Genomic DNA, 138,027 nt, shown 5'->3' with positions numbered 1-138,027 from the left:
AAACCAGATGGGACTTCCAGGTGCAAGATAGCAAACAGGATTGTTTTCTTTGTCAGGATCTGCACTCCAATAATAGCTGGTCAGGGACAAGCGCTAATGCAACTTGCTGCTTTCTCCTCGTATGAGAAATCCAAGTGACAGTAGGGTGAAAGTAGCCCTGCTCCTTGCTCCTATTTGCAGCTCTCACAAGTGCCATCAAGCTCAGGTTTAAACCTGAACACCAATATTGGGAAGAAACCAGGTGGAATCACCCACTATGTCAGACGTGGTGCTGCGCACAGATTGCTAGCAACTGACTGTAAGGTGGGGACAACAACAGAACTAAGAGGGATGCAAGGAATGACAAATGATTGCGAACAGTGAGATGTCAGTGATTGTGAAGCTTATGAAGAGCATGCCAGTGCTTGGATGGTGCATCAATATGAGTGACAGTTTCCCTGGCAAGCACGTAATGAATGTCAGTGCTGAATGCAGCATCTGCCAGTCTCCCTTTGACCCCTGGTCTGTGTGGGCAAAAGCAGTTTTTTTGCTATGCAAAATTCGTGAGTTTGGTAGGTGGAGAAAGTATAGTTTGTGCTACAAATGAAATGATGATGTGCCATGTCTTGTCTGTAGAACTGCATCAGGCTTTGGAGGCCACGGTTACAGGCCCTGCCTGACTTCCCCCATCAGCCCAAGGCCCCACATCAGCCCTGGGGCTGACAGAGCAAAGACTGGACCCAGCTCCCCCACAGTCCTGCCCAGCCTTAGGCCTTGCCAAGCCTGTGGCTTGCCAGCTCCATGCTATGCAGCACAGAGCTGAGTTTCAGGGCGTGGGCTGGCACAGGAGTTTAAACACAAAACATGGCTTGTTTAACATGTATAAAACCTGCATGGATTGTGGGAAGCAGGTCCTATTCCACACCTCCAAACGCTGTGCTTTGAATGTGGTGGCAAAGGGAAATTGGCTGAAGGCTGTGGTGCCTGGTGTGCTGTTGGGACTGCCCAGGGAACTCGTGGGCTGGAAAACAGACCTTGGTGGTCTGCATCAGGCAGTGGGGAAACAGCTGATTAGAAGCTGCAGTTTTAAACTGGTAATTTCACTTTGGAAATGGCCTTCAAGTTTCAATTGACCCGCAGGCATTTAGGATAAAAATGCATATTCACATGAAATAGCTCACGATTATTTTTGTTGCAAAAGCATCTTCATTAATGTGTACAGAAATATGCCCTTAAATCATAGAAAGGATAGGAGCTAGGAAGTTTACTTAACTGCAGTTTGGGTTTTCTTCAAAGGAAATGCTCCTAATGCTTCACAGGAGGAGTATTTCTGCCTGGAAACCTTGAGAGATTTGGAAACATCAGACAAATCTCTGCAATGTAAGTAAACTCCCCCCTAGGAACTCTTTGATTTTGTGGGAGTGCAGCTGAGACCATGGCACTTTCTCAAGAGATGCCCTTCTCTGCTGGTGTGAACCCAAAAAGCCAGAGGAGCAAGCAAGAACAGGCAGAAACACTTCCTTTTTCCTGCCTCCCTTTTCCTGCATTTAGATGTGAAAATGACAGCTTCTGGTCATGCTTTGCACTGGACACTGGATGGCAGAGCTGTCCGTGTTACATGGCTGTGACTCAGTTTCCAAGCTTTTTCTGAAGTTGTGGATCATGTTTTGGTCTCAGTCTGGGGGTTGGTGCTCTTTGCATGGGTGAAAATGGCTGAGCGAAGCTGAAAGAGGTACTTATGATTAAATGGCCATAATCCCCCAGCTCTGTCTTCCTGTCCTTACTCAAGCTGCCACGCATGCTCTTAGCTGCCCATGTGTGGAACTGGGTGTGCAGGGCTATGACAGCACACTGCTCTGGAGGGATGACTCGCTTACGCCTGAAACCTGCAAAGGGGCTTTTAAATTGTCACTTTAATTTTACATAAATCAGCCGTTAAACCTGCCCAGAGGCTGCGTGAAGAGAATGAAACTCGGCACTAATGCTTTCACAATTTTGTTTCTGTTGACAGCACAGGGCTGTCGTGTTGGAGGTGAAACGCTCTTCTGATGCTGTTGTCGCTTTCGATATTCTCCACAAACAGCAGCAGGAGGGCTGAGACAAGGGAAAGGCAAGAAGGTTAGTGGAGAAAGAGCGTTACGAGGCAGGCAGGACAAGGAAAGAACTTGAATATCTACCAAGCAAAAAGGACAGAAAAAAAAAACAAAAACTAATTGGAGAGACAGACAAATAACAGACAAATAACAATTCCAAAGCCAGAATAAAAAAGAAATTCTGAAAATAAAGTGTGATAATATATTGTCTTAGCAATTAGTACGGCAATGGCTTGCTCCCTTCCAGAATTTTTCCTGAGTAAGACTTGAAATATTTAGCAAAGACCAAGATTGTTTTCCATCTTTGTGGTGAGGGACACAAGACTCAAGCTTTTGAACCCTCCTCTGTGAGTAGCAGCTTTACTAAAACAAAAGACGTGGCTGGAAGTCTGAAGTGTCCACACTGCACATTTATGCCTTGCACTGGTGGTCCCTCTGAGATAAACACATGGAGCAGCGTTGCTCTACTGGTTCTGAGACGGAAGGTCCACAGGGAGGAGACCATGAGCCATTTGCGGTGATGCTGCTGTGCTCACAGCTCAGCGGCACGCTGCCTGTTTCTGAGCACTGCTCTTTGGGAAAGGTGTGTGTCCAACAGGGGAGAGCTCAGAACTTCAGCAAACACATTCTGAAGGGAAGGCTGAACTCAGCTGCAGTCAGATGGAGAAATGCTGGGGTTTCCTACATCTGCAGCAGAAGCTCGGGTGTAGGGTGTACAGGATGTAACAGTCCTCGAGTAAGGTGGGGAAGGTTCAGGTTATGCACATAGGCATGGCTTTGCAGTTGTGAGGAGCAGGAAGCACTGCCAAGTTGCTTGGGGAAGTCAGTTATACTCCACTGATTGCCTTAGAGAACTGGTGAGATGAGTGCCTTCCAGGACTTGCATGAGTCTTGCATTCCTTTGAGCGGGAATTCATTGGATAACCTCCCGAGATCCTTTTAGTTTGTCAGACTTCATGCTCCAGGTTCACGTAGGTTCAGTTTAGAACCAAGAAAAATATGTTTCTCTGCAAATATTTTGATCTGGCCTGAGTGGCTGCTCCTAACCTGTGCTCCAGTAACTTCCTGCAGGAAGTAATGGACTTAATTATATACAGCTAGAAACAGACAGTGCTTTTTACAGTCACCTTGCCTGCAAATAAACAGACGTTATTTTAATAATGCAGTAAGACTGGCATGAAACCCAATGCAGTTGTTTTTTATTATGATTTGTCTGAGCTCCTTATTGAGTTTGGCCTTAAAAAACCTCAACCGACCAGACAATCAACCAAAAACAGCCCCTGAAATCAAAGGGTTTCATACTGTAATGGTTATATCAGTGTCTAAATCATTTATGTTAAATGGAAATGTGGAAATAGCCTGCACAAAGTTTTCTTGGATCTCAGTCATAATGTTATTTGAAATACATGCACATAAATGTGATCTATTCTGCAATAAAACAGTTACACTGACATTGTGGTTCATTAAATTCAATGAGACATTATTTCTTGCAATTAAAAAGGTGTATGGTACAAGCAGCTGATGTCTCGCACCCCCTGGCCATACGTAAGGGAGAAATTTCTTTGACAGGAAATAATTTGAGATTTTGCAATGAAATTGCCCATGCCAATAGGCAGCCTGACATGAGAAGCTTTGAGTGATTAATGGCTTCAGCAGTTTTGCCAAAGGTTTACTTGATACAAAGAGCCGGACTGTGAAAAATACTAACAGATTGCCATTAATTTCTCTGCAGCTCATTCTATCAAAAACTTGCATAGCTGATGGTTCCCAAATACCTGCCATGAGACTTTTTGACTGCCGTGAGTGTAGTGCAGAGCCTCTCTCCTTTTTTTTAAGAAGTGATTGTGGTTGAGCAGTGAAGCCCCACAGTGGAATAAAGATGTGTACATAGAGCTCAGGGAATGGGTGATGTGGAGCTGTGGCTGGTTCAGCTGTCACAGAGAAAGCTGCCATTATCTCAAGGCAAAAGAGGATCAGAGGGTGATGGGAATTGGATTCAACCTGTTGAATCCTTCCCAGCAACTCATGATGCCTGGTGTCACGATGGTGAGAGTATCAACAGAAGCCAGCAGTAGGAATCACACTTGGATTGGGATTGGACTGCATGCTGAACTACAGCAACTGCTGTATTTGCTAAATGCAATTCACATGGGATCACTCTACTGAGTCAGAAAGCCTGTATAGAATCAAATATCTTCAAACAATTAAATTTGGAGTCTGAGCATGATAACGATCAGTGGCTATTGCGATCAGTTTGTTTCTCTGGAGCTGTCAAGTGAGGCTTTTTTGACAGCATTTAGCTGCAAAGTCCAAGGCCAACAGGTGAATCATCAGTACAAAAGCGATAGGACAGAGCAGTGAATTTAAAGAAAATGGAAGACCTTCACACTGTGATGGAGCACAAGACCATTAAGGCTCAGGCAAAATGGATATCACAACTAGGCACATGCAAAAGAAGTTCTAGTGCAGCTTTGAAGAAGGAAGCAACAGGTTCCTACTTCCCTTCCTTCCTGCTCATTTCACTGTGGCATTTCATTCACTTTGAGCTGAGCAATGGGCTTTGTGTGCTGCAGGTATCCATGGTTCAGAGTGGGCTGTGTGGTTTTGCTGGCTTCGTTTCTTTAGAAGTTTGTTCAAAATGAACTGTATCATTTTCTTCAGTAGGAGCTTCAAAGAAAGAAATCAGGGTAAATATTCCATCAGAAATAATGTATTAAAAGATGAGAGTTAAAACAGGGAACAGCCTGAGTACTTCTCTTCCTTTGCAGAATAATTGTCCATGGAATGTAATCATACAGGAACAATTTGTGTACTACATGTGATTCTACATAAGGACAAAAAAGTATACACTCCAATGGCAACCAAAGATATTTCTGGCTGGCTAGACACAGTTTTAATTCATAAGTTTTAATTCATTCATTTACTTGAATGGTATAATTATTAATTTTCATCATGTTGGCTATATACAAATGCCAAAATCAGAAGACTGAATTGGCATCCAATAACATACAGTAAGGCCATAGGAAACATTCCAGACTAAAGTAATTTACAGATTATGAGAATGAGTGGGAGTAAAGCAGCAAGAGACTAGAACAATATCTATGACAAGGAGGGGATACCAAATTAAATACAGATTTAATCTCTATTGCATTTTACTTTCTCTTCCCCAAGAAAATATCACTATATTAGCCCTGACTCTGAATGACAGGGCATTCAGGTACTTGTGATCGTTCTCTGACATAATGTCTAGAAAAATTCACCAGTTGCAGAATCCTGCCGTCATAGATGTGTGGGGCTGAAGACACCTGAAAGCTCAGAAAGGTCTTAAGGCTGATGAATTCGAGAAGAGAATGTGAAGCCGCACAGAGGATGGATAGAAGTATGCAGAGCTGTAATAAAGCAGGGAAATACCCAAGTGCTGACATAGCTTCTAAAAGTAGTGGGATCTTCATACGTTTTCAGAACATTGAAGGGCGTAAAAAGAATGGAAAATCAGCATGTGTGGGATTTAGGAAACTTTGAAAAGCCCCACTTTTAATCTTAGCTCTTAGTCTCATACGAGGCAGTGAAATATTCATAAAATCTATTTTCATCCTCAACTTTCCAGTTTTATCCACGGATATCAAGTCTATGCGTGGTATTTCTGGAGGCACAGAATTGTAACACATACAAGCATACCCTAGAATATGCATAAATATTGTTGCTGCAGCACTTTTTACATAAAGATGTGCAAATTCATCAGTCTGACCTTATGGTTTCTTTTTAACAGTTAAAAAAATCCAGCTAACATTTGAAGATTATACAGCAATCACGCTGAGATGCACAGCTAGATGGCTTATGGACTAACTGAGGCAAAACATGCTGCTCGTGGAAATCTAATTATGAAATTTAAGGAAGTCACTGCAAATTGAACATGGGACTGCTACAGAGATAACATACAAGCCAATAAATCAGTGGGGCTACAGACATTATGGTAGTTATTTTTGAAATGGATAAGCTTATGCTTGAGCTAATTCCTTTCATATTAGAAAATTGATATTAATGAATAGATTAGTAAACCATTTTACAGTGCTTGAGTGCTTCTGATGGTTACCTGATCACAGTTCAGTCCCAGGAGGAATCTCTCCAAATTAACAGATAGAACCAAGTGAACTTTGTTAGCAGATAGGCTGCAAATATAAAAAAGCTGAATGTCTCGCTGCGTTCTTCAAAGCTAGCTGGCAGTAGAAAGAAAACCTTCTTAGAATTGAACACACTTTGAAAATCGAATCAATTTTATCTCTACAATTTCCTTTTTTTTTTTTCTTCCTCCATTCTGTAATATATATTTCTGTTCCTCATGAAGTTAAATAATATATTTGGTAGGATTTGGTCTACAAGACCCTTGTGTTGTGAAAGGGGTAGATGAGCAGTCAGTTCAGAAAAGCAGTCAGTTCAGAAAAGCCTTGCTGAGTTTTTCTGGGCTTAATGCACTCTTCCTATAGTTTTATAATGATATTTTAGAGCTGCTGTGAATCATTTGAGTTATGAGTAATTAACCCCTCTGGAAACCTGACTCTCAGGTTGAGTAATCATAAAATGAATCATTGAAATTGGACATTTTGAGTTAATCATCCAAAAACTCGCAGTCACCATTAGAGCAGATAGTAAGTGCATGTGCTTCTCTGGTCTATCTCATGAAGGAAAATAAGCAATGTCTGAATGGATCTAAATTAGCACGGTATCCAAGATAGAGTAGCAAAGACTTGAATTCAATCCCAAGATGGGAATTTTGCCAGACAGTAGCCCCTATCAGTGCTCCGGATTTAATGATCAGAAAGAGTCCAGCTGCAGTGAATTGAGCACACTTTAGTAAATCAGTTCTGTGCAGATATGAAATGCAATTTGAAGATCTACCTAGCTCTTCTTTATGCATTTGTTTCCTGTTCAGCCTCCAAGAATGATCTTATCTCTCTAAAACTACAACACATAAAACCAACTCTGCCAGCTTTCCATCTGAGGATTTTTTTTCTGCTTATTCAACATCTACGGATTCTAAAAGTCTGCAGGAAAAAAATGCACACTTTGCAACATGTTTGATGTTTATAATTACTGTAACTCCAAAACACAGCACGTTATTTGTTCCAACGACAGGCTGCAGCAGCAAAAAAGTGTATGTGTGTCCCCTCCAAGTTTCAGCTGTGAGAACTATTTTGACATTTGGACCCACAGTACATCACTGCTCATGGGCACAGTTGTTTTTCTTTTGGCTGCTGAAGAGTCGCTTCCAAGTTTGCCACAAATTTTGCTTTTATGAGCACATTTTCCTACTATAATTGCTTACTTACACTCTCATTTTCTTTAGACAGAAAAAGATGGCTGCTACCCTGGTCTGTACTTACTGGTATAATCCTCTGGAAAAGTTTCACTGCTGTCAGAGGGACACCACAATGTTGGGCACTACTTATTGTAAGACAACAATGACAGCTGCGATTGCAAGATAAAATTCTCCTGCAAACCTCAAGCTAGCACTCAGCCTGACAGCACCTCAATCACCAAGGCTCCTTTGGAGGCCAGCAGCTTAGGAATCGAGCCTGGCTCGGGCCTTTCCAAGGGCAGGTTTCTCCCATTTCTGGTGTCAGCTGTTATAAATCATGATCACAGAAATTGGAAGGTCACCCCAGCGACTGATAATGCTGATAAATGCCTCTTTGACATTATTTTTCTTTCCTTGGGATGATCTGTTCTGCCATCCAGATAAGACACCAACAAAATCACCACCAAACAGACACTATGAGGATTGTGAGTTGCTGATTACATTATACTTCCAACTTGGAAACAGAAGTCACATCTAAAACCAGTTCAAACCCAGAAGCTGAAAGCAAGTATCTGGAGAATTCAGCATCAGCTTCAAGAAATCTACCCTCTATGCCTCAAACCATGTACTGTTTACTTGGGGTCACAGTTTCTTTCACTATTATATGCTTCAAAGCAGAGCCAGCTGCTGTATAAGAATTCACAGAGAAGGTTTTAAATTCCTTCTCTGAAAAGATCACAATTCCAAAAGGCAAGCTCCATTTTTTTTTTCTTCCCAGTTTGTGGTTTTGATAATTATAATAGCTTTCATTGCAATTCAGAGCTTCCTGGTGTCCTGACATCAAAAAGCTTGCTGGCTTCATGAATTTTGGTGAAGTGGTTTACGTTTCAAAGCTTTTTCCAAGCTCTACTATTTTGGAAAACACAGGAATGCAATGTCTGTGCTGTCTGAGCAACCAGATCTGACCTGCTGCAATGGAAGAACATGAAGAAGAGGAAAAATAAAACTTCACTTATTTAACCTTTTCAGTCACATTTATCTTCCCAGTGTATTTTTCTAAACTTCTTCAGTAAGTATTAATATACAGACCTTTTGAGTAGCCACTTTCTGTACCTTAGACGTAGTAGTTAGGGGAAAGGACCACCTTCTATGGTTTTGTAGAGCAGATTTCAGCTGGGATCATGTGCAACTTCACAATGCATTTTTTTTGCAAACATTTTGCAAGGATATCTAAACCTGTTTCAATCTTTGCATCTGTTAAAAAAAGTCTTATAATGCAGGTAAGGACTTTGCTTGTTTCAATAGCTTTTTTATTTTATTTTATTTTATTTTATTTTATTTTATTTTATTTTATTTTATTTTATTTTATTTTATTTTTGTGATGGTGGTTGTTTTTCTTTTTGAATGTCGTTCAATAATGTGTTACCTGATCAGCTTTCATGACTGCTTTTTACATACCTACCTATATTTTCTCTATTTTGTGCCTTCTAGTTCAGCAGTCCATGTTTACGGTGGTACAACCACAATTGTAATCTTGGTGTAAGGAACACGTGACCAAATGCCTGTTTAATTGCAGGTCTTGTCCTTCAGTTCTGACGTATGGGAACTCTTTGTTCTCTCTGAGCCCAAATAATAATTTATGCAGCCATGTTAAAATATAAGTTAAAAACTGCTTGAAGGTTGGAAAGCATGTTGTGTCTGCAAAAGAGTGCCTCTGTTGATATTTGTGCTCCCATCCAGCTTATGTTACCTATTAGACTCTACACCACCATCTGGTTGAATTAATGACTTGTGAAACTCGCCTTCTCGATGACAGACATTGCAGTGTGACATTCTGTAAAACAAAGCAATCCATCTTCTGTGTTTCTCCTCTAGAGAGAAAACTGTTATTTCCTTTCAAACGTTTGGCGGATCTTGCCTTGAAATAGAGTGAAAATGTGGCCCTGGAAATGTTTTTAAACTTGTTTGAATAAATAACTTCATAAAAACAAACATGGGGAAGTGCCATAAACAAAGGTGTCTTACATCCAGAGTTAGTGCAACCTGGACAGCATGGGAAGGATTACATTTTTAACTGAGAGCTGTGAGAGGACTGCTGTGACCTGAGACTGCATTGTGAAACTGAAATGCAGCAAAGGAATGTACAAGTTGTTCTGGACATTGTTCCCAGCTTCTGGGCAACACTGCAGATCTCTGCATAATGCTGCCTTTCCTCAGGAACCTTATTGGGTCCTTCTTCTTGTTCTGTGTTTTCCTTCAGCACAGAGAATATATATACATATTTTTTTCTAGTTTAATCTGTGTCCTTCAGTGAAAAATCTCTGTGGCAAGTCTTGCTCTTTGTATATTCCATTATATTTGTGAAGAAAGAAAATAAGCTTTCATTACTGTTTGCCCATTAATGAAACTTTAGATTGCTTTTTGGGTCCAGGTGAACCAATACCGCATAACTTTTGAGAAGAATTCTACAGTAGACTTGAAGCACTTCTCTAATATTAGCTGCCAGTGCATCCAAGAGCTTCAATTACAGCTGAAGTTGTCTCTGCAATGTGTGACTTACAGCACTGCTTTAGGCTTGAAGAAGTCTGTTACAAAGCTCAGTAATTAGTCCTCAGTCATTAGTCAAGTCATTTGGATTCTCTGCTTCTGCTGGGGAATACTAGTAGTGGCAACCTTCTTCTGGGAAAATAAACAAACTAACCACAGCAACAAACAAAAACTTCTGAGATCTACTTAAAACTGCTCGTATATAATTGTTATTGTTACTATAGACAAGCGTGCTTCAATTAACAGATTTGGAAGAACTCTCCTGAGGTCAACATGTAAATTTTGCCTTAACTAAATGGGTTGATGGAAGATTTGGTTAACGGAACCCTTGCAGACAACTCTAGCTCGGCACAGGACCCAGCAGTCTTTTACACTCTTTCTGCACTTGTTATTTTATCTAGCCAGGCTGTTTAATTTTCTATCACTTCAGCCTTGCTTTTTGCTCCAGATTAATTCAAGTTTCCACTCATTCTGTGTACTCCAGAGGTGGTTTTACCCACAATCCTGCACAACGCGGGCCACGAACACAGCAAATGTCTGTGAGACTTCCTCTTAGATGGTTGTCTGTCTCGGCTTTGAGGGTTGCAGCCATCCTTGCAGAAACTTCCCTTTACACACATTTCTGTATCACCCTTGTTCACTTTAGAGACAGACAACTGAAGAAATCATATAACCTACCCACTGATAATTCTCAGCAGGTGCCAGGAGCAGAGAGGAACTTCTGACGCCTCGCACAAAGTCACGGTTCTCCTTAATGATAACTAAGGAGTGCTTGTCACGGGAAAAGAAGATAAGGCAATGATATCAATAAGCTCTTCCCTCTCCTCAGCTTTTCTTTCATGCACTTCGTCCTAGTCAAGAGGGATTACTTCTTGCAGACCAAATTTATTACGTCCCTCTGTCTATCAGACATGATCTTCTCATGAACAGGTGTTCCTAAACAATGCTGAATTATGAATGATGAGTTCCTGACAGCAACAGCTCAGATCGAAATTTCAGCAAATGTCAGACATGAGGTCAGAATTTATCTGAGTCCCTGAGGAAAAGGAACTCAGTAGGAGATTTGCCTGAAGCCTGTGTGCGTGCATGTGTGTATGTGCATATTCTCATCTAGGTTTGTTACAGTAGAGCAGACCTACTGGATCCAATTGTGCCTAAGGGTCAAACCCATTAAGGATTGTAATAAGTTTACTGTGATTTTATAGATGCATCTACTTCAGTTGGATCTAATTATGCCAGTTGTGTGAGGATCTGCTTCATGAGTGTGAGAGGAAGGTTTGGATGTGTGCTTGAATGGAAGCAGGCTGATGTTGGAAGGGAGTTTCTTGTAGCAGGTGTGGCAGGACGTCCTTCCAGAATTTCACTGTACTGCCTTGTCTTCACATTACTGGGTCTCCTGGCCATCCACATCTCTCATAGGCACCGAAGCCAGTGCTGCGCAATGAAAGTCTGGTCTTTATAGCTTTCCTAAAGACACCGTACTGATGTACAGCAGTGATAGCATATTTGTTAAAAATTGGCTGTGCTCATCTGTTATATTAAAAAACCCACCATTTATTTCCCTGAAAAACTGAAAACCACAGTACCTGTGGGTAATGGCTTGATGCATTCCATGTAGTAATGCTTGTAGATTTTTACTTCTTTCCCCACTTTGTAACTAGGTAACATTACTGATCACATACAAAGATGTTTCGAAAGTCCTTTCAGCACTGCTCAGAACAGAGGTTCTCTGTATTAGGGAACAAACTCTACCTTTGATCAGTAAGATCCTTTTTACCATTTTATGTTATCTTTTTCCGATTCCTCTCTGTAGCTGAAAAGATGATTGTAAATGTTGTCACAGTAATAATATTGTTACAGCATGGTAGCTGAAAAACAAAGATGTGGCAAAATTTTCAAGGAGAAGTAATACATACATATTTTTTTCCAAGGCCAGCTGATACAGCCAGTTAAAAATGGGTTACATTTAGGCACCACGCCTTCCCAGGAATATTAATTTGATATTGTACTTGGCTGAAGTTGAAATTCTGTCCCTGCAATAGGATTATATAAAACCGTCTGTTAAGTTAGGGGCTTAAAATGTTTTGTCGCTGAGAATACTTGTTTGTTAGTGGTTTTAACAGTGTTGCAAAGTAAATTGTGATAGATAGAAGCACCACGGGGATTTACCAACAAGTCTTTGCAGTGGCAACTCTGAATGCTCATAGATGCATTCACAATGTTTGTGCTATTCTTATAAAAGATGCGTATGTTAGCTTTTTTTTTCTTCAAAATATATCATATGAGTGAATACAGTGAAATCAGAATGTTCCAAGGTGACACCATACAGCAGCTGACTTAAAATGGCATCTAGGATAGATGATGATTTCTGAACATTTTTCTGTTGAACATCTGGCCAAAACACATACAAAATGAGCACAGAGTATTTATAGCAGTAGGGAATAAGGGCTGCCATTATACACTAAATATCAAAATATCAACTCTTTATTTTTATTTTTATTTTTTTTTTTTTTTGCATCTCCCTTCTCCCTTAGAAAATAAATCCAGCCTTTGCATAGACTCTGCTAACGTAGCATGAAATTCCACAGAACTGAGGGCACAGCATAGAGCAAGGTATTTTAGTCAGATGGTAATGAAGTGCATTTGAAAGATAAGAGATTTATCTTGTAGGTGTATTGCCCAATAGCATTCTCATAAACTGAAAGCCTGGTATAGCCTAAAAGCTGATCCCAAAGCAGCTGCTCTGCTGAAATCTGCAGAACAGAAGATGAGTGGGATGTTGAAACAGGGAAAAAAAACATCATTTTGGAAGAAAGAGGGCTTAAAAGGGGACAAAGACAAGGCACTTTAGGGTTTATGTGGAAACAGAAGATTCCCCAACAGAAACTATGCAAAAACTGGAATTTTGAAGGGAGACAGCTATGTTCTCTGTGTGTGTTTGTGTTGGGGATAACGGAAGGAGGAAGTGCTGTCTTGTAACTCTCAGAAAAGGTCTTTGCCCTTCCCTGTGCACAGCGTTCTCAGGTAGAGCTGCAGTGTAAAGCAGAGTGTCAGCTCCACCCTCGGGCAGAAAGGGAAATGCAAAGCCAGCTGATGAGTACAGCGAGTGCAGGGATGCTCATACACGACGTGAATGAATGCCTGCGTGGTTGTGCAGTTTACATAGTTGTGATAAGTAAACGGGAAAAATAAAACTGAAAAGATGTGCTGATGGATTTTGCAGTGAACCCGGAAAAACGATAACAGTTTTCTTCCTATTAGTAGATATAACAGTATTTCTACTTAATGTTTAAAATGCTTGTTATTCACAGTTCTCACCCACTGCTTTTTCTTTCTGCTTTTTAGCCGTACCTGATCTGCTTATGAACCATGTCCAGAATAGTCGGCCTTTCTGGTTGTGGACCTTACCTTGAACCAAAGTTATGGAGATGAGATTAAACCTTATTACCCAACTACCATAACAGAGTGCAGCAGTGAAGAATTATAGCTGAATTTCTCTCTTTCTACTGTGATTTATAGTCATGGATTGCCGATCACTACATCTTCACAATGGCTGCAACCTCTCATTGAAGTACTTAGGAGCGTTTCTTTGAAAGCAAGATTCATGTTCAGCAGTTTATCTTACCTTCGGTTTGTTCTCCACCTGAAATCACTATCCATAACATAAAATATCAGTACGCTTCTTTTCAGGCTCACAGACAGAGGGAAGGGAAAGAGGAAAATTCTACCTGTGTAATAATGAAGCCAGGCATTTTTCAGTCCTCCATGACATGCCAGTTACAGTAACAGCATAACAGGCTCTGCTTCATCTCTGTCTTCATACATCTGGCTCCTCGTGGGCTGCAGGCCCTTTTTAGCCACAGGAAATGGTGATGGAGATACAGCCATTGCTCTAGACAGACTATGGATTGTCATAAATTCAGTGAATAGCCTGGGGGCTTGAGGTTGGCATATATTCAGGGGAAAAAAAAAAAAAGGAAAGGAAAGGCAGCTTTTTTTTTATCTTATAGGCTCACAGATTAAAAATGCTCCCAAATCTTATGTCTATGCAGGAGCAAGTCTCCTTTATTAAAGAAGCAATCTCTTCCTATATTAGTTAGGCAGGGGTTATATCACTGATGAAATTAACAAATAATTGTATAGATTTCATTTCCATTTATTTCTTTGTATTTAGGTTGGACAGTTAAGGAACAGCAGTCCTTTCTATTTTCTCTTTGTTCTTTTTCCACTTTCTGGTTTCCCATGTCACACCAAGACTCTGGTTTGTCTCTCAGCTGAAAGTGAGCAAAGAGGCAGAATTTAATTTGGAATACTGTTTTCTGTTTTTTAATCATTCATAATTATGATAAGTCTAGCTAACTATATTTTGAATTAGTCTCTCTAGAGATTGAATAGTTCTGTTTGGTTTTAGAAGAGTTGATGGAAGTACTTTATTTATGTTACTGTTGGTAAATGACTTCCTCACCAAAAATACAAGTCCATTTAGGGAAAGTGAAAATATTTATCCTGCTCAAAATATTTCTGTCAGATGTTGGCCAACAATACACTTCTCAATTTCTTTTCCTTCCCATTTTGTCTTGAGAAAACAGCTCTACCGCTCTAGACAAATTTAGAATATAAAGTGTGAATGAAAGCAATACTTCTTATGCAATAATAGGTCTCTGGCATTTTTTCATTCATTAGACACCACCTTGTTAACATCTTTTTGGTGGCATGTATTTCTACACAGCAAAACACCATGGAAGACAGTATTTTTCCTCCTCTCAAGAGCCAAAAGCATGTTGAGATTACCAAGCTTGCATTTTACTGAGAACTGAGCAGTGTCTGCTGGTATGCAGCTGAAAATACTGTCTAAAAAGCAAGTTCTTATTTATGACTATTTAACTACTACTTTATGGTCAGATATCCTACATTAACCGTTATCAAGCTTCCTCTTTGCTTTCTTTCCTTTGTCTAAAGCTTCACTCATTATTAGTTCAGGGGGAAGTTTTGGACAGGCAAAAAAGGAACCGTGGAATGTGGGGCTGTCTATTTGCAAATGCAGAAGCTGGTTGACCAAACCTCTAGTTGTCAAGGGAACCACAGATTTTTCTGATTGTCCTTTGCGGTATGACTTACTTTCCTTCCCGCTCTTGAACAATGCCAGCAGGTTGGCTGGCATGGACAGCACTTCTCTGCACCATGTATTGTGCTGACATGCTCTCATTTAGGCAGAGGCTACTCTTCTTTTCTTGAAAGATTGTAAATGTCTTCTTGCTTCCATGGATGTCCCAAACTTGAAGCATTCAAGACTGTCCCTTATCTGCCACCAAGCCTCAGAGTGACCCAGGTAGCACCAGAAGCCCCGAGCGCCTTGTCAGTCACCTGGACCAGGAATGTGGCCATGCCTGCATCCCTGAGAATGCAGTCCATGCATCCTTTCTCCAGAGACACAACACATGGTGCTGCTTTTTTAATGTTGTTTGTGTCTGATAGTTTGCTGAGTTATCCACAAAGCCACCCCTTGATGCTCTGCTTTGAGGCCACTCAAATGCATACATCCATACGTGTTAGGGGCTGCTGGATCTGCTGGAGATGAGCTCCGCAGAGAAGGACCTGGGTGTCCTAGTGGGCAACAGGTTGACTGTGAGCTATCCTGAGCTATGAGCTATCCAAGCTATGTGAGCTTGCCTTTGCAGTCAAGAAGACCCCAGTCCTGGGGTGCACTAAAATGAGTGTGGCCAGCAGGCCGAGGGAAGTGGTCCTCCCCTCTGCATATCTGGAATACTGTGTCCAGATTTGGGCTTCTCAGTTCAGAAAAGACAAGGATCTCTAGAAATTCTAGAGTCCAGCAGAGGGACACAAGGGTGATGTGGGGCCTGGAGACACTTTTGTATGAGAAAAAGCTGAGAATCCTGAAGCTGTTACTGTTTATTCATCTCTGAGTTGTGGCAGTCAAGTCCGTGGAGATGAAATCTTTTCGGTGGCAAGCAGCAATAGAGCAAAGGGCAAAGGGCAGAAACCAGAACACAAAGGAAGTTCTATATGAAGGAAGAACTGACAGAGTGACAGAGTACTGTCTGTACAGGCTGTGAAGTCTCCTCTGGAGGTGTTCTGAACCTGTGCTGAGACACTTTCCTGCGTGACCTGCTTCAGGGAACCTGCTTTAGGAGGGAGCTGCATGATCACTCCTTACGACCTCTCCAATTCTGTGGTTCTGTGGTAACCCGCAGCCTCCTGACCCGAACCCAGGGCTGACCCAAGAGAGCGAGACTTAGGCTCTGCCCTGCTGCAGACGGGCCGCTCGGCAGCCGCCTCACGGCGCCGGGCCTGAGGCGAAGACGCGGGCAGTCTCCTGCAGGTGACAAGATGGCCACCAGGGTGCGCTGCGGAGCGGCGCGGCAGCCTCGGGCCAGAGGCGGGAGCGCCCCCGCCGGGGGGGGCCGAAGCTGCGGCTGCGGGCCGGGGCTGCGCTGTGGCTGGGGGCCGCGGCGCTTCCTCAGCCCCGCACTCAGCCGCGGGAGGGGCGAGGCGAGGCGGGGAAGCGGCCGCACTCCCCTCACGGCGCTGCCCGCGGGGGGACAGCCCGAGGCGGGACCTCCCGCTTGGACCCGCTGCAGCCCGGTTCCTGGCCGAGCAGGGAAGGGGCCCGAGCCGAGCGGCGCACACCTACGGGGAGGGATGGAAATGTACCGGTGCCGCCCGCAGTGAAAGGAGAGCGGCTCGGCGGGAAGCGGAGGGCGGGGAGCGGAGCGGCGCAGAGCATCGCATCGCATCGCATCGCCTGGCGGGGAAAGCGAGGGACCAAATGCCTATGAAGAAGGGCGGCAGCAGCCACCACCGAGAGAGCTGCCAGCCGCGGCGCAGCCCCGGGAGGAGCCCTGCCGCCCGCGGGGTCGAGCCGCCCAGCGGCGTCCCGCTCCACCCCGTCCGCCGGGGCTGCGATGGGCGCGGGCGGCGGGCGCGGGCCGGGCCGCCGGGCGTAGGGCGCGGGCGGCGGCGGGGCTGAGCGGCCCCGCGCGGTGCGGGCCTGATGCGGGAGCGCAGCCCGGCGCCGCGGCAGCGCTGCGGGAGGAGGATGGCGGGGCTGGCTTGGAAGTGGCCGCGCACCCGACTGCCCGTGGGGGCCAGCGCCCTCGGCGTCTTCGTCCTTTGCTGGCTCTACATCTTCCCCGTGTACCGGCTGCCCGACGAGAAGGAGATCGTTCAGGGGGTGCTGCTGCAGCAGGGCAAGGCGTGGAGGAGGAACCACACTGCGGTCGCCGTCTTCAGGTAGCGGCCCAAGGGCACGCGGGGACGGGGACGGGGGGCCGGCGGTGCGCGCAGCCCCGCGCTCGCGTCTCCATCCCCGTCCCTTTGTTGTCGGAGCCCGCGGGGCGAGGGCCGGGCCGGGACCCGCCGACGGCAAAACTTTTCGGGGTGGCTCGTCCTTGCCGTGCCGGCTGCGCGGATGGGGGCTGCGGGAGGCGGGCTCCGGCTCTGGGGTGAGCCCGACTTGAAGGGTGTGCTGTGGAGGGGGTGCGTGTGTGCTCTCCGATAGGTGTGTGTGTGAGAGAGAGTGCGGACAGATCACAGATCTCCTTTTCCGGGAGGAAGCTGGATTTTCTCTCTGTCCTCTAAGGAGAGCATATGAGCGGTGATCAGGCTGCCCTCAGGAAGGCTCCCTTTCTTCAGCAGCAGCCGGAATGACTTTTTTTTTTCTTCTTTTTTTTTTTTTTTTTGTCCTGCTGTTGGTTGTGAATGCGACTCGGCTTTTGTTTGTTAATTGTGAACTGGGGCCGGTGTGTGATCACTTAGCATCTCGTCCGCTGGTACAACCAACTTTGCGGGTTTCCAGAAGCACACCCTTGAGTCTAGGAGCAGGAAAGAAAAGCAGTGAGAGGTGACAGTGGGTTTGTGGTAATGCCATCTCGTTGGGTAGGCCTGAGAGAAGCCCTCCCTCTAATACAGAGCTAACAGCTCCTCGTCCTAAAGCATTGGATACAAACTGGGAGGGCAACTGCATTAGTTTTCTCAGGCTTTAATTCAACTAAATCTCATTACGCCACAGATACACATTTTTGGGACAGATTATTATTTTTTTTAATATCCCTGTTAGTTGATGTAGGAAAGAGCCGGATGCATTTCTTGTTTATAAACCAAGTGTTGCTTTGAAGTCTGAAACTACTGCTGCAACTTCAGTTAAAAAAAAACAATTTTAAGACTGCTTCAGCCACATAGTTTAGAAGCAAACTCAGTGTGGATCCTCAACCATTCCACTTCCCTGTATGCTTTTCCAGTGCTTAAGCTTTTAAGTGGCTTTCTCAAACATGCTTATGGAAGATTGTATCTTGCGGTAAAATGATCTGCTATTTCTTGTCTCTGCCCCTTGATCAGTTACTGCACTGCTAAACAAAAGGAACCCTAAATCATTTTGATTTAAGAAATACATTTTATTTTTAAAGGAACTTTTCCCTGGAGATACATACACTGAATAAACAAAAGTCGTCAAATAATGGTGAGATAGAACTCTGTACTTTTACTGACATAGATCTGCTTCTCTGCGAATTGGTAGAAAGTTATGAAATCAAAGTCCATATGAGGTAAACTGGTCTATATTGTGAAGCAACTAAAGGAAGCAATGTCAATCTCTGTGCTACTATTCCTTTTTTTTAAGAGGTTCACATTTCAGTTTCTGCTGGAAACTGTCTATGAATATGAGCTTTTGTTTTAACTGCTCCATATAGCCTGTGTGTGGACCTCGAATCAGTACTGCCTGCTATAATAGCCTAATACTGGGTCGATTGCTCTTCTCTCCAGTCTTCCTGCGCGTGTTCTGGTTCTGAAACAGTTGTGAATAACAAATCTGCTAAAAATCTTTGAGGAATTGCAAGTTCTCACATTACTGTTTTGTAGAATACAGTGTTTGCATGTATTTCTTTGTATGTTACGATATTGTATAATAATACAATACAGGTGTTCAAATATCCAGGTTATTGCTGCCAAGAAAAGAGCTGACTGTTCTGTATTTCTCTTACTTGGCTCCTATTGAAGTAGCTTGTGGTCCCCAAGCAGCTAACTTTATATTAACATGTTTTTCAAAACTGGGCAGTGCTGCTCTGTTACTGTAAAGCAGCTGAAACTCTCTAAGACCTGGGTTGGAGTGTTAGAGAGCAGGCATTCTTCATTGTCAGTGCTGGATGCATGGGGGGAATGCTCCTCCAATTGTGTATGTCTTGCACGAAAAAGGTCTTCAGCGTATATATATTCAGAGGTCTTCTGAGAGGTACATACATATTCAGTACAAAGTCTCATGGAACCTCGCTTATCTATGCAATACAAAGACACAGACCCTTCCCATTATCTAAGCAAACTACAAGGTTATCCGTTAAGGGATTTATCAAGCTGCAACTTGTATTAGTTCCCTTTGTATTCTGTATCTGGAGAAAGAGAGCTTCGGTAGCAGCTCAGCAAGGTCAGAGAAAGCTCCTGTGGTAACCTGGGTTGAAGCCTGGCAGCTGAGTAGCAGCAGCTCCTTAATTTGCACCGTGGCTCCTTCCTCCTCCTGCCTGTTAAAAGCAGAAGCCTTATGTAAAGGTCTGACCGATGTACATTCTCATGCAGGTATCCATGCTGTCCTGGTGCTTGCATAATAATTTAAACCAGGTTTTGCAGGTTTCGTGTTTGAATATAGGCTAGCAGAATTGTTTTCCAAATATAAGCACCTGTGTAAACAGCCATGGATTTCTCAGTCTCAATCCTTCGCTTGCAGTATGTGCGGTTGTGAATAAGGACAGGCTGTGAGAGTAACAAAATGAGCAGGATTCAGCCTTTGGCTTAGGCATGAATCTGTTTCAAGCATGCTCTCAGCCCTGAATTTGTGTGCACGATTTTGTGAGTAATCTTTGTGTGACGTTTGTGTGCCGGGTCCTGCTGCCATCAGTACCGTGGGTGTCTGTGTAGCAGTGTCTGGGATCTCAGATGGAGGGACAGGTCCTGAAAAGCCTGAAAATACAGATGAGGTTATTTATTAAGAGCCCTTGGTCCGAATCCTTTCCTCTGCTGAATATAGCTTTCTGCGGAGCCTTCAAAGGGCAGCCTTCTGCCCGTTCTGGGCATGCGAAATGCAGCCTCATAACAAGATAATGCTATTAACATCCTTTAAGTTTTAAGATGCTACTGGCTGAAGACCATCTAACTCTGCTGTGGAAACATCTCATCTCTGACCATTGCTGAATAGCAGTCTGTCAATAAGATGGTAAACTGCTTGATCCCTAGTTGCCCACTACACAATCATCAGAATAGGAGTGAGACTGCCATTAGAATCACAAATGTTTAAGGCCTGTAATTTACTAGGGGATAATGACTGGTCATCCTCTGAGGTGCTTAACATTATTGCTCCCTAATTGTTTTACAAATCAATTTTTTTAAGGGCTTAGTGCTGTTTAAATTATTTAGGCAAGAATTTTGTTAATTAAGGTTTGTTATTAATGAAGTAAGTGAGGTGTAAGAATACCTTTAGGATTATTTTATTTAAAATTACTGCAGTTGATTAAAGTCAGAGCAGAATCTTTCCATCTGCCTTATAAGCTCTATGCAACCATACATCTCAAGTGCTCTATTTGTATCTGACCTTTCTTAATTTCTTGGCCAGGGTGAACTCCTCTGGAGACTCAGCAAGATTTTTTGGACAACCCTGTGGTCTCCTATGAAGACAGGTTTAAGGAGCTGGGTTTGTTTTAGCCTGGAGAGTAGAAAGCTCTGGGAAGACCTCTTTGTGGCCTGCCAGTACATAAAAAGGGACCTACAAGAAGGATGGGGAGAGACTTTATCAGGGAGTGTAGTGACAGAACAAGGGGAGCTGACTTCAAACTAAAAGAGTTTTTATATTTATATTTATATATTTATTTTTATATATCTATATATTTATATACATTTATATTAGAAGAAATTCACAGTGAGGATGGTGAAGCTCTGAACAGGCTGCCCAGATAAGCAGCGTATGCCCTATTCCTGGAGATGCTCAAGGCCAGGGGTGATGGGGTCCTGGGCAGCCTGATCTGGTGGCTGGTAGTCCTGCCCACAGCAGGGGATTTGGAACTAGGTGGGCTTTAAGGTTCCTTCCAACCCATTCTGTGACTCTAAATGGTCTCCCACTGCATTAACCTAAAGGTTTCGGTGGCAATTAGTGTCTGAGCTAGAGGTTAGAGACTCCTCAGGAAGAGATGGGACAATCTCATGATGAGGACAGTGGAAAGGTTGCACTTGAGATTCGCTTTGCTTTTGCTGCAGCGGCTTTGTGTGATGCTGGAAGGTTGCCCAGGCTTTATTCTGGGGGGGCTTGGCAGAGCTGGTGGCAGACATTTCCTGTGAACTCACTGTTTGTGACCTGCTTCCAGTCCAAAGCTATTGCTGCAATTTGGGTCTGCTCCCCAGTGCTGTCACCTCTGTCCCCAGATTCACACGGGCCATGCTTATCTTGGCGGATGGTTTCTCTGCTGTTTTCCTTACTTTTGGTCTGTTGTCCATTTTCCAGGAGCAGAGAAGTGAAGCTAATGGCCTGAAATCACAAAGCAGTGGCTGAATGTCCAGATAGAATATCCAGGCTCGATGGACTCCAGTGCTTTCATGGCTTTTAGGCTGTGTAGGTGTGGACAGACTGTGAGGCTTTTCTATGATTAGCTTTCAGCTGCCAAGCAAAAATAATGTGCGGTGCCAAGTGGGTCTTCCTACTGTGGTCTCTGTCAGCTGTTAATACCTGTACCTTGGATATAAGCACAACTAACACTGAAGAGCATCCTCTTGTACAAATAATTTTCATTTGAGATCACATTAATGCAGAGCTGGAATTCCAGGTCACCTCCCAGTCTGAGTGAGATGAATGCTATTGCCAAGTCAGCAGGAGTTTCCTTAGTTTGTCTGGCTTCTCTTCTGTTTCTTTTGATGGAGGCACTGCATGTTACATAAGAGGTGTGATCCTTGCCAGGATAATTTGAGGCAAATCTGAGATGAAACTTCACCTTGCTCAAGTTGACTAGATAAGAGTTTTGCCCTGCTTAACCAGCTTTATAGGATACTGAATTATCCCCTCCTATTTCACTGAGACATGGGCAGAATGGCTTTAAGGTCAGAGCTGGGAACTGCTGGATTGAGGTTACTTTTGCCTCCATGTCTCATGAAGCCCAGTCCTAAAACTATCAGATGCATTCAAATTTTGTATTTTGTAGTTGCCAATTCCAGCTCATTTTGCTTTCTGGAGTAGGTGTCGCTACTGCATGTCTGTATTTTTGTCTTGCTAACATTTTGAATGGCTTTTTTTTCCCATTATACGTGCTACATTTGGTGACAGTTGGGTATTTGTTATTTGTAGTTTCTTAGTGTCTTCATCTGAGATGGGAAATGGTTCTGGCAGAGAGCAACAATTTGAAGAGCTGCTTAAAGATGAGAGAAAAATGGTGCTCTTATCCCATTTTGTTATTTGGATGCTGTGGCGAAGAAAGCAAACTGTGGAGAGGTCTGGGTTCTCATTTAAGACCTTCAAGCTCTTAAATGTCTTCAAATACTTAAATTACATGAAAATTATGAGAGTTAGTTATCTGTGTTGGTTCAAGGAGTCTTTGCAGCAAGAAGCAGCAAGATAGGAATTGGCTTCAGGATTTCTGAGTTGCTTCCTGGATCTCCTCCTGATGATGGTATCTTCTTTGCCCCTGAACAGGCTTTTCTTATAGAGTTTGTTTATGCCTACCACAGGAAATGTGCAGTCAGACCCCTATTTCTAATACCTGCACTTGGAGATCTTAGAATTGCTGCTTTCTTTGAAATCTGTGAAGGCACCATGCTGCCAGCATTTCTGGGAGAGTGCAGCCAGTTCCAAGACTCCTTTCCTATTAGCTGGGAGCATCTGAAGGCCCAGAGCCAGATAGCAGGGAACCAGAGGAACAGTGATTTGCTGGAATTTAGGTTCCCTTGCTAGGGCCCCAAATGTCTGCTATGTGCATATGCAGGTAGTACTGGGTTTATATAGTTGCACATCTATATTTTCTCCTTTTTTACCTTGTGGTGGATGTAATGGGCACTGAATAATCCGTACAATACAGTAACTTATGATTTATTGCCATGCTTGTAATTTTCATCTTCACAGCAGTGAAGCAAACAGCACATTTGATGTGTTTTCAATGACATAGATAAAAAGACCTATTTTTGAGACTAGTTCCTACTAGGTAAATGCATGGAAAATGAATTACCTGTCTCCTTTCAGAATTTATCTTCCCATGGCGAGGATGAACCTCACTGAATTGAAGAAGCTATTTCAACTGCAGTTGTCCATCGTTCCAGTTTTCTAAGCATTAAAAATACTTAATTTTAAACCTTTCTATATATTTTCATCTTTTTCTGTATGCTAAATAGGGTTTCCAAAATGCAAGGAAATCACCCTTAATTGTTACACGTTATTGCAAAATCATTTAAACATAGCCATGTGCAGTTTAATTCCTACTGGAGCGCATTAATCCATGTTACATAGTATTTGTAAACTTCAGGACAGATTAGTTTCATTTTGTCCCAATTTTTGTGTATATAAAAACCAGTGACGGTTCTTCTCTGGGGTCTTACAACCCAGGTGGATTAGATAAAGGATGGGGTGGATGTGGACATCAGTATGTTTTTAGAGTAATTATTTCAGAAGCTCAGAGATTCTGTTATAAACTGTATCTGTTGCTTTAGCAGTTTAAATCAACAAATTGAACTATTTTTACTTCTCTTTCACCAATTTGGAAAAGGCCCTTCTGAATTTCTTGGTTTAGAGACTATTTTACTTGTTGGTTTTTTATTTGTTTTTTTGTGTGTCAAAAGTCACCCTGCCTATTTTTGGATTGTGTAGGGCGGCCATGCATGTAATTGAGGAGTAACTGCTTTAAAGTGTTTCCTGTTGAAGATGAAAGACAAACAAATGAAACATGTATTTCTTTTCAAGTGAAGGGATTTTAATGTTTTTCTTTCTGCTCTGCCTTGGCCAAGTTTTAGCTCTGGTAGTGCTATTTCATCTGTATTTGGAGTTTCTGTTGTGTATGATGTTCTACTTGCACTCGCAGTGTTGTTATGGCATACCCCAGTGCAGGGTGATGAAGTATCTAGTGATACAGGTAATGCTCAGAAGCACCACAAGACTTGAGAACAGTCCAAAAAACATTCAAATATGCAATTAGGGGGTGATTCTGAATCCAAGGCTCACTGATGCCTGCCTCTCTCAGTGACAGTCAATAAGAGTTAGGCTTAATGGGAAATAGGATGAAGACTCTCAAGTTACTCAGCTGTCTTGAAGTCTTTACTTTTCATTATCAAGGGAGACCTGATTCTGTTTCACTGTGTACTCTTTTTCATATGGATAAGGAAACAGATTTACAATGGAATTTAAGGAAGCGTTGCCTATTATAAGGCTGCCTCTGTAACTGAACTTCAAGTTTGGGTCACAGCTGACATCAGTTGGAAGTTCTAGGAATATCTGCCATTCCCTACTAAAAATCTTGCTTATAATGCGCCGTAAGTTTGTGGAGAGACGTTCTATGCTCTGAAGGATTTTCAGCCTGAGAACACATACAGTGAGATTTATCCCAGTTGTACCCGTTAGGAATTTTGGTTAATGGAGTAGATTTCCCATTCATTAGTATATTTGTCATGCAAAGAAATAGCTGGGCTGTTTGCTAGTGACACACCTTCCGCGTGTTCTCTGGAAGAACCTGTGCTGGGGATCTGGTAGAGTAGTGGTCCTTCTTACCACTCACAGCATCACCTGCAGGCACCAGCTTAGTATTGGGAAAATGCTGAATGCTTTTCTGTAGATTTTTGCCATCTTTCCAGGCCTTCCACCAAAGCATTAATCTGTTTAAAAGGGGTTGGAGTAGCTCTTTATTTGAAGTATTCACTTGAGAAATTAAATTAATCCCTGTTCTCAGGTACTAATTTACAGTTTTGTTTTCCCTGACAAGTTGCAATGTTAGAAAGCAGTGAGGTGATGCATTTCTGAAGCATGGAGGATGTTTCTGCATTATATCATTTAATGCATACTGCTGCCTGACAAGGTTAAATCTTTCCAAAGTCTTTCCAAACGTTTGCTGCAAGTGGGGAGAAGCAGCATTTTAAAGGGAGGCAAAGAAACAATGAGAATCTTCAGTAAAATTTCAGCTGTCTCTTCAGTGGGCAAGTAGAGGGGAAGAGGGGAAAAGTACTGTTCTAGTAGTGGAGGAGAAAGCCCTGCAGAGGGATCTGAGCTGCATAGAAAGATTCTGGTCCATGCTACAAGAGTTGATTGTAGGCCATGTGACACAATGAAGCAGAAGGAATACCTTTGAAAGACATACGAGCTAATCTTATTTTTTTTTTTAATTTGCTTTTTACTAGGCCTCCATAATTTTTGTAATATTAATAAAGAAATACTGTTGGCATGAAAAACTCTACATACCTCTCTACTTATGTCTGCTTTCATATGCCTTCCCTGCCTTTCAGAAGAGTTATCTGAAAACCAGATAGCTCAGATGTAAGTTTTGAGAAAATTCATCTGTTAGTCACAGCCGTTTCTCGGTTAAGGAGAAGAGTTTAAAATCATTACTCTGGGGATCTTTGTCCAAGAGTATTATGAGACGCCAGGACCAGGAATTTGACTTTTTCTCTGGGTCCAGATCTGAGGCTCTGCAATCCCAGGGTATCCATCTGCACCATCCATCACCTGGCTTGGTGATCGTTGCTTGACTCCTAGAACAAAGCAGGAACAGATGCTGAGCGATGTATGCTTGCAGTTGATGTGACTTTTGGAATGATACAAAGAGAGGACTGCTGTTGCCTGTTCTTTAAGCAGGTGTGCTAGCTCTTGCAATCTAGTGACAATCTAGTGAATCTATGACAGACTTCATTTCAGGAAATGAAAATCAATAAGGACTTTTTTAGGCCTTAACTAAAGCGGAGAGCTTTGAATGCATGAACGGGGGGCTTATATGCTAAAAGGCAAATAGAAATCCATTGTGGATAGTTGTTTTCCAAATGCCTAATTTCTGTGCCTTAATCATAATTCTGGGGGCCTGACTCATGGCTTCCAAGTGGTAGGGATTGTTATGGTGAGAATTACATACCAACCTATAATTAGATGCTGCTGCTGCTGCTTCTTCATTTTTTTTTTTTTTTTTTTTTTTTTTTTAACTGAAGAAGCTGCAGCAGTAAAGTGAAAAGGAGAAACAAAACCCATCTGGGCATTCCTTTATAGGGCATGCTATTAACTGAAAATTTTGTCTTGGCACCTAGCAAACATCTAGCACAAACACACTTGCTGAGCCTTACGGACAAATGCTGAGTGTCTCCAGGGTTTAATATGCTCTGTTAGATGAAGCAATAAAAATGCACATACTGTATTTATTCTTTCTATCCCACTCTAGTCATTGCCTTTAAATGCTTAAGCATGTCCAGAAGAGAATGTGGCAGAGTGTAGAACTTGAGCTAGCTGATCCAAAAATGGTAACAGAAACAAAGAAGTAAACCTATCATTAGAGAAATCACATCTTTTGATAACACTGTTTAGACAACAGAACAAGTGAAAACACTTATCTCGTGTAGTTCAGTAAATACTAATTGGTCCAGCATGTAATAACATGTTTATTTTTGTGTCGGGTATTTGTTGAGTGAACGTAATGCTTTTTCTCATTTTGTTTAAAAAAAATCTGTTTTTTGCTCTGCTTGTCAAACAGACCATAGCTGGTGAAAATCTTGAACTCTGAGTCTGTTGTTCTTCCCCCACTTCATCTGTGGAAGAAAGTATTGGCTGCCCAAAGTAGTTACAACTTCAGCTGCTTCTGTAAGTTTAGATCTGCATCATTGAGAAGGGCAAAATTACCTCTCCTGGCATTGGGGTGAGTGGTCCAATGGAGTTTTAAGTGGGATGAAAGCTGTCTTGTATGTCACGTAATCAGGAGCACGTCTGTAATGAGCTTTCATTTGAAACTGGGGGCCAGCTTAGGTGAATATGAACTTGCTCAGAACTACAGATCTTAATAAGCTCTTTCCTGAATTTGACTTAATCATGTGGTTTCAGTTGTCTTGTCTGACTGTGCAGTGTGTTCTGTGTGACATTCCTTTTAATTTAAGATCAATAATTTAGTTAGCCCTAGAGGAATTAAAAAAAAAATCCTAAGAAGTCTGATAAATAAGTTGCTTCCACTCATGAAAAGTCCTTCAGTCCGCAAATATTTCTTAAACAGTTTGATGACTACTAAGAACAAATTAGCTTTCGACAAATGAATAAATAGCTAGGCTTTGTCATTTCATTATTACCGTATTTAGTTCTAAAGCAAGTGGGTTGAGTGTATCAGGGAGGAAAATCTCCTGAAATATGTTGGCTCTGGTCTAGGCATCAAGCACATAAAGGTGATTTAAAAGTATTCTGAAACCAACCTTCAGGTAGTTTTCTTATCTTAAGATGCCTACTTGAAGGATTGAGTAGACTGAGTGATTTGTTTAATGAATTTTTACTGTTATCTTCATACTTAGCAAGCTTTTTTTTGCATTAATTGCTTGAAGGTTTGTTTGGGATTTTTGCTTACTTTGTCTACCAGCATATTTTACATGTTGATACTGAAAAAATGATAAATAGAATGTTGTTCAAGAAGTACAAAAGCAGTTTGCTTTATACAGTTAATATATGTGTATATTTTATATATATGCATATTTTATATATAGCATAAATTATATATATATATTATATAATATATATATATATATTAATATATTTAGTATAAATTTGGGCATTCTTCTGGAAAAGTCTTAAACATTGATTCACAATTAAAAATATTTCGTATGCTTTCCCTGTGGAAGCTGGTAAACCATTCTCCACAAAAGAGGGCTACCAAAATCCCCTTTTTTGTTTATCCAAGTTTGTATGATGTTATGTGTCTTGATAGCTAACCTATATTGTCCACTCATCCATTTCTATTAAATTAAATCAGATCATGAAAACTATTCAGAACTGTTCTCCACCTCCAGCATTTCTGTAATACTCCTCCAGTTAGCAGACCTCCTCTAGGCTCTTACCTGTTTCTTTTTTTTTTTTTTTTTTTTGTCATCTCTTTGGTAAAGGGATCCATTGCTGTTCTGTGCATGGTATCCAGACTCTCTCAGTCTCAGAAAATAAAGCAACAATGAAACAATGACAGACCAGCAGATATGCAGCTGTCCTCAGGGTTTCTTGCTTCCTTTCTCTCTCTGGGCCCCCGTGTTCCTGCCTGCCTGGATGCTGGGTTGCTGTGAAGTTAGCTGTGAGCTTACTCGCAAGTGACATTCTAGGTGTTACCAGCTCAGGAATACCTTGTGCCCCAGTGTTTTTGAAGCTGCTTACCTTAATTCTTTGGATCAGCTCCAGAACTACCTCAGTAGACACCACCATCTTCTTCCATTTTGAAGAATAAATTCTTCTATAAATAGCATTGCTAATTAGGGTCAGCCTGTGTCCCAGTTCCCTCAGCTCCTTTGTCCCTTGTGAAGTGACTGTCACAGTGCTGGCTGAGCTGCAGCTGCTCTCAGGCAGGGTGCATGGGGCTTGTGTGTTTGGGTTTCCTTTCTACCCAAATTGTCACAAAGCTAGTGTGATATTAATTCTCTGATAATTTCCCTCCTCATCTTTCAAGCATTGCTGAAGTTAACCAACAAATTCAACAGCCTGTGAGATAGACAGGTATGTCAACCATGCCTTTTTGAAATACATGCTCATCTCGCAGGTGCCCTCAAAATTCCTCAGCGGCTGCTTGAGCACTGCTTCTCTGGTTTCTGAAATGTTAAATCTGGTGTCCCCAGCCCTGCTCAGCAAGGAACAGCCCTGTCTCTGTGACCAAGGACACAAAGCTTCCCACAGCTACCAGACTTCTGTCCTTGTCCCAATAGATTTCCCTAGCACAAACTCAGCTCAGACCAAACCATAAACCATAGTGAGCTGTCGAGCAGGCAACAGACAAATTGACTTAGTCTCAAGGACAACAGTGTGCTTTTTCTTGCCTAAGAGAAACCACATATGATATTCCTTCTTCTGTCCCTGTTTCATTCTTGTCCTGGTTGCTGACTGTTCTCAGAGACAGGTTGTTTTTTTACATAATATTTGTATTCTTGGTGAAAACCTATTTTTCTGTTAGAAAGCATGTCAGAACCCTTTTGTCAGGTGAGAATAAGAGACTGCGGAATGGGGTTTTCTAGAAAGGAAGAAAATATACATGCTTGGAGGGGGGAGTATGGGAGGCTGATGGTAGGGTAGTAAGATAGAGGATCCCTGGGAGATTGGTGGGGGGAATAAAGGTTGGCAGGGTTTCTTGCAATGGAGGCAAGTAGCAGGGGCATGAAGAAGAAGAAACAATAAAACCATAATAAAGTCAAGAAATGCTTATGTTAAGCAATGTAACTGAGAAAGGACTGTGATTAGGAAATTTGTGTACAAATATGTGGATAAATCAGACAGGCAATCAATTAAGAATGAAACATTCAGTGAATTGGGCAATTTAAAAACAGCTCAGTTGGGCAAGGTAAACCAGGAAAGTAACAATTAAATCAATGTGGGTTAAATTATAATAATCTCAGTTAAGAAGATTGAGTATCAGTTGAAAGGAGATCACTTCGGTAGATTGGAGATGGAATTTCAGTTACTATATGCAATATGAAAGAGGATATGAAACTGTAATAGTAGAGGGCATTTTTATGCCACAGTCATGGGAATCATTTTGCTCTAGAGATAGCGGTTAAAGCAATGAGATTTAGAAGCAGAGTGATGAAATATGTGGAGTACAGCCCACTCACTGCAGCTATCTCTGGTACCTGTCCTACTTCAGAGCTGTGGTAGGGAAAATGTCCATATGGTTAGCAATAAGAAAGCAAAACAACATTTGTCGCTCTGCTTTTTTTTTCTTCATTCTGTGGTTATATGTTGCCAACTAGGCAATCCACAAACTTGGCATCTTCTGAACTTTATATATGCTGAAGTTTCGACTACCCACTGGGGCACCAGCAGCTCATGCTTAGGATGATGAATTACAAGGGGCAATTCTTTGGCTGCTCATATAAAAAACCGGGCTAGTTATTATGGCTTTGTAGTGAAACTTGAAAATAGAGGCCCTCTTTGTTTTCTCTAGACGCACTCATAGCTTTTCTGCTGAACTGATTTCTCACTTGGTGCTCTAGTAGGACTGGACACATGGCTGGCTTTAAATGATGCATAGATTATGCATAGTCAGTAGCAAGAATTTAAAATCACACTGTGCTGAGCAGATGCCGCTATTCCAGAATTCCTAAGCCATCCACATTTGGATAGCTTTGTCTTCAAACTGTGAACCAGCTCTGGGAAGCAGAGGAATTTTTTGGAGCGGGCATGGAGCTTCTATGCTTCTGGTGACTAAATGGCAGTGTGTTCTCCAAACTGATCTCAGCAGGCAAGAGGCAGAGTGGAAAGCAGTGAAATTCAGTCTCTCAAATCTACTCTGTGTTTATTATTTTGAAATGTTTTCTTCATTTAGTTTCTGCCCCGAACACAGCTGATTTCCTGTGGCTGTAAAAAAATGCTCTTTGGGGAACTGCAGGGTTGATTTGTGAGAAGTGTGCAGCATAGATCAGTTGATAACTAACTTTTATTACCGTGTGTAAGAGCACAGGAAAGTCTTTTAGCATCCTGCCTCTGTCAAGGGCTCTCACCAAATGCTGCAGGGAAAGTCATGCAATAGACAGGGGTCTGTAGCGTAATCTCCCACAGAAATAAATGTCTCTGGTTCTTACAGTTATGAGTCTTACCCCCAGTAATTTAATTTAATGCTTCATTCAAAATTACCGTTGTCATTTGCAGTATCTTTGGTGTGTACCAATCCCTTTTTAAACATCATTATGCCTAGGAAGTTCAAGTGCTCTCAGAGTGGTTCATCCCAAAATGTACATTTAATTCTTAGCATAGTGCTTATTAACTTACAAAAAATATATTTTCTCTTTTGCTGATGTACTCTTTTTGTACTGATTTGTTTATTTCTTTAGTTTATTTTTAGGTGGTGACATGGTACCAAAAAACCAAAATGTTATCATGCTGTTAAGAATGATATATCTTGTTTTCAGCCTCACAGTAAACAGTTTATTCACTGTGGAAACTGAATTACTGCTCTTGGAAATCGTTTAGTTACCATTTCTGACTTCTCTTTTCTAAATAACTGCTTGAATTTCTTGATGTGAATAGCATGGACCAATTAAAAGATACTCCTGTGGTTAAATAGTGCTTTATCTCCTGTTTTCTAGACATGCACCCTTGAGCTGCAATACTGATTTTCAGGGTTAGTTTTGGAGACTTAAAAAGCTGGGAACTGCACTGCTCCATTGCTGGATGCTCTCAAGCATTTTGTAAATTTTCACAGTCAAGTTCAGTCAAACATGTTCCCAGAAAGAAATTGTTGCTTCACCTTTTGTACAGTACACATCCTGTGGGTGTGATTGTTTTCTTACATTGGTCATGGAGACTAACATTTGTCTGTGTGACAGGACAAATTTCTGATGGTCATTCGGTGGCAAGAAGAAAAACCACAAAGCCAGCGATTGTATTGGAGTTTCTTGTCGGTTTCTCATGAAATCAATTCAAAGCTGCCCCAACAAGCTGGAAAGGATGAAACACAGAAAGAGGAAGCATCCTGAGTGACAGTGTCTTTGGGTCAGAGGCTGCCTGTGCTCCCTGTCTCTGCTGTTGGACCCTCGTTCTTGACAGGTAGTTGAGCAGACCTTGCCCAGTGACCGTGGTGGGCCTTCTGGCTGCCAGGGTGCACTGCAGACTCAGTGCTGATTCAACTTGCTGCCAATAAACCCATGATTCTTTTTGTAGAGCTGCTCTCCAAGCCCTTATCCCCTGCTCTGTACCTACATCCAGGGGTGCCCCATCTCAGTTACAGAATCTTCACGCGGACGGTGACTGGCCTAGAATTTGTCAAGAGGTGCAAGGCCTCTCTTCCCTCAAGGGAGTCAGCACTCCCAATTTAGCATCATCCACATATTTACTCAATGTAACTCTGAAGTTCTATAGTCCAACCTCCTGCTCAAAGCCTGGTCAGCTATGAGATGAGACCAGGCTTCTCAGAACATAATCCAGCTGGTCTCAACCTCCACCCAGGGATGGCAGCCATACAACCTCTTTAGGCTGCCTGTTCCGTTGCATGGCTGTTCTTGCTGGGAAGAACCTCTCATGTTTCAGCTTAGTGTTGAAACACTCCGGAACCATTGCTTCCCCCAGCCAAGCTCCCCTAACCTCTCCTCACAGGGCCAGTGCTCCAGGCCCCACCTATCTTAATAGCCCTCTGCTGAAATTGTGTCAGCTTATCAACATATTTCTTATACTGGGAGCTCTAAAACAGTGTAATAATACAGAAGCAGTCTACTAACCACTTGTAGATGGAAGTGAAGCAATGGAATATGAGAGGCAGAAAGTGAATGGGAAATGAGGAGGAGGTTCCTTCCTTGGGTGGAAAAGGAGACAGTGTAGTACTCGAGTGTGTTTAAAGGCCGTTGCTTTTCCCCATGGTGATTGCCTATTATAACATGAAGGTAGAAGGCCTGAGCGGATGCACTGGATCTCAGCTGGCCTCTGAATTACTATTGAATAGGACGCTGTTGGTTGGAGCTCTGGGCTGTGCAGGCATCACATAACTCTCCAGGAGCAGTGCTGCTCCTCTTCCCCTTTGCTGATCAGTGAGATCACTTATACATGCTAGCCTGAGAGCGATAGCTTGGCTGCGAGCTCAGCATTTTATGTCTTGTTTGTAATTGTGAGTTCAGAAAACCTCCTCTCAGAATTCCTCTTCTCAGAAGTTAGTTCCAGGCTTACTCTTACTTTACTCTTACCTTTTAAATTTAGATTTATTTGGGTTTATTTGGATTATGAGTATTCTGTGAAAGCTAGACTGAGGCAGCTCATTAAATGTAGGATTTCAACAGTCCTTCAGACAAAGATAGTTTCTTATATGTGTGACTATATGTCAGACTCTTCAGATTTTGTTTTTTATTTAGAATTTCGTGATGTTGTGGAATATGTAATGATTGCAGTCATCACAAGGTAGCATGTTCTGCATCACTGTATTACACCAGGCAGCTATTTAAACTACAGCAGTTTGCCTATTTACTACCTGAACTCTGATGAAACCTATTACAAAGTGCTTGGGAGTAACAAAGTATAAGACAGAAAGTTCTCAACCATTAGAGCAGAAAGAGAAGGCAAAGTAAAACCCCAAACTGGAATTCTGTGACAGAAACATTTCCAGTAGGGAAGCTGTTTTACAGCCCTGGAATGCTAAGGTGTCTCAGATTTGTTGCCTGTGTGTTTGTGCAGAGGAGGTGTGATTACATAGCTGGGGGCAGGGCCAGCAGATGGCAGAGGCAGAAGATAGAAAACAAACATTTTGGCAAAGTTAGGTAGGAGTCATAGCATGTAGTAATCTTTCTGCAATTTTGTGTTTGATAGGCTTTTAGGAATTCTTTGTGTGAAATTAGGCCACCAGATTAAAGGAGTGAAGTTGGACGCTGTATGGGAACTGCTGAGTCAGGGCCTGAACCTCTGATTGATCACCTGAGGCGAGCCATGAGTCAGCCAGAGGAGCACAGGGGAAGGCAATTCACCTGTGCTGCTGGAAGGGGTGGAACCTGGCTGCACCCCTCCTAGACCTATTGAAGAGCTGGCTACCAGTGGGGAAGGATCTCTTCTGGAGATCTGCTCTGCTGGAGTTTTGTGAGTGAGCCCAGGATAGGGGTAAGCTTTCTATCTATTCTCTTTTTGTCATCATTATCTGCTTTGCTAAACTCTCTTGTTTATTTTGTAATTATTACATCTTAATATTCATTGATTATACAGACACGTTGCTTTATTTATTTATTTTTTTGCTGTGACTTCAGGTCTTAAAGAGCTTAATACGTAAATCATGTTTACCCCCTGGGAAACTGTTTGGTTGCTTTGGGTAATGGAGTTTATGGATTCCTTATTCCCAGAAGCAAGGAGCTTGGTATAGCAAACTAGGTTAGATTACACAGAGGAGCATAGCTCTTCTTTTCTTCATCAGCTCTTTTGCTACAACTAACAACTGCCTGGTTGTGACTTCTACTGTTCCTTTTATGCATACTTAGCCAGTCACACGCCCCAGTCCACTAAGTGGTGTAGTCTGTTGTGAAATTGTATTTACAGTGAACACTGCCAAGTGCAAGTTTTTTAGTGGTAATGGCAAAATAGCATGCAACGACTTGGAAGCAGAGGTTGTAAATATGAGATGACCTTGATGGCCGAAGCAATTTGGATTATGCTCAGGACTGCTTGGAAGCACTAACTAGATGTAGTGATCTGGCTGTGAAATTCTGGATGCTTTGGAAATGGGAGTTTTGGAACTATGTTTTCAGAGCCATTTAAATTTTTGCTGAAAGGCCAGTCCTTGTTCTCTGATTACATGGGCAAATTCTTTCTAACTGGTTTGGGGAAGTGTGCAGGGGGGTCCTGCCAGCTCCTTGTGAAGTCTGGAACTCCTCAAATGATAAGCCTGTACTTGCCATTTGGAAGCACCATGTTGCTAGTACAAGCGCAGAATATGGGCTTAGAGGAAATTCAGAGTGCTTAGGTCCCAGCTATCAAGTTTGATCCAGGAAATTTCTGACATTTTATACTGTGTGGAATCAGAGCATATAGATACGGTGGTATACAGAAGATTGGAGATCTGACTATAGCCAAAGGGAACTGGTTTAAGTTGGGTTGCTAGTGTAGGAGTGGCGTGACTCAGAAATGAGATCATGTGGATGGGAAGTGGGAAAACTTCTACTGGGTTCTTCCATCTCGTCTTTTACAGTCCATGTTATTCTGCAGTAGTGAGCATTGATGAGAATGTAGATCTGAGCACATGTAAAATATCCTCTGTGATTATATAGTGCTGTCAGTAAACCTGCAATACAGTTGTGAAGAAAATGGCAGAAGTTTACTTCTGCATCCGCATTTTATCTTTTCTAGTGAGATGCTGGAGGGAGTTGGGTATGGTGGCAATTTCTTTGCTATGTTCAAAAAAAACTTGCCTGTGATTGTGTTCCTTTTTTTCTAGCCCAGGTGATAAACAACAGAATTTAAAAATACATAGTCACTTATTACTATGACAGATTTGTTAATACTCCTACTATAGTTACCTCCTGCTGTAAGTAATGAAAAGACAGAAGTACTTGCAAATACTGGCAGCTCTCTTGTGCCTTAAGTACATGCTTTAGGGTAGAGTAAGCATCCTTCTGTGGAAAATCTTGATGACTAATAGTATAATGGTTGAGCTTAGGTAATATCACTTTCTTATGAAGACCTCTGAGACTTAACATACATCAATAGTTCACTATATTTGTGCAAAATGGGGATTCAGCTGCTAAGAGTTACTGTAGTGTAAATCAATTAATACGACATAGTGCTGTCACTGTCAGGAACAGGAGAAGGAGAGTGGCAAAAACAAACGCTGTGATTCACTGACAGGTTTGACTTTACTTCTGCTTTATTCTGTTTGATTGCAACAGAATACTTGTTCTGCAGTATATGCTGACCATCAGTAAACTTGATTTTTTGCTAGATTCTCTACAGGAGAGACAAGCTGTGAAGATGGAGAGAGTACCTATCCCATTTCTTCTTGGGAAAGATATTTGGTGGTGTCTATTGAAAGCATCTCAGCTGACCGTTCCTGTAAGAATATATTCTGAGACAGAGTTGGTGAGATCCTTTCTGATTTTAGTTCAGTCTGTAAATTAGCCAAGGCCTGTATTTAAATATAACAGAAGTACGTGTGCAAGATTGCTACTTCTTTTCCTCCAGCAAAGACAGAAAAAAGTTATAAAGCAGTGGAATTGGAGCTAATAAAATAATTCTAAACCGAATGTGCCTTTCTTTTATTTGAAAAGACTTATTACACTTAACATGGGATTTGCATCAATGAAACTCGGACGAGATTTGAAGCACATTGGCAAAACTGTTTTGGAAAGCTTGTAATGACAAATGTCAGGAATGTTAGTTCAAGATATGGTTCCAACATATTTCAAGTAAATGACTGTTTCAGTCTGTGATAATTTTGCCACTTTTTTTTCTCTGCACTAGAAACCATCTTTCAGAAGGATCACTGAATTCTGTTCAGAAATGTGTGTCTACTTGGCCAAACTGTTTTCAAAAGTGGTGCTGCTGGTTGCAGCAAGTCAGGCTGTACATGAAGCCGCGTGTCAGTTCTTCTCAGTGCATTAAATCTTGGCTTTGATCCCAAGTTGGACAATTACTGCTTAATTGGAAAATAATTCTAGGTATACAGAAGCAGCACGGAAAAGAATGTTGTATGTGGTGTTCTTTCCAAGAAAGCTGAAGAAAGGTGTTATTTGGAGTTTATTGGATTCTTTTCCTCATCCAGTAGGAAATGTGACTCACATGATTGAAATCTCAGCCATATTCCACTCCCTTTCTGAAATACATTTCATTGGCCAATTTTATCCAAAGTAGGATAGAAAGTTCTGAAAAGTTTCATGAAAATTGGAAGCTATGTTGAAGAGAGGAATCAAAATCAAAGTTTCCTATTTTATATGACTAATCATCTTGTACTGATAGCTGGCAGAGCATCAAGTGTGCTTCCCAACCAGGTGAATCTTACTCTGTCTCCTGAACAACTTGTTAGTTATGAGTTGTGGGAAGCAGCTTATGAAAAGTGAGAGGAGCAAGTTTCTCTTCAAAACAACTTCCTTGAGTTGTCTATTTGTATGTTTTTGGGTTAAAGCAAAACCCCAAGCACAGAACTTTGTATGCCTTTGAAAGTATATTGCTCTTTCATGTCTGTTCATGTGATGCTTTTACAGTTTCTTGTCTCTATCACATCTGTAGCCAATGGCTGTCTACAGGTTTTGCATCAAACCAGTAGAGAATTATTTCTTTCCCCTTCGTGCATGTGGTCTCAGTTTTTGGGACCATTCAAGATGGAATTCAAATAGTTTTCTCTGGCCAGTCTGCTTTTTTTGGAGGGGTGTAACTTAAACTGATCAAGTGAGTAAAATTCTCCATTTGGATTTTCTTAAAGCATAGGAATGCTTTTGTGAGCAGCATTATGTAATACTTACAGGGCTTTTATCTAGCTTGCAGAAGCAGGTGGAGAAGTTGCTGTAGTGTGAAAATTGATCTAGGTCATATGTATCATTGCTCTAGGTATTGTAAGCCCAAAGTTAGGTTATTGCTGCTCAATTTATTTTTAGTGAATCATCATCTTCTGGAAGAATACAGCCATCCCACATCTTTGCTGAAGCTGAATATCTCTTGTGCTTGTAGCTGGGCAGAACAAGCAGCAGTTTTGCTGAAAGGAACCAGGTGATAAGAGCAATGCATTTTTACCCCTGTGGTAGCACAGTCATGTAATCTATCTTGCTGATTCAACTGCTGTTTCTGCTGTTCTGGAATACAGTAATTCATTAACTTCACCTCCTCTCTCTGATAGCAGCTTTTCTTGTTACAGATTTATAAGATAAAAAAAAAAGGCACATGAACAGGTTAATCTGTTCTCCCTTCCCTGGTTCCTTTTTTCTCTGAACATTCTCTGACAAAAATGCCAGTTCACAGGGTAGTGCCATCTCATCCTTCTGGCACCCCACTATATGAACAGAGTTGGAAGGCCATCAGATAAAGCTGCTGGCAGGTGGCATTCCTGTGTAAGGTGCTGCAGAAAGAAGAAAGGCCTGCAGTCTCCCCCATAGCTGACTTTATAGGCTTTGTGGAACCTGCAGTGGCAGTTCTGGCTTCTTGGCTTGAATTCATCTACCAGATGTAGATGTCACCATCTCAGGTAGTCACTATTCTAATGCTTGTTGGAGAGGAAATAAGTGTCTGTTTAGCTTGAGATGAATTGCATCCAAAAAGAAGAGCTCTCTGCTGAATATGAATAAGGTTTTTACATTTCAAATGCTGTAAAAGAAGCAAGGTAAACCCCGTGTTTTCTCTGCTATCAAATGTAGCTGTCATGTTTAAGGGCTACTGGTGGTAGTATTAGCAGAGCAAAGGAGTGGTCTGGTGCAGGGCTTGTGAATTCCAGCATCAAGTGAAGTAATTTCTCCTGAGCCACCCATACTGCTGGCCAGAAGCAAGCATCATATGATCAAATTCATCACTTCTCTGGGGAATGTGTCTGTCAGTTGCAGCTCTGAGGAGGGGAGGCAAGTCACTGCTGCTGTCTCTCATGTGTGGGGTTGAGGTTTCCCTGGGAAGGGCATGTACAACTTGGAGGCATTCAGTATTCCAGTAAACTTAACTGTGTAAGTAATAAAGCTGTGCTGTTTTTACAAATTGCAAGTCGCAACTTGTGATTTTTATGATGGTTTCCTTATGTATAATTCTTCACGCATCTGGTATAAGAATCCCAGAAAAAAATCATCTGATCAAATACTAGGGTTACTGCATTATAATTCATATACTGTAATTTGTGTTTCAAAGCTCATACATAGGCTTTGTGTGCAGCAGTTTAAAGCCATTTTGCATGAATCAGAATGTGTTTCTATATAATATTCCCCCCAGAATAAACTAAAAACAGTATTTCAACAGCTTTCCAGGCCAAATCTACCCAGATTGTAAGTAAAAGAATTGGCAGGGGGAAAGGTAAACTTAAAGCTTGTCAGATGTTTAGGTAGACTTCTATTCACTGCGAAATATCCCAGCTTATTCTGGTTTGCAAACATTGTTCAATAATGAAGATACTCCCTGGCAAATTTTGTTCTCGTCTGTACTTCTACAGTGTAAATGTTGCGCTGTTCAGTCCTCCTCTTTGCTTGCAATATTAATGAAGGTATGGAATAAATTAATGTCACGCTATTAAAAGAATTGTGTCTGATTACAGTGGTAGGAAAATATATCCCTTTAATTACTCTTTTTTTTTTAAAAGATCAAAAGGCTTTTGATCAAATGAAGAATGCTCCATCAACTAAAGCAGCTGCATGTCTTTATCTTACCACCTGAAATCTGAGTATAATTCAAAAGGGAAACTGAAAGCAATGCAGACTAAATAATCAAAAATCAAGTGAAGATTTAGAGATTCAGATCTGAGCCATAGTTCATTTTGGTGAGAGCAGAATGTAGGCAAGTTTGGGGAATTACATTTTTGGTTACAAAATGCTGTAATGCTGTTGCTATTGCTGAAAAAGCCTTCTGAAAATACTGCAGATTCTTGAAGTTTTAAACACAAAATCAATCTTTGCTTTGTTTGGAAAGAAGGTAGATGAAAAGTTTTTTCCTTGATACTCTGAACAGTTCTGGAAAAAATACATCATTTATTCTGTGGTATATTACACTAAAAAAAAAAAAGAGAATTTGATCAAAACGAGTAGCAGATTAGGGTGGTACGATGTGATGGATGACAGCTCGGATTTTGCCAAGTGCAAGGCAGTAGGGTTTGTGCTGGGCCAAGGTAAAAGGGATAGGGAACCAATACACAGCAGAAAAGGTGTTTTACGTTTCTTTTGCAATCTGGAAAGTAAACTGCTAAATATACAGCGCAGGTAGCACCAAATGTTTTGTTCAGTGATTTTAAAATAGTGAAAACTCAATGATACATTCTTAGGCCATGTAAAATACTTCGTTTCCATTTTGGGCACCTCGAGAAGACCTGGAAGAAAGTTCTAAAGGAAAATGCAGTGATGATGCAGAAAAGCTTGAAGCATTTAATTTCATCATTGTCCTCCCTCCTTCAACTTGGCAATTTGTTGTAAATTATCCAAATGTTTTGTTATTAAATTTATTACTTTAAAATATCACAGATCTGCTTTTTGGAAATAGTTTTCACAGGCTGTCCTTACTCTGAGAAGTGTCTGTGGTCTCTGAAACCTCTTTCTTTTTGTGTAGGTTGCAGCCCCAGGCAGTTCAGTACCTGGTTTGCTTCAGCCTGTGACCTTCATATTTTCCTGACACCTTTCCTCTCTTGGGGAGCATAGGGGAAATGACCCTTGTGAAAACCAGATGCCTGGAATTGCTTCAGGGAGCATTGAAATAGGCTGAAATTTTCCTAGCAAGAAAAACACAACCATAAATGTGAGGAGGAAAACTGCTGTGACTTCTAGACTTCGTAAAAACTTACCATGTCACAGAAAGCTTGGTTGAGAAGTAGATCAGATTCTCTCCCTGTTCTGCTCCATGATAGTTGCTCTTTTTCGTATTTCTTTTTCACTGCATTTAGATATATTCTCTGAGCTGAAGTAACTGTGGAATTTTCAGCAATATACCTGTGCAAAGTGATGTATTCTTGATTTAGATGTCCTGTTCCTCTAAATGTTATCTTCATCAAATGTCTTGATGTTAGTGAATGCTTAAACTAGCATTACTTCCCTTCCCCCCTGGCAGAGATTAATTCTTGACCTGTTACTTAAATGATCTGTGGGAGAACACTAAAATGTAGTTGGCAGATGAGAAAAGGATCAGGGCACTAAATGATCCAGAGAACAGGCCCATGAGATAGAGCAGTCTCACTTACCTGATAACCTTCCTAATTTTTCAGTAGATTGTCATGGTTTTATGATTTCTATTATTGGTAATCCACATCATAACATCATGTAGTGCACCGGGAGTTAAAAAGTTAATGTTGCAGTTCTGTGGATTGTCGATATTTTGGCTATACCTTTCTCAGAAGAGAAGAATGAGCTACAGTTCCCAGAAGACTTCATTGTCCATTTTCCAATTAGAAGGAAAGATAAAACTGTCTGGGAGTCATGAGACTTTCTTTTCCGCTGGTCTTTGCGGTGTGTGTGCCTTAGCTGTCTCATCCACCTTTTCCCTTCCTCCTTTCTGCTTTCCTTCCTCCTTTCTGCTTTCTTAGGGCAGGGGTACTTTGCTCCCCAGCCCCATTAATCATGGGACTAGGCCAAATCAGGCCAGAACTGTTGACATCAATCCGAATGAGAAATCCCATATTTAGCAAAGCAAAGCACAAGATGCAGTTACAGGTGGATTTTTCCACCCCAGGCTGCATTGGCAGTGGAAAAGAGTGCTGAAGAGTTAATCAGGTAAATGTGCCTTGGCTGTGGGAAGTGTGGGCGATAGCAGGGTGGTGTGTGGGAAGGTTTGCTGTAAAACTGTCCCTTGGGGCAGAAAAAGGTGTAGATAATGCCAGCTGTCAGGGTACCAGTAGGTCTTAATAGACCCTTTCACCCTTCTTCTTTCCCCTGTATGCCACATTGTGCCACCTTTATCCACTGCTCCATCTCAGATGAGGCTTATGCCTTAAACCTTAGCCCAGCCAAAGGAGCTGGAGGAGCAGTGTTGTGCTGGGGATGCAGGAGCTGCCCCACCTGTGGAGAAGTAATAGCAAAAGGGCTGTCATCTCCTGGCTGACAACCTGTGCTGTGGAATTGCACGTTTCTGCTTTTAGATATTGTCTTTGTCAGTTTGAAGATGCTTGGGTTGCTTAATCTAGCTGCTGAGTCATTTTTGGCTGGGACTGATGTCAAACCAGGATAAGATATAGCTTTAATTGGCTGCAATTTGAAACTGAACTGAAAAGTTCACTAGTTTTAAGTCCAGAACTGATGGTTTATTTTTTTATGTAAACCTTTTCACTGGCTATGCATGCAAGTTTTGGTTTAGACTTACCAAAGAGATCTGGCTTCTCCCCTTCTAGGTGGAGAAGAGTATGTGTATGTGCGTATTAGCCCTTTGGTGAGAGGCAGGCTTTTGAAGCAGGTCTCCTGATTGACCCCAGTTACCACATGTTGGTGATGCTGTCCATGTGCTACAGGCTCTTTGTAGGATCAGACGAGAGCTGGTATGCTGTAAATCCCATGAAGATTGTGTTGTCTGGGTGCAGGATTCTTGGGATGGGGATTTTGTTCCTCTTTTTTTCAGCGCGCAGTGTCTGCTGATCTAACCTCAACAAAATGCACTGTGAGGATGTGAATAACATCTCAAAATCACTGTTGGGCTCCTGCCCGGAGCAGCAGCTGCTGTTTGAGTTGATCTGTGGGGCCACTTCAGTGCTTGCTCTGGGCTAATGGCCTTGTTGGTGCTGATCAGGCCCAAGTCATGGATGTCTGCAGTGAGAGACGTGAAGTAACTTTTATCCTGCTTCTCTCACAAGTGGGATTTATCCCTTAAGTGCTCTCAGATCTGAGTGCCTGCGTGCCTTTTAAATAGCAATATTCAAGTCGTTTAATTTGTCTTCTGAATTGGAGATAACTTTGAATCAAAGGTACATAATGCATGTCCTGCAAGCAAACTGATGCTTGCGGTGAATTGAAATCCTTGGTTAAAAGCCGCTTCAGTTTTGCAAAATCTGCCATAACATTTTAGCTGTACGTTTTAATCAAGTTTGGCAAATCTGTTCTGACTCCATCATCCTGCTAAGTGCCCTGCTTTAGTTCCCCTTTGAATACCTTTTTCCTTTTTAATGCATATTTTTTGTGGAGCCTCTCTTACCTTATAATTTTTGAATTTGAATCAGAAAGAGAAACTGAATAATGTAAGACCATTACAATTATTCTTTTGTGACAGAAAGCATGTCTGTGTGCACAAGATTTTTTGTGTTAATACATGCAGGTGGATAATACTTGAACTAGTGTTCTGGCTATCTCTAACCTTCCAGAAGACACCTACTGCTTTTCATAATAGTTTATTAACTAAGGGACTTGCTGGCAACTGGAAGAATGCAGTTCTGGGGAGAAGGAAGAGTAGGTATATATTATATATCTAGTTAGACTGTGAAGAGAAGAATTGAATGAGAAGCTGTTGCTCAGCTCATCCCTTTACCCCAGATAAGGAAAGATTCATTAATCTGAAGCAATCTCTTGATACTTTTTCATCAAGTTATCCTTTTTTTGTTTTTTTTGTTTCTTGCTCAAAACAGATTTTCAGTGAAGATAGAGTTGCAAGTTTTGATTGGAAACTATAGTTTTGCCATACAGTTGTACTTAGAGGCTCCAGCTGATCTTGGATTACTCTCAGCTTTCTCAAAAAGCTGCAGTGAGAGTTGGAGTGGAATAGAATTTCCAAAGGTTGCAAACTGAAGCTTGAAGAAAGCCAAGTAAAATCTCCATGCTCAAATTTATTTGGAATAGTACTCTATAATGCCTGCGTTAAACTGCTCTGCAAAGGATGTTTGGTGAGAAATTTCAAATTGCCTTCAGCTTGGTTTCCATTTCCATGGTGGAGCAGGATGATGGGAAACCTCCCTGGATGCAGGTGTCTTGATGGTGTTTCTGGGAATGGTGGTTGCCACTCTGGCTGACGCACTGCTCGGCAGAGGACAAGACGGCTCTGCAATGTGTGGTCTAAGCTCCAGAAACAGTTTTGTCTATCGTTAACTGGAGGTCACTGCTAATTTAAGCTTGACTTATCCATTACTGGTCGATATGGAGAGGAATTTGGGTGCATACAGGGAAAACACGTGGTAACATGTCTGTGCTCACAGCATTGTGAGCAGTAGGGTGCTCTGGAGTCATGAGCCCTCTACCATTGGTAGGTAAGGTCTAGGCATGTGGTAGTGCCTTGTGCTCGGTGGAATAAATAGTTAACATTTTGAGCCACAAAACAGCCTGACATAAGATTCTGGTGGAGTCTTTGTAAAAAGTGTCAGATTCTTTGGCTGAGGGTGGGCTGATCAGCTTGTTACATGCAAGAGCTTCCTCAGATCTTGTTCTAGAAGCTGGCTGCTGTATACCAGCAAAAGGTGGCCCTTTGCTGGGGATAGAGCTGTAATGGGAAGCTACAAAAGCAAATCACTAAACTTCTCAAGAGGAGAAAGTTGATGAATAGTAGCAATTTCCATAGACTGCTGCTGGTCACACAATCTTTTCAAACTGATTCCTGCCCTGCAAAGATCAAAAATCTACAGCTTTCACCAGATTTTCAGCTGGAATATGTATGTAAAATAATATTCACCCAGTTAGAAGGAAGTATTAACTTACAACAGAAATCCATTTCAGGAGAAAATACTGTTTTTTACTTTTCATTTTCTAGAGAAGAAAAGTAGCTGTGAAACTTCTGGAAAATTCTTTAAAAAAAATAAAAAGCAGAGACATTTATGTGGCTGACTTCTTGTTTTGGAATAAAATCTCCTCTTTCACAGAGGAGAGCACTAAGTCAAATATTTAGAGAGACACTGATAAGTGATATTTTTCTGCTTGCCACCTGCAGCTTTCATGCAGCCCTCAGGAATGACTTTAGTCTCTTTAATTCCTCTATAAAATAAACAATAAATTATTATAACTTGTATTATTATATTGTATTATTATAACTTGTATTGATGATGATTATATTAATATACCGTAATGACATAATTGTGCAATGTGTATTTTTGCATCTTAACTATTACCGATGCAAACTAATATGAGCACCACCTTTCCTTTAGCAAGCTTCTCTCATGTTGGCTTTAAGATATTCCTGCTCTGCAGATGTCAGGAGCTTTTCACCTATCTGTTAAGATATTAATTGCTGAGCTTGCAACGGTACAGAATTTTTGCTCAAGTACAACCTTCAGCCATCTCACCATCTCTCAAATTGCTGCTCAAGCTCTGTAATGGCTATTTTAGGGAACTGGAAGTGTAAGAGGATATACAGTTTGGATGAGGAAAGGAGAAGTGTAATATTCGCTGTATATATATATATATATGTATGTATATATATATATATATATATATATATATATATATATATATATGCTATATATATATATGCTATATATAGATAGCAAACTGAGATGACTCAAGTTGGACTTCATGCGGGCACTCCAGGCAAGCTCTAACACTGCTGTGAAAGTAGCACAAGGATACTTAATAACTGAACAGAGATGGTAAATTTTTCCATTCTCAAGTTATGTAACTATGGGGTTTTATATAAGGCCCACTGTTCACAGCTGAGTTTGGGTTCTGAGATTTGGTTTTCAAAGGTGCTTCTCTGAGTGCTGTGTGTGCTGGAGAACCTGTTTTTTTTATTAATTAGAAGTGATTGAAAAGAACGGACTGCTTTCTGCTAAATCTTTTTTTTTATTATTATTTCTTTGCCATTCAAGAATGAATGGAAGGTTAACTTTTAACTATCTACTTCTAAAATTTTCTAAAAAAAAAAAATAATAATCAGAGTTGCTGGCTCTTCTTTAGGTAAAAACTAAAAAAAATAATTAGGAAGTTGCTAAGTTAGAATTTGAATTTCTAGGTCTGCTAGCTTTCTGAGTTCTGTTAGTATCTGTTATCTGATGCGCAGCATGGTCACCTGCACCACATGATACTGCTGGGAAAACAAATGGCTTGCTCTCTAGCACTCAGGAGCTGTGGGTCACTCGGGTGCTTGGGCCATCAGTTAAAAATGGGCTTTAGAGATGGCTGCCAGAGCTATAACTCATGCATCTCTTTCTTTTTGTTGCCTTTTCTAGGAAGCTGCTGGAAGATTGCTGCGACCCTGGGCAGCTCTTTGCGATGACAAAACAGAACTCCCCAATGGGAAAGAACCTCTGGTTTGATGGGGAATTTTTGTATTCTTTCACCATTGACAATACAACTTACTCGCTATTCCCACAGGTTAGTAACATTTTTTTCTTCTTTCAGTATTGATATGTTAATATACTAAATGGTAATATGGTACAAATGAATATAAGTTAGCTAAATGTTAGTCAATAAATACCTTCATTTCTAAATTGAAAACAACTTTTTTACTTCTGCATTCTGAAAATTGCAAAATAGCAGTATGTGTATTAATATTTCCTTGGTCACTTTCCAGTTGTGCAGATATACACAAGTAATGAAATAGGACCACCTGTCTTGGTTTTGAAAATGGTGATAAGTTCTGGATATTTTTAGAGTGTGATTTCTGTATTTCTAACAGTGATCACACTCCTGAACTGGGATTTCAAACTGTGACAGGCAGAAACTTCCCTCAGTTCATCATGGACTGAAGGTCCTTGCATAACTGTGTGCCCAAGAAGCTGGCACTATAAATGAATCATCAAATCTGATAAGACTGGTGCTGATGCTGTGTGAGTTGGCAGGGCTGTGGGGCTCACAAGTTGAATCCTGAGGATTCTCCTATAACACATAGACATCTGTCAGAGTCATTGGCATATGTATTCTATTTTTTTTCTTAAGCTGTTTGAAAGGGCAGCTTCTGGCCTGCATTTGGATCCAAGTTCAGATTAGATTGGTTCCACTGATGTCAGTGGATTTGCTGCCACATAGGCTGGCTGAGTTTATCTGGCTTAAATGTAAAAGGAGAGAGATGTGCAGACCTAAATTTTCATTTCAATTGCTATGATGCTGATTATTTGGAGTAACTCTGTTTACCTTTCAGTTTCCCATCTAGGCTTGCTCCCCTATAGATCAGTCTAGCTAGGATATGGAGACAGCTTGTGTGAAGGTATCCAAGTCACTTCCAAATTAATGGCGTTTATTGGTGGCAAACAGTGTAGGCAACAATAACAGAAGCTGACGTGACTTGGCTGACTCTTGTTGTGCTTTGAATACTGGAAATTGTTGTTCAGCAAGTTGCTTGTATTTTTATTTATATATTAACTAATGTTAAATTAGTTTATGATATTGGCCTGGAATGTGGGAGGAGATATGGTTTTTGTGGCTATGGGTTTAAAGAAAGCCTAACATCTTGACATATTGATTGGGTTAGATGTTATTTTAATTTCTTAGATTAAAGGTATAGGTATTTTTTTAAGTCTTGCAGTTGATGAGTCATTCACACAAGGTTTTCCTTTTGTTACTGTTTCATTTATATGTGTAGCAGAGTTTTGGCTTGTTAAACTGATGCTGCAAATAAACATCAAAAAGTAGTTTTGTTTATTTTTTAACAGTTTTCAGTTCTCAACAAAAGAATTATGGCTTTGAATTAGTTTAGATTAGAGGTAAAAGAGTGAGGAAGGGCTAAGACATAGGGAAAGGTGATCAGAGCTGCCACTTCTTGTGTTAAACAGAGGAACAGTGTTCTGCTGTGTCTTATTCAGGTCGCTACCACTTTCATATCACTGCACTGTGCTTTTTGTAATGGACATCTACCTCCATGCACTCAACATTCCTTAGGTCTGTTCCACAGTTGTTGGTCCCTGCAAGCTGAATAAACAAGTAGATGTCTGATGCGTGGAGGGTGCTTTCCCTGTGGTATGGGTAGAAAGGAGCAGTTCTGCTGGATTTCTCTCCCTGCTTTTGAGACTTGTAGAAGGTTTATAGTGGGTCCCAGAGTAGCAGCTGTAAATCTTTTTTTTAATGTGTGTTAATGATTTCTTGCTACAGCATTGCTCTGTTTCTTGGAGAAAGCTAAAATCCTTGGTAGAGCAGTAAATTTTATACCTTGCAGATGTTGTCAGCAGCCACTTAAAATATGTATAAGGTTTTCAGTGTTCAGAAAGCCCTTGTCTGGGCTGGTATAGAGAGGTCATTGTGTTTTGTGCTGGATTTGAGATTTCACATTTGGTTTTGTCGGGATTAAACTCAGACACATCCTTCCACAGAAAATTACAGAGCACTGGATGGGCTTTTTCAGAGAGGTAAGTTGTGGGTAGAGAGGAGTAACGATCTCAGGAAGTCCAGCAGTTTCCAGGCTCCCACGCCCTGTCCCTTAAGGTTTTGAGTTAGCCAAATTGAGAGTAATGGCTCTGGGGAGGCCTGAAGAGATAAAAACTGAGGATCAGTGTGAGTTGAGACTTGAGGGTCTCTGACTGCCTTGAACCTGCCCAATGGGCTGCACGGAGGCTGTCACGGTACTGCTGGGTTGCTGGTGGGAAAGCTGGACCATTGTGATGCTCCAGCTCCAAAGCAGTGCTAGGAAGCAGCTATAGAATTAATTTTAAAAGAACAGCATTTTTATGAATTGTCAGGCAGCTGATTTCTAGAAATGCTATTTGCTGCTTGTCCTTTTCTTGCGGGTGCTCTTCCCCATAACTTGATGTGTTATTCCAATGTATTCTGCCTGCAGGACTTTTGTAAACCTTTATCAGATGATTTCCAAATAAGCTTAAAAGCTTATGAAAATTGATTTGCAGCAAATTCTTAAATGAAGTTTTTTTTTCTACGTCCCTCTTTGTTTCAAGAAAAATACCAGACTGTTTTTTCATGCCTCTACTTCGAAGAATGATTTCTGTTAGCTGACTAGCAACAGGCAAGCAATTTTTGTGATTTTGAAGACTGGAGATTCCTTTCAAATGTATTCAGAAGCTTAAAACACGTACAAAATGTGGGTAATATTCTGAAATGCTCAGGGGATGTAACAGGAGTGTAAAGGGCCACAGCTAAGATGATTTCATCAAAAAAATATTTCCTCCAAAATAAGAGGAAAGAGACTCCACCCCCATCATTCTGCTGAGTTTAAGCCTTTCTGTGCTTGCAGAAGATTTCTCAGTGCTTAACTAGTTATTAACTTACAGGATGAAGTAACACAAAACTAAATAGGAAATGTTCTGTTTGATGGAACAGAATAAGCTGACTATGCATCAGTGGAGACTTACAGAACAATGAGTATGTCAGAACTTAATATGCAAAGTGTTGTTTACTTTTGAAAGTGAACAGTACAAAATAGACTGTTTTTCACCTGAGTAATCCGTGCAGATAAAGTTCTTACAGCTGGTTCAACATTTTCTGATGGATTGCTTTTCCTCTAAAAAATGCTATTTCATTGGAATATAAACTTGGTATCGGTTCAGTGGTTTTTTCATATTTTCTTTGAAGTGAAAAGGCTAAAAGGTTTTGGTAGTGTTACAATATATCATTTTATCATTTTCAGAATGCAATATTTCAAATGTTTTTATGTTTTTTTTATCAGCTCCGTTGCTAGCTTTTTTCTATCCCCATGTTATTTGATTGTAATTGTACTTGTGCTTCCTCTTCCTCTGTGTCATTTTTTTTTCTACTGATTTCTGGAGCAGAAGTAGTTTTCTTTCTTTAAAACAAACAAACACAGAAACATTACACAGACTGCAGCAACTTTCCTGTGCTGGAGAGAAAATGCTAATTGCTCATAGTGCCCCACGGTGAGAGGAAAGGGGTGTAAGATATGGCTGATCACAGAGCATAGGGTGCAGTGAGGGTGGACACCTCTTCTACATCTGATCTCCCAAAATGTATTATGGTGGCGTTGCCTGCAGCTGTTGGATTATATGATGTGAATTCAATTGAAGGCAGACATTTCTTGACAACAGCTTCACTGTATTGCTTGCTGTGTTCTATGGCATTATTTGGCAGTTTAAGGAAACAAAAAGCATAGAGGCTGCATATTACTGTAGGTCTGTGTTTAATATTAACAAAGGGAGGTTATTCTTATTGTGTGCCTACCAGTTTTCTCAATCATTTCATGTAGGCATGAATTTTCAGTATTAGCCATGTAAGGATGGTAATTTTGGTACATAGCTGAGGCACTGAAGGATCAGGGATGCAGAAGGCTGTATCGCAAGCAGAATCAGTATCGTGGGTGGATAAACCTCTGATCATCCAGGCTCTGATGTCTCAGGTTGACTACCAAAAGCCATGAGTGTCTTCCAAATGTGTTCCTCCCCACTGTGGTCCAAATATTCTTCAGGATGTTAAACTGTGTAATGTGAAGTCCTGTTCCTGTCATGATGGTGATGTGCATACTTGTGACTCTTCAGCCTGGAGGTTCAGTCATGTAGCTCTGGTCCTGTTGCATCGTACTGAGGCATGACAGCAGGCATAACTAGCATTTTCCACCCTTCATTGTCTGTCTAAAATAGGAGAAACCGCCTTCCATATATTCCCTTCAGTAACTTTTAGATGCAGTGCATAAACCACATTATTTTATTATAACCACAGGAGTAGTTTGGATGCAACTCAAAGCCAGGTGAAAGGAAGGTGAATTAGCAGCTATCAGCTTCTAAGTTAGAAGAATGCAAGCTCATTTCAAACATTTACTGAAAGAAATTTGCACCCCTTGCTGTTTTTTTTTTTTTTTTTAACTCCCCTGAATTTGAAAACAGAATTCTAGACTATATTTACTATTAGGGCAAAAAATCCCTCTTTCCAGTATTTAACTGTTTTTGCAAATAATAGGTTTTTGTTGCTGTCAAAAGCTTATAGCATAATTTTGAGTAGAACTGATACGAATTTCCAAGGCATATTCTTCCAGAAATGTTAAAAGGATGTTTAAATCAAGGGGAATTATTTCCTCTTCCGTGCAAGTTATTATTTTGAAGGAGAGAGAATAGATTTCAAAAGAAATTTCAGAAGTTAAACTTATTTTTTTATTAGAAAAAATGAAATATTGTACTGTATTTCACCTGAAGCAATTGGATATGTTAGATACTAGTAAATTAGTTCAAATTACTATAATGATATCTCACCTGCTCCAAACTCTTTCTGAAGTTGTGTCTGCAAAATGTTGTCAGACAGAAGGATGGTTGCTTGCGATGAGTATCTCATGAATAATCATCTCAAATGGCTGATGAGAAACCCAGAGGAGATGGCTTTGAATCACAAATAAATTTGTGAAAGCTAGCAACTGCTTCTGGGTACCTTGTAAACAGAAGAAAAACACTGTCTTTCAAATAATTAAATTTGAGATTTTGTCATTAACATAAAGGTAGGGAAAGTGTTATTGCTTCACTTGTAAGTGTAATGTGGAGACTTTCTCTGACACTTTTCTGGGTTATCTAGGTGAGTGTTGTGTCTGATAACACCTTAATGATTAGGATCTATGGGTAGTTTTGACTGATTTTTAGACCAGAAGATAGATCCAAAAATGGTGTGTAAAATGGCAAATCGCTTCAAGTGAAGGGTATAGGATTTGATGGATTCTGCTGTTGCCAGAAGGTATGAAATTATTAACTTTGGTGTTGACTTTGGAAGTGCTATATTACTCTGTTAAAAGTGTTCTGGTAATTTTTGCCAGCACTCTGACTTACTGAAGTACTCTTTTCTCAGTAATTAATTGCTTCTTGGAGAAATTGAAATATTGGATGTCATCTGTGTCCTGATTTTTTTTTTTTTTTTTTTTTTTTTTCCCTTGATGTCCTGGGCAGGGGAATAATGTGCCTGCAGATATAACGACAGCCTTTTAGCAACCCTTATATTTTCTCCCATTGATTCTGCTGTATAAGTAATACTTGTGTGACTTCTTTTGTGCTGCATTTAATTAGTATTTGGGGAAATTTCTTATTTCTGTCACTTTTCTTTCTTCTTTATTCTCTCTATTTTTTTTTTCCTCCCTAAGCATGCTGTAATGCAAGTAGTCTTCTTGGTTGTGTCTACATATGTTTATTCAAAATAAAATTGTAGTAAACATATATTATTGCAATCATGGAAAACATACAGTATGTTAAAATGAGTAGAGGCGGTTATGTCTTGTGAAATGACATTAAGAATGCAATTAAAAGGAGATCTGAGTTGCTGGCTTCTGAACAGCCTATAAAACTGTCAGATTGTGCCTGTTGTAACTGGGATATGAAATGCTAAATGTGCAGACCTGACAAATTTTGATCTTTCAGAGCATGTGTCTTCCCTTCAATACTAAGTAGTCTCTGTAGCACTGAGGTAATTGAAATAAAAAAACCTTAGTATTTAGTTAAGTGAAACCTGTACCCTCACTTTGATTACTGACTAATTAAGAAGTGTGTAATTAGACCATTTTGTGCAGCCTGCTGGCAAAGCAGGGATAGGGTATCATCTGCCGTATCTGGTTGGTTAAGTAAAAGCCAAGGTCCATCTGAAACTACTCTATATAGACAAAGTGTGAACAAGCCCAGTGGTGAAAATCAAAGTTATGCTAGAAAGTCTATGAGATGGAATGTGCATTGTTTGAGAAGATGTGCAATGGGCTCTGATGTTAAATCTGTCACTGTTGATCACCAGATGCGTGCTTTGGTCTTTCTCTGCTTGCCAAAATGAGTTCGGCCAAAATGTGTTCAGCCAGACTGACTTATCTGCCTGGAGTGTATCTGCACATGCCAAACTGGTTTTATCTCAGTCAATGCAAACACATAAACAGACACTGACCTTTCCAAATGTAGCAAACGGAGGGGAAAGGGAGAAGGACGTCTAGCTGCAAAGTGTCAGATGTCCCAAAGGCAAAGAAAGGGGAGGAGCCACCTTCGCTCAACATTTCTGTTTCAGTCTGAAGTGACAGAGTGTCAGTCACTTTCTGACCTAGGTAACAGAGAGGCTGATCCAAGCACAGTGCCTTTTTGATGGACTGACCCTCAGGTGTTCAAAAAACACAGATCAATCCTGCTATGCAAAAGCACCAGTGCCTCTGCCTAGTGTTTACAAGTCCAAAAGTAAGTACACAGAAGCAAGTTATTATTCTTCAGTCTAACAGAGAGGTGCTCACGTTATTGGGGACTTGGTACCAACTCCTTGGTGCTGGTGGCAGCTGGCCAGCAGTCTGCACCAGCCCTTAGTACTGTGGCCAGATGTGTCACACTGGGAGACAATAAAGCATCCCGTATCAGAACGAGCAAGGTCATTCACAGGAAGCAAAGATACTTAGTTACAGCTGCAGAGCAGTTTCTGCAGAGGAGCTGCTTCTAGCTACATGCAGAAGCTAGAGGCAGTTTACTTGTGTTCTCAGGATAACATTCACCCTTTCTCACCAGCCACTCACCTGTTCAGGTCGTGATGGGTATTTTTCCATACAAATCCCATTGCTGTTTGGGAGCTGGGGGAGATGAGGGTGTGGTAGGGCAAATGTGGCTCTGCTTCTGCATTGTAATAAATGCTGAGCAGAACTTAAAATACCATCACAACCAGTGGGCTTGCTGTGAATCCCACTTCAGACAGAAAGGACATGGGGTGCTTTCAAGAGGATACTTCAGCTGTGAGAATGTTTCAGCTCTGTGTGACTTTCTATTTGGAAAACACTTGGAGTAGCACAGCTGGTTTATTAATTTGTATTAGTACCCGGGGCTGTATGGTTGCTGACTGGTAGAAGCAGGCCTGCTGAGAGTGAAGAGGCTGTGGCAGAGCTGGGTGTTGTGAACATGGCTCAGTGGGCCCTGTGGAATCCCTCTGGCAGAGGCAGGGAAGCTGTTGGGGCAGAGTGTGTGCTAGTTTCTACTCATTAGCTGCACAACTGAGCTTTTCTAACTCAAGTGAAATTTATTACAGTAACTAGAAGACACAGTTATGCTGTGGGACTGTAAAAGACAGAGCAAAAAAGACCATTTTGAACCTAAAGACAAAGAGGGCAGTGTAGGCTAGAAAGATCAGAGAGTCTGTGCTTGTGCCTGGGAATTTTGCAGACTTTTTTGGTTAATGTTGAGCTGTTTTACAGGGATGTAAATTTGCTGCTTCAAAAGCTAGAAATGTCACAAATGGAGGAACAACTTAAAGGGAGTAGTTACAGATGGGTGGCTATAGGAACAGTGAACTTCCTGTGGCTACCAGTAATTACAGGGCGTATGATCTGCCATGCTGAGGATATGAAAATACAAATCAGATATAGTTCTAGCCTGCCCAAAGACAAAGCAGTTAAGATTGTTTTGTTTGGTTCATTGTGGCTTTGTATAATTGATGACAATCATAGAATCATAGTATGGCTTGGGTTGGAAGGGACCTGAAGGATCATCAAGTTCCAACCCCTTGCCACAGAAGATAAAATTCTTGCTCAATGCAAGTTTTTTTCTAAACTCGTTTATATACCAATATTTCTGCCCAGAGGGTGATTAAACCTTCTTTGGAAGCCAGTGCTTAAACCTTGAGTAAAATTTATCCTTTATATCCTGGCCACCTGCTAGTCTTCCTAATTATTTATAAATTTTAGTATTGAATTATCTTGTTCAGTCTATAAACTTCTCAAAGTCTATGTAACTGTATATACCAATTATTCAGTGATTATGTTGTGTTAAATTAATTTGCTCTATTCATTAGTTAGCTTTCTTGAGGTTTAAATACTTCTGAAGCAGACTTCAAATCAGTACTGGGGTGAGGCTTAGGTTTGGTTCTTTTTCATGCTTAGCATTTACTACCTGGCAAGAAGTCTGAGTAAGAACTGATGGAACATTACGTATTTCTGTTTTTCATGTGGTTGTTTGGTTTCTTGATGTGGCACGTAAATTGTGCTGGAGTGTATGCCTCCGTGTATGCCTCTGTTCCTCTGACTGTTACTAAATATGGATGGAAGAACAACTTCAAGTCTGCAGGCTTGAAGAAAATCAAGGAAGGTTATGCTACTCCAGAAGCTATAAAAAGCAGTAGCACATTTGCAAATCTTGTAGGAGGATTATGTAGTGACTTTCAAAGGGTCCTTGATGTTGCACTCCCTCCTCTTGCTTAGGAGGGAGTGTAGACCTAGCTTTACATTTAATGAGAAATCTACTGCATTACTGTTTAGGAATTGACTTATATAGTTGGACGTGGTTGATTTAGAATCTTTATAACCTGATACAGTATGGACGTGAAGGGCGGTTGGTTCTCTTCTGGAACAACTTTAGTTCATCTAAACAGCTCCCAGGAGGCAAGTATTGACTTCCAGATGGTATTCCAGACACTATGGTGATCTTTGTATTACAGGATGCACCAGAAAAATCCCACTGTGCATATGAAGTAATATTTAGCTTACTGTTGTTCATATTAAGAATTCAGGATGCTGCTTTTTTTTTTTTAACTGTCTTGTTTAACAGAGCTTAGGCTTTTACAGCATTAGAAGAGATGATTTTGACAATGAAATCAGTGCTGCAAATTGTCCGATGGCCAATAAATACCAATCTGGGGTGATAATTTTGTGTGCTGGCTAAAGAGGTGGACTATGATGGCATGATAATCAGCTGACACATCTTTAAGGAAGCTTTCCTCAGGGCGCATGAGCTCTCCATCCTGCAAGTCAGGAAAGGAAGGCAAGAAACTGGCATGGCTGAAGCAGGATCTGATGGTCAAACTGAAGAAGAAAAGGAAATGCACAGACAGTGAAAACAGGGAGAACTGCGGGAAGAGTATAAGGAAGCTGCTAGGTTGTGTAGGGATGGAGTCAGGAAAGCCAACACCCAACTTGAACTACACTTGGCAAGAGATGCCAAGAAGAACAAGAAAGGCTTCCACAGGTACCTCAATCAGAAAAGGAAAGTCCAGTAGGGTGTACCCCCTGTAGTGAATAACACAGACAAGCTGGTGACAATAGACAAGGAAAAGGCTGAGGTACTTAACATTTTTTGCCTCAGTCTTGTCTGATAACTGCTCATCATGCAGCCCTCAAATGTTTGGTTTGGTAGAAGAGGGATGGGGAAGTTACATCCTTCCCGCTGTAATTGAAGGTCAGGTTTGTGACTACCTGAGGAACCTGAATATTCACTAGTCTATGGATCCCAATGAGATACATCCCAGAGTCCTCAGGGAATTAGATGATGTAGTTGCCAAGGTACTCTCAATGATATTTGAAAAGTCATGGCAATCAGGTGAAGTCCTGGGTGACTGAAAAAAAGGTCACTCGTTTTTAAAGATGATAAAAAGGATGACCCGGGGATCTACTAGCATGTAAGTCTCAGCTCTGCGGCGGGGAAGATCATGGAACGGATCCTCCTAAAAGTAATGCTAAGGCATATGGAAGGCAGGAAGGTGATATGGGAGAACCAGCATAGCTTCACCAAGGGCAAATCCTGTTTGACCAACCTAATGGCCTTTTATGATGGTTTCATTGCATCATTGGACAAGGGAAGAGCCACTGATGTCAGCTATCTGGACTTCAGTAAGGCCTTTGACACGGTACCGCACAACATCCTTCTGTCCAAATTGGAAAGATGGGGATTTTGATAGATGGACTGTTTTATGGACAAAGAACTGGTGGCAGGATTGAGTCCAGAGAGTGGTGGTCAGTGGCTCAATGTCTGGATGGAGATCAGTGATGAGTGGTGTCCCCCAGCAGTCAGTGCTGGAGCTGATACTCTTTAATATCTTCATCAGTGACAATGACAGTGGGGTTGAGTTCACTCTCAGCATGTTTTCTGATGACACCAAGCTGTGGAGTGTGGTTGACACACCAGGGATGCCATTCAGAGAGACCTAGACAGGCTTGAGCAGTGGGCTCAGGAGAACCTCATGAAGTTCAGCAGATCCAAGCGCAAGGTCTTGCACCTGTGTCGGGTCACTGCCAATACAAGCTGTGGGATGAAAGGATTGAGCACAGCCCTGCAGAAAATACCTGGGGGTACTGGTGGATGGGAAGCTGGACATGAGCCAGAAATGTGACCTCACAGCCCAAAAAGCCAACTGCATCCTGGGCTGCATCAAAAGAAGCATGGCCAGCAGGTTAAGTTAAAAAATCTTGGGAACAGTTAGGCTGGAAGTTGAAGATTCCTGACAGCCAGAAGAGCTACATGAACATTGCCTTGTGGGAACACTATCTCCAATGGCTTTATTTTTCTTTGTGTAAAATATACTGGGTTAATTGGCTCCAATTTATTATGAAGGTTCAGATGAAAGGCACTGGATTCCAGATGGTCATTTGATCAGATGGAAATGACCTGCATTAAATCCTAAACATCAGTTCTGTGAAAGCAGTGATGTTTTCTAAGAGTTCCAAATCATGCGGAAGAAGTTAAATACCTTCTATACACTGGCATGGGAATAGCATGATACAAGAAGAAAAAAATGGTCCATGGCAGGGGTCCTAGCTTTTTCTTTTGTTCAGAAAATGTGTCTCTGTGAGGAAGGGCATGCAGATGAAGCATATAATTCCTCACATCCTGTGCTTGGTAAGCGTAGTCGTAATGGTTTGTTCAAAACAATGTCTGGATTCATGGAATAGTTTAGGCAAGGGAATATTACACTGAAATACGAGTGTGTTGCTGTCTCTTGCTGATGGGGTTATCTAGTCAGCCATTCAGTCAGATAGGGATATATGTACTATGTAATGCTGATAGACCAATTTCAGATGTGTATAACATCTCCTTACTTATGATTTTATGGGGTGTGACCAAAGTGTCTGCAACCTATTAAGTCCCATGGAAATGAGGCATTCCTACAGAGACCGAAGAAAAACATCTGCACGGTTAAGGTGTTAGCAGAGACACCAATGTTATTGCAAACATCTGTGGTATGTGTAAGCAAGCAGCTTGCTCAGACATCTATCCTCACTCACCTGTTTTGTAGCATCTTACTGATTTTTGTTGTATCTAGTTAAATAGATGTCATAGCTAGCCACAGATTTATGCCAGGAAATGCCTAGCAACAATACGTGTTGATTGAGAATGTGCTTGTTATCTTCATACTGTACCTGCTGTACTTGGACAAGAAGAGCCAGTTGCAGAAGATAAGTGATTTGGATGTGTCTTCTCAATTGAGAGACACCAAAGTCAACATGAGCTAGACTGATTTTACACAGTTGCTTTTGCACTCAGAAGACTGCACAAAAAAGTGCATTTGTTTACAGCATGTAATCCAGACATAACTTTCTAACTTTACTTTTATAGATACAGGCTTTTAGGGGAAAAAGCTTCACATCTTCACACAGGGGATCCACTAGGCAAGGCTACACCAAAGTACGGAGGCACTGACTCTTTGCGCTGATGTGCACAAAATTATTGTCTGGTGGGATGGATGGTGGTATTCAGAAGGTCAGTGCCCCTCCTCCCCCACCTCTGCTCCGTGTCAGATAGCTCTACCTGGGCTGTGCCTGACAGATATTATCTCATAATTTCTCCCAGCTTCCAGTAAAGGGAATTTCACAGCCCACTAGACAGTCCATTCCAGTACTTCTCTATCCTTACAGGTAAGCTGTGTTTCCTGATGTCTGACTTCAAAGTACCCCTTGGCTATAATTTAAGAGTTTATTTTCTTATCTTTTACACATACAACTTTTAAATTTCCCCACAGCCTTTTTCTGTATACTAAACAACCTTGACTTTTTAAATCAGACTATTTTTTTTAAGCACTGATCATTTTTGTTTTTCTAACTGTATGTAAGGAAGACGCACGACAACTGTGTGGAGGTGGTACAAAACATTGGGGGAATAAAGGCCATATCCTCTGAAGGGCAGACTTTACAGGCACTTATTTGCTGGAATAGGCTTGCATTTAGTGTTGCTAATCATTCCTGTAGCCAAATATCACTGGATGTTGCTGCTAATGAGGCAAACCTTGTGTTCTGGCATACATGCTCATTTTTTCTCACTAATAATACTCACTGAAGACAGAACAGGGAATGGACTTGAGATTTCTTCTCCTCTCTTGGGCCTGATGTCTGTAATCACAGCTCTACCAGAGTGCTTCAGCTATTCTAGCCTGTCTCTCCACCACAGTAAACTGAACATGTTCTATGCAGGTGGAAGGTGGGCAGACAATTGTCAATGATCAGTGCCCTGTGCAAGGGACTCATTGAGGATTACATTAAGCTGCTATTGTACTACTGTTTCTCAGTGTATAGAGTCAAGATGAATTAGGCCTGACTGCAGGGCATGAAGTAGTACCAAGAAACACTTTGTTGATCATTTTTAACCAGGTTGTGAATATAATAGGAGTGGGAATATGGAGTGTATTCTGTTTTTTCAGATTGGCTAACTTATTTGCTAGGGCCTAGGCTTAATAGCAGACAGTTTAGGAGACAACAAATGTGAAGGCTACACAGATATATTCTGTGATCCAATATTGCGTCTGAAGAAGAAATCAGAAAGCTGAAGATAAATAATCCTTGGTATGACTATGATGCTCTTTATAGCAATTCCCTCAAGCACTTTACAGTCATTCAAATTCAATATAGGTGTTACTGCACAGTTAAATCTATGCCTAGAAACCTCTGGAGACAGTTAAAACTAGAGCTTTTGCATGGGGAATATGTGTAGAAGAAATACTGCCAACCCCCCTTTTCCTGTACAATAAACATATATGCATGACGAACCACTACATCTTTTGCTTCACAGACCAAATTAAAAAGCATTAGATCAACAGTATCCTCTTATCAAGTATGGTTCTTCTAGGGAAGGGTGGATTTAGCCTTTGTGGCTGCTTTCAGGGTAATTTTTTCCACCCAGTTCTTGGCCTTTACTAGCTTTTGAGCTGACAGATACAGTAATGACTGTACCTGAGTATCTTTTGGGGATTCCAGCCACATGCTGAGGGGAGCTGGAATGAAGTGGATATATTGTAACAAGCTCTCTGTGAGTATAGCTCAACCATAGCTCAACCAGGTCATCTAAGTTGCGTGTATTTACAGACATGTAAAGTTGTAAGAAGTGACACCTTCTTAGTCAACACACACCTTTCATTTTGCCAAGGTTGATCTTCCTACAGACAAAAGTTTTCCTTCCTGTCACTCTTTCAGAGCACATATAGATACAGAAAAAGTTGCATTCTATTCTGCCGTGCTCCTAAATAGCATTTCCAGCTTGATAGTTTCCTTTATATCATACATTTGTTAGATGCTAAGATTTTGTATGACTTGGTTACCCTTGCTTCTCCATGCAGGTGCCAGAGTATAAGGCAGATCAAACCAGGTCTGATTTGTGAAGAGGTCTAACAGATGTCTTGATGTCAAAAATTACATTTTCCAATAATGAGCACTTTCTCTTCAAATCTGCGAGACCAAAGCTCTGGCTTGTCTGTTGAACCAGGCTCCTTCTATGCCTAAATTTGAGCTGAGGTCTGACTGAAAAATGTAAACACAATTTTTTTTATTTTACTCCCAGGCACTGAGTCTTTGTCTTGTCTTTTCTCAGAGGGAGTCACGTTCATGGCTTCTTAACATCGGGGTAGCTCTGCTTCATTTTCTGCTGGGTTTCAGTCCAGGGACTCTGTACTGAACTGTTGTTCGCAGCTCCTTGGCCTGCTGTTTAAGTTCTTTCTCCTGCCCTTCTCACCACAATTTTGTCTGGCTTTGAATTGTCTCCTTGGTAGTGTCCATACTTTACCACCTGCTACCTCTATTCTTCAGTCTTCACTAGCATCTCTTTTTAGCTTGTCTTTTAATACCAGTTAGGGGATCAATTTACTCTCCTGTTAATATTTTTTGGGCTGCTGTCATGTCTCATGGAGATCACATAGCTTACTGAAGACCTTAGAGACAGAGTGTTGTTGTAGTGATAGAGACAAGGAGCATGAATTTCATTTTGCAACTATTTTACAGCTGCCACTTTTCTAGCTTCTGTGAGGTTACATCTGTTGTACACTGCTGAGAGGATTTGAATCCTGCACGAGGCTGAGACAACTCCCTTCTATCTAAGTGCTATTCCATTAGCCCAATGCTAGGGTGATTTACACACCTGGAGTGAAGTTCAAAGTACTCTAGAAATGAATTACAGCTTTTCGTGGTCAATTTTCCAACTGTAAAATGATCTACTCATGATTGGTGTCAGATAGGGGTTGCAGGTTTGAATTGCTTATTCCTTTTTTTTTTTTTCCCCCTGTGGTAATACTCTGTAATAATGTTCCCCTGTTATTCTGATAGCTGTGCTCTGGTTTTTAGGGTACATGAACACAAGTAAAATAAACTCTGTAAAAGGAGGTAATTTTTTTTTTTTTTTTTTTTTTAATCAAAGCAAGATAAGCGTAGCTCTTGTAAGGCATACTTTCTCTGCAGGTCCCACAGTACAGATTTTATGGTTATTCTCCATTTTCTGAATGTGGAAACACATCTTTCTAAAGTGATTAGCAAAATCTACAAAATAATTTCAGTTTTCCATGTCCAAAGGGAACAGTGTGCAACTCACAGATATTTTCAATCCTTTTTAATATTGGTGCATTCTTAATTCACCTGATCTAAGCCGCAGAGCTACCAGTCTTTTCCAGTACAACTCAGTGATTAAAGAGGACTCTTTATCTCCTTCCACTTTGGTGGGGTTTAAGCTCATCTCCTTTGCTTGATGAAGTAACTTCTGAAATTTAACTGGCCAGTTTCTGAATTTCATCAAGCAGTGCAAAGATAATCAGGCAGAGTAGTTATTGTAGGCAATTAAAGGGAAAATGATGATTCTGCAAAATGAGTATATGTGCAATGAAGGCTTTTGATTAGTTGGCATTTCTCTAGCTTCAGCTGAATTATAATTTTCTTTATTTTATTTTCCCATTATGAGAATCTTGTTGCTAATATTTATTTTGTGATTATTCTTTTTTTCCTTCAGTGAGAAGTTCTCTGTTATGGCATTCCACTTCTTTACTCGTTATGTTTATCTGACCTGCCTGAATATTCAGTGTCCCCTCTTGTTAGCCTTTTTCCTCGACCCATTATTTAAGAAGATAGGTACATTACAAAATTTCTTCTTTTATTCTCTCCATTTGCTTTTATATAGCTTTTGATATTTTTTAGTTCACAAAGTTAACTTGAGCAGTTATGAGTCTTTTCAGTCAATGTAGTATGATGACATTTGTTTGCGTTTATTTTAAATGGTTTTGATACTATTTTAATGTTCAGCAGATGAAATTTTGGTAAACCATACGAAATTATTTTGTTAAATATCTTATTGGCAGATGAGATATGGACCGTTTTTGAAATTTGTTTAAAGCATGAATAAACACAGAAAATCTAAGATGTATAGCATTCCCATTTTGATCAGTCACTTAACAGCACTTTTACCTGTAAAGTTAAAAAGTTCCTTCTGTCTTCTAGAAAATTGGCTGACATCCCATCCACTGCTTTACTTCCACGGAAGCTAAGTACAGTATAACTTGCAAAAATGTGACAGATCTGTGTGTGGCTTTGATGAGTAGCCTTTCTGCCACAGTTCATGAAAGTTCTCTTTCTAAGAGCATTTTCTCTGAAATTATGCTTTTAGGGCCTTTTTCATTTCACTAACATATGTCTAACTACCATTTACTGGCACTGCACTCCAAGTTCCTGTCAGAAGGAGTCAATTTAGAAAACATGTTTTTTTACTTTAACTTTGTCTTTTGATTGCCATATCTGTATGTTTTTCCTTCAACATATGTCTAGCTATTTAGTCAAGGGAGAAAAAAGCTGTCTCTGCAAAAAGGATGAGCTGAGTAAAAATGGTTTTTTACTTCGGCTGTGTGTTAAGAGCAATTTATGCTGTGCACTGATATTCTTCCTGCACCTTTGGGACTTGTAGGGAATCATATGTGATATTTTCATTTCAACGGAGGCTAGGAACTTTAATTTGAGGAAAGGAAAAAAAATAAATCGGTTTCAGTAGAGGCTGTATTGCAGCCTATACGTTCTTTGTGGTGTGGAGTTCCCATTGCTTGTGCTTGGAGTGCTGTGAAAGGAGTTCTTGCATACTAGATCCTAAGCCTATGTGTGGTACCTATTATTCTATCAGCCACACCTGCTTAACATCTTTCCTCAGATATTTTGACACCTACAGGTGCAAAGTGCTGTGTGTTATTATCTGTAATGCAACAACACTACAAAGGAAGCCTTTAACCCACCCTGACCTCCTGAGTAACTCCATCTACAGGGTTGCATCGAATGATTCCTCAGCCTTGCACAACAGCAGTGTTTTCATTGCAGCAGGTTAGTGCCATGAATCTCCATCTGCTGTGCAGGAGCACAGTCATTGCTTCTAAATTAGAAATTTCTCCTTTATTTATCAAACCCCCAGACGTCAGTTCCAGTCACTAATTGCTGCAGTCTAGATCTTATTTCTACCATCCCTGACAGTATGAGTGTGGGAATAGAACTGCTGGCTTTGCCTGTCAAACTGTGTGATACCAGAATATGTCACTATAGATTAAAACATTGATTTTTAGAAAGTTTGCTACCTTGATCTACACCGTGCAGATGAGGCATATGAAATATAGTACTTTATTGTTCAAATGGATGAAAAATCAAAACACAAAATGTAACACACATCCAGGTTGCAATCAGAATACTGAGAAATGTGAGTTATTATCCTAAACATAAAGTTCAACGTAGAAAAATATATATTTTATGGAGAAAATATTTTAATTTCTATTTCTACCCCTATGGCAGCTTGAGCTACTAATTTACTGAGCTTCTTTACTCTTGTGATTTAGCTTTTTTTAAAGCACTACAGTGGCTGTGCAACTGGATATGAATTGTATCAGGGTTTGGAGACAATGAAAGTCAGAATCTCTTGGGTGTATGATCAGCTGTGTGTAGGATATTACCTCATCCGCTGGGTCAACAGAGAGAACTCATCTGTTGTGTTTATTGAAAAATCATTGCAATATTTTTTCATTAATTTTTGTTTGTTGTTTTAGCTTGATTCATCGTAATTTCCCCCATTCACTGCTTATCCCCAGACAAAATAGTCTATAATTGCATTTTTGTAATTATACTCTCCTTATAAGTGTATGTGGGATATATATTCATATAAAATTACATCATTCAGTACTTTGGAAGTAACTGACATTATTGGGTCTGCTAAGGAGATTTCTACTGAAAACTATTCATATTATGGCTTGATATTTCTCTCTACATTTGTGTGCTTCTAATTAAGAATTACAGATCTTATTATCTTTGCTAACTAAGGTGTGAGCTTTTGCATTACAGATCTTTCCCTTTTATTAACCTATAAGCCTCCACCAAAACCTAAGCTTCATTTTTTGTTTCCCCTCTTTGTTAATTTTTAACACTGTGTTCTTATCAGAAAAATGCTCTAAGGATGAAAAATTCTGAAGGAGAAGATGACTAGCTTGTATATGGATGGCACAGTGGTGAGGAAATGTGGCACAGGAAAGGACAGATACACAAGTCTCATTCATGGTATCTGAGGCTTGAGAAATCTGACATTCCCTCTCCGCCCCTAGTTGATGTGACAGATGGCTCCTGTCCTGAAACATGTTGGCTTTCTTCTTGTTCCACTGTAGGAGAAATCTGTGGGTATGAAGTGAGTTCTTAGCTCTGTGTTGTCCTGTTACGTACCAATTGTTGCAAGTTCAGTGGAGCTGTAGCATTTCTTTGATGTATGGAATTTGGATGTCCAAATTTTAAGTTGGAGTGTGAGGAATGATGTAAACAAAATACTGTACCCTATCACCCATGGTTTTTCCAAACTTGATATGAGAGACCCATTTTGAATTCTAATGTAGAACCACTGGTAGTTTATCTTAAGCATCAAGCCTTAAAACAACCTTCTACTCATTTCCCAGTAATATTCAAAGTGCAGTATCTGTCAGTCTGCTGTATCTATAGACACACTGTTCAGAATTGAAACTCTAGTGAAAATTTCTGCTGCTGAAATGGAAGCTGTGCAACTAGACTTCACTGTGAACGAAAATTATAGGCCATTAATTCATTCATATCCATTAACTTTTTCATCTGAATCCTGATTTAATTTATGAGGCATTAGAAATTTCACTGCCTTGAGAGATTATCATCCAGAAATTAAATGAAGCTCTGTAATTCTGGTAAAGTTTCACTATGATATTTAATTCTGAATAAAACAATGTAATTTTCAAAGGAAATAAAATACTGTTTCTGAACTTCAGTATAGTAAAACTGATTCCTGTTATTAGATTCTCTGGGCAGTTCTATCTGGTGCTTTTGCTGTGCCAGACATCCCAAGGAGGTGAAGGAGTTTGTTTTATGCTGGACCATTGTCTTTATTTCCAGGCCACCTCTTCTATCGTCAGAGTTGCCAGGTGTTTCACTCCAGCTCAGGAAGGACCTCTATCTTTCCCCTTGTCAGTATGAGACCATGGTCAGAAACATGGCCTTTATCTACAGTTTATGAGCTGGATTATGATAACTGCCACTGTTATTCTAATATGTGGTCATAAGTTGTTAGCACCATGGCCTCTATGCCCAGGTGTTCTTCTGTGTTGGCCTGTTAAGTTTTGGCAGCTAGCATCCTTCTGCAGGTGGGTATACGAAGTTAAATCAACCATAGCTTTTGACTATGTACCTAGAAGATGCACCAGAGGGAAAAGCTCTACATGGGTGTACTACATATACTAGGCCAGTTTGTCTAGCTTGGTGGTAGAGACAATGAAGGTGAATACCTGAAAATGTGCCATGTCTCAGTAAGGCAAAGTAGAATCTGAATGAAAAAATGAAACAGTATAGGCTACAGACAAGCACAGTCCAATTTCTTCCTGGTGAAAATACTGCAGATAATTGGTGAGGGGCATAGAAATGTAATGAGCAGTAGAAAAGTGATGCTACTCGTTCTCTTCATATTCTAAAATCACTGCATTTTTATTTAGTGGAAAAAATCAACATGTTGCTATTAATGTGGTTGTTTCAATTGAATGGTCTAACCAGTCTTTCGTTTCCAAATATCATGTGTGACATTGCGTGGAGATTGACACACACACAAAAAATTAGAGACTGAAACGGTCCACTTGTGTTCTTGCTCTGCATGGAATTTAACAATAGTGAAAATACAAAAAGAGAAAAAAAAAAATCAAAACCGACAACCTGATCTGATTTTTCTAATCACAGGTCACATTTTCAGAGACTATACTCCTAGAGAAAAAGCATCTTTTTTTTTTTTTTTTTTTCTTTTCAAGTGTGACATTTTTAGCTGAAAAATATTGGGAGAGAGTATAATGTACGACATTTGCTATGTCATTTTATAATTTTTTTTTCTAAGCCTGCCTTTTATAGGCTATTCAGACATGAGTGGAGAGCAGCGCTTCTCGAATATCTCTCTTGAATTGACTGAAAGAGCTCTAAAAACAAGCTTGCAGATATTATGGGGAGATGAAGCTATATGTCTTATGAAAAGCCGACAGCTTTGCTGTCTCTTGCCATGAGACTTCCCATGTAAATAAAAAAAAGCTAAGGGAGAATTTAGAAGATTAACAGTGAGAAGCATCAAAATCAGATGAGTTCTCAAAGGGTGGAAGACCATGACAGTCCTTGTAGGACTTTTATCTTTGTGAAGGGATGAAAACTGAAGAAATACAATGAGTATAAAAGGAGAGTGGACTGGTTTTCTTGCCCAGAGAAACATACGTGGCAAAGATGTGTGTTTAAAAATGTTACATGGCAGTTACAGGTGTCTGTCATGCTGCATGTGCATGTTGTACACCGCCAGGTGTGAGAGAGGATTCAGCACAGGGCTGATTAATGACCTCTTGTCCCTAAGGAAGATTAAATGTTCCTAAGTGATAAAACTCCTCACTCTGATCTCTCTTCTTCTGAGTGATGAAGCTGAAAGGTTTACTGGTAGGAAACTTCTCATCCTAGGCTAGTGTCTGAGAAGGCCTGAAATAGGTACCAGGAACTAAGTGGAAGGAAAATTCTTGAGAAGTTTGCTGGTGTGTGATGCTTAAGCACACAGGGAGTAATCAAACCAGTGCATTCTTGTTATGTTAATTGCTTCCTGCAGAGTGAGTCATCTTGATTATCACTAGATTACCTTTGAATTGCTTTTTGGTTTGAGAATAGATGTTAGTGAAAAATGAATTCATTTTAGTCTAATAGGATGCTTGAAAAATTATTCACTGGTTCTGACAGCATGTTTTGGAAAAAAAAGAAAAAAACCAAGCAGTATGATGCCTTATTTGCTAGTCTGATTTCTGTGGCATTTTATTTAGCTGGCAGAATAGATTTACAGCTTCTTAAAACTTGTGACATTGGCTTTTCCAAATTGCCACCTCTGGCAGGGAACAGTACATCATTTTTTGAATTTATGCACTCAATATTTGCTTGTGTAACTGTAAGACATTTCTACTGACCAAACTGAAGGAAGAATAGGTATCAAGGTATGAAGAAGTATTAAGTGCTGTCTCAGAGAGGCCCGTGGTTCCTTATTACTTTAATTTGAGTGAAAACCAGACCTCAGAAACAGCACCTTCCATGATACAAACAGAAATAACCACAGCCAGCTTGGGGGATGGGGAGGCGCAGGGGCTCTGTGTGCTTCTGGTGGGACTCTGTGAGCCTTGGAGGGTGCTCTATTAGTTCATATCAGTAAAAAAATTACTAGTAGAAGGGCCCTATCCCACCATAGCACTTGTCGATCCGAAGCCGACCAGGGTCATGACATGCTGGCACAGGTGGGCAGAGGCTTCGACTGGCCCCTTTGGTCAGCCCCTGTCCTGCTGCTCCTCAAAACGCTACAGGATAGATGCTACCAGCTAAACAATCATACAGGTTACTGTTTAAAATCACTGAACTAACACTGAAGCACATGAGAAACAGCATGTATTGAGCATTTCCTGGAGCAGGAAATTGGACTAGATTGCTTGATGTCACTCCCAGCCTGAATTATCGTATGATGCTTAACCCATGGGAAGCACAAGCAGATGTAAAAAGGTGTCTCAGTAGCTGAAATTGCCTTAGTGTGCACAAATTAAATGGACTTCCAGTTTTCAAATCCTGATATGTAAACTGCACTACTGAGACTTTAGTTGTAGGTTGGTTTTGGTCCCTGAAGTCAAGACCCTTGTTTTGCTTTTATCTCATTGGAGGAGTTATTTCCAAACTTTATTTTCAATCAGTTTGCAACAAATAATAAATTCTGTTTGTTGTCTGAGGAACCAACTCTGTTACATAGTGAAATGATACTGTCCCCCATTTTAATCTTATACTGCTAAGTATTTTATTATTGATACAATAATAAGTTATTCAAAGGAGTTCAAACAAGAGAGACGAGACTCGTGGCTGCCTGTGTGCAATACTGTTCATTTTCAAGATGTGTTTTCATTACTGGAAAAATAAAACATATTATGGAAACTGCATTGATTTTGTAATCATGATGGCTTTTCCTCCTGCCTTTCTGGACTTCTAAACCTCTTTCATAACTTCTAAATACTTCCTTTAAAAAAAAATTGGTAGCCACTCATTATATGTAAATCCTAATGTTTTGCTATCTGTCTTTTTCACTTCTCAGCAAGGTTATATTAACCCTTCAATTCTGCGGAGTGACTGGCTGAAAGAAGGACAGTATTCTGAATGAAGGTCCTTGCTTTATATGCAGTTCTTTTTTCTTCTGGATTTTATCAAGAATTTTATCCAAGAATAGTGTTGTTCATTTTTCAGCTCATAGGTTACTTTTTCTTGTGTTAGTCACGTTATGAGGCAACATGCATGCCATCTAGGTATGCATGTGGGTGAAGAACAAGCTAAAGACATAAGATAGATATTATTGCAGGCTTCTGACCTATTTGAATGTAACAGTTCCTTGGAGCATAGCTGTACATAGCTATTCTTCAAGCTGTTTCTCATTTCCTTGTGTATTTTATGTATTTGATTTGACTGTGTGCTATGTGAGATTTAAAATCTATAGTTCAAAGTGAAACTTTATATAGATAGATGAAAGTGGAACTTTCTTAAGAGGCTTAATTTTTCTCATTAATGGCGAAGAGAAAAAATTATCTGGAAGAATTATTAAAGAAAGTCAACAGTAATTCCCAAAAACCAAGCTGAGTGTTTAAATTCCACTCATCCTCTAATTGCAAATTTCCTAGAGAGATCAGTCCTTGCTGGCTGACTTTGATGTCTTTTTAATTAGCGATTCTCAATAGATGTCATTGATTCTTCAGAACTATTTAGAGGTAAAGCAAAGGCAAGAATCTTTTTTTTTAATTTTTATTATCAGATCTTTTTGTTTTAGAAGTTAGTTTAATATACTAGCTAAATAGAAGTATACTGCTTTTAAGATATCCTAAGAAACAAAAGCCAAAAGTTTCAAACTTGGATATTTGATCATTTGATGACTAAATCCATTTTTTGGTGCCTATGGAAGTTGAATTGGTTTCTTTTACAGCAGATCCTTATTCATATCAATGGGATCAGAGAGCTCTCAGGCATTCAGAGAGCTATTCATTTGCTTGAGTATTAGTGACTTTCAGACACAGTAGAATTGGAAGCCCTTGATATTTTACTGTGTGCACTGTATGCTACTAGTAAGATTTAAAGAACTTTTTCGTTTCTAGCTGAATATGCTTTTTAGTAAACCAGCCACATACATGCAGATTTTTGACATCGTCTTCAGAGTCCTTCTGCTTGCTCTCTTTCCTATCCCCATTCACGTTCAACACAGGCTATTACTATATTTCACAATTATTTACTCTAGTCCAACTCCCTGCAGTGAACAGGGAGTCCTACAGCTAGATCAGGTTGCTCAGAACCCTGTCCAGCCTGACTTTGAACGTCTCCAGGAGTGGGGTATCCACTTCCTCTCTGGGCAACCTTTTCCAATGCTTCGCTACCCTGATCATAAGAAACACAGTTTTCTTATATCCAATCTAAATCTCTTCTCTTGTGATTTGAAACCATTTCCCCTCATTCTATGACAACAGACTCCGCTAAAGAGTCTGTCCCCTTCTTTCTTATAGCCCCTCTTTAGATACTGAGAGGCTGCTCTCCAGGTCTCCCTGGAATCTTTTCTTCTCCAGGCTGAACAGCCTCAACTCTCTTAGTCTGTCCGCATAGTGGCGGCATATGTACGAAATAGCACTGTGAGAACCTTTGTTGTTTTAGGATAATAAGTGAGCAGTATCCCTTACTTGATCAGGAATTCAGTCCTTCACAATTTCCAGATATTTTTCTATACTTGACTGCCTGTTATCCCACACTCTCACAAGAGAATAATTCAAAATGTGAGTAGGGTTTCTAGTCTTTCCTGCACCAGCTTTAAGAAACCTTGTGATTTTCTTTACTCTGTCTCATTTTGTCTTGTTACTGTTCTTCCATCATGGAAGCACTGAGGGAGAAATTACATTTGGAGGACATTGTCACCGGGCAATCATATGTGACTAGAATATTATAGTTAATTACCAAAAATTTAAGCTCAGAAAGATAAAATGTATGTCTAAATACAAAACTTACTTGGCCAGAAAATGGCACACTGTAGTCCAGGAGATTAATTTTAAAAGTTTCTGCTGCATTTTATTTGGGCTTTGGAAGAATTTGTTAAAATCACAATACAGCTACTCTTGTTGTCTATTAAACATGCGTAACATTAAAAATGTAGTTTTGACCTCGAGTGATGATGAAATATCCTTTCTTCCATGAAATATCTACTCAACACTCCAAAAATACTTAAGTGTATCTTTGGTTTGAGCGTAGAAGTGTTGTAGCAATGTAGTTCTGGCACACAACATGTAAAATTCTTTGCTTTTTCTCATCTGCTTAAATTTAGAGTAGATTAAGAAAGAAACAGGAAAAGTAGAGGACAGGGAAATCCTTCAAAAACAGTGTCTGAAATTAGGTCTCCAAATCCAAAAGATAAATGCTTGCTGATAAATATTCAGCATTGTGTAACGTTAAGTAACCACTGGAATACCTGGTATGTTTGAATGTTTTTCTGCCATAATATGCCAGTGAACCAGAAGACAAATTGCAATCCCATATGTAAGTGCTGTACAGTGTGAGTTGACAATACTGAGTCTTGAATTCTAACTGTAGGGGTGTTGTGTGCATAGCTTTTGAGGTGCTGGCAAAGCAGAGCAAGCTCGAGAATCCCATATAATGGATGATGTTTTCCTCTAAGCTCAGCATGGAATCTGATGTTGTCAAATGTTCAGATAAAAGAGAAGTATTACTGACTGTTTCTGTGGTTGCAGGCAGAGCTTATTCATTCAGCCTATTAATTTAATTTTATTCTTATTATCACATAAGATTTAAAAAAATAAAAAATCAAGTTATTCAAGTGTATGGGAAAGTGTCTAGGGAACCAGCATAGACAGTTATTTACAGATACTGGTCAAGTTGATTTTGTACTTTAATCTTTCCTTTTGTACACTTTACTTAGGACTTGGTTTCTTCAAGGAAAATCAAAATGCAGCTATATAGAAGGTACCTTAAGTCTTTTGTGAGATCTTCCAGTTGTAGAAATGTTGGAAACTATAACATCTTTCAGAGTAAAAGAATCTACTCAACTCCAGTAGTTTGAGTTCCTTGTTCAAATTAATCATGAAAAAATATTTCCTCTTCCCATTTTTAATTCAAAGTTTGGGGGTTCCAGTAAATTACAGGTTGTAAAGCTTAGATCCAGAAGTCTTCCAGAACTTTCAAATTTTCCCACTCATTAATGTATTCTTGTCTTTTAAGTCACACAGAATAGAAGCTTTCCTTTTACTTTTCTGGAGCATTCGCCATTTGAAATACTGTTTATGATATAGCCTTGAAAGTCTGTTTTTTAAATGAAACTGCTACAATTTCCAAATGTATTTTTTTTCGTAATCCCCACATTGTGCTATCCTGGCTGTATGAAGGCTGGTTGGATAAAATTAAATGCTGTGGTAGCAATTTGAAGAGTTCTTTTAATCCACTGCAAGTGAGTACTTGCAGCGACTTCATACTGGGCGGAAAGCTATTACAGAACATGCCATTTTGAAGTTCTTGCTAAGTACAGCCTGGACTAAAAGTGACTACCAGCTAGTTACTGCTACTCCATGTTTCTTATGAATATGTCGTTATGTTGCAAAGTGTTCTCTTCTGTGTGATTGCTCTCCTGTTAATATTTCATGTATCCTTTTGAATGTAAGAGGTTTTCCTGCTGCTGTAGAGCAATGCTAAGTCTAAGTGACATTTTGTCATTGCATGATCCCATACAAATGCATAACAAAATATTAATCTCATGAAAATTAATATAATCACAAACATATATTTGCGAATGGCACAAATTTATATGAAATTCAGTGTTTAATTCCAGTTCAATAATGACTGCTGTGATAGCTGAGATGTTCTTGAATGGTGTTACAGAGAAGTTTGCTCTTCTTGGACCATTTCTCTTTTGTATGGGCACTGAGCTTCAGATTTCAACGTTTGCTACTTAACAGCACCTGTGTGGAGCAATGAAACTATTTAAGGTAGCTGGAGATTCATCTTGAGATTCCTTTCCCATCTCCTAGAGGGATTTCATAGTCACTGTCACAGTTCCTTGTAGTAATTTCTTTGTGGTCAGATATTGGAATTTGTTAGTATCTGAGTCCAGTACTTTAAAAAGCACACTCAGCTAATCTACTACTGTTCATAATTAGCATACACAAAAGGTTAGTGTGTTAAGTACATAGCTGAGTCTGGCAGGAGTTTCATCTTGATCTGTTGCACACACAGTTAACTATGGGTCCTATCACTGTCAACGTGGGTGGATAGGACAAGGGGGAATGGTTTTAAACTGAGATAGAGCAGGTTTAGGTTAGATATTAGGAGGACGTTTTTCACACTGAGAGTGGTGACACAGTGGAACAGGTTGCCCAAGGAGGCTGTGGATGCCCCATCCCTGGAGGCATGCAAGGCCAGGCTGGATGTGGCTCTGGGCAGCCTGGTCTGGTGGTTGGCGACCCTGCACATAGCAGGGGGGTTGGAACTCGATGATCTTTGAGGTCATTTTCATCCTAGGCCATTCTATGATATGAGTCTGTGAACTATGCTTGTTCCTAACCCTCTGTTTTATAACAGCGTTACCTTAAAGGCAGAATTTTTTGTTTGCTTCTTGCTTAACATTTCTCGTATTCAGTGAGTACAGAGAATTCTTTCAAGTTGTAGCTAAAACATTTTTGAAAAGTCTTAGTGGAGAGACTTTAATTGTGATTTTGACATTTTTCACATGCAAAATATAGGTTACATGGTTTCACAGCTTTTGTGATAGACCTTTGCATGAATGCAAAACAACTTAGGAATTACACAGCATTCAGTAAATCTACCAGTAATGCGTCACTGTGGTTTCCTAAAATCTATGCATCTTCTAGCCCCCAACATTCTCTCAAGATTTATGAGAAAAGATTTTCTGTCTTTCCAGCACACATAAACCCATTCTAACCCATTTTTCTTATTTGTCCACACAAAAATAACTTCTAAATTATTGTTAGACTGTTGGATGCATTTCAAACTTTGTGCAATTATTTCAATCAGTAAGTATAAACAGAAAGGCCAAGCTGAAATAGAAGTATGATAGAAAATGTTGAAAGTTACGAATTACTACATGAGACCTATTATGGCATCATAAAACAGCCTGAGTTGGAATGAACTCACAGAGGCCATCAAGTCCAACTTCTGGCTGCATGCAGGACCACCCAAAATCCAAACCCTGTGTCTGAGTGTTGTTCAAATGCTCTTTAAACTCTGCCACTTGTTGCCGTGCCCACAGCCCTGTGCATCCCGTTCCATGCCCACTGCCCTGTGGAGCAGCCCCTGTCCCTGACCCCCAGCTGCCCTCCCCTGACAGCTCCATGCCGTTCCCTCGGGCCCTGTCGCTGTCACACAGCAGAGCTCAGCGCTGCCCCTCCGCTCCCTGTGGGGAGCTGCAGCCACCATCAGGCCTGCCTTCATGTCAAACCTAGGCTTTAAGAATTTTTTTTTAATGTGAAAACAGTTATTTTCCTGAGAAAATATCAGTTACTTTTCAGGGATAAAAAGAATGTCAACAGTGGCGCGCTGTCGGGATGGGCTGAAGTCCTCTTTGCTTCTGGAGGAGTAGCTCCTCCTAACACAGTCACATTTGCAGGATAGCTATCAGTAGTTGCCCCTTACTCTGGGCTGGCGCCCATCCAGCTCACTTGGGACTGCAGCATTGGGGCTGAGAGAGACAGCTGAAACGTGAGGAGCTGCAACCGCCCTCTGCGATCCCCTACAGAGTACACACTGTCCCTGTGTGAGTGACATTGATGTTTTTGGAGCCAGCTGCTGTCGAGCCTTCATGTCTCCCTGCTTGACAGCTCCAGTGAAGGAACAAAAGGCCTGCCGTACCAAAGATGATTTGTAAACAATAAAGCAAAGAAGAAGGAGTGTTTTCCATCCCACCATGTCCAACAGCATGAAAAACAATGCCATGTTACCTATGGTTAAGACAAATACAGGCTTCCTTTAAAGTGTCAGCTGCTTCCTTATGCGAAAGGGTGAAAAGAATAGTCAGGGCCGAATTTGGCTTCTTGTTGACTCTTGCAATTTTGTTGGCTCCTTAGAAGAATTAGGAGAACTAGGCCTTTTTCTTTAGGATGCTGTCTTCTCAAAGGGAACAGTAAAACACAGCATCTTGTTCCAAATCCAGTAATGCATATTTGAAAACCCATTTTATTGTAATTTATGTTCCCTGTGTTTTTAGTGTTTTTGACATCATCAGTATTAAATCAGAGGCTGAACACTGTAATTTTTTCTGTTTTTCCAGTAAGAACTTGGTTGCTGATTAACTGTCTTTGGCAGTGAGTGGGTAAAAATTAACACATTAACAACTTAACAATGAAATCAAAGTGAATTAGAATACCATTATCTAAAATAAATTATGTTTTATTAGTACTGTGTAATGTTCTTTTAACTGATGACAATGATTTATTTTTACTTAGATGAATGATGAAACTAATCAGTGAATTGCTGGATAGATGCTCTGTTAAATTACTCCTGTATTCAATTGGGAGCCATTAATCTATTGCTTTGTGTGCTTATTTGTCACTGAATTCATAGGGGGATGTGCAGCTTCTTACCTCATTTACATAAATAGGAACTAAAGCATCTTCACTGGTTATTAGTGGAGTTTCACTATTTTGGTGTTGTCTCTGTCTCACGTTTCGTTTGAAGAGATACATTTAACAAAGCACCTTATGCAAACTTTTCATTTTCTTTTTGTTTTTAAAACTTTTTAAGGATTTGACCCTGCTTATGGCAGTATACAAGGGTTTGTTTATTTTTCTTTTTTATTCTTTCAGTTAATAATATTATCTAATTCTATTGTAATGATTGCTTAAAGATGGATGTGCACTGGTCACTTATTTTTATATTCTTTCTGTTACACTGGATAAACTGGTTTTGCTGTGCTGATTTTTCTAGTCCACCCACAGGAATCTGTTCATTAAAATTTAATCAATGAGGAAAATAACAAATTTGTTGACAATAAAAACAATGCAGATTCAAGAAGCTAATATAAATGGAAATGCTTTTATTGCAACTTTACAATCCAAAGCAAGCATTTGTCAGGCCAGATTATAATTCAAAGGAGAATAGCAGCTGAGCTTTTTTGAGTATTTAGCATAAATGACAGCTGGGTCCCCAGCACATGGTGATTTTCCTAGCAAAGAGTTACACTGTGGGAGGTAAAGAGGAAGAGCGTTAGAAAATTTTTTATTAGTTCTTTGAAACATATTTTTCTAGTAATAGAAACTCAGAAGAAATTTTGTTTTTACTGTGTAGAATTCTTTCCAAATAGCACCGTCACCTTAAAAAAATGTAACATTCTTGATTGAAAATTGCCTCCTACTGACATTTTATGCCTAAGACTACTTTACAAAAAAGGTAAAAATGGTTTAATTCTCAACTAAGTTACAGCATTGATCTACCTCTTCAACATAACATTCAAAACATCTGAAGACAGATTACCTGTGCCATGAAGATGGCATAAGATTAGTTGAGAAAGAGAGTATTGAAAGAAAACAAATCATTGCTAGAGTCCATCTTCAGTGCTTTTTGCTCTTAAATGAAACAAAACAACCAAACAAATGACTCTAGGTTTTGATAATTATTTAATTTCAACCTTAAATCCACAGTCTGTACCCTGTGAGGCAGTGGTAGGAACAAGTGGATGCGGGGAAACCTCTTGAAAGGCAAATAGTGGTGTGGAAAGGTATTAACAGGTCTAGTAATTCAACTGCATGTTAGGGCTGAAGCTTCCATATGGTTAATTACCTTGCAATTTTGCTGAAGATGCTTGCATTTTATATTTTGGTCAGCTCAAAGGAAGGAATGAGCTGAATGCTTGTGTAAAGTCACAGAATGAAGCCCGCAGCACTTTAGCTTTGAAGGTCCTTTATCTGTGCTATCTGTCCTGTGAGTATCCTTTGGAGGTCCTGCAGTGGGTTAACTCTGCAGCTGCTAACTGCATCACAGGATTATGATTCCTAACAGTTTCAAAGCCAGGAGTCTACTGCGTTTTCTTTGCCTTTTGCAGAGACAGAGGAGCCACGTGTTTCATAGCAGCTCATAGGCAACACTTGAATTGTATGATTTGTATACGACTGGACAGTTTGTACAAATGGACTGAGAACAGAGTTCCTGAAATGTCCCTGCAGTTTGAGCAATATGCAGGTTTGTAACCTGAATGACTGAAGAACAGTCATGTGCAATGTTAAAAAAAGAATACATGTTTCTCCCAGAGCATGCTAAGGAATTTCTCTTCATTAGGGTAAAAGCAGCTGAAATGCCTCCAAGCATCAGGGACACTTAATGTCTGCCTTGAGTTTATAAGTATAGTCTTCTGGGAGCTGAACCTATTGAATGTTTTAAGCTAAACAATGGCATGCAAACTGTCTATGTCATGTCCAGAATTTTCATTACTTTGTTGGGGGAGGCAAAAGCTTCTGTGGGCTTTTGTGGGAGTGGTGGCTTTTCACAGAGAACTGCATTCAGCTTGGTTTTCTTCTTGTGTATGAGTGGATTTCTTCACAGGTTAGGCCACAGTGGTGGTTTTATTTGCCACTTCTTCCACCCTTTAACTCCCTCAAATCATCCTTTCAGTTCTGATCTTGTTTGTCTGTCTCTTGGGCTCTCTGAAGGGCAGGAGTTTCAAAGATTCATGCGCTCGTGGAAATGAAAGTATATATGCAAATGATAAGTAGTATAATCATCTTTGAACATAACAGGATATAAGCCTCCTTTGAAGGACAGCAATTCATCTCTAACAATATCAAGGGCTGTTTGCAACTGAGAATTTTGAAGCATTTAGTAACTCCTTAATGTTTGTTTTGGGGGTCTAGAGAAATTCAACATGTACTGAAGTCATAGAAATTACGTGACAGGGTTACCACGGCTCTTAAGTTAATGGCTGCTGCCTTTGTGATTTATTTGTCACAGCCTTGTCTTTGCATAACTGGCTGTCTTGGAAGAGCTCTGACATATCTTGAATAAGAATGGTGATGTTATTTATGAAAACTTACCACTTCTAAATTTCCTCCATCCCTACCCCACTCCCTGTACTGAACCTGTGAGCTTTCATTTGGTCAGTGTCACCTCAACAATGAAAAGTCCTTTGAATTTCAAGATATGCTGCTAGTTCAATAACTGGGTAAATTAAAAAATGTTCTTGGGAAGGCGAATGCAGAATCAGAATGCAGTTGCATACTTAGTATTGCTCTGCTGTGCTGTCCCTGGGTTCCCAGCAGTGGCTGGGCCTCAGTAAACTGGAATTGATTTTTCTACTCTAGCATATATTAGGATACGCAAAATGCTTTAATTTATTTTATTAGATAGCAGATTATGTTTTTATACTAGCTGAATGGAATCTAATTTGCTGAGAATAGATGGTGAAACAAATACATCTAAGGGAGAAGATAAAGTAGAAATGAATACCAACAAATGCAGAGTTTGTGCTGTAGCGCTGGATCTGTTTTCTATGCTATGTACACTGCTGTAACGCCTCGTGAATACATTATGCAATGTTAGACGTTGCTCTGTACATTTAAGTGACAGTAAGTGTTGCCACTGTTGGAACTTGTTGTCCAGGTGAAAATAATTGTTTTGCCATGCTGTATCCTGTCACTGTGGCATTTGCATTCTCAGAGGCCCAGACAGTAGCTTCCGTCTCTGCTGCAAAGTCGGGTTTTGACAGGTTTGATAAATGAAAAATTCCTGCACAATTTTTTTTTTTCATGAGGAGAATATTAACCCCTGTGTTGTAGATGGAGTCCATTCTTATAACTTTATCATACTACTTGAAATTCCTATGCTGTTCACCCCTTGACCCTGTTTTATATACGTATACACACACACACACACACACATATATCTATACAGACATATCTGTGCTGGGCTACACTGATGTACTGTGAGCTATTTAAATGACTGTCTCAACACCACTAAAGGTGAATGACTCAAGGCTGACAGGAAGATGTTCCACATGTAGCTTTGAGATCCTCTGGAGTGAAGAAGACTGTGCAAATCCTATTTAATACTGAATTTGATACATAAGATAGCATGACAATTTGACCTTGCAATTTAATGCCCTGCTCAGCTGTGACAAGGGCTCCTTAGTTAAAATGGTTTTCTAATTTTCGTTTGTGCTGTATTTGGAGAGCTGAGCACTTATGAAGCTGCTGGGATGCTCTAAATATCTTTATGCTTTAGGGTGACCCAGCCCAGTGAAAGAACAATGGAGGGATCCAGGGTAACTCCTGAGTCCCTTTTGTACTCACATTGCTCCTTCTTCCTTCCTTTCTTGTCCAGAGCTGTCTTTTATGTAAAAGGTCACTTTCATGGGTTTTTTTCTTGGTAATTTTTTTTCCTCTCTCTGCAGCTTGGCTAGAAGACACATTTGGAGTGCCTATCTTAGTCATTATGTTTATCGCAACTTTGTAACTATGCAGTTTGTTTATGCAGAACTGTTATTCTCTTCTGTGTTGCATCTTTTTTTAATTTTGGTTGGGGAAACAGGGATAAGAACTGTCCTTTGTCTACTTACCAGCTAATTTCTGGACTTTTTTCTTAGCTCCTCATTCTCCGTTTTCTTTCCTCACTTTGAGCCCTGCCAGCTCCCTGGTTCTCCAGGAGCAGCTGCTACAAAGATGTATGTGTTCTCCTCTGTAAAAACAGTCCTTGTTTTGTGTTGCTAGGCTACACCCTTCCAGCTGCCACTGAAGAAATGCTCTGTGGTGGGAAACGGTGGGATTCTCAAAAAGAGCGGCTGCGGAAAACAAATAGATCAAGCGGATTTTGTCATGCGGTAAGATGGAAACCTCAATGACAAATTGTCTGCCCTTCCTCCTGCTCAGTCTTTTGACTTTTCAAAGCTATTCAGTTGTGATTAATCAATTATAATTTGCCTTGGGTACTTTTTTGTTTTTTTTTTTTATCCCCTTTGCAGGATGTGATTTGGGTAGAAGTGTGAGAAAGGGCAATAAAGAAAGTTTTGGCTGGCCTCTGCAGATATGTGTGTACTGTGGGGGAAATCTGCAGATGGGTGCATTGTGGTTGTGACAGATCGTACAGTGTCACAGACAGGGATTTAGGAGCTTTTTAATTATTCCTTATTGGAGTCTCGTCTTGTACTGTGCTTCGTCCTTCACAACTCTAAATGCAATCATATGCAACCCATTAAAATCGTGATGAGTAGATACTGATTCATAGGGCAAGGATTAATAAGTTGGGACAAGCTAAAGTATTTCCACATTTTTCCTCCCTTCAGATTAACTTCTGTCTAAGAGAAGACAAAACCGTTTTCCTTGATGCCATCTTGTTTTGAATTCCCCACATTTGCTGTACCTCTCGTTTTTGAAGTCATAGCAATTTGTCAGAAGGGTGCTGAATCAGCTACTGCTTTCTTGACTGAATTTGGCACTTTGTAGATCCGCATTCTTTAAGGAGGAGAGACAGAAATTGGCCCCTTTTTGTTAAACATGAACAAGAAAAACATTGTGGGGCAGAAACTGGAAGACTGCTTCTGAAGAGATGAGAAATGGAATGTCTTTGGTTTTTGAGGTAAATGCGTAATGAGCTCCCGCTTTAGCAAGTCTACTTATTGAATCCTGATAGCTTATTATAAGGCCATACAAACTTGCTCTAAAGCAGACAGAATTACTATAATTTTTGGCTTGCATCTCAAGGAACAAAACTGCTTTTGATGTTAAAGTAAAGAAATACAGCAAACTGAAGACAAAGGCACAGAAGGAGGGACTCAGTGTGCTGATTGCCACTACTGCAAAGCTCCTTCAATGTTCCAGAGACTAAAATAAGAAACTGCAGGGTATGATATGGTAATATTATGTAGATGCAATAGGAAGTTAAAATACCATAGGAGCAATCAGTTACAGAAACAATAAAAGCATTTTTTAAAGCAGCTGTTAGATCCTGATCAGAGAAAATGACTTTTTTTCCTCTCTCTAGGGAGGGTAAACTAGCCATTGTCTGTACTGAACTTATTTTGGATTAGAAAGAAGCAGTAGGTAAAAACCTGCAAAAATCCCAGAAACTGCCTGCAGGCTGTATTGTATTAATGGTGCAGTCATATTTATGAAAATATTTCAGTTCTGTTGGGTAAAAGGTAATATGCTACTGGGAGAGAATATTTTTGTAGCAGGTAGAAAATTTAGCAGATCTTCTCTAAATCTGATCTCTATAATCTGAGAGCTGAGAGAGGAAGAGAATAACAATAACTTGCATAATATTTTGCATTTTCTAATAGGAAATGTGTCTGATGGCTTTATACTATTTCTGCAGTGCAAAATAGTCATGGCAGGTTTTGCCATTGTTCATTCCTTCGATTCACTTTGCTTTTGATTTCACTTACAGCACAGCTTATGGAAATACGATTGCAGCCATCTTCTTCAATAAACTGTAATCACTAAGGTTAATTAATGAGTTTAGCCTCATCTCATTTCTGAGCATCTTCTACAAACACAGTTGTACCAACATAGAGATTAAAAGAGCAGCAGTTTTCAGCCCGTAGGCCACAGCACACTTCATCTGCAATAAAAAAGGTGCATGGCATACGGTCTACATGTTTAGTCAGAGTAGTTACCATAGGTTTTTATTGAGTTATGTGGGTGTTTTTCAAGTTTGTAATGTTTATTTTTAGGATGTTACTTTTAAAATTTTCCCTTTCCCTTCACACAAGCAAGTATTTTAAGAAAGAAGTGTTGGATACTAAATCATAAACAACTATTTCTCTGTATTTGACAGAAGATACGTATTTTCACTGCATTAGATTGTGAAGAAATATTTATATGTCTTGTGATTCTCCCTGCCTTTTATGTCTCTGCTATGGTTTGTGCATCTGGCAGGGAGAGGACTGGGGGATGTTTTCCATGCTGTTTGCTAGTGAATTTGTTCCAAATATGGAAGAAACTCGTCATCATGTCCAAGCTGACTAGTGGCTATCATGACTTGGGAAGGACAAGCTGCTATCTTTTAATTATACTCTGCCATGCCATCTAGCCATACCAGCCCAGATGGAGCTGTAGATGTTAAATATGATGCTGCTTTTGGGGTTAGTAAACAAGTCCAAAAAAATATTGCTTTCATTTGCCATAGCTAATTATAGCCTTGACTCTGGTCAAGGTGCTACAAAGGAGTAGAAATGAATATTCAAAATCCCATTTAAATTCTTATTATTCCCTAGCATTTGGTTTACGTACAAATAGCTAGGTAATCACATAACATCTGTCAAATGCACACACCATTACTCAGCCAAGCTGCCTGGATTCTCTGCACCTGAAGGAGTTGTACTTATCTCTGGGTGAAACTCAGAAGAGGTGTTTATGCCCTGTGAAGTTTGAAGGATCCCTCTCATTTCAGTCAGCTGTTTCTACCTATTGAACTGGAAGGCCTTGCATGTGAAAAAGGTGTGCATGAACTGCTGTGCTTTCTTGATGATTTTTTCCCCCCATCAAATCTATGCCTTAGCAGGGAAATACAAAAATAAGATGGCCAACAAGTTCTCCTCTTTCATTTATGTTCATATCAAAAAATGCTGACTTCGGACACTGTCCTGCTTCTACCTTCTTTCCTGCATGTTTACATACTCCTCAGTACCAGGAGCAAGAGTAAGATAATAAAAAACACATGCATCTTACTGTGAATCTTATACTTCTTGGTACATTACTCACCTGCACGGAGCTTAGCACTCTGCTGACCTGTTCGAGAAAAGGGCAAAGAGTTTCTGAAGATGGACTGACTTCTTGCTGAGTTTCCCGTTGGATGCTTAGGCCACTTCTTAATATTTCACGCAGGACAGATCGGGAAAGTGATTTACTGCTGAAGGGAGTTAGCGTGTTTAAGTATTGCTTCTGCAACTGGTGTGAGAAATAAATTAAGATGATAAAACTAAGGAGATATCTTGGTCCATCACAGTACTTTTAAATAAACTTCAATCAAAAAAGGCCATATGAGTCTATGTTTATTCAAATCAGGAATCATTAAACTGTGGCCTGCCAGAGGTCTCTTATTCCATCTCTTTAATCTAGGGCAAGGTCACCTGTACACACATCTTTCTTCACAAACATTTGTTTGACCTACCATTGAAAACTGCTGGAGCTGTGCTCCTGAACCAGAGTGCCAGAGAGTTTAATGGGAGCATGGGAAGAAAATGAAGCTGCCTCTCCCAGAAGTGCAACCCACATCATGGAGACCCGTGTCTCCCTGGTAACAGAGGAGAAGTGGTGGATTTGAACTAACAGCTCCCTGCCAGGCTGAGGCCCTGGGGCAGCAGGGAGATGCACCTCAGCTTGTCTGTACAAGATTTTGGGGGAAAAAAAAACAACAGCAAAACCACCTCAAAAAACAACCCAACACACTAACAGTCTTGCTCCAGAAAAATTCCCAATTCCACTTTTCTTTGAGAATCTTGGTTTTGTTTTTACCCTGTAAGCACTAGTATTATTCTTCATATCTTTGGTTTAAGAAGTTAGACAACTCTGAAATTGAAAGCAGTGTTTTGACACTTGTTTTTAGTGTAATTGCTGTTGTTGAGTTCATTTCTCATGACTAATTTCTATAACAGGGCTGAGTCTTGGATACAGCTTGAATTTATGTCATTTGCTCTAAAAGTGATGCCTCCTATTTATTTCTAAGAAAACTCTAGTAGATACAAAGAGCACAATCACACTATTTGATAGAGCAAATTCTCAGCTACAAAACATTATTTTTCGACGTAGTCACCATTAGCTACCTTTTTTGCCAGTGATGAACGAGAGCTGCATGCCATGCTCATAAGAATCTGCACCAGTGGAGGTGACCCACTATCACCCTGCTGAAACACACCTCCCATTGCCTTGTGCTGTCATCCAGTGCTTGGTTTCCATCAACATTCACCAAGCACTGATGAATCTCAGTGAGTGCAATTTTTTTTTGCATGGAGGAATTTAATTCCACACCTTTGCTTCATACTCACTTCCGTGTCAGATGCTGTTTTGTCAGACTGCCCCTCTGCTGCCCTCTGACACACAGCAACAAGCTGTAATGGAATATCAGAGGGAGCGTTCAGCCTCTACTGCCATACCACCAACATCTACTTCTGATATTGGTGGGCCAAGATATTAAAGTGGGAGACATTACTTTTTCATATTTTCACCTTTATTTACAATCCTTCCTTCTTCTTCCACCTCTTTAATTAGGAGTATTTAGGACTGCTCCTTGTTTGCATGTTTCTCTCCACTTGTGTTTTTTGGAGCCCTGTTTGCTTGCCAAAGTAGATCTACTCAGTCACTTTATCTTTTTTATATTATTGCCCTGTCTGCCAGAACAAGACTGTAGAGAACATAGTATTCACACTGTAAATAATCACTTGCATTTTTTTCTCTGTATTTTCTTGGTAAGTTCTTTATACTGAAGGGCATTTACCTGTTGTTCGCAAGACGTATGTGATGTGTGTGATACCAATCCAGAGCCTGATGCTAGAAAACAAGACAAAGCAGAGTGAAAAAGAGAATTTGGAGGAAAGAGTTTGAAAAAAGTTTTGGCTGTAGATAATAACAGCTGTAGCCTTTCAACCTGTCAGAGGTGCCAGGTCACTTTGTTTTTGCTTAATAGTTCATAGGATCATGTCTACAAAAGATTTTTTTTTTTATATTTCCCCACAGTCTGGTGCAAAAATGCCCTATTGTGCATATGGGATGTAGTATAGTAGGAGATTGCCTAGCTTGGTCCAGTGTTTGTACAGCACTTTCACATTTTCTGTCAGCTTGCAGTTCTTTTTCTAAAACTGCAAACTTGCAGAATAAAAAAGACTGGGGATGAAGCCTGTCAATCCTGACTGTCAGTTAAAATCTTGAATGTCTTTCTGTGCACAGGTGCAACCTTCCTCCTCTATCCAGAGAATACAGCAAGGATGTTGGATTGAAAACCCAGCTGGTGACTGCAAATCCCAGTATAATTCAGAAAAGGTAGGGAGCACGTTGCTCTGTCTCTGGATTGGAGAAACAGAAAAGAAAAAATGTGTCATTTGTGTTTTAGATATTAGTGTGCCAGAGTTATGTCCTGATCCTGGAAAAGATGAAATGCACAGTGGTTTCATGTTGGGTGAAATAAACGTAGATTTTTTCACTGTAAGCAGGGAAGCTAAGGAAGGCTGGCTTCTTGCAGTTTTTTCTTCTGGTTTTTTTTTCATATCTGTACCTCCAGTTCCCTCTCATTACCTGTATCACTGGGTATGTGCCAGAAGAGCTTTGGCTGCTCTCAAGCCAGGCGCATACCAAGTGGGTGGACTACATCCTGCACTGGTGGGGCCAACTGGCTGCTGCATCCCACAGTTAATGAAGATGCTAATTTTGATTGCTCTTTGGTTCAACTCTGATAACTTCTCTGTCCTTACTCTCTTTGTATTATTTGTTTGATAGTGACTTACAAGTACAAAGATGATTAGGATAGACTGATCAGCAGGTTTTGATCATACAAGCTGTGCTTCTTAGGAGATTGGGATAAAGTTTTGGTTTTTATTAGTTGAAATTTTCCAAATTGCAATAGCTGTTAAGAGAGGGGAAGAGACAAGGGAAAATATGTCAGTGCCAGCTCTGATTGTGCCTTACTGAATTTTAATTGCCATGTTATTGTATTTTTTTTTTTTTTGTCACCCAGAATAAGGTAGTCTGTTCTCAGACAGAATGAGATCTAGTAGTAACCTGTCATATTCACTGAAAAACAAAGAGAAAAGGCATAAACCAAGGGAGTGAGCAGGAGATGATTAGGCATAAAAAGTATAATGCAGGTATGGGGAGGGAAAGGATAATGAAAGAAGGCAAAGCAGTGAAATAAAATGAATAATAGAAAGCCAGGTATGTGAGAAAGAAGGAAGGCACTGAGCAGAACTGAAAATTGATGTGTGTTGCTATCTAAATGTAATATTTTTCTCTCTGCCAGGAATCAAAGAATTGACTAATTGTAAGTGAAAAAGATGGTTTGTATGACAGTCTTCAACAGAGTAGGAAAGAGAAGGTGATCAAGAGGGAAATGGAGAAGTCATCAGCTTCAAGAGCTGTTTCAAGCAGAGAGCGTGTGAATAGGGGAAGCCACAGAAATACCTGTAGGGTAAGATGAAAGCAAAACAAACAGAACTGGAAGAGAATGCAGCAGGTGCCAGACAAGAAGAGGGAACTGCTCAGGGCAGGGTCTGAGGATGAGGGATCTGAAAATCCTATGGGAGGTACAGAGCTAATGAGGTTGATTTAAGAAGTGGGATGAAATGTCCGGAACATCACATAGCTTGGCAGTACATTGTGGATAAAATGAATAAGAGCAGTGAGAAGTACAATGCTTGCAAAGGTTTTTACAATTGTCAAGGCAGAGAATTGTTAAACTCATGAATATTTTCTGTGTCTCCTACATCCTTCATCAATGGCTAGAGAGGAAAGCTTACTGAACTTTGTATGTTTTCAGAGAAGAAGAGAAAAAGGAAAAAGAGTTTTAGTGATGGTACAGGAAGACTATGGAACTATACTAAGGAGACTGTGGACTTAATCAGTACAGAAAAAAAAGGAAGGAGTGAGCACCTGTGAAATGATACCCTATGAGAGAGGGATATCAAAATGGGGAGTGAGCTGACGAGGAGGGAAATGGAGGAAGTGAAAGGGGAGAAAGAATAGGATAACAGGAAATGGGATTGTTTTCAGTGTCCATTTTCAGCATGAGTGGATGATAACTGTGATGCAAGACATTTGATGAGAAAGTAATGTGGTGTTTATATGTATGTTTATTGATCAGATAAAGAGATTTACAACCAGTTACTAAGAATAAGATCGAGAACAAATTAATAGTGCTGAAAAATAGCAGAAACCTCCTCTGAGGTTTGAAGCTCTTGAGAGATCTGGCACTTATTTTCCTCTGCCTGGTCAGAAAGAGATTTTTTTAAAAAAATGTGTATATTTTACTAATGTTTCCTGTGTGCTCTCTAACCTCATTATTTGGACTCCTGTGTGGTAAGTTAAAATTTAATCAAAGGTACAAGTCAGGAAGTTAAAATACAAAGAAGACTACTGCCCTCCTAAAGCAATCAATTTCTGTAGAAATAAGCTTTTTAAGGAACTGAGATACTTATCAATGTAGACTTTCACAACATTCAAGGACTTTCTCAGAGTAGTGACTGATATGTATCTGTTTCTAAGCTATAAGTTAACTAGCTTCACGTAATGGCATTATTCATTATCATTCCTCCACTGTCCTCTTGTCCTTACTTTAAGTAGGTTGATATTGATGAGGCTTGACGTCTCAATTATCTCTCAAGTGTGTTATGGCAGATTTAGTGAATTAGTCCCGCAATACCATTCATTGCTTCTAAAAGATATATCTTTACTAGATAATTTATGATTAAGCATATTAGGTAGGGCAAAGTTTTCATATCAGGGATAGGGAAGTAATTTTCTGTTTTGTTTTTTAAATCAAAATGATTTATTTCAGATAACTAAATTGTTGCTGATAATTACTGCTTAGTGATATTTCTTCTAGCTTGAGAGCCTTAGGATGGGAGAGTAAAAAATTTCACTCTGGGAGTACCTTGACTTCAGTGATACTTTCTAAATGTTACCATTTACAAATCCTTAAGTAAGCAGATAATAATGAAAGAATTAGAGATCAAGTTCCTGCTCTGTTTAAAGAAGCGATATCATTATGCATGCAGGTAGTACAGATTTTGTGTGTAAAATATGGTGCTCAGTTCTCAGCTGGATTTGAAAAAGTATGAGGAATTTCCTACCCTAATGTTGCTTCTTAACATAAAGGAGTACTGACAGCAAAGGTATTATGATAGAAATTTTCCTGGCTGACTAGGAGATTCATGATGACTGCCCCAATTTCATTTTTCATCTAAGATGTGTCACAGGCATCTCCCTTCTATTAGTCCCTCTAGCCTATGTAAACCTTCCTGGCTGTTCTTAGGCTCTGTGGAAAAATCAGCAAGGTAATGTTGCTTACTGAGATTGTTTCTGTATCATTTCTATATCTAGTCATTTACGTGCAGCTGTGGAGCAGAGCCTGACTAGTCAGTGGATCACACTGGGACATGAAAACATTTATGTAGATACTAAAGATTTATGATCAATGGCGGATTTTGACTAAGTGGTACAAGGAGTCACTATTTAGGATATAGATATTATGTGTTTCTTGAGTCACTGATTAAGAGCTGTTTCAGAGAAGCAAACTAGCAGTTGGATACTATCTTGCAACCTTCAACAACTTTGATAAATATCTGGTAATACACCTGAAAGTCTGAACTTTCAAATAATCTGCAAACAAATGTTTTTTGCGGCAATCTTCCTTTCTGTTTGCCATGATTTTTCACTCTGTCTAACCTGTGTAGACGTACATCATTGTTAATGTGGATGTAACAGCCCAAATAGATGGTTTCCTAGCATCCACTGTGTTTCAGATCTACTGATATCTGTTGGTAAGTGTTTCATCCAGGAGCTGTTTGTGTTTCTGACCTGTGTGGAAATAATCTCATTAGCAAGTGGCACAAAGAACATGGTAGCATTCTTTATTTCTCATAATTCGGCATCATTATAACTAACAGAAGCCCCTGAGGTTTATAACGCACCTCCTGACACCTTACGCCTTTGAGACGTAATCCAACATCAGTTGAATTGTGTGAAGCTTCTCTCCCTTTTCATTTCAGTGTGCTTGAAGGCACACTCTTTGCACTTGGGAAAGAGCAGACAGCTGTGCAGCTGCTCTTTGAGCTGCTGCTGTTGTCAGCTTGAAGAGCAGATTGTGAAAGAAGGCTTGGAGTCACTGCCCTCACAATCCCTGCTGCATGATGAGCAATTAGGTCTGCAGCATTCTCTGGAGAAATGCCTCCCAGTCTCCTGCTCAGCCTGAGCCCTCCATGCTGGAAAGTGGCATAGGATAGGAAAATAACATGGAGAAATCCTGCTGGCCTAGCAGGAAAGGAGAGCCCTTAAGTCTTTGTAGTGAAGTCTCTCAGTAGTTATATAACACTGCTAATGGAAATAGTCTGACTGAAACTTGAAGAACAAGGTTTAGGGTCAGTCATCAGACTTGGCAGTTTGGTATGAGCTTCTTTTCACTGAATGTGAATAATTTTTTTTGCATTAAAATTAATTCACTTTTTTGATCTCAGTGATACTTCTCAATTTTTGGCAACATCCATTTCCTGCACTAAAGCAAGACGAAGGAATGAGACTAAAGGCTAACAAATGCAATGACTCTCCCGTGAAGCTTTGAAATGTCAGTTAAATATCGCTGTTATTTATTAGGTTGCCACAAAATTTGAGTGGGATTAAATTGCTTTTCTAAGGTGCTCTCTGAACCTAAGAACCAGCTCATAATCTTTTCTAGATTCAGTCCCAAAGACAGCTTTGAGTCCTTATGTCTTAAGCCATTAGGAATAAAAAGACTGAACCAAGGCAATTATTTAATTTGCTAAAAGCTTATTTAATCTTCGATTAAACAGATGCACAGTGTTAAGTCCTGTTGCTAATGCTCATGAAAATAATGCATCAGAATTCCTCTTGACTGTGTCTTTGTTAAAGACAATATATTTCAATCATAGGTAGTTACATCTTACATTAATAATTGAAAAAGATCATAAAAACAATTAGAGAAAAACCATACAGACAAAAGAGAAAAATAAGTTCTTGAAGGAAAATGCCTTGCTCACATCTTGTTCTTTTTTTAGGAATAAAGGGGATGGAGGGATCTTTTCCTGTGAACTCATTTTACCATGGAATTTTAAATAATTTGAGCTGTTTTTTCGTTCCTGGTACCTACTGCTGATACTGAGTGTATCTCAGGTTATTCCATTGAGATGCACTCCAAAATGATAAGAATCACTGTTTTCATTCACATCGCAAAACTGCCCTTTTACATTCTACAGTATTCTCTGAATGTTTCTGCCAACAGCAAGAGGATAACATCTCTGAGAAATTATTCTTATTGGCAAGATACAGAGTACAATAAACCCTTCTGTATACAGAGAGCCCCACTGTCTTTCAATCAGTCTTTCCCCTAAGGTGAAATTCATTTAAAATCTTTAAATTTGCTGACAACTGAAGCCCTGCTTTCTCTCTGTGAGGAGCACCTGTTTTTGTCCTCATTTCTACAGAAAATGTGGTGTTGGAGAGGACTTCCCAGTGCTGCCATCAGGTCAAAGGCAGAAGCAGTTAAAAAGTTCAGGAGAGCTGTAACACTTTCCTGGGGTGCTGTTAGCTAAGGTGACCGGAGGTGAGACAATACATAATCAGCAAAACTGATTGCTAGATATTAGAAAGAGCATCCTAGAGACTGCTGTTCAATTCATGTAGCTTGTGTTTAAGAACAAGCCTGATAGGTTGGGCTGTATGAGTAGAATTTTCCCAAGGCTAAGGGTGGACAAGATGTTATTTTGGGAGAACCTCTGCTCAATTACTCTATAGAAATCTCCATACTAAAATAATTGAAGGACTAATTGATAATGGGATAAAATGAGAAATTATAAATGAGATCTCAAGAAATCATAGTTCGATGCTCTAAAAAATCAGTTTTTTATTAGTGATTATTGTAAAGTAAAGATAGAAGACATCAGGATTAAAAGAATTCATTTGGATTTCTGATAGAAAAGTCTTCAAATTTCAATATGACACGCATTTATTGTAGAACTAGAGAGGCATAGGATGCATTATCTTACATGTATATTTGTGCATCCGCTACTTTAAAAAGGGATTTTGGTGATAATCTTAATTATCTGTATTGCAAATGGCATTTTAATTGCAAATTTTTGTCTTACAAAAATCACCAGTACTTGCCCATATGTGCTGATACTCATTAACACATTGTCTCACACATTTTCATTTTTTTTGGCAAGTCGTTGCAGGAAAACTGTTGCTTTTTCTTTTCTCCACCCTCCTGCTGTCTTAAGACCACTATCTTGAAGAGCCTGCCAGCAGTACCAAACAGAAAGACAACCAGCTGTCTGGTTTTCCATTATTAGATTTGTGAAATGGGAGATCTATATATGTCCTTGAGCAAGTAATGCTTTTAATTAAGGTGATTTTTTTCATCCGTATGTTGATGCACTTGGACTTGATGTGAGAGCTACTAAACCCATTGCCTATATGTGGAGTAGTGTACCCAAGTACGTCCTTCATATTTAAGTATGGAAGTAATATCTTCGAAATTAGTTAGTGAAATAACTTGTATGAGTACCATTTTTCTAGATTGATCAATATAGTGTCTTCTATGAGCAGTCAGATTTGTTCAAGGTCACATCCCAAAAGATTTTTAAGTGCTCAATCTCTTTTTAGGTAACTGATCATTCTACGTAGTCTGTGGCTTTTAAAAGTTGTTATTATCAAAATAATATAAAAAAAAAAAAAAAGCCTTTTTTGAGAGGCATAATAAATACTTTAGGGCATTATTTCCATGTGTATTTCAGTGAAAAGACTAAATAAGTAAAACAGATGGTGAAGAAAAGGATGAATGGAGAGAGAAAATCCAATGTGGAGTCTTTTAAGGGGAACAGATTTTCTTCTGGTATAAATCACTGCAGTAACTATTGTAGTGCTTTATACCAATAAGAACTTGACACAGGATTTTTTCTTGTCAGTTAAAGCTCTCTCTTTTGCTCTTGGAGCCTTTGGCTGGACTTATCTTCCAAACCGAGTAGCCCTGAGGGGGACAGATGAGGCACCCTCTTCTTCCCTGTCTGCTCTGGCATCTGAGTAGCCTTCTTTGTCCATCCTTATCCAGAAAGTGTAGTCTGTCCTTTGAGGAGGAAATGTAAGAAATTTGATTTATTAGAAAGCATCTCTGCCTTTGGTTTATTTTTTTTTTTTCATACTATTACACTAGCTCTAAGCTAAATTTGCAATTAAAAAAAACGAAGTATGAGTGTGAGGTTGTGATTCATGAAAATGGTTTTTGTAAGCAAAACCTGATCTGATTCAAAGGACAAATGGCTTGAGTCAGAATGTTAAAAAACTCCTCTGTATTTCTTACACGATGCTGTTAAATTGCTCAAAATGAGTCACTGTCAGCATCAGAGAACCTTTTTCATCAGCAGCCTTTTATGCATGATCACAAAAATAGGATAATTTTCAGTGAAAATACACCTCCAAGTGGAATTGAGCTTTTTTATTTTATAGTGAAACAGCTGTTTTTCTGAACAGAACAGTTGAAAAAATTGGCATTTGCTTTTTATTGCCTCTAGCTTACTTCTACGGAAATTTTGGGTAGTTGACATCTGTTAAATTAGTGTTTTCCTTACATTTGTTTATATGAATGTTTAGCTGTAAAGATCCTTGGAGAGCAAGTGATATACTTGCTTCAGATGTGGCTGAATACTGAATCATTTTGTGCAGGACAGTTGGTTAATACAGCATGAGAAGGTATAGGTTTAACAGTGAGAGTCAGTTGCTCTGGTTGTAGAGGCAAACATGGGGCTTGCAGTTGGGTGGCCTTTCAGTGCCCCTTTCAGGTGCTGGCTCTGGTGAATAGTTATTTCATGGTTTCTCATATTAAAAAATTATTGTTGGGAAATTGAAATCAACTGTAAAAGGATGTCTGTTGTTCTCAGCATGACACAATTTTTGTACCACTTTGGATTAGATGAATATTAGCAGCTGACTCTGTCTCTGAAGTTTTATGAAGACCTGAGGCTGAGCACTTCTACCATATCTGTAAAGTCATCCGGAAATTCATTATGAGTTCTAAGGGATAAAGGAGGAGGGAGTGATTACCTTTTACTTTCTCCCGTGTGTAATACAGTCATAATATGTAATACAGTAATATGTGTAATGTAGTCATAATAATGTAACATAACGTGGGGAGACCTCACTGCAGCCTTCCAGTATTTAAAGGGAGTTTAAAAACATGAGGGAAATAAACTTTTTGCAAGGGCAAGTAGTGATAGGACAAGGAAGAATGGTATTAAACTAAAGGAGGGAAATTTTAGATTAGATGTCAGGGGGGAGGTTGTGGAACCGATGAATAACCTCACAGGTGGGGTGTGCTAGGCTAGATTGGATTGGGCCCTAGGCAGTCTGATCTAGTACTTGGTCCAGCAGTTGGCAACCGTGTGGCAGGGGGTGTTGGAGCTTGGTGATCTTTGAAGTTTCTTCCAATCCAAGTCATGCAATGAACCTATAAAGAAAGCTGTACACTTTATCTCACTGATCTATCTCCAGAGTTTCCTGTAAGGCACATCTTTTAGTATTTTATTTTATTTTATTTTATTTTATTTTATTGAGAGTTGAGGCTAGTTAAAGGAGCCTCATCCCCTTTCTTTTTCTAATGCTCCATATTAAAAAGTAAATGTTGACTCCACTGTATTTTATTTGCTTACTGTTTGCCATTTCTGTTCCTTGAGTTTGTTACTCTAAGCAAGAGAAGCAACCTTGTTTGGGAATTATGTATTTGAAATGTTAAAAAATTACCTGGACAGGTAAACAGCACTAACAGCAGAAGGAAAGGAACAACCTTACATAAGCACCTGCATGCTAAATTTAATCTTTTATGGTTTTCTATTTCCACCAGTTTCTCTGTGGAATGACTGAAGAGTAACAGAACTGATAGTTGCATGGAAAGCTACAAACTGTGATCCATAAAATTCCAAATTACAGTTTTGCAGTCGAATTCTGAGAAGTTAATAGAAATCTATTAGAAGTGGAGTAATAGAACGCCTGCAAGACAGTACTCTTGCATCAGTGAGGAAACTGGAATCTTAGAAAATATAAATGTACTGAAAGAAGAAGGATATCAGCTACAACAGGTAATGCGGACAAAATAGTCTTAACAAAGGATTTAGAACAGAAGTGAGAACAGACAACATGTAGGCTAAGGGATCCATAAGTAAATTAGAAGTTAGAGGGATCTGGAGAATTTTTTTTAGGAGCTTCTAAGTAAATAGCCATAATGCTATGAGAACTGTCAAAGAAGGATCTTTTAGACTATTTTTCACAAGTTCTCGGGGAATGCGAAAAAAAAAGAATAGTACCGGTATTAAAAGGGTGGTGAAAAATGCAGATCAGAAGGAATTAGTGACTCTGACTAAGTTTAGTACATGTAAAAAGAGTGGAAGTGATTAAACAGTGTAGGAAGTATTTAGATTTTCAGAAGGCCTGCCGCAGAAGACAAGAAAAAAGTAAAGGGCATCAAAATTGAGAAGAAAAGTATCTTCAGGAATTAAAACCTGTTTCCAAAGCCAAGGAGCGTAATGCATGGAAGTCAATTATTTGTTGGTCTCAGAAAGTTCTGAACTTATTCTAATACTGATTAATTTATGTTTCAAGAGAAGTCTTGAAAATGCTAAATAGCTTAATTCTGACGGCTCCAAAATGTGTTTTTAAACTGTTCAGGAAGAAGTGTCAGGCAGCTCTACTCAAACTAATTACAATTCATTAAAAGATCTTTAGAAGAAATACTCTGACTGTATTGTAGAGATGTCCGTTCCATTTGTATGTAGACTGACAGAATGAGCAATTAGGTATACATGTATATTTGAAATGGGTAGAGTACTTGCAGAAGCCAAAATTTCCAAAAGATAAATAACTTTTTTACTGGAGTGGTCTTATCTTTGTATTTCTTCTATGAGTAAGATAAATTTGTGAAAAAAACCATAAAGTCAGAACTGAAGGATTCTGTAACGTGACCATTTCACAGCCAGTTCATGGAAAACTCATCAGAGGCCTTTCAAGAGGAACAACACAGACAGCATTTTCTGAACAAGAGGATACAGCAGAAGTTTCCTCTGTATTTAACATGCCCAGGAAGTTTTGCTTCCTTTTTCAGTCCAGGTGCATGTCTAGTGTCTTCCAAAAAGTAATAGTAGCATTCTCGCAATTGAGTAGTAGTATTCTTGTAGTATTCTTTTAGTAGTTTAAGGAACTTAAAATGTAAGGTCTGTAGGGAGAGAAAATATTAGGTCAAAATATAGACAAACATTCAATCACAGGAGTCGTTTCACAAAACATAAACAAGAAAAAAGTGTGGCATTTAAAAACAACTGTTCTGAGAAGTATTTCTCATTTGTTGCTTTTTGTTAGTTTGTTTTTATAAGCTGAATCAGCTGACACTGCCTATCTTACAGACCTTACCTTGTTTATCTGCTAGAGGGGTAAAGTCATAGGCTTTATTTTCTTTCTCTTCTGCTTCATCTGTACCCTGGAAGTGTAGCAGTATTAATCCTCTCAAGGGTTGACCTCAGACCTACTGAAGTCAATGAAACCATGTCTGCACTGCAGAAAAAGAGCTGCTTCCAAACTAGACAAAAAAAGGTGTATGGCCTGTGTCATACACAGTCTGTCATACACAAACTCCCTGGGCCACGTGTTCCGGTATTTGACTGCCCTTACAGGAAAAAACGCCTTTCCTCTGTTTAAACAAAATTTCTTATTTTCTTGTATCAGGTGCCTATACCTTTTGAGTTGTTTAATTTGAAAGATCTGCTTAAATGTGCAAGGCTGAGAATACTATCAGTAAATGGTGGAACCTGAGCTGAAGCTCCAGGATATAACTATGCCTTTTTTGTAATGAGATTTTAATCTCCTCCTTTCCCCACCCCCTACTCAGTTTAATTCTATCCACTAGATCTTTCATATAATCATAGAATGATGGAATGGCTTATGTTGGAGGGAACCTTCAAGATCTGGAGATGGGGCATCCACAACCTCTCTGGGCAGCCTGTTCCTGCACCTTACCACTTGCTGAGTAAAAAATGTCTTAGAATCATAGAATCAACAAGGTTGGAAGAAACCTACATGATCATCCAGTCCAACCGCCCGCCTGTCACCAATAGCACTCTCTAAACCATGTCCCTCAACACAGCATCTAAACATTCCTTGAAAAGCTCCGGGGTCAGTGACTCTACAGGGCCAGTCACTCCTCCAGTGACTCCCTGGGCAGTCCATTCCAGCACCTGACCTTTTGGAGAAGTAGTATTTCCTTACATACAGCCTGAATCTCCCCTGGTGCAACTTGAAGCCATTCCCTCTAGTTCTATCACTAGTTACATTGGAGAAGATGCCAACCCCCATCTTACTACTGCCTCCCAAAATGTCTTCATAAACACTTTACATGAATCTGCCTTCTTTTAGTTTAAAGCCATTTCCCTTTGTCCTATCACTATCAGACTGCATGAAAAATCAGTCCCCCTCCTGCTTATAAGCTTCCTTCAAGTACTTGAAGGCTACAATGAGGTCTCCCTGGAGCCTTCTCTTATTCAGTCTGAACAATCCCAACTCTCAGCCTGTCTTCATAGGAGAGGTGCTGCAGCTCTTTGATCGTCAAGGTTACCGTCGGCCTTCAAGGGTGCAAGCTTACATTGCTGGCTCATGTCAGCTTTTCACCTATCAGAACCCTCAAGTCCTTTTCCAGAGGGCTACTCTCAGTGAGTTCTCCTAGTCTGGATTTGTAACCGTGCTAACTGCTCTTTGCAATTGCTCTTCCAACTCATGTACTAAGGTGGTATAAGTAGTTCTTGTCACTGGTATTTTAGATCATATACTGTTTCAGAGGGTTTTTTGTTTGTTTACTTGTTTGTTTTTAATTGGAGTCTAGTGTAATGCTAGTTAAGCATGACCTTCCCCTGGTGAAGCTGTGCTGGCTGTCTTGGATCACACGCCCATTCCTCATGTGATCAAGCATGTCATCCAGGATGATCTGTTCCATGATCAGTGCTGAGTTTGTTCTTAAACTTCCATTATTTGTAAAATAAATAAAGGACGAATGGCCAGGAGAGTAACCTTGAAAACCTGAATCAGATTAGAGATTAAAGTAGAGTAATTCTGAGCAAGATTATTGATATGAAAATGATCACTGTCCATGTACAGTCCTTTTTTGTGGATGGAAAGCACAGCTGTGTGGGTCAGTGATGCTCATTACTCTTTAACCGATTCATTATTGGTGAAGGATGGCTTACCATCTGCACATGTTCTTCCCATCAGCTGACCTAGCTGGGGCTTTAGCAGGGACATGCTAAATGGATGACTGTCCCAGGAGTCCTAACCACACTGTCCTCAGGTCATGCTCTCCACTCTGTCCAGCTGTATGTCTCTCAGTCATGCTGATTTTCCTTGTGCCCTCGTTTAGGCCGGTAAAATTTAATGTAAATGCATGACAGGCTTAAAACACTGAGTGCAAACTACTCTCAAGTAGAACAAAAGCAAGCCTTTGTACTGACATGAAGGTGTCTTGATACTGCTAGTAAGTGAAATCCAAGGCCATTCGTAAATACAGTTCCTTTACTAGTTATCTTCTGGCTCGAGTCCCTTCATGCCTTGTCCCAGAGCGTCCTCCACTGAGAGCTGCTTTAAGCTGTTCTCATCCTTCTGTACGAGGCAGGAAGGAGCCTTTGGAAAAGCTGCAAAAAGTGGTACTGGTTCTAAAGCATATTTGGCAGTCAAATGCGAGGTTTATTGTTAGCCTTAAAGAGGGGTTTCTGACTGTTGATCTTGAACTGTAATGGAGAGAAGGAACGAACAGATTTTTTGGCCGGAACATGATATCAAGGCATTGATTTCTGTCCCACTTTAGAGGGTTTTTATTTCTAAATGGAGTAAGTTTAAGTCAAGCTGCTGTTTACAAACTGTTGTGGAGCAGGGTCATTTAGCAAGACAGATGAAATATCATTGTCTTTCATTTTTTGAATGGAGCAGCAGGAGAATGAGGGAGACAGTGAAAATCCAGAGCACCATCTTCCTGGCTCTTTGCCCAACATTCAATCATAAGTGCTTGTTGTGGTGCCTAACATTATAAGCAGATTTAAATCCATGGCTTCTCATGCTATCTCTTTTATGAGCATTAAATCTGCATTAAAAGATTAATGGGACCTGCCAGAGAAGCTGCTTTTGTTTGCAGAGTTGCTAGTTGCTGTTCACACATTGTCAGAATACTGCAAATTTTGGTTCTCATCTGTATTTTTCCTCATGTAAGGGGCATGTACTAAGTCCAAGGAATTTTCCATTAGCAAGGACTGTCAGGACCCTGAGCATCCCACTTTCCCACAGAGTGGATGGTATCCATCAGTTTTTCAGGGATGTGTCCCTTCCTGTTGGTTTTCCACTAAGCAGAAGCACAGGAAGCAGCCACAGCATGTGAGGACCTTCACCATCCTCCTTTTATTCTTCATAATGTTAGTGTTCCTGTTCCTGAACATTGCTGGGTCAGCTCAGTTCTGGCATAATATTTGCCCTGCCTCTCATATTGCTCTCTGCATCTTTGCCTGTAAATGTATCTCTGTGAACTGAGGCCTTAAGTAACCGCCATTAGCAACAGTTTTTGAAACTCAAGTAGAAAAATTGTAGAGTCGTCAGTGCCACTGGATGTTATTTACTTGCTTGAAGTAAAATATGTGTAAGATATTAAAATATATTAATTTTTTTTCCCCTTTTGTGTGTACTAATTACAAATAATAATTCTGTCCCACACAATAAACTCTCCTGTAAGGGAGAAATTCTCTCTTCACATGAAAAAGGCATGCACCATGACAACCTTCAAAATGTGGTTCATTGCCTTCAGGTGACTTGTGGCAGATGAAGCCCTGACCTGAAAGTTTCTATATAATTTTGCTTATTTTGCACTACTCAGAAAGACTTCCAATCTAATTCCCCGAAGGGCATATATTGTTGAGTGTGGAAGGGGCATTGCAGTGGACATTGCAGGAACTAGGAGGCAAGATTTCTGTGATGTCAGAAAAGGTCATTTTGCTTTGGATTACTTGTTTGAAATATTGGCTGTAAGGATATGTGTTGGTTGATTTTAGAATAAATATTTTTAGAGTTCCTGGTGAGTTTGTGTAGAATGTAAGTAATGCTGTTCGGTTAATGCTGTTTTTGCCATTGTAGCAGAGTGTAGTTTATAGTGATGAGCTGGGATATTAGATAATCTTATTCCTGTTGTCTATTTCATGCTTCAGTCTTCTCTTTAATATGTACTTGTATATAAAGTGTCCTTGTCTGACTGTAGGGCTGCATGTGTGCTGAATCTAGCCATTTGAAAGCTTCTTTCTGCTCTTTCTCCTTTTCTGTAGAGGAGATGGGGAGGAACTGGCAAAAGCAGCAAATACAGTCTGACTACCCAAATGACTACTTCAGTCACAGCCTGACATACAGATCTGTAAGCAATTGCTGTTGCTACTGAAACCAGTGAAATATGGGAGGGCTGGCAGCTACTGCACGGTACGGAGTTGGAAGAGAAGGTTGCATGAGAGTGGTGCAGAGAAACCCTAGATCCACCTCTCATCTTTCTTGCACTATTCCCCCCCCCACCCCCCTCTCCCTTTGTCGCTAAAAATGTAACACACTGAACAAGAAGCACCAACTCTGTGTGGTTGGAAGCAAAACTATGTCAGTGCCACACAGTATAATGCCTGTGACTGATGTGGGGCAGCATGTTCCTCTGGTGAGACGTATGTTCCTTCTCTGCGTTGCTTATCAATCAGTTGTGAACATCCTTTGGCAGCAGCCTGGAAAAGACTTCCTGTGAATTGCTCAGAAGGTTCTTCACAACTTTCTTTCATACCGTTTGGCAGAAGCTTGAGTTGTGCAAAGTGAATGAGTGGTTGCGTGCTTAGACTACAACTGTGAAGTGCAAGCTGTTCAGACAGCTCTGACAGAAGCAGCAGCCTGAAGAAAGAGGACATCCAAGTACATGATGAACTGACTGCTTTTAGGCTGGTGGCACACTAATAGAGCTGGAAGTAAGTTGTCACGTATCCTCTAACTTGCTAAGCAAATTTACTCAGACCTGTATTTTTCTTCCCTTTCTACATTTGCTCACAACAGACAAGCACTTTTCTTCTTAAAATTTGCTGAATCTGTACATTTGCCCTGAAATTTGGGGCTGAAACAAAACAAAACTTCAAGAGAAAATTGTTTATGAGAAGTAAACAATTTGACTATTTCCCACCTTGCAGATGCTTTGGACTTCATGCATAGTGAGAGCTTGATTGATTGTGGAGGGTTGAATGCTTGAAAGAAACTGAAACTGAATTGCACTACACAAGTAATTTCCACCAAAAAAAAAAAATAGACTTCCATCACATTTTTTGTGCATGCCTGGACCCCTTGGTGGATAGTTTAGCATTCCTATGGAAAACTACACTGTTGGTTTGCTTGCTGTGCCATGTTCACTTAATTCTGAGTCACTGTGAGTTCAGGCAGGAATTATCAGCAAGTTTCTTCTTTGTGTTTAAATTATATAAAGCAATCTGCTTCATGCCATGTAAGTCTCAACTCAAAGATCTGACTGGATTAACTATGCAGGCACAGCTGGAGTTACAGATAATGGATAACATCCTCAGCTGGTGTATTATATTCACTATAATTCTAGGAAGCCAGCAGAGCTATACTAATTCCTGTCATCTGAACAGCAGTACTTTCTGCATTTGCACTCTATCTCTCAGCTGCCAAAGCTTATGTTTGGGCTTTTGTACAGAACTTAATGACATCCCTTGTGCTTGAATAGGGCAGAGTGCCCTATAAACAATAGGTTCTCTTACAAGTGATTGAGCATTAATGCTGGAGGTCCTTTTGTCTTTTGTTGAAATTGAGACGTACAGAAGGACCAGATCGATATTAAATGTGAGGTACTTGTGATTTTCATGAGTTTTCTTTTATAATGAAAGTGGCATCAAACTAAAGGTTGTTATTTAAATGAGTAATTCATGAAATGATATCATCATGTAACACGTAATTAATCAGAGACAGATTCCCTATTTCCTTTACCACTTCAGTTATTTTCGCTTATATATCAGCTCTCCAGATGTCCAAAAATTACTGCAGAAATCTGTAGGAAATTAAGCTGTTTTTCAAGACACTGGACAACAGTTTCTGAGTGTTTTTCAAAATTTCCAGTGCAGAAAACAACACTCTTATTTGTGTGTTTGAGCCCATGTATTAGAATGAATAGGATTGAAGGAATATGAACAAAGCATTGATTCAGATGTAATTTAATAGCCTTGCTTTTCCGTGTGATAACATACAGAATTTCCTATTCTAAGTGCAGTTGTTCACTCGGGGCAGCTGTAGAGCTGAGGATCCAACCACACTGCAAGTCATCTCACCTAACTGCGGACAGCACAAAGTCCAGACTTCTGCAGTTAATGGGGAGAGGACTTACCTGTGAAGAGATCCTTGTGTTTCCAAATGTCTGTCACCATCAGCTCCTGTATCTTTTGTGGTGCCTGTGCCTTTAAATTCCTCTGATTTCTTCAGAAGGTGTAATTGGATATTTTTGTTGTATGTAGCAAGGAATGCTGTCTAATATTTTGAAGCATGACATTTTGATGACTACCCATAAAACAGCAGTATGTTTCTGGCCAACAGAATGCTAACATTCACTTCTCAAGGAATCAGCGACAGCAGCAGCATATTATTTATTAAAAAAAAAAAAAAAAAAAAAAAAAAAAGTGATGCTATCCTGTTTTTTAATTCATTGTTGTGCATTTACAGACTCCCTTAAAAGCTTTAGGCCATAGTGCATTTTCTTCTGAAAGGGTTAATGCTGTGACTAAGGAGGAGATGTGTTCTAGTAATCTTTGTTTATAGGTACAGCTTTGTAGCCGTACACAGTGAACAGTGCTTCTTGTTTTGTTCTAATATTCTTAAGTATTGTATGCACAGCAGTTACAATATTGGAATAATAAAATTGAGAAGCAGCCTTGTCATGCTACTGACATTATGATCAGTGTTGTCCATTCTGGTTTATGAATTTCTTCTGCTGCTGAAGGTAATTACTGAAGTACTGGTCCGTTCAAAGCCAGTGTCTGGTACAGATACAGGCACCGTCTATTCTGAACTTCACTGCAGCTCAGCAACATGACCAGTTTTTTCTGCTTTTTTTCTGTGGTATACTGCTAATTGATTTTGCTTTTGACTGGACATTTAAGTTAGCTTGAGCGTGAGGGAAAGCTCCTTTCCTCCCTTGTATTTAAGTGCACAAACTGCAAATCTGCAGTTCCGCAGCTTCACTAGTAGCTAAGAGACAAGAGAAGTTTGATGACTGAGAACTGAAAGTGGCACCTGGCACACATCACACATATCAAACCTAGTAAATCTGCAAAGCCAGTGGTTCAGCTAATGGATGGGTTACATGGGGCAGCAGTGCCTACTGCTTCACCATGTTGTAGCAGAATTGAAATATAAATCTAGGAGATTGCCAGGTTCTGATTTCCACTAGCTGGTTACTGAATTATGCCAAAAAACAAGAAAATCAGCTTTTCCCTGTGTGCATACTGTTCTAATGAGTTAAAAATAAACTAATGAGTGTAAAGCTACCAGCCCCTCTTTCCTATATGCTTGCTATTGATTCAAGGCACAATTTATGGAATTTTGTGTGTTTTCTGTGGTTTTAACTCAGTGCACATGAGTGTTTCGCTAGCAGGTGGCAGAGCTTTGCACTGGAATGTCTGGAGAGCATTCACAAGTTTCGTTGTGCTATCTTTTCCTGGATGCAGCAATCTCTAGAAAACTGCTAGGGAAAGAGGTCATTATATTTTAAATTATCACAATGACTGTGAGTCAAAGCCTGCAGCAATTCTGCAAATCCATCCATTTCCATTTAGCTTTCTGTTGTATATCGTAATTCCTTTAAATAGTCTTTTTTTTTTTTTTTTTTTTTTTTTTTTTTTTTGTCTTTGCTATAAGACATCAGACATAGAAGTGGCAGATGATTATTTACCTCTGTTAGTATCAGTCTCTCACTGTGGCAACTCAGTCAACGTCATTTTAAAAATTAGCCATAAAGGTGCATTTAGAAGTGAGACATAAGAAGTGATTTGTGACAGATATACACTGTTGTAGGGGCTGGAGGGAGGAGGAAGGAGAGGTACTGGATTTTATATATGTTCAGTCTATGACAGAAGAGCAGTTGGAATAAAGCATGCTGTGTTATCTGGAGGGAGCATTATAGTCCATAATTTTTAACACTCCACAGAGAACTTCTTTATTTTTCAGTAAGAGCCTTCAGTTCTATTTGCTTCAGCACTGCAGAAGGTTACATGCTCTTATGAAGAGTTCCTGTTGTAGGATGAGAGGGAGAGCTTACTGTAAAGCTTTTTCCAATCAGCAGAACTGGGAAATTGATCCCTGAATTACATAACAACCATGCTAGCTAGAAATGCGTATGTAACAGCTGTTTTCAATATTAAGGATTTTCTTCCCAGATAACCCTTCAGAACAATCAAAGTATCGTTGTTTTTTGTTTGTTTGTTTGTTGTTGTGGTGATAATCTGAGACAAATGCATGATTCAGAGTACTTAAGGACTGAAAGGGGAGTGGAGATCCTCAATTATTTCCCTCTCTGTTACAACAAGCCCTTCCTTCTCTCATCCCTAGGCTAGTGCAGTATGCCCGGTTCTCAGCATCCAGACATATCTTGCTGAGTCACAAAGGAAAGGACTGTGTGTCTGCCTTACTCCTGGCAGTACTTGTAACCCCCAGGAAAGAAATACTTTGAAGAATGATTCAACAATAAAAGTGAAACCGATAAAAATACTTGGCCTTTACATTTTGTTCTGCAACTCACTTTTCCTTTATCTCAATTTAAATTAAATGAAAGATCTATAAATGTGTGCTCAAAAGATTTGAGAATGAAAACTGTTGTTTGAAATCCTAAATATGATTAAAGCTTATTTTCTCACTGATCTTTGACTCAATTATAACATTAGAGTTTGCTTCTTGTTGGACATCATTTCCTAGGAAGCAGAGGCAAATACACAGGAGTACACAGCTAATAGGGCAGTTCCTTATTACTTTTGAAGGTCTGGTTTCAAGGCAGACAACAAAATCAATTAATGCAAATGCTGTGTATGTTGCTGTGCATTATTTTTGTGGTAAGAGCAATCTGTGCATTGTTGTACTGCGGAGGATGTTATAACATCAGTGAGTTTTTGGCCTTGGTAGCACATGAGAGGTAACATTATGAGAAGCTGGTGGAAGACAAAGAGGAAAGACCAACAGAGGAGAGAAAGGGAGGGAAAATGCAAGAAATATTGTGGTGTAGGTACAAGCCCCAAAATATCAGAAAGCTTTATGAAATTTTACTTTGTGATATGAGGCAACTACCAAGGGTTCTCCAGAAATGTATGCATGTGTCAGGTGGGAGCACACATACCGAACTGTCTAACTAATTGTCAGTGTTCCCATAAGCAAAATAAATACTTTTGCTGTAAATAAATATTTACATATTTATATATCCAAGTGCACCAGAAAGAGGCATTTACAATAACGGTGATATTTGCTTTTTCTTCTGTAGAGCTCTCCTTTGCAGTAACTGAAAACCATTAGTCCAGAATTTTAAATCTTTGTGAGCATGTTGCCTTGTTAAATGATGGATGTATGTGTTTTTGTACTGTTCATTAACCTAGAGGAAATTGTTTATAGGCTTGAAATGGGAAATGGAGGAGCCCTAGAAGATTCACTGCAATTTGGCCGTCCATGCAGCTGGAATTCTCTACTATACCACCAAAATTAGTCTGTCTGTTATTGGCCTAGCAACAAAACCACGTGTAAATGCCTACCCTCATCTGCCTAACAACAGAGAACATGCTTGGCCTATCTGGTATTTGATGAGGAAAAACAGGCCTAGTTAGTCATGGTGGAGTCACTGAGAGTATTTGTGATTTAAGTGATTAAAGGCTAGATCAAAGGGCTGATTAACATTTACTGTGAAGTTAGAACTACTCAGTAATGCTCTGCAGTACTGATCAGGAGACAGATTCCCTGATTTTTGTTTGCTTATTTGTTTGCTTGCTTGTTTTTCTTCTGGCATGAGTCAAGTTAGTCTATCTTGTGAAGTTGCCACTGGCTCTTGACATAAATGTAGTGGTTCCACTGGACAGCAGCTCTCCTTGGGTGACAAAGTGAACCAACATTTGGAAGTGATAACACCTCCCCCTACAAGGACAGGCTGAGAGAGATGGGGCTGTTCAGCCTGGAGAAGAGAAGGCTCTGGCAAGACCTGATACAGTATTAGTACAGCATTAGTACCTGATACTGATAAGTACAGCATTTCAGTATCTAAAGGAGGCTATAAGAAGGAAGGGGACAAACTTTTCAGCAGGATCTGTTGTGATAAGACAGGGGGAAATGGTTTCAAACCAAAAGAGAAGAAAGAGATTTAGATTGGACATGTTTTTTACAATATGGGTAGTGAAGGACTGGAATGAGTTGCTCAGAGTGGTGGTGGATGCCCTGGAGACATTCAAGATCAACCTGGATAGGGCGCTGAGCAACCTGATCAAGCTGTAGGTGTCCCTGTTCATTGCAGGGAAGTTGGACTAGATGGCCTTTAATGGTCTCTTTCAACTCAAACAATTTTATGATTCCAATTTTTTTTTCTTTTCTGTTTTTACCCTTTAAAGCAGAGTTTAAAACACGGTTATGAACCCATCAGCTTTGCTATCTGTACCCAGGCATGAAAATGCTTCTCCCTTGACCTGCCATCCTACACACTTTGTCCTCATCCCTGGTCATGGCCTGTCAATCACTCAGCCATTTATTTTCAAATAGTTTCCCAGAGGAACCTGGCTGATGATCCTTTTCCTTTTCCACATATTGTGCAGTGTTTAAAATACACTTCCATTCCATGAGAGCCTTTGTTGTCTAAGTGCATTTCTTTTTGCTAATTTTCTTGTGGCTTTTTGGGCCTTTCTTCTGCGGAACTGATCTTGTCCTAGACTGTGCTGTACATTTCCTTCTTTCATTATCTGTCTTCTATCTTCCCCTACCTTCACCCAAGAATCTCAGAGAGATTAATGGGAGTAGAGAATGTGTAACAACATGAACTGGCTCAGGTCTCCATTTGTAACCACAAAGCCCCATGATCACAGCTGGGCACAAAGCCAGAAATGTGAACATCTATATACAAGCAGTAGATGAACAGCTGGGGTTAAACTGTTATACTGCAAACTGGACAGCAAACTGTTACAGCGCAAACTGGAGCAGCTTTGCTATAAAACAGTTTAAAAACATCTAAACTGCCTCATGTTATAGCAGTATGGGCTAAGCTTGTTCTGTATTATTTGGTGGTTGAACAGTGTAAGTGTGCTTTGTTTTACTTCTTCAGCTGTAAACTTTTCATTGTGCAGACTATGTTGGAGATACACTATTCCAGACACCACTCACTGAGCATGATAATAGGAAAAAAAAAAAGGGGGAGAAACGTCTTAATCATGAATTATAATTATAGAATTATAGGCACCACAATGTCCTGTTCTTAAAGTATCAGCTGACTGGTCCTATGATTCTGCTTAAAGAAATGGGAAGCAACTGGATAATGGAGCTAACTGTTCAGTGTTGGGCCAGTACACAGTTTGCAGGAATAGTGGTGGCCTCCAGGGTCTAGGCTAATGCTCTTTGGTGCTAGGAAGGAGATGAAAGGCTTTGTTCAACAGAAGTTTGCAAATCTTTAAAAGGTTCAGGAACACCCTGCAGCATCGGGAACCTTTGGGCACAAACCATATCCTGGAGAAGACAATATAGTGATTTTGAGAAGTGTTTGCACTTGCATATAAGCCTGTATCAATTTAGGTCACGTTTGTCTTTCTCACTGTCTCACAAACCAAACTCAACCTATGACTCCCTTATGCTTCACATATAGCTACTTTTTTATAACTGATTTCCACATCACTGTTATCTTGATGTTTTATTGGGGAATTTTCTGACTATGCTTTTACACCACATCTCACAAAACATCTTTTCTCTGTTTCTAGACTCAGTCTCTTTTAGTTGGTCGGTGCAACCTTTACATCTTTTTTTTCTGTGCCTTCAGCTTATCTCATTATATGACAACCCCAGCTTTGCAGCAAAGGCATGATTAGCAGTTTAAATAACCTGCATGTGCTAATTATGTTAATCTTTGTAGCTGCCTCATTTCACAACATGTTCAAAGTGCTCTAAGGTAAAGATAATTTTGTACAATGCTTTTTATTTTATTTTTTTTTTTTGCACAGTGAGGACAGTGTTAAGCAGATCAAATGATGAGTTGAGAATGAAAAACAAACAAACAAACAACAAAACAACAAAAGGATGGGCCATCTGCTATACAAGACCTTGCCTGAGGGAGTTAAAAGCAGCGTGATGCTATTATACCTTATTTGTGACCACCTGTGCTGGTGCTGTACAAGCAGGCTTTCAGAGTGTGCTGATGGGGCTTTGTTTTTATTCATGATTGCAGCAGCAGTGTCTTCACTGCACTGGTGGTGGAATTGTTTATTTTCATCATTCCTGTCATTTTGTGCATGATAGTTATCTTCACACACATTCCTTTCCATGTTAATTGCTTCATCCAAGTGCTTAGAGTTAAAGGAAATTTTTAAATGGCTGTTCTTCAGGGTTAGTGACTGATTCTTTGCATGTCTGACAGACTGTCATCAACTCCAAAAGGTTTGGATAAGGTCCCAGAGACTCCTCTTTTCTTCTTTTCCTACTTCCCCTGACAATTGTCCATGTTTCAAAACCCTGCTGATGGACTAATTGTGCTCTAGTATGAAATTCTGTAGTGACTCCACTGAAATCAGACATGACATCAGCGGTGTTATTCAGGCAGAGGGAGCTGGGTCTGTTGTTTTTCTGACTCAGCAAACTTTTCTAATCCCATAGTAGTATATGGTAGCAGTGTGTCTTAGTGGAAGGAATTGTTTTCTTCAAAGTGTCTGGTATAATGCTGTGTTTTGGTTCTAGGAGAAAAACAATGTTAATACAACAATGTTTATAGTTCCCAGCTAAGCAGAGTTGCACAGTGAAGGGGCCAAGGAGCTGGGAGGAAACAGAATTAGGATAGCTGACAGGAGGAGTTTTGAAGGGGTAGGAGTTCATCTTGCTTTCTTCTGCTGCTCTGGGGCTAGCTGGCCATCAGTCAGGGGGTGGTGAGCAATGTCTTGTGCATCAATTGTTATATATACATTTTTATATATGTGTGAAATATATATATATATATGCCTTTGTCATAATTATTATCTTTTCCCTTTTCTCTGTATTAGTAAATACTTTTATCTCAACCCACAAGTTCTACTTTCTTCTTCTTGATTCTCTTCCCCATCTGATGTGAAAGTGGGGGGGTGAATGAGTATGTGGTGCTCAGCCATCTGCTGGGTTAAACCACAGTGCTGTGTCAGATGCATGTCTTTCAGTATTAGGCCCAGTCTCAGCAATTTAGGCACAGTGCAGGGGTTTGTATGTGGTCAGTGTTTGCACCGACAGACTTTTTGTCCTTTTCAATAATTCTGTTGTCTATCCAGCTCATTTGGTTTAAGATTCTGGCACTAGATAAGGCATTATTCTTTGCTGGCAAGAAGATTACTTGTCATAACATGCTCATACTACACTGTTAATGCATAATATACCTATCCATCATCCCTTAAATTTACAAGGATAAATGCCATCTCTCAACATAAGCTGATATAGATCTTCTCAAAAGTACATTCACCTGGGATATATTTCAGGGTAATATTGAATTAATCTTTTTTAAGGTTTGGATAACTTAATCTCAGTGAATTTCTTGGTGTGACAGTGATGCAGCTAGATAGTAGGTCCACTTTCATCAGGTGATGACAACCTCACTTCCCAGAGAATCGTTATCATGGATTTGATTTATGCTGTGTGTTCCTCTGTGATGAAGGCAATGGGAATTTCTTTTTAGCATCTCTGGGCGTGAGTTCAGATCCTTGCATTTGAGAGACATTGTTGTTTCTTCTGTGGCACATTTTAAAAGTGTGGTAAATTATATTTTTCATTATTTTAAATGGTGTTTCCATAACATCTTTGTTTGCAAGCTGTTGGTTTCTACAGTGATATCAATGTCTGCCTCTGACCATTTTCCTGTGATCTCATTACAGCTTTCTCTGTCTTTCTCTGAGTTCTCTCTGAGGTGTGCATTTTCTTTCAGTACAATGTTCATAATTTTGAGAAGATGGCTGAGGAATGACAAAAAATGAAGGCTTGATTATTTTTTTTTTAATCAGAGCTCTGAAGTTGTGTTTATCATTCACTGGTGGATGTGTCTTTCTCATAACTGTTGTAAAGCGTTAATATATAATAAGCATAATTTTGAATACAGCTTTCTTTAAAGGATTTCCAGAACCTGGATTAATATCATCCTTCGTGGTAAAGGAAGTAGGATTAGGATCCAGATCTTGTGGTTTTGATCAGGCTCAGGCCTTGGTGTTGGGACTGCAACTTTTGGATAGCATTGAGATATGTTTTTCAGAAGAGCAATTAATTTCTTGAAAAATGTGATTTATTGCATTTCTGCAGTTTCCTTTCAAAACTACTTGCAAGTTCTTATTAAGCACGTGATAGTTTATCCAATAAACAAATTAGTTAATTTTGAGTTTGAGTTTTAATCCTCTCTGGGATGCATTGAAGATACACCTATAGATAAGCATGACATGGAGGGTAACAAATCCAAACAGAGCATTTTTCATGGTTTGATTAAAAATGTTTCAGAACATTTTATTCTTTTATTTCCAAGATGAGAAAAATATTTGCCCTGTTAAGGGTTGTAAGGTGCAGATGCCTGCTCCAACAACCCATGTCTCATCCTTCCCAGCCCCTGGAACCCAGCTGAAAACACAGGGTCTCAGCCTAGGCTGAAGGCTATGGCTGCTGCTTTCCTCTTTGCAGGTTAATCCAGTAGTGAATCCATACAAGCACAATGACTGGCCCCTTTAAAATCCTTTTCTGTCAGCCCCTGCTTTGTTTACTGTGCTTCTCTTCCTCTGCATATCCTTTCAGTGTGTGTGGCGATACCTACATCACTGCTGTGTGTCTGGGATTTCAAAGCTCAGGTTGATCTTCCTGGAAGTAGCACCTACATTTTCCTGATGGCCCATCAATCAGTGTGACCCCAAGGTTTGCCTACTGTCATTATCTCTGTGTTTACTTTGTCAGGTCTGCATCTAAATGTGTTTGCATTTTCTATCTTCCTTTTTTCTTATCATCCCAATTTAGGATTTCCTCCATCAGGCAGCCCTTCTGGAATAAACACTCACCCTCATACTTTTTCAGCAGTCAATGTGACTAACCAGGTTTGGTTCTCTTTACTGCCTCCCTTCTCATTTCTTGGTCAAATCTGTGCTCTTTTATGGTCTTATTTACGGCATTATCCTTTCCTTACTACTATTTTTCTTTTTTATCCATTGAAACTGTCCTTGACCACATTGCCTTAAAGGAGCATATATTCTACTTCAACTTTTCCTACTTCACTCCTTGTTTGCCCAGGAATTAGTATATAATTTTCAAAAGAAATGAAACTGTGCAGTATTTTTTCTCAATATAAAGTTTAAATAGGAAAAAGCTTTTTATGAAATTGGACACTGAAGTATTTATTAATTGAATATATAAGAACCATGTGGATGTATATTAAAGAAGAGGGAAGCACAGGTGGGGTACACAGATCTATGCAATTCTTCTGACACTAGAAAAGAAGTAGCAGCAGCTGAAAGTGGTAGACTGGAGTAGAAAGTAGGAACAGTATTTTGTGCTGACTGAGATAACTGAGCATCTGGACGGAAACATCTTGAAGAATAACGTGAAGGGAAATGGTGTTATGGGAAGTATCCGCCAGGATTATTTTTACTAAGAATGAACATCCCTTTTTGTACCTCTGAACGCAACATTCATAATGAAATCTTTCCTTTGTGTTTGTCACTTAAGCTAGCCTCCAAGATCCTCAGTTTTTCATTGCTGTGATGTTACTCATCCAGATTTAGTACCAAGTGCAGACGGCATTCATATGGGCTTAATCCTGCCTTTCAAATCGTGTATCCTGTCATATCCCATTAGTTTCTTTCAGTGCTTCAACACAGTAGGAGATAGAAAAATCCTTTGAGGAAAGCATCTTGCAATCTCCAGCACATGGAGAGTAATTTAAAAATGTTGGCAATGTTTTTATCCTCTTCTAGTACTCTGAAAGAAGTGTAGTACATTTCAGCTAAGCTCTGATCCATTGCCCAGAAACATCAAAATGGGAGGTAAGCAAAATCCCTAATAAAAAAACTGAACTTTTGATGTGCAAGACATTAGAGAACCCAGCTCCTTCCCTATCTTCCATGCTTCTCAACAGGAACAGGAATAAAAAGCAGTAAAAAGAGAATAGCTGTCAAAACAAGGAATTGTGATTTCTATACATCTTTTTTAGGTAGAACTTTTAGTTTTCAGTCAGTAAATGCATTGTGGATTTCTTGCTAGCTAAACCCACCTAATTTTGTCTTTACATTTTATACTAGCAAATTCTTGTAAATGAAAAGTATCTTTCCCACATGAATCTCCGTTTCTAAGTTAGATAAGTTCATTCTTAAAGATTGAGTATCCATAACATCTGTAGCTTTTGGGATAAAGCTGAATGATTGAAATTAGTTCTGTTTTATTCGGATAGAAAAGCAGTTTGCACAAACTGCTTTTGTATTATTAAGTTCAACCACTGTCTTTCTGAGGAAATTTGTTTTTATCTGCTTTTCAGGACAGTTTGCTACCATCTGGTCTGGGATGTACTAAAAGCTTAATTTCTCCATAATTAGCTAAACAAAGAGTGTACTACACTAATACCTTCTTTCTATTCCCTGTCTCCCTTTTTTTTCTTTTTTTCTTTTCCCCTTATTTGCTAGCAGTTGTTCTTTTTAAAATTTTTGATTTGAAAAAGTAAGCAGTGAAAGCATAGTGATTCTCTGGATGTGTGGAGAACTTGGGTAGGTTGATACTGATTTATAAGATTTTTTCATCTTGGTTTCATCTTTTTTTTTCTGCTACAGCTGATTTGCTGGAATAGGAAATGGAAGTCTGCCAAAAGTTCATTCCATTGAGATAAACGAAATGGTACTTCTGAAAGATAAAGTAGTATGTTTATTAGGTATTGCCTGACCCTGTGTTGGCTACTTCTGGTGGGTTGCCAGCTCCTGTGCACAGGAAGAAGTCAATGGGATAAGAAGCTGCTCAGTATTTGTTGGAGTACGGCTTCCTTACTGACAATTTGAGTATCTTTCACATAGTTTTGTTTTTCAGAAACAGCTTTGATGCCTTCATGCTGAATAGCATTCTGAAATTCTGCTATTTAATCAGACTTTACATGGAGAGAATGAGTAATCACATAATGTATGAGTAATGAGTATAGAGAATAAGTATGAGTGAACACATCAGAATCTGACCAACAATCACTTATTTTTGTTTATTTCCATATAAAGACCGATTGCCTCATATTTGTTTATCTTCTCTTTTTTTTTTTTTTCCTAGGAATTTCTGCAGACCAGAGTATGTCTGTTTAACAGACAGAATTCCAGAACTGACACCTACTTTGAGTGTTCTGTCTCTTAAATCTGTGTGCTTTTTTTCTTAAATATTGTTAGAAGGTTTACTGTCATTGATATAAAGCTGTCACATTACACTACAAAACAATCACAGGGTGAATGGGTATGCACATGTATTTCCAGTGTGTGCTTTGAACGCCTTAAAACCCACTGCCTAGTCCAAATATGCCCATCTAAATTACATTAGAATAGGTTTAAGAGTACTTCTCAAATCTGCTTCTTTTCCTTGTTCTTGTAGAGTGTTCATCGTTAATCTATTCAGCACCTCTCCTCAGTGAACTCATACTATTTAAGTGATCTTTGATCCTTAGGGACAAAATAAGTTGTATAAATATGATGATTTGGTGGTGACAAATTGGTGGAAGGGGAGAAAGCAGCTCTGAGAGCTCCAGCTGTGTTCTGAATAAAACCAAGACTTTGTGGAATAATAAGTCTGGAAAGTTGGATGGAGAGGAACCTTATGAGATTCAACAAGGGCAATTGTGAAGTCCTACACCTGGGGAGGAATAATTGCATACGTTAGTTAGGAGCTGACCTGCTGGAAAGAAGCTCTATGGAGAAGTACCTGGATGTCCTGGTGGACAAAAGGTTGGCCATGAGCCAGCACTGTGTCCTTGTTGCCAAGAAGGCTAATTGTATCCTAGAGTACATTAAAAAGCGCGTGGGCAGGAGATCGAGAGAGGTGATCCTTCCCCTCTATTCTGCCCTGGAGAGGCCACATCTGCTGTACTGTGTATGATTCTGGGCTTCTCTGTTCTAGACAGGCAGAAAACCTCTTGAAAGAGATCAGCAGAAGGCCACAAAAATGATTAAGGGCTTGGAGCATCTCTCTTTGAGGAAAGGCTAAGAGACCTGGGGCTGGAGGAGAAAAAACTGAGGGGAAGTCTATCAATGCTTGTAAATATCTACTGAGTGGAAATTAATTGGATGGGGCCAGGCTCTTTCCAGAAGTCCCCAGTGACAAAAAAAGGAGCAATGGACACACAACTAGAATAGAGGAAGTTCCATCTGAAAATGAGGAAAAGCTCTTTGCTTTGATGGTTATAGAACATTGGAACGTAGAACTCAGGCTGCACAGAGAGGCTGAGGAGCCTCCTTCACAGGAAAGTATTCAGAACCCACTTGAGCACTTTCCAGTGTAAGCTTCTGTAACCCGCCTTAGGAGGGAGTTGGACTTGATGATCTCCAGGGGTCCCTTCCAACACATAAAATTCTGTAATTCTGTGTAATTTTTTATCGCATTATTTTTTAATTAAAGATAAGTGTAATCCCCACTAGTGCTTGTGAGGGGATGGCTTCTTGCAGGGCTGCTGTGGGTCCAGGTTACTGCCAGCCCTCCTCTTACGGGGCCGCCGGGCCCTCGCAGGCGAGTGGCCAGGAGCGGAGGGGCTGCTGCCCTGGGCAGAGGGGCCTGATGCTGCCGCCTGCGCCGTCTCCTCATGGGGCTCCTCCTGTTCCATGGGGATGTGCGCAGCAGGGCTGTGACTGGGATCCCCACGGAAGACAGCTTCTGGTGTGCTGGGCTGCTCCTCTCTGTTGGCACTTTCTGTCATGCCATTAAGTCCAGGCGTTGGTGTAATGGTCCCTAATGGGGAGGCTGCGGGGCCAGGGGCGGCCATGGCGCTGTCTTCCTGCCCCCTGGCCGCAGGGCCCTCCTCCTGCCCTCTGGACACGTGGAAGCCCTGGAGGCCCCGCTGCCTATGGGCCTCCTCGCCCCACTGGCTCACAATGGCGTCCACAAGGCCCCGGATGAGCATCTCCACTCGGTCCCCCAGGGCAGGCCGCAGCAGCTGGATCAGGGCCTCGCTGTCCAAGCCGATGTGACACAGGGTGTTCAGGATGAGGCTCTCTGCTGCCATTGCCTCCCACCACTGTGTACCAAAGATGGCTCGCAGCTCCTGGCGCAGCCATGGCAGCACAGGGTCGAGCATCTCCCGGTGCTGCCTGAACAGGGCTGCCCAGACCTCCATCAGGAGACCGCCCACCATAGGCCTCTCCTCTGCCTCCACAGCCTCCTGCTCCTCTGGCAGCAGCAGAAAGGCTGGAGGGGATGGCGCATCGTGCTGGGGGCTGTTGATGCGGGCAACGCCTGCCTGGAAGCAGGCAGGAACTGGTGGTGCTGGGGGACAGATGATGAAATCCAGGTCGTCGTCGTCTTCCAACTCAGCAAGCTTAATGACTGCCATGACTCTCCTGCAGAGCGGGCAGGTCTCTTTCTGCTTGGCCCATCGCAGGATGCAGCCGAGGCAGAACTCGTGACGGCACGGTACTGCGTAGGCAATGTCCTTTCGCACGTCACGGCAGATGGGACATGTCCACGCCTCCTCTGCTGCCATGGTCTTCATGCCGTGGCCTGATGGGGAGTGAAGATGAGTCGCTCTCCCTCACCGATGCCTCAGCAGTGGAAGTTGTGCACTGCAGGAGGGAGAGAAGCCATGGTCAATTCCCTGTCCCAGGGACAGACAGAAGAAACATCCTGCTCCCTCAGCAGGAAACCCTCCAGACCCCACGCCTGTGCTGCCCTGTGCCCCACGCCCTCACAGGGTCAGACTGCAGCCCTGGCCCTGGCAGTTCCCCCATCCCAGAGCTCGCCCCATGGCCACCCTGGGGGACGTGTCCCCACGCAGCTCACCTGTGCTGCTGCACGTGCACCCCGTGGGGCCCCGGCTGCCTGAGCCAGGCAGGCCAGGGGACTACAGGTGAAGGCTGTACGGATGGGCACTGAGAGCAGCTGCCAGCAGTCCCCAAAGCACAGCCGTACACACAAACCAAATTCTTGCTGCGCCTCCAAGCCGCACACACTCGCTCGGCAGGAGTCCAGGCACGAGAGTGACTGGGCCAGGCCCTGCCAGCGCCCAAAGCTCGGTGGCATCACAGCCTGTTGCTCTGTGATGTCACTGCACTCCTTGTGCCACCACAGCACTCCCCCCAGCAGCACTGCATTCATGTGTCTGCACACAGGGAGCTGCATTTTGTGTTCATGTTTCTGCACATGGAGCATTGCTCGTATGAGGAAAGAGTAAGAGACCTGGGACACTTCAGCACAGAGGAGACTGGGGGGGATCTTATTAATGCTTATAAATACCTAGTGGAAGAGAGTCAAGTGGGTGTGGCCATTATTTTTCCAGCAATTCCCAGTGACAGAGCAAGGGGCAATGGGGAGAAACTGGAACATGAGAAAAACGTTTTTTCCTTTGAGGGTAACAGATCAATAGAACTGGCTGCCCAGAGAGGTTGTGGGTTTGTGGTGTTTCCTTCTCTGGAGATATTCAGAGCCCACCCAAACACCATCCTGTGAAACCTACTGTGGAGAACCTGTTTTAGGCAGGAGAGTTGAGTGTGGTGGTCTCTGTAGAGCTCCCTTCCAACCTATACTGAAAATGACAGTGAATTTGTCTCTTTAGTCTTATCTGTCTAATTTATACTTCACTAATGACTGACTGCGACACACTTTTTTCAAATATGTAAATAAAGTAAATAACAGGTTGAATGCTTAGAATTATTATGGCACCGAAATATCAGTATTTTCCTGAAAGTAAATCCAAGAGGGAGTTGTTCCAATAATGTATGTGATAGGCTACTCTTAGCTACCAGATTTCTTTTTAAGTTTCGGGTTAACTGTAAGTTCTCAAGGCTGATATTAGAGAAATGTAAATAGGGACCTTTTTAGTGCAATTAAGATGTTAAGTCCCCTGGAAGTTTTATGAAATATCACTGTATATTTTGAAGATAAAAACTGGCAATACCTTTTTTTTTTCCCCCCCACGAGTTTGAATGTTGCGATCCTACAATTCTGTTGTCATTATTGGTTTTCAAACACAACAGAGAATATTTATAGTGAGCTTTCCATGTGAAAGCTTGGGGCTCCTGGTCTATCATATATATATATATATGTATATATATGTATCACAAAATAAAGCATGCCATGAAACTGCAGAATATTGTTGTGGAAGAAAACGGAGGGTTTTTTTATGATTCAGGCAGCAAACCAGGTGGTGATTACTTAAATCTTGCAGGAAGTTTCCCAAAGGAAATGAAATGCAGGAAGAGAACAAACAGGATATTATAGGTCAGAGAATGTACGCATATGGAAATTTGAAGCGTGAAAACATGCAGACCTATACTCAGCAGTAAAAGTAAAACATAAAACTCTCGACAGTGCAGACTGTGTTATAAATGATATATTTATACAATACTCTGTCCCCTTCTGTTGCAGTGGGGAATATTTTGCTGTGATATTTTCTGTCCTGCTCACAGTCCTTCCAGCTTGAGTAGGACTGGGCTCTGCCCCTTCCTCAGCCTTTGGTGACCTTCTCCTGATTGTTTCCTGCAGGCATTATCTGGAGCATATATTTTACTCCCAGTTTCAGCTGTGAACCTGGCCAGAAAGCAAAGCGGTGCACAGCATTTGGCTGCCTCAGAAAGTCTGTTTATGTGCTGTACCCACACACGATAACAAACCTTTTACCAGCATGAAGATTTACAGCAGCAACATATTTGCTTTTTATTCCTCCATCACACTCTGTACTGGCTTTTTTAGGCATCACTAATACCCACACTGGTTGTTCCTGGCTAGCGAAGTTACAGCAGCTGAAGACAGGTCCTCTGGCTGCCTCCCTGTGCAGCAGGAAACTCCCAGTTGTAATCCCAGAGCCTGTGACAGTGGCAAATTACGGCTTTTTTCTCATTTCTATTGCTCTGCATTGATGTGTTTCTCTTATTTGAAGTGCCTTAGAGATGAATCTACACTGGTAAATAAAAGAGCACTAAGGACTAATCCATGATTCCAATACCAAGCAGCACAGTGCACAGGCTGGTTTACAGGGTCATCAGCTCAGCATTGTGTTTTGATCTCTTCAGTGTCTTGGAGAGAACTAGCTGGAGTATCTGGAATATAGCTAATATCACTAAGTTATGTGAACAATCAGGAATCCAGTACTTTTTCTTGCTTTGGGGTCATTTTTAACAGAGACAATGAATTTCTGAACACTCTTAGAGCAGTACATTTAGATGTGACTGTACAAAACTGTCCTCTTACAAACAAGATTTGCATAAGTTCCTGGTGTTCTTTTGGGTATGTGAATGTCTAGAACAAAAATGAGACAGCTAAGGTGGTATTGCTGCACTCAGTTTTGTCTATATTTATCTTTCAGTGTCTTGAAGGGGTAAGTGGTGTGGAGCTGCACCAAACCAAAGGTGTGCATCAACTCTTGTAAACTGAGATACTTGGGCCATTTCTGTGGTATTTGAGAGGCAGAGCTTTAATGTCCTGAAGCTTAAAGGAGAAAAATCTAAGCAAAGTGTTGAGAGAAAACTGATTGCTCCGTCTATACCGAGCAAATTTTTTCCCGTGTCTCTATTGTGAATAGTGGGTTTATTCATAGATTTTGACATGCAAGCTACAAGAGTCTTTAAGATCATCTGTAAGCATTTTTTGTATAGCAAATATCAGGTTAGAGGCAACAAGACATTGTCAGTGGCCTTGATTTCTTATGCTTCTTCTGTAGCATCTGACAGTTGTAGCATTTGGTTATTTATTACAGGTTTTAAGGTCATTACAAGACATCAGAAAACATGTCAGGGCTGTTGGAAGTTTCTGTTGAGCCTTCTGAAGCCAGCATCTCTTGAAGTGCTGACAAGTGGACATCCAGTCCAACAAACCTCTGCTCCTCACTGTCACCTCAGTTCTGCAGAATGTCCTCAGCAGAAGCTGTATACCCAGGTGATCCTTCCACTCCTTTGTTCCTCAGCCCTTGTTCCCTGGGTGCTGGGGAAATCTGTACATGCTACTACATCCAAAGGAGTTGTACACAAACAATTTCAGCTAGATCATGCTGAAAGAGATACCATTGCTGGGCTATCCCAAGAGACATGGTGGTTAGTATACTGTAGCTGAACTAGGTCAGACATTATGTGTATGCCTTACACATACCTCTAGTACTTCTTGATTCTAAGAATAACCAGAAGACTAGCTGACATGTATTGTCTGAACTATTTTTTCCAACTGCTTTCTAGGCAGCAATTCATTAGGCAAATAATTATGCCCTAGAGCAAAGTGTTTCTGCTTTTGAATCCATACTCCTAGATCTGTTGAGCAGAAAATGGAACTGGGTGTAGCTGCTGGAACTGAATACGAGACCTTTCTGTCAGAGCATTCATGCAGTGTGCTGTCGTGTTCCTTGTCACTTCATGCTTGAATATGGTCGCTGCCATCCCTCTTTTCTCCTGGTACGTTAAACAACCAAGGCTCAGGAATGCAAGTGATTATGCTAAATGAATTGCCTCCATACCCTAGTGTATCCAGATATTATCATTGTTTTTAGATGAATGTTCACAGCGTGCTTCTTGAATAATGCAATGTACTGGTAGTTTTTAAAACGTTAAATATCTGGCATGTGATATTATGAGGAAATCAATAATAAAAATCAGTGTATATCCATTGAAATCTGAGAAATTGTGTCAATGTAAAGCATCAAAAAGCATCCCTTTCTGAGATTTTTTTCAAAGTAGAGAAATCTTTCCAAATGTGATATTCCTCAGGTTGTTCTTTTAAAAAAAAGAAATGCAGGTGTAGGGGAAGGTGGAAGAAATGTTCTGATTTTTCTAATAAGCAAAACCAGTTTGAGGAGAAGTTGCTGATATTACAAGCAAAGTGCTAGATTGCTGTAACACATTATATATATATATATATATATATATATATATATAACAACTATAATACATTTCCTGACTAGTTTGACAAGACAGAGCAACACTGCATACTGTAACTTTTTAGAGTAGTACAATCAGAGAAGGGAAATCTGGCCTTGAGGCAAATTCAGAAAAAATAAGTTGCTTGTTGCAAAGTGTATTAGTTCTTCAAGTCATTATCTAGGTAAAGAGAGCTTCAGCAATAGCTCCCAAGTTGTTCTCATCAGCATACAAGGTATTCTGGCAGGCATCGGTAAAACAAAAGGCTAAATTCCATCAGTTCTGTTTCTTTGGCTCCTTTGAGAGTATCTCAAAGTGGTAATCTCATATTACTGAGCTTCTAGGGATATAAAGATCTAGTAACTGGTGGATGGTTTTCACCTTTGAGGAATGTAACTGCATTTTCACCACTCCTCGAGTTGGGATTTATGGCTGTGGCTGTCCTTTGTCCCATGTGAATTATGGCTAACCCCACATTCTTCAGAGCCACTGTCACATCTGACATTTAAAGCTACTTTTAAACCTACAGTCTTGCCTTATCTGAAAAATGCTATGGCCTTATCAAATGGATGCCATTATGGCATCTTGTCTTCGTGTCTCTGAACTGTGTGTGGATCCCAGACTATACCTTCTTCACTCCAAAATACCTTTTAGCCTGGTTGTCAGGTCCAAACCTAAGGGTTTTTCATATATTGTGTTACTGATGCTTCACGGAGGCAAGCCATGAATGAATAGCTTTTCTTTTTGCTTGATTATAGAGTAATGCTTTAAAATAAGGGCTTAATCATTGTTCACATCTTTGTTTATTGTGTTTATTGTAATCGCATAAAGCATGTGGAAGTCATTTAGTATTAATGTGATTATCAATAGTCCTTGAGTAGAATTTCTATTGTAATTCAGTATTAATTATTCTGAGCATGAAAGGAAAGGAGCTTAGTCTTTGTGCTGCCTGAATCTGAAAAGAAGCACCTTAATTTTGTAGAAAGTCAAACTTTTGTCCTTAATCATTTGAATGTGAACATCTGTAACAGCCAATATTCCCTGGGTTTCAGAGAGAAAAGCTAGCTCAAAAGAGGACATAAAAACCACACGTGTGGTTTCACATATAATGCTTGTTGGGAAGGTGCTTACTTTGTCCTCTGTAACCCATATGGTGCCAGTGGGTCCATTCAGTCTAATTCCTGTCAAGGCACTGTTTTGATAACTTCATGAAGGGAATTATAGAATCATAGAATCATAGAATGGCCCAGGTGGAAAAGGATGATAATGATCATCAAATTTCAGCCCCCCTGCTATGTGCAGGGTCACCAACCACCAGACCAGGCTGCCCAGAGCCACATCCAGCCTGGCCTTGAATGCCTCCAGGGATGGGGCATCCACAATCTCCTTGGGCAACCTGTTCCACTGTGTCACCAAATCTGTGTGAAAAACTTCCTCCTAATATCTAAAGTAAACCTCCCCTGTCTCAGCTTAAAACCATTCCCCCTTGTCCTATCACTATCCACCCTTGAAAACAGCTGTTCCCTCTCCTGTTTATATGCTCCCATCAGGTATTGGAGAGCTACAATGAGGTCTCCCCAGAGCCTACTCTTCTCCAGGCTACATAAGCACAGTTCCCTCAACCTTTCTTCATAGGAGAGGTGCTCCAACCCTCTGATTTTTGGAATTGGTGAGAAGACTTGAATCAAATTAAAAGAAACAAAACTGAGGCTGTCGGCCTTTTTTTTTCTTCTACTCTTTCTGACTAAAACTTTCAGATAATATAGTTTAAGTTCTCCACAGGCAATCTACAAAATCAGGCTGACTAATTTCAGCTGAATGACATACAGCTTTGTTCAGAAAACTGCCCAAGGAAGATTGTCCTATTTTAAGTGAGAGGCAGTCACTTCATTCACTGAAGTTAGTCACTGAAGTATTAGGTCCAAGTTCTGTTCCTTTTTCTATTGGAAAGGACTTAAATATCTTATCTGTCATCTAGTAGTAGTAGTCCTAACCGCCAAGAAAGGGGCATGCAGAGTTTTCTTGCATGGTTTTTAAGAATATGAGAAGGCAGTACAAACTCTGAGTTATGTTAAACAAGGGGCATGGCACTTACAGATATGAGACAAAAGAACACAGATTTCATTTACAAAGCTACTCATGTATTAGATAGTATCAATGCCACTGATACCTTTCTGGCATTTGAAAACTATGAGTAATAGTGAGTTGAGTGTCTTGCTCCACTTTTCTCCACAACTATCTGTATTTATTTATTCAGGGACAAGCACTGCCTTACAGAAGTATTACCCTAGTCCTAGAAAACAGAATCTATTTCCTGCTACCTTAAGAGAAAAGATGCCGTGTCTCATTTTAATGAAGTCAATGAGGAGAAAAGATTGAACGAGTTTTAGCACTTTCAAAAATACCAAAAGAGTTGAAGAGATTGGCAAAAGCTCCAGCATGTTTCAGCTATATGTACTGTACTTCTGTTGTTGTTGCAAGTGTTCTAGTCATAGCAATTTACATTAAGTACAGGCTGTACTACGACTTGAAGAGAAACCTTAGCAGTTTAATAATGTTGAAAAGGAATTAAGGAGCATTCTCAGCATTAAATACTGTGCATCCTGGAAATATGTCTGGATGATACACTCAAAATTGTGGATTTTCTTATGGGTACTGTACTGGGAGCACACTGTTAGGATCTATCAAGCCTTAAGAAAAGGTAAAATAGAGAAAGGGGAAATTACTGGAAACAGATAAACATCCTACCAAAAGCTGAAGTTGTTTCCGAACAAAGGAAAATGAAATCATTATAGTTTCTGGTTGATTTAATGTCAAATGTGTGTGTATGTATGTGTGTGGCATACAGAAAAAATTTCCAAAAATATGATATGTGTATGCCCAATTGATTATAGCATCATAGAATATCCCGAGTTGGAGGAGTCCCATAAGGATCATCATGTCCAACTTCTGGCTCCACACAGAACCACCTAAAAATCAGACCATCTGAGGGTAGTGTCCAGATGCTTCTTGAAGTCTGGCAGCTCAGGAGTGTGACCACTGCCCTGTGGAGCCTGTTCCAGTGCCTGGCCACTCTCTCAGTGAAGAACACTTTCCTTATATCTGGCCTTCCCTGGCACAGCTTCATGCTATTCCCTCGGGTTCTATTGTTGTTCACCAGAGAGAGAAAATCAACTCCTGACCATCCTCTTCCTGTGAAGAAAAGTAGGCCATGATAAGGTCTCCCCTCAGTCTCCCTTTCTCTAGGCTGAACAAAACAAGGACTTCAGCTGCTCCTCATGTATTTTCCCCTCTAGACCCTTCACCATCCTTTGGACACTCTCTATTAGCTTTATGTCCTTTTTGTACTGTGGTGCCCCAAACTGCACACAGTACTAGAGGTGAGGACGGACCAGTGCTGTGTAGAGTGGGACAGTCACTTCCTTCAGTCTTTTAGTAATTCTGTGCTTAATGCAACCCAAGATGTGATTGACCTTCCTGGCTGCCTGGGCACACTGTTGACTCATGTTCAACTTGCTATTGACCAAGACCCCCAGATCATTTTTTGGGGAACTTCACTCCAGCATCTCATCCCCTAGACTGTAAGTATAGCCAGGATTGCCCCTTCCCAAGTGCAGAATGTGACACTCTTGTTTAACTTCATGTGATTGCTGATTGCTCAGCTTTATAATTTGTCTAGATCTGTTTGCAAGATCTCTCCACCCTGAACAGAGTCAACAGCTCTTCCTGATTTAGTATCATCGGCAAACTTGTACAAACTTGTACATGAGTACATCTTCTAGTCCTACATCCAAGTCATTTATGAAAACATTAAAATTTAAGAACTGTCCCTAAAATGGAGCCCTGGGAAACTCTGATAGTAACTGGCTGCCAGCCTGATGTAACTCCATTTAAGGTAATTCTTGGGGCTCGACCCATCATCCAACTGTTCATCCATCTCATTATGTCTAGCTGTATGCTGGATGTTTTGTTCAGAGTACTGTGAGAAACAGTATAGAAAGCTTTACAGAAATCCAAACAACTGACTTCCTTGATGAACTAGATAGGTGACCTTGTCATAAAAGGAAATTAAAATAATTAAACAGGACCTTCCCCTCATGAACCCATGTTGGCTGTGACCAATGACTGCATTGTGTTTCAGGTGCTTTTCAATAACTTCCAGAATAGTTTTCTCTATATATTTTACCAGACACTGAAGTGAGAATGACAGATCAGTAATTACCAGGGTTTTCTTGAAAAAGGCCATTCTTGAAAATTGGAACAATATTTGCCAGCTTTCAGTCAAGTGGGACTTCTCCAGATTCCCCAGAACATTGAAAAATAATCGAGAGAGGTCTTGTGTTAACATCAGTGAGCTCTCTGAGTACCCTGGGATAAATCCAATCAGGCCCCAAGGACATACATGCATCCAGGTAGAGCAGCAAATCCAATTAAGCCATCAGGTATAAAAGAAGTGCTCAGAGAAAACAGGGCCATTGCAGACAGGTTGTATGAATTATTTGCACCTGTACTTACTGTGGAAGAAACTGAGGATATTCCCTGTGCCTCTGGGGAGATTCAGTAGGCTGAAACTGAGGTGTTTATGTGAACATAATTGACAGGACTGGACTCATCTGTGAATATGGAAGGAACAGGAGTGTGTGTTTCTTCGCTTAAAACTGCATTGATACTTGAAGATGGGGAGGTGTCAAATAAAGGACTGGTGTTTAAAAACACTTTAACCTAAAATTGTTCAAGTAGGTCTGATTTCAAATTGGTAGAGACTATTTTAAGATACTACTAGCAAACACCTGAATATGCTCTTGTGAAGAATCAGCAGCGTTGTAAAACTTCTAGAGTTCTTTGAATAGATCATGAAATATGTGCATAAGAGTACTATAATGGCTATAGCCCTTAGATAAAGTCTGTTTGAATTTTCAAGAGGCTTTTCACAAAGGAATCGTGACAATTATGTCATAAGAGAGAAGGTACTTTATATCATAAGAGAGTAGGTACTGGGTGAAATATTTGGTTGAAAGGATGCAGGGAATAAGACATTAAGCAAATACTTGAAAGTAACTCCCTGGGGTTACTACACAGACAAACTACTCACGTATCATAAAATCTTTTGAATGGAAAATGCATGGATGTGGACAGAGTTCAAATATACTTCTTGTGTTCCTGCTCTTCCTCCTGTGTCCGTGTACAAGTTGCAGAGCGAAGGGTAGGCACTTTCAAAGATCGACTGAGCAGTGAGTCAACACATCTCGAATATGATCTGTTAGAAGTCTTGAGAAACACCTGCCAATCCTTCCAGGCATTACTGAACACCACCGGAATTGTTGAGAAATGTTGCTGTGAATTGACATCATATGAAAGTACATTCTGAAAATCCATTTAAATTAGTGACTTCAAGGTCTAGCAACATCTGCAGTCCTCGTTCTGGCTTGAATTCTCCTTATTCATTTCCAGGGATTTTAGTGATGGCATGGACTCTTACGCCAAGGTCTTGAAGGGACATCCTTGACTGTTAACTGCTAATGTTTTTTTTCTCTCCTATTCTGTCTTTTTAGCTTCTTGTCTGGCATCCACTAATCTAAATACTCCAATTTGTCGCCTGATTATAAGCAGAAGTGGTGACAGCTGAGGCTGTATAGAGGGAGAAGCTAATAAAGGAAATACAGAGATAATTTTTTACAGGTTTTAGAATTTTGTAAATTGTTTTTATCCCGTTTTAAATATTGTAGATTCACCTCATATTTCTGTGGACTACGAACAAGTTTTTTGTTATGAAACTTTTAGAAAACAACATTCTTTAATATAGATTTGTACTCCAGCTGTGGGCCATGGGACATGATTTCTGGGACCACCAGTGGTCCGTATGCTGTAATTTAATTTTTTTGGGTGTTCATGTACTTTAAGAAAGAAACAAAGAAAGAAAGAAGACCTGTTTTAGCTATAATTATTGTTGTAACGCCTATCAAAGCATTTATTCCTTTAAATTATTTCTCTTCAGTCTACAGCTTATGTTGCACAGGACATCATTCAGAAAGAAAAAGCTTAATGCAAACTTTTGTGCTTTTCTCCTTGAAAAGAACTCTTAAGAGGTTGAAGGGAGGATATAGTTGAATGTCAACTTCGCAGATCTATGCAAATTATAAATATGCTAAGGAAGTGATGAAAAACACTTAGTAAACAGTCAAGTATACTAGCCAGAAAGTGTCCTCCCCTATAAATTAGTCTTTCATGGCTGTAAACTTTTCAGTATGTTTTATATTTGGGTTACAGAACATTTAAGGCCAGAATTAATAGGTAGAAAAGCTTTAATGTTAGTAACATTTCTTGCAGTGCTATAACAGGTGGCAATGTCTTGTGACTCATATCTGGACAATAATTAAAACCTAGTTCAAAAACCTAGAATTGGAGGAGATACAGTACTGTTCTTTTTCCTTTTGGACACTGTTCCAAAAACAGTGGTCTGCTTTAGGGAACACAGGTTAATCAAGAGGCAATCTTCTGAAGACTCTGTGTTCAACACTTTTATTGGGTAATCCTAAGATCTCTTTGGATCTGTATCAAGAGGAAACAAAAATGATCAGGCCAAATTTATTCTTAAGGAACTTAAGGGAGGGGTAGAAGAAATGGTCTTACTGTAGGATGTGGGTTTTCTTGGAGTTCTGATTTCCATAAAAATTTGAGGAAATGTGTGATCTGATGATTTTTCTTCTTACAGACCCGGTCTGTATGCAGTCCAGTAAAATTGAATACTAAAGATATCAGGATTACTTCTGTAAAATTTTTTTCTTCCTTGTTGGTCGCTTTGGTTCACATTTCATTGTTTTTTTTTATCCTCCAGGCTTTCATCTGTAAATGCTGTGAAATATTCAGCAGATTTATAAATACTAGGCAGTAATTTCTTTTTGACAATGCATGTAGTTTACAGTCATGCTGTTCTGCCTATCCTTTTATATTATTTCCACTTCTCTGTGACTTTAGTCGCTGCAATCTTCAAAGACTCAAACTAAGACGAGCAGCTCATCTTTTGAAAGCTAAGATTCAAACTGTCAGGCAACAGAATGGATTGATGTTTAGCTCTATCAATTTTGGAAGGAGGTATTTATAAGCACATTCTAATTTGAGCTGGCAGAATAACGATCACACACAGTCCCAAAAAAAACAGTGAACACTGATTTTAATGTTTCATTGCTTTAGTGTATAGAGCACCTCAATGTTCCATTGAAAAACAGAGAATCAGCTTTCTTTTGGCACTATATATAGTATTCCCAGCATGACAGTGTAAAAGTGGAAATGGGTGGAAGTTTAAAAAAAACACCCTAATTAATACAGAATCCAATCATAAGATGATCTTGCATCTTCAAAGGAATTAGAGTCTACCTCTGCAATGTCTAACTGAACTATAAGTACATCAGAGTGTTGTGAAGGTCATTGGGTGAGAATAGCATAGAATTAATAAACAGCCTGACTGAAAAAGATGTAATCGCAAGCACTGCACAGTATGTTTCCTTGATTTGGGGGCTTTGGAGCTGACAGTGGGTGTGAATGTAATCCCTAACCTGAGAAAAGCTATTAAAAATGTATATAGGAGAATCAGGCTAATTTGTTCATGTTTAATCTTTGGAACCAGAGATGAGAGTAAAGCATAGGATTTTTGAAGTTGGAAACATCTATAACCTCCATAAAGAAAGAGGAGGCAGTATGGAGTCTCAGTGATCTGCAAGGTGTATGTAACTAAAGTGAGCATTGGGAGAGAGGAGCTGAATGGAAGATTTGCTGCCTTTGCATCCATAGTGGGCAGTTAGATTGGGGAAGGAGGAAGGCAAATGGAAAGGGGAAGATGGGGATAGTATCACCCCACCCAGCAGGGTGACCCTACTGCTTGTGGAGGGACCCACAGTGAGAACAGGGCTGAGTTCCTCGTGCTTTAGTTGTTTGATACAAGACTAGATGAAAGAGTGGGAATCCACCACAGAAATAAAAGCCTTCTGCATTGATGGATGATATTTGGCATCTCTAATTTTTCTGATTTAATTGATCAGTCTTTGTGATTAATCATGTTATTTTATACCTTTTCTAACTACTCTGAAGTGCGTTGCATGCCTGAATTTTTTTGTTTTGCTTGAGGCTTTGAGCAGACTTCCAGAGAGATCAGAGTTGGCTTTGCCATTTACTTCAATGGGATTGTAATTCAATCTTGGATAAGGTAGCTTTCCCTAAGTTAAGTAAACAAAGGCTTATGTGGTTGGAAAACTTGGGATAAAACAAGAAAGGAGACGAATTATAGCACATTAGATGCTTGTTTCTGAATCCCTGTGTGGACAAGTAGAATAGCCGACCTTGCACCATATGCATGCTGAAGTGCCAACATGGAGAGTAAGCGCATGGAAACCATGGTGCTCTTAACTCAGACACAGCCCGTGTTTTAGTGACATTGGCTACGCAAGCCCCAGATTGGGTGTATAATCAAGAAGTGTCTCGTATGAACAAGTTTGTAGGGCATTAATGAGTGCACCCCTTTTTGAAAGACTGAGTGCAGTGAAATTCCTGGGTCACAGAAGTAAAGGATCAAATGTGTGATTGCAAGCTCACTTGTGACCCAGCTGTAAGTGCATGTAAGCAACTGCAGCAAATTGCTTAATCATTCTTGGCTAATGCTGCCATCAAACTATCTAGAACATTTTTGTAAGGTTGTCTCCTTGCTGTAAGGACAAATGCACAAGTATTTATATGCCTCTTATTCTACTCGATTCCCCTGACATCTATTTGTCTTAATTCCAAAATAATACTCTCAACCTTTTTTTTTTTTCTTTTCTTTTTGAGAAGTCAGCTTTCAATTAATCCAGAATGCTGAACTTGTGACTTTGCAGATGGCAGTGCAGTTAGTGACTGATGTATCTTCATAGGCGTGAGATAGTGGCTCGCAGGGGAGATCAAAAGGAAACTGAGATGCAAGAAAAAGCTGCTGTTATTAGCTGTCAGTGGATTAGCTTACTGTATCTGCAGCAAGTTCCTTGTGGTTGCAGGAAATCATCTCTTAGTATGAGAGAGCACTCCTGTTCCAAGTATCTGCTAGAGAGCATCAGGAGGAACATTAAGAAACAGGTTAAAAATAAACAAACAAAAAAATCCAAACCACTTCATGCTCTTAAGTCTTTGGTTGTGCTGTCAACAGTGAGCTGGCTCTGGAAATTTTCTCTTGGATGCATCATTCTGTCTGAGAAAGTAGTCCACAGCATCTGAGGGAATCCTACAGCTGGTAAAAAGGAATTTGTTTCTCTGGTATCTGTGCAGCTGTGCCTACTTGTGCCTGTTGAAAGTCATGCTTTTTAAGTTGATCTGTCATATGAACCTGACAGCAAAAATGTGTTGCTGAGGATTTCATGCGCTTGCTGGCCACTAATGAATGCAGCGGCAGTGAAGCACCCAAGCTGAGCAGGCTGTGATCTGCTTTCAGCAGCCTTCACAGCATCATCGCCTCTCCAAGCTGCTGTCAAGCTGCCAGGACACAAAACTGCCAATTACTGAGCAGTTCCTGTCTTCTTCAGGTGCTATTCAGGGCTTGGGAGATTCCAGCTCCAGTTTTATCTGAATACTGGCAGCCTGCCATGCATTTGTATGAGCTTGACTGCAAAGGTCAGAGCAATTTCATGCTTCTCGCTGAGAGTCGAGGTGTTGTCAGAGATATGCTCTTGCACAAGAGATTGGATCTTTTGGCAGGTTTATTTTGAAGCCCCATGATTGCAGAGGAGCTACACTGCAGCCATTGAGAATACTGAATGTTCAAAACATGTAAGGCAAGCAGACACGGGTGCACCAGAAAATGTCCAGTGGAGAGCAACCAAGAGGATGAAGAGTCTGGAGCACCTCTCATGTGTGAAGAGGCTGAAAGAGCTGGGCCTGTTCAGAGGAGGAGGCTCATGGGGATCTTAATGTATACAAACACCTGAAGGGAGAACGCAATGAAGATGGAGACAGAACTTGTCTCAGCAGTTCCCAATGCCAGGTACCGGAGGCAATGGGCACAAACTGGACGTGGGCCTGGGCACACTGCTCTGGAAGTTGCAGCATGAGCAGAGGTTGGAGCAGATGGGCAGAGATGTCTCTAGCAACCTCATTCCTTCTGCAAGTCTGTAAAGCACTAACTAGGAACACGTGGCTCCTTATTTCTTATCTAAGCAAGGACTAGCACAAAGGGAGATGTTTGTGTGTTCATCTGAATGCAAGGGTTGTACCAGGATGGCAGCATTCTTGCCAGTACAAGTGGGAAGAAGCCATTATCAGCACACTCATGCATACGCTGCTGAACTTATCAGCTACAAAGGGAAAGCCCTTCTGGTCTCTCTGTTCTCTTTCTCTGGTGAGAAGGATGTGGCATTGTATCCCAAAAGCCACTGCTGGGGTGAGATTGCCTGGAGGGCACCCTGTCTACATTGGTTGTTAAAGGAAAGTACACTTGAGCTTCAAGTAAAGTATATTGACACTTGTTGATGTGTACAATTTGTCCCCAGATTTTTCAATCTCTAACCATCCTGTGAACAGTCAGAAAGCTGGACAAGCCACCTGTTTGTACAAAGAGAAACAAAAAATACAATTTGTTTCTAATAATTCCCTTCATGAGGAGCGCAAGATGGAAGCAGCTTTTTGGCTGTTTCAGGTCATCAGATGAGCCATAATCTGCATGTTTTATGCTTCTGCACGATCTCCTGGCCACCTGTGTCATGTCCATCTGTTGATCTGGGCACGAAGTCTACTGATATGGCTATACCCATAACTTTTTTTTTTCAGGAAGTGATGTTAATGAACAAATCTTTGCAGTTTGCTGTTACATGACAAATGCCATCCATTCTACATGAAGTCCCTCTGTTGACCATTATCATAGCAGTGTCATTTACTTCTTATTACTTCTAAGGCATTTTGGGAGATTCATGTAGAATAAATGTAAATGTGTCGTGGCAATGATGGTGTATGAATATTCAGAGACAATCCTTGTCCCTCTATGATTATATCTGAGCATTTCAAGTGTATTCAGCTTAAAGCTGCACAGTGCTTTTCTGTGAATAGTAAATTTGCTGAAGAATGAAGCTTTAGAATAACCACATCTATTTTCCACGTGAAGTGATTGTTGTTAGCCAGCTGTAAATGGAAAAGGATGTGGTAAAACTGGCTTCCAGGACTGACAAGGCTGTATGTGTATTCCTCTCCACCACTGCGAAGGCAGCTGAAGCTGTGTACTCGAGTTCCTTGTGCTGTGAAAGGAAGTTTGAGCCCCTCCCAGGGTGCTGCCTCACATTGAGAAGAGTGCAGTATGCTTAAAGCCTGTTCTACCTTTCATAAGCTATTAGAGAATTTTTAGGATAGGGTCTGAAGGCTCCAACACATAGGTGAATATTGAATATTGAGATTATTTTCCCCCTCAGTGACTGAGTTTTCTGATGAAAAAGGAAGAACTTTCCTAGGATGGACACAACTCCTATACCTGGCAGATTGTCCTGCTGCTCTTCAGGGAGAGAATAGCAAAGGTGTTTGGGGGAACACTTACTTACAGGTGTGAGAAGTCCCATAGGTGGCATGTAGGACAGTGAATTTCTGCCAGGGTACATTGGCCTTTGCTGGCCCTCTACATCCAACTGTGTCTGTTCTTTCTACAGAAAAGAATGCCAAATGCAATGTTATGAAATTATTGTTTTGCTTCATATGTTCAAGTTGGATAAATTTCTTGCTTGGATGACACGGGCTTTGTCTCCATTACTTACTCCACACAGAAAGACCAGATCTGCACAGTCAAACAGTGATGAAGAACCATGCAGATCTCAGGGGTTTTGCTTTGGAACAGCTTTACTTTAATCCCACCAGGACATGTTGAAAGAAACTTGTGGCAAATCAGCAGACCGAATATTGAATTTTGAAAGTGTCAGCAAAATCTTTTAAATTAGTACTAACATTTTCTTTTACCAGAAGAAAGACTCCAAAAAATCTGACACGTTCATGAGATACTTCTATGTTGCTGAAGTTTGCTTTTTTGTTGGTAGTTGTATCAGATGAAATTTTAGCTGATGCTTCTTGAGGTTTTCTGACATCCTATTCAAACCCATATATCTTGCTGTGTGTGTGATTTTTACCAAAGGGGTTTTCATATCAAATGAACTCAGAGCGTATAAAAAAGGTGCTCTTATACTTATCTCTCTACGTGTGCCAAAGAAAGGAAAATGTCCACTGCCAGTGTCTCAGTTTTCTTGTTCTGACTCTGCTGTGTGATTATGAAATCAGTTGTGATACATACACATGTCTCAGCCACAAGCAACTGAGAAAGAGGAGGCAGTAACAAGATGAGAAAGTCATTCAAGAGCTGAGAAAAAAATTAGGGATCATGTTTGGGAGAACATCCCAGCTGCTAAGCAGGAGGCGCCAGTAAGGCTTGTGCAGAAGTAACATGGATTCTCCTTTGCCTACTTGCCTACTTGCTACTGGTGCTCTGAAGGCTGCAGCGACTCTGGAAAGGGAGCAGATAATCAAAGGTGAATCACAGTGATTTTCTCATGCTCAGGTGATACTCAGAAGTATCACCTCGTACAGGCCACAGTCCAGAACAATAAGTTCTCCTGCTTCTTAACAAGTTTGTTTTTTAAGTATTGGATTTTACTAGTCACTCTGGCTGACATCTCTGTCACCTACACCCAATGGAGCATATTCAGGAAACTTTATTGTTTTTCTGCTATGTGCTTTGTGTAGTGTTAAACATCACTGAGGGTGCTGGTATGTGTGAACTGCCTACAGCTTCCTGCCAGATGTCTCATTCATCTTGGCATGCCAAAAGTACATGGGAAGGAGAGGTTATATTCTTGCTAAAGTACTGTTTTTGAAGAAGTATTCAAGTCTAAAATCAAGAATGATGTAGATATCAGTTAATCAAGAATAATGTAGAATCAGCTATTGGCTACTTAAAGAAGTTGTAACCTGATGTAGATTTTGTAGCAAGAGTTAAATGAAACCATATAAGCAGAGAAATAACGTGGATGTATACATTGCCTTCCCCAACTAGTCTCTCTTCTAACTTGCACATTACAAATATTAACTGCTTTTAAACCTACTCCCTGTGTAACTCCTATCTTCTTAAACATCATCCCTGAGTGTCATTTGGTGCCTGCTGCTACATTTTTGTGGTGCCACTTATCCTAAAGAATTCTCTGAGATTTTTCTCAAGTTGAGAATAAATGGCTATGGTATCATACTCTAATGGAAAATATAAATCTCTATGCGGACATAATAAAAGCAAATCTTACAAGTCTTAAAATTTTTATAAGGCCAGAATTTCTATCTGATTATTGCTTAGTATTGCTTGTTCAACATGTAACTTGGATTCTTTTTTAGTACACCTTTAGGAAATAAGAACAACAACACAGACTTCAAAATCTAATTTAAAGATTTCTATGCCTGAAAATGTAAAGAAAAATGTCACTAAAGTGATCAATTTTAGGGAAAATTATTAGTGTTCGTGAAGGGTTTGTGAGGAGATGAAATCAGAAACATTTTATGCTTTGGAGCTAGCAGGATACCAGATGGTTTTTAACTGTCTGTTCAGGTTCACTGTTTTAGAAGAGACACTCAGAAATTCGTCAGGAATTTCTCTAGGCTCTGGAAAGGTGTGCAAATCAGTTGCAAATCCGTGTGTGAGTAACAGCTTGTAGGTGGATTTTGAAATGAGTAGAAAAATGTTTGTATGACCAGCAGACTTTTCTCTCTCATTTTACAGATTCCAGAATCTGCTTTGGTCTCGAAAAGCATTTGTGGACAGCGTGAAGGTGTATAATCACAGTTACATCTATATGCCGGCCTTCTCAATGAAGACAGGGACGGGCCCCTCCCTGCGTGTCTATTACACCCTGAAGGACTTCGGTGCCAAGCAGGCGGTGCTTTTCGCCAACCCCAATTTCCTGCGTGACATTGGCAAGTTCTGGAAGAGCAAAGGTATCCATGCCAAACGACTTTCCACGGGACTTTTCCTAGTCAGTGCTGCCCTTGGTCTCTGTGAAGAAGTAACAATTTATGGCTTCTGGCCGTTCTCAGTGGACCTGCATGGGAAGTTTATTAGCCACCATTACTATGACAATGTCTTGCCCGATTCCGGATTCCATGCCATGCCGGAGGAATTTCTACAGCTCTGGTTCCTTCATAAAAGTGGTGTACTGAGAATGCAGCTAGAACAGTGTGAGGACCCTTTAACCCAGTCTTCTGCCTAAGGATCGTAGCAGTCGGTTTGGGAGATCCACTAGTTTTTAATTTCCTTGCTCTCCTACAGAGAGTTCTGATCTTCTGTTGATTCTTTTTAAAGGGAAAATAATCATGGATCTGCATGGACCGTAAAAATGCTGCTTGAAAGCCAAATGGAATATGTCCTTAATGTATGTTCTATGGAACTGCGGTGGGGGAAACAAACCTCTCCATCAAGTCCATTCAGCAGTAATGTGAAAATAATGTCAGAAGCAACTCAAATGAACTTTCTGGGTGACGTTTTTAATTGACCGATGTAAGAAGGGCATTAAGGCTCAGAGAGAAATGGGGCCACCCACAAGCTTTTGCTGACAGTGCCAAATATGACTGTCTGTTCAAAGATCCATTTCATTCCAGATTGGCGCCTCATATAAATCTTTTTTTTGTTTTGTTTTTCCTTCCCTTGTGAGTGTGCTTGTGTGTAGTGGTAAGGGGTATAGAGGAAAGTGTGTGTATTGTTAACTCTCTTTGTTTCTTTTTTTCCATTTTTTGTTTTCCAATGGAAGGAAGGTGGAAGGTGTGAAAGCCTGAGGAGCTGAGTACCATCAACTCCTAAGACTTGTGAATGTGAAGGGTGCTAAGAATCTGGTAGAAGAATGTATTGGGAATGCCCTGCTACTGAATATGGATGAACCTACCTGTTGTAGGTTTTGTCAGGATAGTTTGGTCATTGCACTTATATCCATATTAATGCTACCTTATGGGCAACAGCTGGTTAAGGTAAATTGGCTTGAAGATAAAAGTTGTGGTACAAAAACAAAAGTGAAGTGCAACCAGGTTTTAACTGACCAGCTGCAAGATTTCCGTAGTGACTTTGGTAGCAGGGATTGCTCCTTACTTGTTGTGCTGTTTTGCCTTTGGGATTAGTTCCGTGTTCATTTGGACTCCACATGTTCAGTGACTATCAAGGGGATTTGAGGTGTTCAGTGAAATGCAAGATAAGATTCTTCATGTGCTTCTAACAGAAAAACTGCAGAAATGAATGTAAGTGTCATTTAAAATCAGTTGAAACTTTGAAAATCCTTTCTCTTTGTGCTACTAGCTCCTCTTTTCGGATTGTAACACTAGCCTTAAAGACTTGTACTTCTGTTGCAAGATTGTCTCTGGTTAAAGAGAGCCTGAAAAGTAAAACAGCCTTTGGGAGCACTGAAAAACAATACAGCCAGCGAGAAAAAAATGAAACAAAACAAACAAACAAAAAAAAAAAAACACCAGAAAAGGCAGGCACTTACGCAATGCAGCCTTTCTCTTTGCAATCAGAGAATTATGTAAGCATGCAAATTGCACTGCGGCTGCTCCGGTCAGTGCAGTGCCTAAAGGACTGTTTTATTTTTGGATATTACTTGGACAGCGGATGATCCTATTGCCATGTAAATGAGAAATCATTTTGTTTGCTTTGTTCTAACACTGTAGGACAGGAAGAAAATACCTACTTGGTCCAGAGTGCAATTTCAGCTGCAAGATGCTATCACTGTTAACTTTATAATCCAAAATAATGTTCTCTTTCTTCTACTTCTATTGTTACTAGCTGAAATTCTAGTCAAAATGTTGAAACAACAAAACTGTCGTCAGGTTTCCACAACAATTTCCTGTGTTACCTGTTTTAGCTCCAAAGTCCTAGTATTTTGGGGGAGGTGTCCTATCATATGTTGGCAACCGCTCTCTTTGTAGACTACAAGCTGCAAGTTATATAGATATAATTAAAAAAAAAAAAAAGCAACACCCCGGCTCTTCTTTAAATATGAATAATTCGACTATCTGTGTAGGACATTGAAAAAAAGCCTTATTTTGCTTTTTAAAAATGTGTTTTGGAATAAAATCTTCTTCCTAAATATGGGTATTCCAAATATACATTTGGGCATTGTTCCTTAGGATTATAGTGTAGCTCTAAATTGCAAAGGGGAGATTTGGATTAAATGCTGTTTTAGAGATTGTTCTGATAAAATCTGAATGTGCTTCTGTAACCCGTTTTATCTCTGTCCATATGCTTTTTTTGAAGTACAATCAACACATCAATAGACCATCACTGATAATTCATTCACTTGGATTATATTTTATCTACAATATGGATACTCAGTAAGGAAGGATTTTCTTTACTGCTCATTAGGACAAATTTTTACTGAGCTGCCTTTTGTAGAAAACAGGTGCCTGTATGGGTTTTATGAGATGTATGAAGTTTTGCACTTTTTAGTTCTTTAAAGAAGATGCTATCTGTGAGAACAGCAGTCAAAATATTGTGTGTTAAGATGACACTTCAGAAGGATGCCACCATATCCCAGGGGTGTGGGGAAATTAGGAGAGTAGGGGAGAACCGCCTCTGTGCTTGTTATTTTTGTCATTTGTACCAGCACTTGAGAATTCAGTTCTGAACTTCTCTGGCGACTCTCCGACACCCTGGAAATCCCTTCTCTCATGTCCTGGGGAAAAGATCTCAGTAAAAGAAGAGAAAAAAAATGAGTATTTTCATAGGAAACCTCAATGCAGTATTTCATAACAACTGGCTTGCTTGTGTTCAGTTAGTGCCCCATGTACCTAGGAGCGTTGTTCAGCCATAAGGCTGAAGCTGACTGAATCTTGTCTTTGTGTGTCCCTTTTGATGTTTGCAATCCTGAGGTTTGCAAGGAGATGGTTTTCAAAAAATGATGGGGATTGAAGAAACTAAGTTGTTTGTGATAAGTGTGGCTAATGTTGGAAAAATTGATAGTTTGGGCTCTGTTCGTATCTACTTATAGAGGATATAACTGCATCTTACAATGGCAACCACATTTGATAGGGAAGTAAAGGCTTTGGGGGTAAATAATTTTCTATAACTTCCAGAAAACTAGTAGCTTAGGAAAGGAGACAAACAAAAATAAGTTCCTCTTTTGAGAAAGCAAGTCTATAATGGGAGCTCAACAGAAACCTGTTTTAGTTAGCTGACTTGGCACTCCACACAGGCACACTGGCCAAGAAGAAGCTTTTTGCCCTACAATTGAAAAAGGATGCAGGAGGGTTCTGTAAGTATTTTGTGGCAAGAGCAGTCACAGAGAAAATGAAAATGAAAGTTGGGAATCTGAGAATGGCAACTGCCTAACAAGAATCTTGGAGTTAATACACTCCATTATTTCTGCTACTTAGTGTGAGATTTACCTGGTACAAGTCTAGGGGAAGTGGGACCCATGTATTGGGATTCTTGGTATGAAATGTGGAGTTACATGTAAGGGTTTGAAGTTGTATCACTTTTGAAGAGGAAGGCTACACCAGGGAATAGGTGTGGTCACATCCAGGACTTATGCATTAACATAGAAATCAGCTTCTCGGAGTTAGCAAACTGTGGGTGGAATGAATATATCCATCTGCATTTAGCTGGGTGGTTAATTTCTGTCCATTGACAGTAGTGTCCTGAGATTTCATTGCTTTAGTAGAAGTGAATAGAAATCTTAAGGTCTTTTAATGAAATTCCTTACTTTAGTTTTTCTATTTCCACTGCCAGCCCCTGAATTTCTCCAGTATTGAGGTTAATGCCTGCACCAGGTTGAAAGCTACTGCAATTCATCTTCACTAAAATCTAGTTCAGGCTTGCCAAATGATTTGTTCATGTTCTTAGTTATTAATTTTTTCATAGAGCTGCCAAGATACAAAAATGCTGGAATCATTGCTCTATGGAGGATGCCACCTGATTATAAACAGAACGAATCAAATCCCCTCATAGGAGTTGTGCATGGAAGATATTTGGCACTGAAATCAGTTTAGGTATAATCTTTTCGGGTGCTTAAGTGTTTCTAGGGAGACTAAGGCCAATGTATGAACTTCTGCTAAAACTGTGTAAAATTCCTCCTTTCTGTTGGTTATGAATCTTTTGAAGCTCATTCTAAAGCAAGCAATTGAAAGAGAAGCTGGCAAATTAAAATCATAAGAGTATATGTGCTCATGAGAATAAAAACATTTTTAAATTTGATACAGACCTTGCCATAATTCCGAGGACTCTCCTTCATGAATGCTGTGCTTTATGTTTTTGTTGATACGAAGATTATCGTTTGGAATGAACTAGCTGCAGAAGTCAAAGATCGAAGCCTCTGTTACAGCTTAATCTTTATAGAATGTAGAAATATTGGCTTTTTTATCAACCTCAATACACTCACCTTTTTGTTAGCTTCATCAGAATGATGTCACAGCATACGCTGCTGAGTTTGCATCTCTTCGGAAGCTGAAGCTATAAGCAAGGCATCTGCTGTTTTAAACTGAATCTCTGAACTGTGGTAGTTACACAAAACACTTCCTTCATGCATATTTATGAAAACTAGCTTAAAATCTGGTTCACCCTATCCTGAAATTGACAGTGAGAACAGAAGTGAGGAAGTATGCAATCTAGAAGTGGGGATGATGAAGGAGAAAAATGCTAACTCACCTTTTGCTACTTGCTTTGGTTCTCCATCTCGATAGATTAATAAGCATTGGAGCAAGTCCAGATTGTACAAAGGACAGGCAGTTTCCAGAATGCTGGATGATGATGGAAAAGATGAAGATCAAATCAGTGGTGTAATAAATGGGACTGTAGAAATTCTAGATAAAGATTGCCCATTCCAAGCAACCGCAGGACATTTTCTTCTGACAATGACTGAAAAATGGACCATTGTCTGTGACATAAGGTTTTCTGCAGGATGGCAGCAAAGCAGAATGTGATGGCAGATGTTGCCAAGAGGCAGTGAACTGATTAAACAGAAGTACAGCAGAACAAAGAGAAATGATGAAAAATCCATCGTTCCCTTCTCTACTTCCATTCACTCAGAAACAAAAGTATAACAGACTTACTGGCTATTGTCCTAAGTCACCACCTCCTTATTGAAAGGATACTGTAGGATTTAGTTGTGGGTTATTAGAGTTGGGGTAATATTGTTAAGTTGTGGTTGAACTTGATGATCTTTTAGGTCTTTCCCAACCTGGGTTATTCTATGATTCTATCTGTTAGCTGATGTTTCCTACTAACAAAAAGTCAGCAGACCTTGTCTGGAAGTGGCTGGTCCTCTGCATCCTGGCTGTCCGAAGGGTGCTCTGGGGACTCTCCTGTATGCTGGGACATCCCTAATGACATCTCCTCATAATATCACACAGTCCCTCCACTTGGGATCATCTGGGCTTTTTTTTTATGCCCAAGAAGTCAACATAAAGTCATCTCTTTGCCATCTTCCTGATGATCATCCTCCTTGGGTTTTGAAGGGTGATTTAAAAAATCAGCCATTAAGTAGATAATGCACTTTGTAATTTTCAACCATATTTTCTTCAAAAGTAACTGATAAAACCAAGAAGAATTAGCTGTAAGTTGAAAACATGACTTCACTTAGGAACTGAAAATTCAATCACTGGAGAACAAAAAGAGCATGGCAGAAGGCTGTGCTTTTCATAATGATTGTTGTAGAATGACTTCTAGTTCCTCAAATTCCCAGATTTCATCACTTGGAATCTATCAGGTGCTTGACTTCTTGGTGGTTTTTGAATGAAACAATTACTGAATGATCTAGTGGCCTGCTAATTAAATTCTAGGAAACTCATTTTCCTGAAGGAAATACAAATAACCAATAGGAGGTTCAACCCAGTATCCCTACCTGATATTTCTTTCGCAGCAACAAGAAGTTAAACAGTTAGTTATTCCTCTCTGATTATTCAGGATGAGCCCTGGTGTATTCAGAGCCCTGGTATATTCAGCCTCTTTAGCTTAATGCACATACTTAAAATGAATGTCACCATATATGTCACCCCTAGTTCACAAATACAACACTCCCTTGAGCAGTTCAGCTGTGCCAAGCTCAGCAAACCATGGCATTAAGCAAGTAGTCCTCACCTGTGTGAAGTCAGCAAGCATGGGCAGGACAGAACTGACCATCATCCACCTCTGGGACTGGGCAGCTTCCATGTGGCTCCATGTAGCACTGCCCTGGGTACCATCAAGCAAGTGCCACTGCAGAGCAGGCCTGAGATATGGCAAGGTTATCACTTTCTTCCTTCACAGCCAGAATGCTGGGCTTTCCGAAAACAGTGGCAGACAATCTATTGCTTTGGAGACCAACCCGCTTCTCACCCCGAAGCAATTTTCATTGCTGGCAAGTCTCAGTAGTACCTATTAAAACTGCATCTTAAAATGATCTCCACCTACTCTATGCTGTGGTTGCGTTGGTCAACTGTTAAGGTAAATATTTATCCCATCTTGGTCCTTCTAAGGCAAGCAACACTCAAATCACCTTGAATTTGCTGTGTTATTTAGTATTTTCACCTTTCAAGTTCAACCTTTTTTTTCTTTTAGCCTAGACATAGTTATCATGACTCA

General features: G+C 40.2%; 1 protein-coding gene across 1 annotated transcript; it reads left to right on the top strand.

The window, feature by feature from the left end:
• Nucleotides 1-16,927: 16,927 nt before the first annotated feature.
• On the top strand, nucleotides 16,928-131,695 carry ST8SIA1 (ST8 alpha-N-acetyl-neuraminide alpha-2,8-sialyltransferase 1; the record flags this gene model as incomplete). Its single annotated transcript, XM_079547766.1, has 5 exons — nucleotides 16,928-17,166; nucleotides 45,267-45,411; nucleotides 78,169-78,278; nucleotides 83,341-83,433; nucleotides 131,209-131,695. The coding sequence occupies 5 exons, from the start codon at nucleotides 16,928-16,930 to the stop codon at nucleotides 131,693-131,695; spliced, it is 1,074 nt and encodes a 357-aa protein (XP_079403892.1).
• Between the last annotated feature and the right edge of the window lie 6,332 nt (nucleotides 131,696-138,027).

This window comes from Tetrao urogallus (genome assembly GCF_951394365.1).
Source record: "Tetrao urogallus genome assembly, chromosome: 1".
In the NCBI taxonomy this organism is placed as follows: Eukaryota; Metazoa; Chordata; class Aves; order Galliformes; family Phasianidae; genus Tetrao; species Tetrao urogallus.
The sequence above is the reverse complement of the archived record's forward strand: the minus strand, read 5'-3'. Positions and strand labels throughout refer to the sequence as shown.